Here is a 115,919-nt window from a genome sequence, read left to right on the forward strand (position 1 = left end):
CTGAATCTCACTGTAGCCAGAGTATCCACACTGCTAGTACAAGTCTGTCGGCCCATGCTGGGGTGGAGGGGTATAGTTACACTGCACACTTCTTTCAGTGACGTGTACAGCACACACGTCCACATAGCCTCCCCGCAAGCAGGCCCCAGAACCTGCCCCCACCCCACCCCTTCAACAGAACAGCTAGCCAAAGACTCAAGGTAATACCAAAAAATGTTTTAAGTACATCAGAAGCAGGAAGCCTGCTAAACAACCAGTGGGGCCACTGGACAATGGATATGATAAAGAAGCACTCAAGGACAATAAGGCCAATGCAGAGAAACTAAATGAATTCTTTGCATTGGTCTTTACGGTTGAGGATGTGAGGGAGATTCTCAAACCTGAGCCATTCTTTTTAGGTGATACATCTGAGGAACTGTCCCAGATTGAGGTGGAACAAATTGATAAACTAAACAGTAATAAGTCACCAGGACCAGATGGCATTCACCCAAGAGTTCTGAAGGAACTCAACTGTGAAATTGCAGGACTACTAACTGTTGTCTGTAACCTAGCATTTAAATCAGCTTCTGTACCAAATGACTGGAGGATAGCTAATGTGACGCCAATTTTTAAAAAGAGCTCCAGAGGAGACCCTGGCAATTACAGGCTGGTAAGCCTGACTTCAGTCCAGGCAAGCTGGTTGAAACTATAATAAAAAACAAAATTGTCAGATACACAGATGAACATAATTTGTTGGGGAAGAGTCGACATGTTTTTTTGTAAAGGGAAATCATGCCTTACCACCTGAAATGCTGGAAATGGCCCACCTGATGATCACTTTAGATAAGCTATTACCAGCAGGACAGTGGGGTGGGAGGGGGTATTGTTTCATATTCTCTGTGTATATATAAAGTCTGCTGCAGTTTCCACGGTATGCATCCGATGAAGTGAGCTGTAGCTCACGAAAGCTCATGCTCAAATAAATTGGTTAGTCTCTAAGGTGCCACAAGTACTCCTTTTCTTTTTGCGAATACAGACTAACACGGCTGTTACTCTGAAACCTACCAATCTACTAAAATTCTTTTAGGGGGTCAACAAGCATGTGGACAAGGGGGATCCAGTAGATATAGTGTATTTAGATTTTCAGAAAGCTTTTGATCAGGTCCCTTACCAAAGGCTCTTAAGCAAAGTAAGCAGTCATGGAATAAGAGGGAAAGTTCTCTCATGGATTGGTAACTGGTTAAAAGATATGAAACAAAGGGTAGGAATAAATGGTCAGTTTTCAGAATGGAGAGAGGTAAATAGTGGTGTCCCCCAGAGGTCTGTCCTGGGACCAGTCCTATTCAACACATTCATAAATGATTTGGAAAAAGGGGTAAACAGTGAGGTGGCAAAAGTTGCAGATGATACAAAACTACTCAAGATAGTTAAGTCCCAGGCAGACTGCAAAGAACTACAAAAGGATCTCTCAAAATTGGGTGACTGGGTAACAAAATGGCAGATGAAATTTAATGTTGATAAATGCAAAGTAATGCACATTGGAAAGCATAAGCCTAACTATACATGTAAAATGATGGGGTCTAAATTAGTTGTTACCACTCAAGAAAGAGATCTTGGAGTCATTGTGGATAGTTCTCTGCAAATGTCCACTCAATGTGCAGCAGCAGTCAAAAAAGCAAACAATGTTGGGAATCATTAGGAAAGGGATAGTTAATAAGACAGAAAATATCATATTGCCTCTATATAAATCCATGGTACGCCCACATCTTGAATATTGCATGCAGATGTGGTTGCCCTATCTCAAAAAAAGATATATTTGAATTGGAAAAGGTTCAGAAAAGGGCAACAAAAATGATTAGGGGTATGGAACGGCTTCCATGTGAGGCAAGATTAATAAAACTGGGACTTTTCAGCTTGGAAAAGAGATGACTAAGGGGGATATGATAGAGGTCTCTAAAATCATGACTGGTGTGGAGAAAGTAAATAAGGAAGTGTTATTTACTCCTTCTCATAACACAAGAACTAGGGGTCACCAAATGAAATTAATAGGAAGCAGGTTTAAAACAAAAGGAAGTATTTTTTCACACCATGCACAATCAGCCTGTGGAACTCCTTGCCAGAGGATATAGTGAAGTCCAAGACTATAACAAGGTTCAAAAAAGAACTAGATACATTCATGGAGGATAGGTCCATCAATGGCTATTAGCCAGGATGGGCAGAGATGGTGTCCCTAGCCTCTGTTTGCCAGAAGCTGGGAATGGATGATGGGATGGATCACTTGATGATTACCTGTTCTGTTCATTTCCTCTGGGGCACCTGGCATTGGCCACTATCCGATACTGGGCTAGATGGTCTGACCCAGTATGGCTGTTCTTATGTTCCCCCAAGGCCCCACCTCTACCTCCTCTTCCTGCCCCTACCCCACCTCTTTCCACCCCCTCCCCTGAGCATGCCCTACCCTTGCTCCTCCCTCCCCCCACAGCACTTCCTGCACGCTGCTGAACAGCTGATCCTTGGTGGGCAGGAGACAGTGGGGGGGGGGAGGGGAAGGAGCTGTTCGGCAGGGCCGCCAGTTGGTGCAGAGCACCCATTATTTTTTTCCTGTGGGTGCTTCAGCCCCAGAGCACCCACGGAGTCAGTGCCTGTGCCCTCTCACGTGCGTGCAAATAGCAGTGCACACGGCTTAGGCAAGTAGAGTAAAGACACACATGAAGGGTGAGGATATGTATGCTAGTACATACCCTGTGTTTCTCTGCACACCCAAGCTGTGCCTTCCTATCTACACTGCGATTTTCAGCACTGTAGTGTCCCGCTGCCTCCCTGCTTCTGGAAACTTTTCCAGCAGGGGATGCCTCTGGCAGGGGAATGGCAGTGGGGAAAGGTTTGGGCAGCTCCTTGCTGTTGGGAGCATTTCACCTCCATGGGGAAAGGCTCTGGCCTATCCCCATGGCCTTTCCCCACAGAAGGGACAGACTCCAGCAGCTGGAAAAAGCTCCTGACTTTCCCCTTCCAGACACTTTCCTTGCCACAGTGAAGGCTCTGGCAGCAGGGAGCTGCTGAAGCCTTTTCCCACTGCCTCCCCTCTGCCAGAGCTTTTCACTTGCACAGGCAGCTACATACCACAGTGTGGACACAACCCACTTTTCACTGCAGTACATTGCTATTCATGGACTGCACACTGCCACCACCAGTGATGTATAGTGTAGACGTAATGGGGGAGGCTCACTCCAGCTGCAGTGTAGACATACCCATTGGGATCGTCCGCAAATAATCCCAAAAGAGTGGACTCCCTGGGAGTACTTCTCATGTTCCTTTCCCACACAGTTTTACATGCTAAATGAAAAGACAAACAGATCTGCCAAATGCTGCTGACAACTTTTTGTCCCCTACATTAATGGAAGTTAAGTCAAACCAGCACTAAATTTGAGGTGTCATCTTTAATCATAGGCCTTTACTGGGTCTGAAGCTAATCACCAGTGAATACATCTTAATGCTCTTCCAGAGGCCTTTGGCTGCTATTCGTGTTCTTCTGTTTGCAAGTTTTTGACCTCTTTTGTGATAGCGTACATGTGAGTGGCAAGCATCAATAGCATTAGCCTGCACAACACTGCAAGTGCATTTTGGCTGAAGGGTGGTTCCCTCTGGAAATGGTGATCTATTTTTACAGTGTGATATAAGCAAGAGATGTAAATTGGCAAAAACTAGTTTGATGGTGCAAAACTTTGTGCACCATCTTATTACTAATGTTAGCAGTGCACATCATTTATCTACCTAGCTGCCCCATTTGACCCTAGAAGTGGTTATGTCTTGTGGTGAGATAATGATTTCTATATGTTTTTAAACTGCTGTAGTATTACGGAGGATGAAAGGTGCTCTGTAAATGTAATTATTCTTGATAAATTCATGCATTCAAATTGCAGCATAACATTAAATTGGTTGGATGGTGAGGATTACTTGTATGCTCCTTTCTCTGTTGCTGTCTGTTCTTTTGCCCTGAGGACCACTTCACATACACACCCATGAAATGCAAATTGATTGAAAAAGGAGGCGAGCCTGGTGTGTTTGTTCATAAATTGCAAACGTGATATATGTGTGTTTCCTCTTAAACTGCAAATGGTATTAAAGTCAATCTCTTATTATGTGGCAAAACCACTGTTTCTCTGAGCTTGCCCATTTGAGTTTGTGCTAATTTGTCACCTTTATCAACTACTAAGCAATAAACATTACATGTTCCTCATAATCATGATCTTCCTGAGACAAAAGGCATTTCACACACAACAATCATATCGAAAGCAACCAGCCAAGCAATCAGAAAGGAAGACCATTTTGATTAAGTAATAAAAATGCAGTTTAGCACATTCGGTAAATATTACAAGCCAAACACTCCCTTTCCAGTCTATTAGAAGAGGAAAGAAGTAGATTCAGACAAGGAGAGTGGAAGAGGGGCATACCAGGCTGTGTGGTAGGGAAGAAGAGAGGTCCGAATGAAGGCTGAATCTAATCTACCTGCCCCTCCCCAAACCCCTGGGAAACATGGAGTAAGTAATGTTGATCCTTGCTTGCTTTTCTATTCCATGTGCTAGAATATCCTCCTGAAGGGAAACTGGGCAACCAGCAAAGGAACTCATAGGAACATGGCTCAGAGACCATGGATACTTGTATACCGGTGCAGATATATGGGGCCTCCATACAGATAATCTTGGCCTTCATGCAATTATCCCAAGACCTTCAGACAATGTGGGCTGAACTCCTGATTATTCCAAAGGAGCATGCACTGGCTAGAGGGAAACTATGTGAAATCTCAAAGTTTCCAATCCCCAACACAGGGCTGGCCCATGTAAGGAACTCTTTTCCCCCCTGCTTGTGCCTACTATGGAAAATCTTCACTACTTTATGCTGAGCTAATAATTTTTAGATGGAGTTGTGGGCATTTGGCCATGTGTTAGATAATATGATTAATCTCAAAGCTTTGTGGGATATCTCAGTTGTGTGACTTCGCTGCTCTATGTAATAGCCAGATTTATTTCTCCATTTCCTTTTCAACATGTTGTTTAGGAATGGTTCTATTTCAAGGTTTCCAAAAGTGAGTTTTTGCCCCTTTTTAAAAATCTGAGTGGTGTCTTGTCAAGGGGAGGATGATTAGATTGAGTTTCTAAGAAGTTAGATGAGGGGGAAATTAACAGCAGTAATAAAGGATTTGTGTCTCTGACTGCAGCTTTTATCTCTCGCCTCTGTGCATTTGTGATGTGAACTGTTGTGATAGCTGTCAATACACTGAATGGAAATTAAGGTAAAACAGACAGTCATGGCTCTCCACCGCACCCCACCCCGATTTCCACTCCTCCTCCCCCCATCATCACTGGAGGCCATTTTCAGCCTACTCAGGTTTACATAAAGTGAACTGACACACACCTTGTTCTTTTCACTAGACTAACAAATTTAAAAATGAGTGTTTTGGAATAGGTTTCCTATTAGCCCCTGATAACTGGACTTATTGGACAAGTGACTGATGATTAGGGCAGAAAGGCTTTCAAATGTAGATAGTAGGTTTTTGACAAGGAGTCAGTACTGATTACACTTGTGTAGAAGAAATACATCAATAACTTTTTTTCTTTTTAAACACTGAATCTGCATACGTGCGTGTATATGCTTCTAATACAAATGTGTGAGCAAGTTTTCAGATATCATTGTGATCGGTATAGAGTCTGCCAAAGCCCACTGAAATACCAAACTTCTACTGGCATCTACGGGTTTTGGATTAGGCCTGGTATGAAGAGCTAGGTTAACCCCCAACTGAACCTCATTGCTACTTTCTTAAGCTAATTTTCACAAACCTAGAAATACGTAGTAAAAATTCTTACATTAAATATCAGATGAGTTGCTGCTGTCTCTTTTTATGTATATCAGTGGTACATGCCAAAAAGTTAGTAAAAGCTACACATTTAAAGGCAGGTCCAAGAACTGTTCCCTCAGAAACGTGTGTTCTCCCGCTAAAGTTTTGTACACAGTTTAGGAACATCGGGATTGCCATACTGGAACAGACCTGTGATCCATTTAGTCCACTAGCCCATCTTCAATAATGTCTAGTTGCAGATGCTTTAGGAGAAGGTGTAAGAAACCTCCTAATCCTCTGAAGCCTAGGGAGGGAGATGGACTTTGGATCCCAAGCTCCAGCCTAAGTCACAACTTTTTGAAGCACTGTTTATACAGTTACTTTTCGAGTGCTAGCTTACGCCGTGGTAGCCCATGTCTGCCTGCCTCTGCTAGGATGCTTGCCCCACTTGCTTTGTAGTGTCCTCCCCCTAAAATACTTTCTAAAGGCATCCACAAACCAAGCTTCTTTGGTTTCGAGTAGGTCTGGCTGGAAAATTTTGGATAACCTTTTGTTTTGTAAAATGCTGTCTTATCGAAGTTGAAATATTTCACAGAAATGTATCATTTTTGACAAAAACATCATTGAGGTTTTTGTTTTAATCTAGGGTATCTCTCAGAAGATATGACACACTCTTGCTGTATAGCCTGGGAGATGCAGATTCAAATCACTGCTCTGATCAATTCAGAATTATGGGTCTGGGGTGAAAAACTCTGCTCTAAATTGGGCACAGGAAGGACTTGAACCTGGTTCTCTCACATCCCAGGCCCTCTCTCTGTCTTCCTTCCAACTCAAAAAGCTCAGGTTTTGATCTGAAACTGTAAATTTCAACACAATCCTGTTCTCACAAAAACATTAAAAAGGCTTTGGTCTTGTTCCAATGCAGAACAAAAACAAATCTCAAAACTTTGAAAGGTGCCATGAAATGGAATTCTCATCCTCTGGGTTGAACACCTCTAGTTGTGAGCATCCCAAAATATAACAAGCTGCACAGATACTAGTTTTAGGAAGCTTGCAAGCTGCAGCTGTCAGCACCCTAAGTTCTCCATGGTACTAACGCATAGTTTAGGAAGCCCACATCTAATGTACAGGAGGTTGGTAAGCAACATAGAATTTGGCATCTGGAGTCAAGAACAATATGGTGTTCCCAATAACTACTTTACCAAATACTGTTCAAAGCTACCCAAAGCACTGTGCCAGTCCTAACCTATTTATTTGTATGATAGCAGGAGTCACTAGATGGTACTGGTACACATGGTTTTCCAGGTGTTAAATCTCAGCTAGGCTGAGATTTCTGAAAGATGAGGGTCTGCTTGCTATTTGATGACCTCTAGTGTAAAATATCTTTCACTAAGAATATACCCAGAACCCATGTCATTAAGGTCTGTTCCAATGGGAAGCTGGTTTAATAGTCCTGAACCTTTGCTATCACTTGGCAGAGAGGAAACAGCATTATGGCTTGGTACAAAGACCCCAAGAGGTTCAGAGATCCATTCTGTTTGCACAATGCTTAGCACAGAATATGAAAATCTCTGTCTCACAGGCCTTGTGATCTAAAACAATGAAAATGGATAAAGGGAAGGAATGAAGCAAGCATAGTGATCAGGAAGGTGATATGGCTCCAGCCTCATGAGTTCCATGTTTATTTTCCCCTCCCTCCCATTTCCCTTTCCTATAGGCCCCAAGACAGGAATATAAAGCAGAAGAGAGGAACACAGTAAAACATTCATACTATTCTACACACAGTACATAGCACCAAGAACAACAGATCAAACCATAGGAGGAATTTTTAACGTCTAATATAGAAAGGAACGTTGTCAAGAAGGAAATCACCTAATGCTTTGAACTCTTGTATCTAAAATATGACTTGCCCCAAGTTTCTATCCTGCAACAATTTCATATTATAAGGCTGGTGTTTGTGAAAGGTAAAGCCAGCTGTGTGGGGAGGGAGAGCAGTGACCTAAATCAGGCAAACTAGTTTTAGGTTAAAAAGTGGAGAAACTAGTGTTTCTCCTTAATGGAGCTGTAAACACACACAGAGATTTGGGGCTATAAATTGACTACAACTACAAGTTCTCAAATGGTTCCTGTATTTGCTCAGATCCTTCAATGCTTAGTGCTTAGTAACTAGGTATCTGTTCTCATTTGATCATCTTTACCAACTCAGTTGCCTTCCCAAGTTGCCATCACTGCCTTCATTTCCCTATGAAGGCTTTCCTTTTTTTTTTTTTTTCGAGAGACTCAATGAGACTATATGATTATTTGAGAGAACTGGCAGCTTTTAGCCATCATTTTGATACCAAGTTTTCTTGCCACAGGCATTCAGCAAGCCAGTTATAATACAAAGTGGCTCATCCTCATTTGGACTTGCTCCTGTGATATATTAAGCGCGCTCAGCTTCTGGTGAAGTCCAGTGAGGGAGTTGAGGGTATGCTTCAGCGGTCCGGAGGTACTCTGGACCTTTCAGGATTTGTCTGTTTGCAGCTTATTTTTGTGATGTATTATGATAATGTTATTGCAGGGCCTGGGCTCAGTATTTTTTCAACACAGAGGAGAGGCAAATAGTCTCAAGACAATCATGTGTGTCAGTGTATTTCACAGACTGCTAGGCATATCAGTCTCAATAAAATCCAGATTTAGTAGCAGAACTTACTTCTCCCTAGGGGCTTTCATGAGAATTGGATAAAATACTGATCGACTGCTGATTAAGTAAGATAAAGAGATGAGTTCCAGCTATAAATCAGAATAGTATAAATAAGAGATTTCCTGTGGCACCCAACCCTCCCTCTCAAACACCCCCCCCCACACACACACACATACATACATACATACACGCTCAGACACCTTTTTAGGAACAGAAATAGTCTGATTGGTATAACTGCATGATTGGGAGTGTTGTAATATTAATTCAGCACATGCTACTGACTGCAAAGGTAAAAGGAAAACTGCTTGCTAAACCCTTGCATTTCAGATCACACGAACATTTGAAACCCTTAATACCTCTGAGCCCAGATCAGATTAAAATAACGAGCCATTTTTTTTCCCTATAGCTCAGCTTAAATGCATCTGTTCTTGGACTGTGGAATATGTGACTTTGGTGGCAGTGGAAGAATTGCTGGTTTGTCACAGCTGCAGCCTGGTAGTCGGCTCTTTGTGTGGTCCTGTGAGAGAAGCTTTGCTATGTGCCTAAGCTGTGCTGTGGTGAGTGGGTGAAGGTGAATACAGGGGACATCATTCTTTTTTGTGCTGGTCCATACTAAATAGCGATGGCGGGGGGTGGGGGGAGGCTACGAGTCATAGGTTCAAAGGCCAAATTGTTCCCACTGGGCTGAAGAAAGGGTAAAAAAAGACAAAACAGTTGTTCACTTTCAGGTTCCATAGAAAAGACAGAGGCTACTAAACTAATGAATTATTCATTCTTGCATTCTGTGCTATGCTGATAACTGTACTTGAGCAATAAGCTGTACGTTTTCCAATAGTTAAGAAATGTAACCCTTTTCCTATCTTGGCTTTGTTACTAAAGCTAATGCTGAACCAAATGGAAACTACCTTATGATGGCTTTAGTGCTACTGAAAAGAACTAAAATAGCATTTCATCTAGTGGTTACATTTTATTTGTATTGCGTGAGTATGTGCAATACAAATGTGCAAATATTTGGTTCTCTCGTATCTTGAAGGAACATCTAAATGAATATAGGGATCTTTATTCAAACCATAATGCAGAAATGCCAACTCTGTGCATTTAACTTCTTGTACCAGCATGCGTTTCCCTTAAGACTAAAGCTGGGTGAATATTACTTGTGAATATTTGTTGTATTTTATTTAATGAATTTATTTTGACTGTTTGCATCTCTTTTTTAATGCACTTTCCATTAATATTTCTAGCGGTTGAATTTACTGTCTGGAATATTTGTGAAAACAATAACACCCCCCCCACCCCCAAGAAACAATGGAGGATATTCATGGAAAGTGAATTTGGAATTCCTGAACCTGAGCTCTCACACAAAAAACTGCATTCCCAATCAGGGAACAGGAATGTATCACATCTTATGTTTCCAATCAAAACTACTCACACAGGTCAATTTTCAATTAGACATCTAAACTTCAGAATAAGATGCTTGCAAATAATCTACAGGCTAAGAACTCTCAAAGTGTATGGTGACTCATTTCAAATAATCACTAAACATCAGAAAATTGCTGTGTTGTACACAGAAACAGTCAGTTAATTGTTAAATTGTCAGCTGTTAAATTTTTCTCCTGACCCAGCTCTATATGAAACAATTTAAGTAGAGAAGAGCCCCTCAAACCTGGATAGCAGTACTGTAATCTTTGAAGAGATTTAGGATCATCCAGAATTTAGGAAACAATGATCCAAAATGTCAAAACTGAGCGATTCTTTTAGATAGTCTAGGGTAGTGATGGGACCCCTTCTAAAGGCTTGTCTATATTTAAAATGCTATAGTTACACCGCTTTAGTGCTTCAGGGGAGACAATACCTACGCTGATGGGAGCGATTCTCCTGTGAGCGTAGGCATAAGTAATCCACCTCCCCGACAGGCGGTAGTAGGTCGATGGAAGAATTCTTCCATACATCACTCATGGGGTGTGGATTTTTCGCACCCCAAATCCACATAGTTAAGGTGACCTAATTTTCTAGGCTTAAGTCATGAGAGGCTTAGCTAAAGATCCAAACCTTCAGACGTCAATCTGAGGTTTATCCATACTGCACTGACTGGATAGCTCATAAAATCTCCAACACTCTTTGGTTCCAGCCACATAAGAAATAACAGGAGAGAAGTCTTTTTATATAGTACTATTAAAAATAAGTAAATAAATAAATCCATGGCTCCTAAGAAATTCACATTTCCTACTATGCCGCCCACCAGGGCCATTTGAAGCCTAGTTCATAAAGCTGGGGGGGATCACTGCGCATCTAGTCTAGCCTCCTGTATAACACAGGCCACAGGATTTCTCTGAATTAATTCTTGTTTGAACCAGAGCGTATGTTTTTGAAAAATGCCCAATCTTAATTTAAAAATTCCCAGCAATGGAGAATCCATCCTGACCTTTGGTAAAATGTTCCAAAGGTAATTACCCTCACTGTTAAAAATTGCACCTTATTTCCGGTCTGAATCTGTCTAGCTTCAACTTCCAGCCATTGGAACTTATCATAGAAATATAGAGGTGGAAGGGACCAAGAGGTTATCTAGTCCATTCTCTTGCACCAGGGGAGGATTAAGTACACATGCACCCTCCCTAACAGGTGTTGGTCTAACAACCAATGAGGTAGGGTCAAAAACAAATGTTTGAATCTCCTACAAAGCTGTAGGCTAGCTTCGGTTCAAGTTTTGGGTGGTGGGTTTTTTTGTTTTTGTTTTTTACCTACTACCCACTTTTCTTATCCCTAAATTAAAGAGTTGGCTATAGAGACAATAGGTGTGTATCTAGCTCTGGTTTGGTGTTAAGGCTGGTACCCACCACAGAACAGTTTTTCTTGTGGAAAAATATCCAAGCATTTATAAATGCTTGGATTGCAGTTTTTTGCTTTTAATTCTAGATTATTTTTTTAATCACGTGTTTAACTCCACCTGTTGATCTGCAGAATTCCCTTTTTTTGAATCAGCTTTTATTTTTAGGATCTCTGTATCTGCTTTCCTAGCAAAGTTACAGTCCAAGATTTTTATTTTACATTAGCTTTCACTATACAGGTGATAAAATTGCCACTCTGGAAAATGTTGTAAGTGTTTTGTAAACTGATAATGTATTAAACATTCTAAAGTATCATACAATCCATGCGGGGATATTTAAGGTGTGTCATGCTTTTTATGGTGTGAAATAAAAGATGTGCTGGAAAAGGCTGAAGCATTAGTGTTTCCCAGTGTTTTACATGGATTTGTTTTTAAATTCCCATCTAGTTGTTGAATGCCTGCAAGAACTGTGTATAGGGTTGTTGGTTTTTTGCATCAAACCCCAAATTTAAGAGGACAGAAGCCTGGTTTGGGGTTTTCAGTCTGAAATTGGATTCTCTCTGTATTCACACAACTCTGCCTCTGATGGCTTTGGAAACCTGGGAGAAGAAGATACCCGTTTCCTTCCCCGTACACAACTCCTTCCTATCAATAGGGCCCAGCCCTCAAACCCCACTTATCTTTCAGTGTTTTGGGGAGATCTTGTTGGCCTGCAATACCCCTTCTTTCCTGATGCCTTCAAGGCTACCTGGCCCGCTTTCCATCTGCTATCTGTGAGTGGAATAGCAAAGAGGCTCACTTTACCACGCAAATTCTGCAGGGAGATTTATTGTTGTTATGCAGTACATGAAATAGCAATGGGAGCAGCAGCTCATTGCTGGTGTCAAAGAAAGGAGAGGAGGAAACGCGTGCTGCAATCCCACCTAAAATGACTTCTCTGAGGAGAAGCAGGTCTCAGATACCGTTCTCAAATATACTAGATAGAAGAAACGCAACATCAGGGCAACCCCTCAATAACATGGGGGAAACTGAGTGGTGAGTAAATGGGGAGTAGGTCCCACTATCGAAAGGGAATAAAAAATCCCCAGTTTTATTACAAAATCAGTGAGTTTCACCATACTATCACAGACTGCCTCTTAAAAAGGCTGTTATGCCCAGAGGAGGCAGGTTTGGGGACAAGTTTCCAGCTCCTATAAAGTGCCACAAATGGCTGGTGTGACTGATACCTGATATATCAAGATGTCCAGTCAAAAAAAGACTTCAATTTGTGGGATGTGTGGGTCAGATGAACTGAGGAAGACTGTCAAAGTGAGAGTTGCAGGGGCTTGTGGGGTACCCAAGGCAAGTGTGTTTTAATGATGTAGCTCACTGGACAGGATGCTGTATGATATGCTTCTCAAAGCCATGTGACAACTGCAAAACACTGAGAAAGATTGCTGGCCAATAATGTCATGTCTTACGTGCACTGTTCATTGTGATGAGTTTCTACCATTCCGTGCACTATGAGTATGTATGTACCATAGAGTTTGGTTTAGAGTTTTGAGCTTTGCACAAACCTAATGTTCCAAGCAAACATGAAGGTTTGTAAACTCCAGTGGATCAGCAATGCTCCCAAATTCTATGCAAACCAAAACAGAAGTGGTTATCACACAGCACTAATCCTAACCTCTTTAATTAGAGAATTCTGATACCTGCAGCCAGAAAAAAAAAAATAGAAATTGACAGATTCTGGGAAATGCTACTTGAACATAACTTTTAAATGCCTCTGCTGGCATTTCCTAAGGAGACAGTTTATTTCAATTTTTCATTTACTTATCTTCAGGACTACTAAAATTATTCACTGAATTCACTCCTTCAGTCCTAGGAACTGATATCACTAGAGCTGAGTGGGAAAAATTTATGATCTTGTATCCAGCAGACGTAGACTCTAAATCTGCTCAGGGAATGTCCATGAGTGGATTGTGCTGTTTGTGAAATTTATTTATTATTTATTCATTGCTCGCCTGGATGAACATGAACATTTCTGCAAGTAGTTGAGAAGTATTGGCTCATTGGTATTCGCCAGATAAGTCACATAGTATTGTTTCTGTTCCTGACTGGATGATGGATATGCAAGCATTGACATGAATGATTAATTTAAAATATAGCTTTGAAATTTGCTTTCCATTCATTGTTTTGAGCCAATAAAACTCAGTTGTACAAACTTTCACAGAAAATTAATACAAGGGGCACAAGCAAATCTGAGTAAACATTCCTTTTTTCGGAAGAATTTATCAAATTCTACAAGTCACCTACTGCATGAGAAACAATTTAGCCTGACCCTAAATATGGCTAATGCATTAGAATTTCGCATACCACTAATGACTCTCTAAAATAGTGCTCCATACAAGTGTAGAGATGGAAAGGTTTCCATTTGTGTGTTCTCCTTTCAGCTTCAGAATCCATTTATTTAATGCCTGCAAAGCACTTTGAAGTCCTTCTATGAAAAAACCAGGGAAGTGTAAAGGAGGTTGACGATCGACCTATTTTTAAGGACCCCCATAAGGCCCTGCATGATAAACCACAAAGGACAGAAAATAAAGTGTATGCCTCTGAATTTAAAGCTAATGAAATAGATTTTTTTTTCCAGAGGATGATATTGGGGTGATGACCTGTGCAATGAGGTTTTGGCATTAGATTGAATTTCTAGGTCTTACAATATAATTTTCTTTGTTAAATCAAAGGAAGTAGCATACAGCTGATAACTGAAGCTGTAAAGCAGTATGAGTATACAATATTGCAACACTCTCAGATCAAGATTTGAACGATGGAAGAGTCAGGACATTTTGGTGACCTGCTCATGGAAAACCAAATTGGACCCAACTGAATAAACAGGTGCTAAATTCCACACATTAACCAAGCTATAGGAGGGCAGCATTCTGGCACAAATAAATATAAACTTGCCTTTTAAATGTTTTATGGATCCCAAAAAATCCTTTGTCTGGTTTTTGGTATGGTGATATCCCAGAATGCATCATGCTGAAACATCAGAAATAATATTAGTAACTATTTTTACAGCACTCAGAAGCATGCTAAGCATTTTATAGAAACCACACATCTCAGTATTAGCATTAAATTAGCCAACAAGAGGTAACAGTGTAAAGATTTCCTGATTCTCAGACCTGTGCTTTTGCCACTAAAATTATATATTTTGAAAGATTCTAATGCAGTATCAGAGAGAAAGTATGGTCTTTTTGTTGAGGTAAGATAAATATCTTCAAAGGAGGGTATTTTTGATGTGTAACCTCTCTGATGTGTCGTATCATGTCTCATCATCCATTTACTGGTGACAAGACAGCATACTCAGTTTGCCACTTTCCTAAGTAATATCCAGGTCAGATCTGCACATGTAAGTATGGTGTAATTTCATTCAGCGTGCTTTGAGTTACATTTAACTTGCAAGGTTTCCTTAGTAATTAACCTTAATAACTTCCTTTTTTATTATTGATGATATTGTGTCATTATTCGAGGCTAATTGTTGGAATGTGTTCATATGTCCATGATGACAGTAAGAAATAAATGACTTAAACAGAGATTACACATAGATACCCTGGCTGACATCCAATAGATGCATGAACTGAACACCTTCACCCATGCACATACCCTAACCAAATTTAAAAAAAAAATTGTTTCTAAACAGTACAAGAAGACTTTAAGGGGTGGGCTTTTTTAAGTAGGGTCCCTATGCTGCTCTTTTTAAATCAAAGGAAGCCTTCCAGGCAATATCAGATCATGTATTTATCCAGTAATCACTTACTCTCTCAGGCAGAAAAACAAGGAGTACTTGTGGTCCTTTAGAGACCAACAAATTTATTTGGGCATAAGCTTTCGTGGGCTAAAATCCACTTCATTGGATGCATGCAGTGGATAATACAGTAGGAAGATATATATACACAAAGAGAGAACATGGAAAAAATGGGTGTTGTCATACCAGCTGTAACGAGACCAATTAATTAAGGTGAGCTATTATCAGCAGGAGGAAAAAAACCTTTTGCAGTGATAATCAGGATGGCCCATTTCAAATAGTTGACAAGAAGGTGTGAGTAACAGTAGGGGGGAAATTAGCATGGGGAAATAGTTTTTACTTTGTGAAATGATCCATCCACTCCCAGTCTTTCTTCAAGCCTAATTTAATGGTGTCCAGTTTGCAAATTAATTCCAATTCTGCAGTTTCTTGTTGGAGTCTGTTTTTGAAGGGTTGTTTTTTTTTGTTGGAGAATTGCGACTTTTAGGTCTGAAATTGAGTGACCAGGGAGGTTGAAGTATTCTCTGACTGGATTTTGAATGTTATAATTCTTGATGTCTGATCTGTGTCCATTTATTCTTTTGCGTAGAGATTGTCCAGTTTGGCCAATGTACATGGCAGGGGGGCATTGCTGGCACATGATGGTATATATCACATTGGTAGATGTGCAGGTGACTGAGCCTCTTATGGTGTGGCTGATGTGATTAGGTCCTATAATGGTGTCCCTTGAATAGATATATGGACAGAGTTGGCAACGGGCTTTGTTGCAAGGATAGGTTCCTGGGTTAGTGTTTTTGTTGTATGGTGTGTGGTTGCAGGTGAGTATTTGCTTCAGGTTGGGGGGGTCGTCTGTATGCGAGGACTAGCCTGTCTTCCAAGATCTGTGAGAGTGGTGGGTCGTCCTTCAGGATAGGTTGTAGATCCTTGATGATGCGTTGGAGAGGTTTAAGTTGGGGGCTGATGGTGATGGCTAGTGGCGTTCTGTTACTTTCTTTGTTGGGCCTGTCCTGGAGTAGGTGATTTCTGGGTATTCTTCTGGCTCTGTCAATCTGTTTCTTCACTTCAGCAGTTGGGTATTGTAGTTGTAAGAATGCTTGATAGAGATCTTGTAGGTGTTTGCCTCTGTCTGAGGGATTGGATCAAATGCAGTTGTATCTTAGAGCTTGGCTGTAGACAATGGATCGTGTGATGTGGACTGGAGGCATGTAGGGAAGTATAGTGGTCAGCAGGTTTCGGGTATAGGGTGGTGTTTATGTGACCATCGCTTGTTAGCACTGTAATGTCCAAGAAGTGGATCTCTTGTGTGGACTGGTCCATGCTGAGGTTGATGGTGGGATGGAAATTGTTGAAATCATGGTGGAATTCCTCAAGGGCTTCTTTTCCATGGGTCCAGATGATGAAGACTGATCCAGACTAACTTGGCTACCACTCTGAAATCTCTCAGGAAGAAAACCCATGTTTCTGTTTGTGAAATAAAACTGGGGTTAAGCAGATTGTCCTTTTGTATATTATCCACTTGTTTCCCCCCTTGAACTAGCTAGTGGCCTTGAGTATTCCGGTCTCTTCTTTCAAAAACTAGGAATATGGAAGTAAGACCAATCTATGTAGGTTAGCCTATTGGGATTTCAAAAGTACTTAGGGTGACCAGATAGTAAGTGTGAAAAATTGGGACACTTTTTTTCAGGGGGTAGTTGCACATATAAGACAAAGCCCCTAATATTGGGATGGTCCCGATAATATGTAGATGTTTGGTCACCCTAAGAGTACTCAGCATTGGCCTAACTCTACCCCCATTCAAGTCAATGATAAAACTCCTATTGACTTTAATAGGGACAGAATTAGGCTAGCACTGAGCACTTTTGAAGCTTCCACCCCCTTAGTCGATACCACATAAACCATTAGCAGGTGGATAAATTAAATGAGTTTGGCAGTCTCCAACCAGCTCCTAATGAACAGGTGTCCAAAGCGCAAAACCCGTATCCAAACTGACACTTATTAGTTCCTTTTATTGGCAGCCTCAACAGTGGAGCATGCAGATGGAACTGAATGGTCCATGAAGAATGAACTAGCCTCTCAGTCCTTCAGACGTGAGGTGCATCAGCAGGAATGTGTGGAAATGGAGCCCTGATTCTGATGCACAGCTTGTGCTGTATCTGCTCTGTGGACAGAGCACTTAATTCTTCTTTTCTATCAGTTCATCACCCTTCACATGTAGCACAGAAACAAAACCATTGACTAAACCAAGCATTTCCTAGTAGACAGAAGCCTATGCGTACTAATGAACATGGTAGAACAGTTACTGGGATGATTATTTATTCTTAAAGGAAAAAAATCTTTGATATACTTCCTTATCTCTAGGCTGAACAACTGCAGTGCACTAACTAACGAACTGTGGTGCATCCGTCACACAGCAGTCCACTTTCTAAGGGGGAGAAGCTAAACACAGTCCATCTTGCCACTGCTCCCTACCATCCATTGAAACTCTACTCCATGCTGGTGGATGGCTTGCAGTCCTTCTGCACCGTCTGCTGCCAGCCAAAGATGTAAAAGATAGATGGAGTGGATCAAAACAAGAAATAGACCAAATTTGTTTTGTATTCATTTCCTCCCCTCTCTCTCTCTCCCTCCCTCCATGAAGTCCTGCCTGAAATACCAGAGGGAGGGATAGCTTAGTGGGTTGAGCATTGGCCTCCTAAACCCAGGGTTTTGAGTTCAATCCTTGAGGGGGCCATTCTGTGTGACAGTTGTTTTTGTTTCTCCTTGATGTAAAGCCACCTCCTTTGTCGATTTTAATTCCCTATAAGCCAATCCTGTAAGCCATGTCGTCAGTCACCCCTCCTTCCATCAGAGCAATGGCAGACAATTGTTCAGCGCCTTTTTTCTGTGTTGACGCCATACCACGGCAAGCATGGAGCCCGCTCAGATCACTTTGGCAATTAGGAGCACATTAAACACCACACACATTATCCAGCAGTATATGCAGCACCAGAACCTGGCAAAGTGAAACCGGGCGAGTAGGCGACGTCAGCGCGGTGACAAGAGTGATGTGGACATGGACACAGACTTCTCTCAAAGCACGGGCCCTGGCAATGCGGGCATCCTGGTGCTAATGGGGCAGGTTCATCCAGTGGAACACCGATTCTGGGCCCGGGAAAAAAGCACAGACTTGTGGGACAGCATAGCGTTGCAGGTCTGGGATGATTCCCAGTGGCTGCGAAACTTTCACATGTGTAAGGGCACTTCCATGGAACTTTGTGACTTGCTTTCCCCTGCCCTGAAGCGTATGAATACCAAGATGAGAGCAGCCCTCACAGTTGAGAAGCGAGTGGCGATAGCCCTGTGGAAGCTTGCAACTCCAGACAGCTACCGGTCAGTTGGGAATCAATTTGGAGTGGGCAAATCTACTGTGGGGGCTGCTGTGATGCAAGTAGCCAACGCAATCAAAGATCTGCTGATATCAAGGGTAGTGACCTGGGAAATGTGCAGGTCATAGTGGATGGCTTTCCTGCAATGGGATTCTCTAACTGTGGTGGGGCCATAGATGGAACCCATATCCCTATCTTGGCACCGGAGCACCAAGCCGCCGAGTACATAAACCGCAAGGGGTACTTTTCAATAGTGCTGCAAGCCCTGGTGGATCACAAGGGATGTTTCACCAACATCAGCGTGGGATGGCCGGGAAAGGTACATGACACTCGCATCTTCAGGAACTCTGGTCTGTTTCAAAAGCTGCAGGAAGGGACTTTATTCCCAGACCAGAAAATAACTGTTGGGGATGTTGAAATGCCTATAGTTATCCTTGGGGACCCAGCCTACCTCTTAATGCCATGGCTCATGAACCCATACACAGGCAGCCTGGACAGTAGTCAGGAGCTGTTCAACTCCAGGCTGAGCAAGTGCAGAATGGTGGTAGAATGTGCATTTGGACATTTAAAAGCCTGCTGGGGCTGTTTACTGACTCGCTTAGACCTCAGCGAAACCAATATTCCCACGGTTATTACTGCTTTCTGTGCACTCCACAATATCTGTGAGAGTAAGGGGGAGACACTTATGGCAGAATGGGAGGTTGAGGCAAATCACCTGGCCGCTGGTTATGCACAGCCAGACACCAGGGCTGTTAGAAGAGCACAGAAGGGCGCGGTGTGCATCAGAGAAGCTCTGAAAACCAGTTTCATGACTGGCCAGTTTCATGACTGGCTACGGTGTGAAAGTTCGGTTTGTTTCTCCTTGATGACCCCCCCCCCCCGCCCCTTGGTTCACTATACTTCCCTGTAAGCTAACCACCCTCCCCTCCTCCCTTCAAACACCATTTGCTGAGGCAATAAAGTCATTGTTGCTTCACATTCATGCATGCTTTATTAATTCATCACACAAATAGGGGAATAACTGCCAAGGTAGCCCAGGAGGAGTGGTGGAGGAGAGAAGCACTGGGAGGGATGGTGGAGGAGGGAAGGACAAGGCCACACAGCACTTTAAAAACTTTAAAACGTATTGAATGCCAGCCTTCTGTTGCTTGGGCAATCCTCTGGGGTGGACTGGCTGGGAGGCCGGAGGCCCCCCCACCATGTTCTTGGGTGACTGGGTGAGGAGGCTATGGAACTTGGGGAGGAGGGCGGTTGGTTACACAGGGGCTGTAGCAGCGGTCTGTGCTCCAGCTGCCTTTCCTGCAGCTCATCCATATGCTGGAGCATATAAGTTTGATCCTCCAGCAGCCTCAGCATTGAATCCTGCCTCCTCTCATCACACTGCTGCCACCTTTCAGCTCCAGCCCTCTCTTCAGCCCGCCACTTACTCTCCTCAGCCCGCCACCTCTCTTCCCGGTCATTTTGTGCTTTCCTGCACTCTGACATTGTCTGCCTCCACGCATTCGTCTGTGCTGTCAGTGTGGGAGGACAGCATGAGCTCAGAGAACATTTCATCGCGAGTGCGTTTTTTTCGCCTTCTAATCTTCACTAGCCTCTGGGAAGGAGAAGATCCTGTGATCCTTGAAACACATGAAGCTGGTGGAGAAAAAAAAGGGACAGTGGTATTTAAAAAGACACATTTTATAGAACAATGGGTACACTCTTTCACGGTAAACCTTGCTGTTAACATTACATACATAGCACATGTGCTTTCGTTCCAAGGTCGAATTTTACCTCCCCGTGGCTAACAGCGGGGAACATTTCTGTCCAGCCACAGGCAAACAGCCCAGCAGGAACGGGCACCTCTGAATGTTCCCTTAAGAAAAGCACCCTATTTCAACCAGGTGACCATGAATGATATCACTCTCCTGAGGATAACACAGAGAGATAAAGAACGGATGTTGTTTGAATGCCAGCAAACATGCACTGCAATGCTTTTTTCTACAGTGATTCTCGAGTACGTGCTACTGGCCTTGAGTGGTAAAGTGTCCTACCATGGTGGACGGAATAAGGCTGCCCTCCACAGAAACCTTTTGCAAAGGCTTTGGGAGTACATCCAGGAGAGCTGCAAATGCCAGGGCAAATTAATCATTAAACATGCTTGCTTTTAAACCATGTATAGTATTTTAAAAGGTACAATCACCAGAGGTCCCTTCTCCGCCTGGCGGGTCCGGGATGCAGTCTTGGGTGGGTTTGAGGGGTACTGGCTCCAGGTCCAGGGTGAGAAACAGTTCCTGGCTGTCGGGAAAACCGGTTTCTCCCCTTCCTTGCTGTGAGCTTTCTACAACTTCATCATCATCATCTTCCTCGTCCTGAAAGCCTGATTCCGTGTTGCCTCCATCTCCATTGAAGGAGTCAAACAACACGGCTGGGGTAGTGGTGGCTGAACCCCCTAAAATGGCATGCAGCTTATCATAGAAGTGACATGTTTGGGGCTCTGACCTGGAGCGGCTGTTTGCCTCTCTGGTTTTCTGGTAGGCTTGCCTCAGCTCCTTCAGTTTCACGCGGCACTGCTTTGGGTCCCTGTTATGACCTCTGTCCTTCATGCCCTGGGAGATTTTGACAAATGTTTTGGCATTTTGAAAACTGGAACGAAGTTCTGATAGCACGGATTCATCTCTCCATACAGCGATCAGATCCTGTACCTCCCGTTTGGTCCATGCTGGAGCTCTTCTGAGATTCTGGGACTCCATCATGGTCACCTCTGCTGATGAGCTCTGCATGGTCACCTGCAGCTTGCCACGCTGGCCAAACAGGAAATTGAAATTCAAAAGTTCGCGGGCCTTTTCCTGTCTACCTGGCCAGTGCATCTGAGTTGAGAGTGCTGTCCAGAGCGGTCACAATGGAGCACTCTGGGATAGCTCCCGGAGGCCAATACTGTCTAATTGCATCCACAGTACCCCAAATTCGAACCAGCAAGGCCGATTTCAGCGCTAATCCCCTTTTTGGGGGTAGAGTAAGGAAATCGATTTTAGGAGCCCTTTAAGTCGAAAAAAAGGGTTTCGTCCTGTGGACAGATGCAGGATTAAATCGATTTAACGCTGCTAAGTTCGACCTCAACTCCTAGTGTAGACCAGGGCTGAGTAAAAAACAGAGTAAGAGACTCTAGATTTGGCCCTTTTCTGCTCTTGGTTATACCCAGGTTACCCTACTGAAGTCGGTTTCCGTGTGGAGATTTGTGGGGTTACACAGGTATAACCAGGAACAGATCTTACCCTTTTATGAAATTATTTTACTAGCCGGACTTATTACTAGGCTTACTCCTTTTAGAGTGAAAAGAACAGGAGTACTTGTGGCACCTTAGAGACTAACAAATTTATTAGAGCATAAGCTTTTGTGGGCTACATACAGCTCACTTCATCGGATTCACAGAATGGAACATATAGTAAGATAGATAGATAGATGATAGATACACACATGCAGATAAGTTGGAAGTTACCATACAAACTGTGAGAGGCTAATTAGTTAAGATGAGCTATTATCAGCAGGAGAAAAAAACTTTTGTAGTGATAATCAAGATGGCCCATTTAGACAGTTGACAAGAAGGTGTGAGGATATTTAACTTAAGGAAATAGATTCAATATGTGTAATGACCCAGCCACTCCCAGTCTCTGTTCAAACCCAAGTTAATGGTATCTAGTTTGCATATTAATTCAAGCTCAGCAGTCCCTTGTTGGAGTCTGTTTTTGAAGCTTTTCCATTGCAAAATTGCTACCCTTAAATCTTTTACTGAGTGGGCACAGAGGTTGAAGTGTTCTCCTGTCAGTTTTTGAATGTTATGATTCCTGATGTCAGATTTGTGTCCATTTATTCTTTTGTGTAGCGACTGTCCGGTTTGGCCAATGTACATGGCAGAGGAGCATTGCTGGTACATGATGGCGTATATCACATTGGTAGATGTGCAGGTGAACGAGCCCCTGATAGTATGGCTAATGTGATTAGGTCCTGTGATGTTGTCACTTGAATAAATATGTGGACAGAGCTGTCTAAATGGGCCATCTTGATTATCACTACAAAAGTTTTTTTTTTCTCCTGCTGATAATAGCTCATCTTAACTAATTAGCCTCTCACAGTTTGTATGGTTTCAGAGTAGCAGCCGTGTTAGTCTGTATCCGCAAAAAGAAAAGGAGGACTTGTGGCACCTTAGAGACTAACAAATTTATTTGAGCATAAGCTTTTGTGAGCTACAGCTCACTTCATCAGATAGCTCATGAAAGCTCATGCTCAAATAAATTTGTTAGTCTCTAAGGTGCCACAAGTACTCCTTTTCTTTTTACAGTTTGTATGGTAACTTCCAACTTATCTGTATGTGTGTGTAATATATATATATATATATATATATATATATATATCTTACTATATGTTCCATTCTATGCATCTGATGAAGTGAGCTGTAGCTCATGAAAGCTTATGCTCTAATAAATTTGTGAGTCTCTAAGGTGCCACAAGTCCTCCTGTTCTTTTTTTGGATACAGACTAACACAGCTGCTACTCTGAAACCTCCTTTTAGAGTGGTGGTTGCTGCTGCGACTGTATTGCTATTCTGTTCCAGCTCTTATTGTTTGACACTTTCCCATGAAAGAGGCCAAGACAGTTGGAGATGAATGATAGATCAGTGTAGTAGCCCAGTGGAAGATTACGTGAAGACTGCTGTCAGGATGGGTGCTCTCATCCAGAGACTGAAAACTATCTGAAGGCAATTCACTTCACTTGGCTAGAAGTGGCTCTCCCAGAAGGGTGATGGCTGGGGGTAGGAGGGAAGAGGGTTGTTTTTTGCTCTTCATTTTGCTCACTTCTCTGTCACTCCTATTCTTTATTCTGCCTGCTGATTTCTGCTGCATGAAGCCCCCTGATGCAGGAGCACCTACTTCTCTGGGTAATAGGATACATACTTCCGGTGGCATGGTTCAGAACCACAGCATGTGACAACCACACCTGTAAGAGAGGTTCAGTCAGGTTGGAATGGGTGTTTTGTGAGTTACACTGGACTAGAACTCAGGAGAGCTACATTTTGTTCCTGAAAAAAGAAAAGGAGTACTTGTGGCACCTTAGAGACTAACCAATTTATATGAGCATGAGCTTTCGTGAGCTAGCTGTAGCTCACGAAAGCTCATGCTCAAATAGATTGGTTAGTCTCTAAGGTGCCACAAGTACTCCTTTTCTTTTTGCGAATACAGACTAACACGGCTGTTACTCTGAAACCTGTCATTTTGTTCCTGACTGTTTCACAGACTTGGCACATCAAGTAACCATTTTGGACTTCAGTTTCCTAGTTTGTAAAATGGGTATATTTGTACAGGATTCTATGAGACTTGATTAATGTTTGCACTTTTCACCCCAGGAACTGAATGTGTTATGCAATTTCAGGATAACCTACTCAGCCAAACACACATGTTAAAGAATTCTATTCTGTACATGGTCGTATTCACCCTCTTTGCTGTGGTATTGGAGCATCTTCTAGTAGTCCCATAAGCATAGTGACTAACTTCGCATGTGATTCATTCCCTCTCATCTTCTCTCCGCGGGGGTTGCGGGGGGATATGCATGGGCAATGGAGTGTTTTGTTTTGGCAGGGATTTCATTTGGGGTTTTTCACTTTTTTTTTAATGTACATGTGTCCATTTAAACTACTACACAACAACGTGTAAAATGAGATGTTAGAATATCAGGAATTGGAATACCAGCTCCCTGCTACTAAAAGGAGGCGACTTTTATCATGGAAGCTTCTATGCCCAGTGTCAGTTGGTCACCGGCTCTAGATGTATGAGGTTGTCCTGTGCCATGGTATCTGTATTGTGAGTGTGCAGGATATTCCCTGCCCCTCATAACCAAAACATTGATCTCTGTGCAGGATAGAACCACTTTTGGAAAAAATAAAAAATGTAATCAGAGCCTAATATATAATATAGGTACTATGTGTCGGCCCCGGGAACAGTGCTGGGACTCATGCGATAAATGCAACCATCTATATGCACAGGGTGCACTGGGCAAGGTACGCTAAGTGAAGAAGCAGAGCAGCGCTGCACCTGAAACAGGATGGCTAGTGTGGATGGATGTAGTGTACCACTGCAAGTGCAAGCAGCAATTGTGCAGTCGATGGGTGAATGCCCATTAGAATACCCACTAAATATTCCCCTTTTCACCTAGGAGCTGCTTGTTTTGAGAACCCATGAGGCTAACCATAGATTTCAGTGATAGGTATAAAATAGCCACCATTAATAAGTCAGAATTTTTCAACAGTTCCTACACATTGGACTGATGTTATCATCTACCTTTCTAAGCAGAGGGGGAAAACTGCAGTAGCTGTTATCTTTTGGAAAATGTTGACTTTTTAATAGCGACCACTTTACGACAGAAAATTGAAAATTGTATACAGAAAGGTGGTTATCCTTCCCTTTATATTTATGGCATGGCTTGATGCAGGAGTAAGTGTAAAGTTCTAAAAAGACTGGTGTTATGCAAGAGGTCACACTAGATGGTTTCTCCTAGCCTTAAAATCTGTGAAACACAGTTTCTGCAGGGTTGAAAACAGAGGCATTTACAACAACTAAATTGTGCTCTCAGTTATGAATACAATCTCACACTGAAATCAGGGGGCAAGAGAGTGTGTTAGCCCTTAGGCAAGGAAGCAAAGTGAATAATCATTGTTTGTAGAAGGCTATCAAGACCTCAGCACACTCACATGCACCCAGAAGTGTCTTTCCACCCAGGTGTTCCCATACAGATAGTTGTTTTGAATGCCCTTGAGGCTGGCCCTTTTTTTAAGCCATAGATGCATTATTGAAAATTGGAGTTTTGTCTGTCAAATTATTTTTGGAGGCTTTGGGGATGCTTTGCAGAGAGAGAGAGAGAGAGAGAGAAAGCAAGATTACACAATTTTATTTTAGTAAAAAGAAAAGGAGGACTTGTGGCACCTTAGAGACTAACCAATTTATTTGAGCATAAGCTTTCGTGAGCTACTGCTCACTTCATCGGATGCATTCAGTGGAAAATCTGAAACCTTTTATTTTAGTACAACTTGAAAGGTCAGAAATGGAAGGTTAAAAGTCGGGGGAGGGGGAGAGGTGGACGAAGAGCTTCAGCAGCAAGATCTAACAGATAGCAGGATGCCATAATAATATAGATGGAAATGTACATAATCCCTTCTGAATTAGTGACCAAAATTGATCATTTCTTTTTAAACAGCATTTGTACTGTTTGATGCAACTGGATTCAAGTTACTGAAAGGAACTTTATTCATCCCAAAATGCCAGAACAGTATCAAAATTTAAAAATAAATAAAAAGGGAGTTTCTTTAGATTATTTAAATCCAGGTGCATTGAACAGTAAAAGATGACCAAAATAAATAAATTTATAAAGTGACCCATTGGTCATTTAGTCAAACTGATTTCAGGAGGGAATATCTATGTTTCCTTCAATATTACTCTGACACTCTGCTAATCTGGTAGCTATCACTGCTACAATTCAAAGACCCACCCCCACCCATGCATACCCCACACCCATGCTTTGGCCTTCCGTTTCTGACCTTTAAAGTTCTGAAATTAAACTGCAAAAATTTCTCTCTCACCAAAGCATCCTCCAAAGGTCCAAACATCATTGCTAAGGACACATATGCTGCCACCACCAAATGATTTAGACAAAGAACAGGGAAAGGACCACTTGGAGTTCCTATTTCCCCAAAATATTCCCCCAAGCCCTTACACCTCCTTTCCTGGGGAGGCTTGAGAATAAACAAGATGAGCACAAACCAGCCTTGGATTTTTAAGACCCAAAAAACCCAATCAGATTCTTAAAAAACAGAACTTTATTAGAAGAACAAAAAAAGATAAGAGAACAACTCTGTAAGATCAGAATGGAAGATAATCTTACAGGCAGTCAAATTCAAAACAGAGAATCTCTCTAGGCAAAACCTTAAGTTACAAAACCAGGAATACACATTTCCTCAAGCACAACGAATTTCACAAGCCAAAACAAAGAAAACCTAATGTATTTTCTAGTTACTTACTAACTTTACAGGAGTTGGAGGGCTTGCATCCTGGATCTGTTCCCGGCAAAGGTATCACACAGACAGACAAAAGCTTTTCCCCCGCCTCCAGATTTGAAAGTATCTTGTCCCCTCATTGGTCATTTTGGGTCAGGTGCCAGCCAGGTTACCTGAGCTTCTTAACCCTTTACAGGTAAAAGGACTTTGCCTCTGGCCAGGAGGGATTTTACAGCACTGTATACTGAAAGGTAGTTACCCTTCCCTTTATATTTATGACAAGCCCAACAGCCTGTATTTAATCTAGGGCACATCTTTTAGAAAGATCTTGATTTTTGCATACTTCCAGTGATAGAGCATCTGCCACTTCTGTTGGTAACCAAGTACAGTGGTTAATCACCCTCAATGTTTAACATTTGTTCCTTATTTCCAGTCTGCCAAGTAGTGCTCTGATGCAACTAATGATTGCCCAGGGATCGGCAACCTTTGGCATGCGGCCCATCAGGGAAAGCCACTGGCATAGAATCAGAATCATAGAATATCAGGGTTGGAAGGGACCTCAGGAGGTCATCTAGTCCAACCCCCTGCTCAAAAGCAGGACCCATCCCCAATTAAATCATCCCAGCCAGGGCTTTGTCAAGCCTGACCTTAAAAACTTCTAAGGAAGGAGATTCCACCACCTCCCTAGGCAACGCATTCCAGTGTTTCACCACCCTCCTAGTGAAAAAGTTTTTCCTAATATCCAACCTAAACCTCCCCCACTGCAACTTGAGACCATTACTCCTTGTCCTGTCCTCTTCCACCACCGAGAATAGTCTAGAACCATCCTCTCTGGAATCACCTCTCAGGTAGTTGAAAGCAGCTATCAAATCCCCCCTCATTCTTCTCTTCCGCAGACTAAATAATCCCAGTTCCCTCAGCCTCTCCTCATAAGTCATGTGTTCCAGACCCCTAATCATTTTTGTTGCCCTTCGCTGGACTCTTTCCAATTTATCCACATCCTTCTTGAAGTGTGGGGCCCAAAACTGGACACAGTACTCCAGATGAGGCCTCACCAATGTCGAATAGAGGGGGACGATCACGTCCCTCGATCTGCTCGCTATGCCCCTACTTATACATCCCAAAATGCCATTGGCCTTCTTGGCAACAAGGGCACACTGCTGACTCATGTCCAGCTTCTCGTCCACTGTCACCGCTAGGTCCTTTTCTGCAGAACTGCTGCCTAGCCATTCGGTCCCTAGTCTGTAGCTGTGCATTGGGTTCTTCCGTCCTAAGTGCAGGACCCTGCACTTATCCTTATTGAACCTCATCAGATTTCCTTTGGCCCAATCCTCCAATTTGTCTAAGTCCCTCTGTATCCCATCCCTGCCCTCCAGTGTATCTACCACTCCTCCCAGTTTAGTATCATCCACAAATTTGCTGAGAGTGCAATCCACACCATCCTCCAGATCATTTATGAAGATATTGAACAAAACTGGCCCCAGGACCGACCCCTGGGGCACTCCACTTGACAAGTGCAAGTTCAACTGATTGTAGCTCCCACTGGCCCCAGTTCACCATTCCAGGCCATTGGGGGATGCGGGAAGTGGTGGCCAGCACATCCCTTGGCCCACGCCGCTTCCCGCAGCCCCCATTGGCCTGGAATGGTGAACAGTGGGACCTGCGATCGGCCAAACCAGCGGATTTCCCTGATGGGCTGCATGCCAAAGGTTGCCAATCCCTGATCTAGCCCAATGGGGAAAGGTGTCTTATTGGCATCTTCTCTTTGTACTGAAGTGAAACCTTAAAACTTTAATTTTATTAGTGAAAATCTCTGCTTAAAAATCCCCCCTATAATTGGCTGCCTTCTCTTTCAGGTGCTCTAATCTAGTCTCATTTGAGCTCTCAGATGCTCTGAAAAGTCTTCATTAAAAGGTATAATATAATCCCTTTTATTTCTGCAGTGCCACTGAGTCAGTGGGTTAACAACAATAAACCATGAGTTCACCCATATCATAAACAGTCTTCAGAGATCATTAGTCTACCACAACCTTTAGAAGCTGGCCAACCCTGAAGCTGAATCATTTAGTATTGAGGATCATGTACAGCTTCATTGAATTCAACCTCAGCATTTACCAGACCCTGGGATAGAAAGTACTACAGTATATAGCATATTAAAATCTCAGTAGAGGAGGAATATTTTGGAAATAGTGCTGATTTACACCTGGAAGCTAAATGTTTATTCTAATAAAGACCTTGATGTTTCTAGTATAACTGAGAATTTTTTCAGTTCAAATCATTTTTGTTTTCTTCTAAAATAGATGGGATTTTAACAGCAATCCACCAAGGCTTTGATCCTGGGAATCATTGTATCGTATGGAGGAGGCAGAGCAAGGTGGTTGCACTGCAGGGTAAGTGTGAATGGAAGCTGTTTGTTTGGGAGCAATTAAACTAAAGTGCTAGGGCCTGATCCTGCACCCACTGAAGTGTGTGTTTTAAAAAAAAAACAAATCCCTTCCAGTGGGCAGTTTTCAGGGCTGAGCAGAAATATGCCCCAAGGTCCTGGCACACCCATTTCCTCCCTCTCAGAGCACAGGGTAAAAAACGGGGAGGGTGTGCCTGAAGAGACAGGGGCTTACATGTGAGTGTCAGCTTGCAAATGGAGGGCCCTGTTGTAAATCAGTGACTCATTCCTTTCCGTGGAGCTACATCAATTTATACCAGCTGAGAATATGATTCTCTTTTATTACACTCCTGCCCTGTAACAGGGGAATAACTTGGTGGCCATGCAGCAAAACGCTCATCATTGCACTCCCTGTCTTGCTCATCACTTTTTACCTTGCATTTATATGTACAGTGCTCTGTACCAGCACAATGCCAGTCACTTCCATGATATGAAGCATTTTGCTTTGTGTGCTGTGTGTATACTATGCATATTCTCCATGTTTCTGACTACCTAGGTTGAATCAGCTATGTACATTCCAAGAATGTAGGCATGCAATACTCTGTTAATTTCCTCTTGGCCAGAGCAGCTTTCTTTGTCTTACCAAAACAGTATCAATTATTGTAAAGGTCTTTGAACAGATGTAACAATATTCCCTAATGTCCCCTGAATGAAAGGCTTAACAAAGGCAACACAGTTGCACTGTGTGTCTGTTTTTTCCCTTCCTCCAATCTAACGAGTAATTTTCTTCCCTCTCCATCTGGGTGCCCGGCCGCAATCAATGCAGATAATGATGGGCGCATGTAACATACAATTTTTTAAATAAGTAGCTCTGTGCATCTCAGCTGTCATGTAACAGACAGCACAAGAGTCTGAAAATGCCAGTTTGGACCCTTTTCCTGAAAACATGCAGTCAACAGTCAAAACAGCAGCAATAACCCCCTCTGGCTCCCTACTGTTTGATATTCATTTCATGTCACAAGATTTCTTTATAGCCACAGCGAGTTCCTCCAGATTTATAAATAAAACAAAAATAAAATACACGTCTGCAAAAGAAAAAAATCCGTTGGGCTGTTTTTTACCTACACTTTACAAAAGAAGAGTCCTCTACCTGGTGGTTGCTGTGGCATTTGCAGCTCTGAAAGGCAATACATAGATATGGCCTTAGGAGATGAAATATTCCTTTCTTATGAAAGGCTTGAAAATAGCTACTTGGTTGGCTAGAAGATTAGTAGATCAGATTTTTTTAAAGGTTAAGCAGCTGAAATTGGAGATTGTATGATAATCGTAGCTTTCTGATGTTGGTAGTTCTGCTGGAAATCCCTGGCGTTTTGAAGATGCTTGATTCAATATAATACTGTAATTTCTAAAAGCTTAAGTTTTACTTTAAATATGTCTTGACAGATAAACCTTCAGGATGCTTGGTTTAATGGTATAGCATGTCAGAAAATCTTATCAAGCACTCATCATGGTCTGAGGTGTGCGATATGTATTTAGTGGGACCAGTCAGCAGAGCACTAGTCTGCAGAGTTAAATTATTTAACTTGTCAGTAGCCAATGCCTTGAACCCATAAAAAGACAACAGTGCTTGTGCTAAATCTTTGAATAAACTTTACTTACCTACAGTATACCGTATTCCACTTCTTTTAGTGGCTTTTATTACATTGTTATTAATTCAAAACAAAAAAAACCCACTTCATCTCTTCCTATTAAGAAAGGATTTATTTTCAGTTTTCTTCCTTCAAAGTCTATGTAATGAACTTCAAATATTTTGTAATATTTTTAGTGCAGAAAACAATTAAAAATTAAACCAGCACAAACAATGAAATACTTCGTCAGAGCAGCAGCAGGTATTTGACTCTGTAGGGTAGCAAAAAGGTAGTACCATAATAGAATAGTGTTCCTTTGGCTATGAACTCTTTTGGTTCTGCATAAGCTATGGTGTGCTCCTCCAACCCATAGTAATGCAAGGAATTCTTACTCAAATATATGGTGCTATTGACTTTAATGGTACTACTTGCTTGATTGCTCACCGTTTTAAAGCTGGAAAGAGTAGAGGAATCATGTTCATCAGTGATCTGTTTGGTTTGCCTGAGATCATGTTCAGACAGACTGAGTGGAGTTCTAATAAACTCTGTGCTCTCTGCTAAAAGCCCCTACAACATGGGAACCACTGAACCTTATCCCTCTGTACAGCCTTTAGCCTTCAGGATCTCGTTTCCCTACACTCAGAATCTGCTGTTACAGTTGGTCAACCTTTTTCATTCAAGATCTTTTTTCCTAAGAAAATTGACTTTTTTGACTCTTAATGGAAACTTCCATGGGAAATCTCTGCTTTAGATGAAATTGCCGGGGTTTTGTCGAACTCAAACTTTTGAAGGAAAAAACTTCAGTGAAAATAAAAATGTTTTTGTATTTGTCAAAAATTTTAATAGGAACAAATACCCTTTCCTAACCAGCTCTGTATGCTACATTTATTCTGCAAATCAATGTGCCCAGCCCTCTGGTGCCACCACCACTTTGGTAACTGCTCGAGTGGAGCCCTGGGAGTCAATGGGCTCTGCAGGAGTCAGGCAAGCAGATGTCATTCAGGAGTGAGGCCTAGGAAGTAGAAGAAAAGGAGCACTGTCTGTGTGAAATTGATGGGCCAGGTTCTCAGCTGGTGTAAATTGGCATAGCTCCATTGACTTCAATGATGTTACAGTGATTTACACCAACTATGGATCTGACCCACTATTTTTCTAAATGTTCATTTTAGTGTTGCTGTTAATGTATTAGTTGTAGTAATCTTAAGGGGTTTTTAAACTACAGCTAATGCACTTCTTTGGTTTGTTTCCTTTTCACATTTCAATCACTTTGGACAATTATACTTGATTGAGTTTCACTTTTGTTTTGTCATCAGTTTCACGTTTGAACTTCAGTGTTCCAACACTTGTGGGAAATGTTCAAAGTAAATCATAATAAGTCTGTTGTCACTGAAACTTTAATGAAAATATTATAATTTATGTAGGGCCCAACTTTGTCATGCTTACTCATGTTGAGTAGTACCTTACTGTGGTGGCTTATGTAGGTAAGGATGGCCGAATCAAGGCCCATTATGTTCTGTAAAACCTTCTTCTTAAACATCAGCATGTTGGCCGATTGTCTATATTACTGTTGCACCCAGAAGCACATTGTACTATTTGTATACAAAACTAAAATAAAGACAGCCCCTGCCCCCAAAGAGTTTACAAACTAAATATTTGAGGTTATACCTTTCATAAGGTCACTGAGGACACAAGTGAAATAAACCGTGGATTGATTTCTATCCTTATCAGAGATATCTGTCTGCCCTGTATCTTTAAAGTCATTGGGATAATTTCAGAAATGTGATATCTTGGCATCTTCTTGCAGTCCTTGGCCGTTTGACCATCCAGTGCTAATCTGTGATATGTGCAGTCTTCAAAAAGAGGATGGAGAAGCAGGTCATGTTGCTGATCTTTGTGATGAAGTTCTAAAGATCCTTTCTGGAAATAACCTGGGATGATTCTTTCCCTGTCATAATTTGCTAGTGTTTTCTCTCTCAACTGTTTAAGGCCTGTAATACTACGCAGTACAATAGCAACTGGAGTAGCTTGAAATGATATAATCCCATTAGAGAAGGAAGGCTAACAAAAAAAAGTAGTCAAGTATCTGAATGTGTCAGGAAGAACCTTCAGCATCTTTCAACTGAGGTTTTAGAAACCTTTTTTTTTCTCCCCTGGAGAGAGGCCCTTTGCACTATTGAATAGTAAAGACTGATGATATTAAAGAGATTCTGAGTATTAAAAATATCAAATGTTCATCTTCAAAGTTACCACAAAAAAAAAAAAAATCAGATCCACATCTCCTTACAGCTTTCGTAGGCTAGGAAGGCTCACTCAGTAGTGTAACAAATAGCCTTTGCTGGGGGACAAGGGCTTGAGACACTACATTTGTATTCCTTAGTGGCTTCCTGACAACATAGTACTAGCTTTAGCTTGTCAACATTGGTTTCTACTAAGTAATACAAAGAAGATTGCATGATATTCTCCTCCTTCAGTAGATCTGATTCTTATTGCTGTTTAATGCCCCGTTTTGTACTTCTGTATTCACCACTCTTTAATGTGTGATGATTTCATGAGAGTAATACCAAAATAAACTTGAAATAGCAATAAATAAAAGCTAGACTCTTTGACTTCCTCATATGGGGACTGAGATAAATGGATATGACAGTTCTAAATTATTTTTCTTTAATATTTCCGGATGCTATCCTAGACTGTAAGAAATTTCATGAGCATTAAACTCATGCAAAAATTAATAGATGTGGGGAGGGAGAAGAAATTTATGGTACGGAAATGAAAAGCATTCAAACATTTTTGAGGGGTGTAAGTGTGCAACCCATAGGTGTAGTTTGATGCTTTTTGTTAACTCCTGCTCACAAATGTTTGAACATTTTGTTAACAACAGTATTTCACTGACTAATAACCCAGAAGATAAGAAATCGTTCACCTTGTTTATGAGCTTGGGGAAACTGAAATGTGCAGATACCTGAATTCCTGAAAACATCTGAAACATCTTTCTTTGACCCATATATCATTTTATTTCAGTGATATTGTGATTCACTGTAAAGGCTCACATGCAGATGTGGAGGACAGAAGGAACTACTGGACAACAAAAGGCCATTTGGTCCAACATACTATTTATTCTATTCATAGTTACTGTCATCCCTTTTCTCTTCTCCTTTTTCAATGTACCTTCAGTTCTCTCTCTCTCTCTCTCTCTTCCCCATAAAATGTCTTGCTACCTGTTAAACTCACTTATGTTATTTTCTTTCATGGTCTTCCTTGACAACTAATTTCATATGTTCCTTTATGAACACCATGTTGATTTTTCACATGTATGACAATAATAAACAATGGCAATTATATTTTTCAGATAAATGGAAGTGTCCCTCTGGCCTTCCTGGTGTTGTCTGAATGTCAGCTAGAAGAGGTGGGATAAACATTAATTGCCTGAAGGTAAATCCTTGAGAGACAGAAGCTTTTGCAATTGGGCTCATCAGCTGGTAACGTTTTGTTTGTTCCTATTGCTTAGTTTTCTTGAACTCAATTAAAAATATTGCAATTCTTATTCAGAATTCAGACCTGATTCTTAAACCTAATCAGCTTTGAATACATCACATTTTACTTAGAAATATAGTAAGACCAATCCTGCAATCCCTTACTAAAGTACATGGTCTTTACACTCATGAGTCACTGAGGTTACTTACATGAGAAAGGGGCTACTTGTGTGATTAGGAGTTTGAACGACTGAGTCATTGTCTATTTATGTGATACTGTAAGCCACCTTCATGGTTGTGTTCAGGTCCGTTTATCCCATATTAAGGAAAGTTTACGCCAGTAAACTTCATTTAGCAACTTGGCGGTGATAAGTGTGTGCTGAATCAATCTCCACCTCTATAGACCACCCTTAGTATGGTCTACACGATGGGGCAGTGCAGCAGAGAGTGCTGCTGAGAAAAGGGGCGTGGCCAAAGGGAAAGGAGACATCACAAAGCAGGGCCAACCCTAGACCAAATGGCACCCCAGGCAAGGAGTGTCTTCAGCACCCTCCCTCCATTTGTTAAACTTTTGAATACCTTAATTTATTGCATTTGAAGCCCATTTCATTACTTTGATGCACAATTTGCATGCATGATTTAACCCTGTCAAATAAGACAATAAATTTGCATGCTAGGATCTGTGCATCTGTATTTATCCGTGCCATATATAAGCAAATAAAAAACAAAGTTTCCTCTAAGCTTATGGAAACTTTTTAAATTTTAAGAATAATTGAAATGTACTAACACCAAGAAGTTGAACTGTGCACCAATATTGGGTGGACCAGTATTAAATAGCATTACAGTAGGTGACAACCTTAGAATGTTAAGCCTAGTCCTTCAGTTCAAAAGGTCGCTTTTCTCGCCTTTGCCGTCGCGAACTGAAGCACAGCATCAGAGAGATCCAAAGACTGGTCTTTATCATTGATGTCCAAACATTTCCCATGTGTCAGCATCTGGTAAAGGTCCATACAATTGTTCTGGAGTGTTTTCCCATCCTCCGGCAGTTTACTAAGGTCATACAAAAAACCCCAGGTCTTTTTGTGGTGCTTCATTTGTCCGAACCTTTCTTTGATGGACACTCGAACCGTGTCAATGAGCAAGCAAAAAGCCCGCCCTCTTGAATTTTTCTTCTGAACTTCCCATCACCTCATCTTCCCCTCATAACCAAACTGTCTCTTCTTCCAATGACTGAGTTTCATTGAAGACAGACTCAACTCTTAAATTTTCCATCATTTCTTTGGCAACAGTGATGGCATCTTCAAATCTGCTGTCTCTATAGGCCACAACGAAATCAAGGCAGCTTTTCATCAAAGTTGTAGTGGTTGCAATGTCCATCCACTGAGTTTGTAATGCCTTGCTTACAATGTTTACGTGGAACAGGTTATCATGCCAAACTACAATTGAGACCAGAAATTTGAAGTCAGCAGGCTTTGCACCTCATGTCGAATTCCAGACTTGGTATTGCCCAAGTCCAGCACCCAGGTGGTTGCCTGGGTCGCCTGCTCCTAAATCCAGCCCTATTGCCAGGGTATTGCTTAAGTTATGGAAAACCTTGTCATTGATCTGCCCATAATCAAGGTGTAGAATAGAGTGCCTGAAAGCTTCTCTGTGTGGCTACAGAGCAGGCTCTGAAGGAAGGCAGTCAGACAGATAGGCAGTGAGCACCCATGACATAAGAAAATTGTTATTCCTTTTTTTACCTGAATGGCTAGTCAAAGTTTGGGGCCTTGAGGGTGTTCCAATTGGTGGTACAAATTGATAATGGAGTCTGGTATTTTCTTTGATGCAAAGTTGTCTATATACAAGGACTGTACAAAGACCTACTTCTCAGAATGCAGGGGAAATCAAAACAAAATGAGATGTATTTCCTTATAGCTGCATGCCTGTTCAGCCAGCAGCAGATCCAAACACTCCATCCCTAGCTTTTTCCAGAATCATGCACCATGCTTGTCTAGTCTGTCTCAGCCTGTCCCTCTCAGTATATCTTGTTTCAGTTTGTCTGTCCCTGTGTCTCTCCTTGTGCTCTTTGACTTCAGCTGTCTCACCTGCACATGCACCCTGATCAAACTCTACCTAAATGATGCTAGTTTCTGGGAAGTCTGCATTTTGCTTTGTTTTAAATGCGCTCCTTAACTGTCCTACAGCTATTGTAAATGAAGGTCATGTTCACACCCATCAATTTCAATGAGGTTTTAACCCAAACCATAACAATACAATGGAGGTGGAGTGAGTTGCCTATCACTTCATGGTGACAAAGCACATTTAAAGCCTTGCCGAGGGTTGACCATGACCAACTACACATTTTTAAAGGTCTTAGAGCCTGTTTACACTAGGTACTAAGCTTTTAAATAGCACATAAATAAAACACGTTAGCTAATACTTTTTTTTTCTTTTTTTGGTAGTCTGGACTAGCCTTAAAAAGGGGAAATGAGACAAGATGAGACTGGAGGGAGGAATTTTTCCATGCATGAAGAAGTGGCTGATGGCTAAGAGAGCATGACTGGGGAGTAAAATTAAGCAGAACTCCCCATTCAAGACCACTTGCTATCAGAGGCCAGTGAAGGAGTGATGTAGCAACACACATTTGAAAATGGGGTTGATTCTTTGTCAGTGTCCTACCCTGCATGCTGTTCTGGAATATAGAAGTGAACAGGAGACTCCAGTGCCTGACTGGGTAGAAATGAAGGGAAATTCTTGTTATACAGATTAGAAGAAAGCTAGAGGGAAAATTTTAATCAGTGCTGTAATGGAGAAATCTTCTTTGGAAAGGGACTGTGGCATTGCATAAGAGCTATGCAGGCACCAAGTATCTACTATACAGATATAGGGTGAAATTCACTTAGGCTTGGTTTATTCGAGAAGTCCTCACATTGATTATGTGCCATTGGGAGCCAGTACTACCGAAAACGTGGGTAGCATTGACCAGGAGTGAAGCATAGCCAGGTTAATTGAAGTATGGTTCAGCACGTCCCTTTAGCAACCTCCTCTGGCAGGACTCTTCTGGAGCCCCTTCTGCAATCTCAAGATGCACCTGTCCAGCAAGAACCCTGATGAAGGGCAGCCATGGAAACACCTCTTGCCTTCTGTGTGGATCAACCACCAAGCTGTGCAAGGGGCCTCAACAGTGAAGGGAGGTGGAGAGCTCGAAAGGGGACTGACTGGCTTTCCCTGAATTCCAAACTTCTGCAGCTTAGTTTGACCCGAGGAAATAAAGTAGTAAGAAGAGGGAAAAAAGGGAACTTAGTATCCAGGGCATCAGGATCACTTTGTTAAACCAGTAAGGTACTGTCTCTGTCATTTCTTGAATACCACAGATGTCTTTATAAAATAATGGCAGCTGGAAGCCCAGAAAGCATAGATCAGTGCTGGTGGAAGGGTTTAACTTTAATTATTTTCATTGTATGCTCTGGCTCATCAGTTCTAGATATAAAACAGGCACTTTTAGCCTCTGCTCCAATTAGAGGCAACAGAAGAACAAGTGATTTGCTTAGATTCAACATATTTACTAACTCAATTTATGAACAGTATTTTCCCCCTTGTAATGTGGTTTTATTATTGGATTTATAAGAGGACAAAACTGGTTAGACAAGTCTTGATTATCTATGGGGAGATAAACAGATAATTTGCAGGTAATAAGGATATTTCAATTTAGTGGGCTCATTCCATCCCACTGGCTGTTAGTGAGTAGTCCAAGCACATGGACTAGTCCAAAGCAACCTAGAAGAGCACAATGGGAGGAGAGACACTGACATAATGGCTTCCTTTTGCCTTAAAGGTTTTTCCTTGTCTCTGGTTTTATTTGTTTCTTTTTGTTTTGAGGTTTGTTTTGTATTTGGTGGGTGGGCTTGGTGGTGAAATCTGGCCCTTTTGAAGTCAATGGGAGTGTAACCATTGACTTTAGTGGAGCCACGATTTTACCCCTGCTTTCTGTCTGATTCTTCAGTTGTGCTAGCCGCCATTTGAGATTTTCTTAGTGTTAGGTTTTAAAAAAATGGGATCTGGAATATAAAAAGACAGTTCTTTAGTTCGTGATTTCTGTAAAATAAACTGAGGACTTAAAACATTTATATTAGATTTTATAAAAGTCTCCAGAGACAGCATGTGTAAAGTTTAAGAAAATCCACCTAAAAACTATACCACCCAACTCCATATTACTGCTACCAAAAATACAGCTGGATAGTTAGTATTTCATCATAAGCCTCTCTAATCTAATTGAAACATTATAAAAGTTTATGCTGTGGTAATATGAAGACTGTGACACAGACAAATGGAAGCAATATATTCAAAGCTAGCGTTGTCTCTTCCCTAACACCTTTATATTCTAGGGATCTGATATTAGTGTATGATGTTACATATCCCATGTGGTGCGATAGCTGAGTACAAAGGAATACAGTAAAGATAAAGGGCCATAGCACCATCTGTGCTGTAGTGTAAAGCATGAAGAAAAGGAAAGTAGTGAGAGCTGTTGGGAGGGAGGGCTTGGAGCTACTGGGGGATTGACTATCTTGGGGGAGCCATTTTTTACAGAGACCAAAGATAAGCAGGATTTTGGGAATTTCAGACTATATTAAACCTTTTTCTATCTGAGCTTCACAGGTCTTGCCCAAGCATCTCATCTTCAAAAAAAAGAAAAAAAAAGAAAAAATGAGGCTACTGTATTAAAAAATATTGGTTAGGTACAGTTTCAGTTTAAACTTCCCACCTCCATATTTACACAAAGGGTGTGCTGGAGGTGGGGTAAGGTTTGGAGGAGGGTGGTTCATAGTTGCAAATAGCATGGTCAGATCCTTGTCTGGCTCATGTTAGTTGCTTTCTGTTTCAGGACGCTGATGTAGGTTTTTGGCAACTATATACCCCTGCTGTGTCAAGCTGTGATCCATCTCAGGTAAAATATACCAGTTCTGACACACATGCTAGAGGAGGGGTGAGCAAACTATGGCCACTGGGCCGGAACCAGCTCACCAGCCATTTTAATCCAGCCCTCGAGCTCCCGCTGGGGAGCAGGGTCTGGGGTTAGCCATGCTCCGGTCAGGGCAGCATCCAGAGTCACCTGGCTGCGCCTCCGTGTAGGAGTGGAGAAGGGACATGCCGCTGCTTCTGGGAGATGCTTGAGATAAGCGCTGCCCGGAGCCTGCACCCCGAACTCCCTGCACCCCAGCCACTTACCCCCAGCCTGAGCCCACAATCCCAGCCAAAGCCCTTACCCTCCCACACACACACTCCCTCCTAGCCTGGGATTCCCCCCCGCCCCCCGCACCCTGAACTCCTAATTTCTTGCCCCACCCCAGAGCCCGTACCCCCAACCAGAGCCCTCACCCCCTCCCGTACCCCAACCCCAATTTTGTGAGTATTCATGGCTCACCATACAATTTCTATTCTCAGATGTGGCCCTTGGGCCAAAAAGTTGTCCACCCCTGTGCTAGAGCATGCAAGCTTCAGATGCACTTTAAAAGCACATACATATGAATAGGGCCCTTCCAAATTCATGCTCCATTTTGGTCAATTTCAGTCATAGGAGTTTAAAAATCATAATTTTCATTATTTCAGCTATTTAAATCTGAAATTTCACGGTGTTGTAATTGTAGGAGTCCTGACCCAACAAGGAGTTGTAGGGGATTGGAAAAGTTATTGTAGCAGTACTGCTCCCCTTACTTCTGTGCTGCCTTCAGAGCTGGGCGGCCGGAGAGTGGCAGCTGCTGACTGCGGACCCAGCTCTGCAGATAGAAGTAAGGATGGCTGGTATGGTATTGCCACCCTTACTTCTGCCCTGCTGCTGGCTGGGCACTGCCTTCAGAGCTGGGCGCCCAGCCACCAGCTGCTGCTCTCTGGCCACTCAGCTCTGAAGGCAGCACAGAAGTAAGAGTGACAATACCACGACCCCTGTAAAATTACCTTGTGACACTACTGCAACTCCATTTTGGGTCAGAACCCCCAAATTTCAGAAACACTGGTCTCCACCATGAAATCTGTACAGTATAGGGTAAAAGCACACAAAAGACCAGATTTCACAGTGGGAGACCAGAATTTCACAGTTCTTAATATGTTTTTCATTAGTGTGAATTTGGTAGGGCCCTACATGTGAATAAATCTCAAAGTTTTTACATACTCAGAGAACTAACACAAACAGTGCATGAGCACTACCTAAACAAATTTATGTTTTACAAATTCAAGCAAATACTGATGGACATGCTTTGTAGTATTCACCATGATCATCCTCACTTTTCTGAAATGCAAAGGTTAGCCAAAAAAACCCCAAAACTCACTTCAGATAATTTTGCACAAATTCTGATCCTACCCTGCCTTTCACCTTGTGTAGTCATTTATACCTGTGGTTCAGAGGGTGTCTGATCAGATCTGGTAAAATTTTACTCCTATTTAGCACAAGTGTAAAGGATTACACAAGGTGTAAGGTATTAGAGAACCAGGCCCATAGTCTTGGATTATATAAACATCAAATCATAGCCCCCTTTACCTTACAAAGTCTGTAAGAACCTTTGCCTCTGCTCATACATGCTTTACAAGATCCACAGGAGCTCTTCCACCAGTCCCAGGTTCACAGGAATACATGTGACTAGATTTACCAATAAACACCCCTACTTGCTTAGATGCATGCTTCAAAAACCCAACAAAACCATCTACTGCACATATTCAATGCATAATTTTCAAAGTCTCTTGGTTGAATCAAAGTCAATTTATTTCTGAAAAATTCTTCAGTGGGGTCTGTTATCATAGCAAATGTTACCTGTCTATTCCCAGAAGTTTCACGTAGCGGGCTGTTCAAAACAAGGACATAAGATTTTTTTTGTAAATGATTTCTTTTCCACTTTCTTCTCTTAAAGAAGTCTTTTCTGTAATTTACCAAAAACAACCCATAACAACCAATGTTGAGCCAAAACCAAAGACAAAAAAGTACAGCCCAAAAGTAAAGGTTTCAGAAGGGTGTGACTTGATTTACTTAAAATGGGATTAGAACGGATATTCCTATGCAGCTTTAGGTATAGTGGTCATGTCTATTTTGCAACTAAAAAATACCATATATAATATTATTTGTGGACTAGATCATTTAGTGAGCTCTTTGTGTGTGTGGATGGTAACTGGTCAGGTTACTTTGTATTTTCTTAACATAACCTCAGTAAAGATGTTTCAAAACATGCATGTAAGAAAACACTAAAGTAATACTGAGCTCTTAGAACAAAAATCACCATAATTGGAGAGACAATGTGGGTGAGGTAATCTCTTTTATTGGGCCAAGTTCTCTTGGTGAAAGAGACAAGATTTTGAGCCCTACAGACCTCTTCTTCAAATCCAGGAAAGGTAATCAGAGTGTCTTCATTAAATACAAGGTGGAACAAATTGTTAAGCATAAGGAGTTAATACATGTTGCAACAAGCCATTCAAGGTGAAGTGGGCAGTTAATCTTGCTGCAGTCCTAGGGCAAAGGATGGTTAGTGGATTATAGATTATTGTAATGAGCCATAAATCCAATGTCTCTTCTGAGTCAATGATTTTCAGTGTGTAGCAAAGTTATGAATTTAAGCTCCCAGGCTTGTCTTTCGAAGCTATTGTGCAGGTTTTCTTTAAGGCTGAGGACTGAGTGGTCAGATATAGAGTGCCCATTTTGTGAAAAGTGTTCTCCCACAGATGTGTGTTTTATCTTTTATCATTTTACTATGTGAGTTCATTTGAGAGTGTAGGATACAGGGATACTACATGGCACCCCATCATCCACTTATCAAGACTGCCTCTAATCAGAGCCTAATCTGTACTCTCTAAGAGACTGAACTTCTACCATACTAATATGTGGAGAGCCTCAAAGAATTATTTCACAACAAAGACAACATCACCCATAACTACCACATCCCCACCAACAGTCATACAAAAAAGAACATCTGACTGGACACTCCACAGTGGATAAACTACACGCTTGATCATTACATTATTACTTCAGGAAAAATATTGAGTGAAATCCTTAACTAACATCATATCCACCACACTCTCTCCAGCACCAGAAGGACAACTATTCAGTCCCTGAAATTCAGTGACAGATAGAGATCAAACTAGCAGACAAAGGGGGCACCACTGTAGTCCTCAGCAGGGATGACTGTGTCTACAAGGCCAACTGACAACTCTACACCACCATCTACTATAAATAACTCAAAGAAGACCCTACACCACAATTCACCTGAGGATTTAGGGTGATTCAAATCCTTCCCCAAATAACTGCAAGAGGAACTCTACAAATTCATCCCCCACGAGCCCACCCCAGGGACCTTCTATATGCTTTCCAAGATGCACAAACAAGGGAGCCTAGGAAGACACGCACTATCTGGCCACAGCACTCTTACTGAAGGAATATTGGGACTCACAGAAACCATCCTCAAACCACTCACCGCACAAAAGGCCAGTTTCCTAGAGGACCACAATGACTTCCTCAAGAAACTCTGCTACATTAACAACCTCTCTCAGAATACCATCCTTGATACCATGCATGTCACTTCCCTATACACCAACATCCCTCCCAATGATGGAATTGCTGCCTGTATCAAATATTTACAAGATGATGGATAATTCTCAATACCAGCCCAAACACATTTTCAAACTCATCCATTTCATTCTCACCTAAAACAGTTTTACATTCAACAACAAACACTGTCCAAATCATGGGAACAGCCAGGGGTACTAGGATGAATCCCCAGTAAGCCAATCTCTTCTTGGGCCGCCTTGAGGAAAAATTTCTGAACAAATGCATCACAAAGCCAATGATATATCCGAGATACATTGGTTTATTTTTTTAAATTCTCTGGACAGATGTAAACTTCCTTTATAGATATCCACCACAACTTCAAATACCACCACCTATCCATCAAACCCTCTCTAGAACATTCCTGGACACTACAATCAACTTCAACAATGGAACTCTAGAGACAAACTATATACAAGAAACCAACTGATCACCACACCTACCTTCGTAGCTCCAGTAACCACCCCAAACACAGCAAGCACACAAACACCACAGAATATGCTCCAGGGAGAAAGTACGGGCTACACACCTTAACACACTTAAAACTACTTTCACCAAACAAGGACACTCCACCAGCAAAGTAGAACCCGAATACCCTGAGAGACCCTGCTGCAACACCGAGAAGAAGGGGGGTGGGGGAATCTCTGACTGCACATGCCTTGTCACCCATTATCAAAGTAGCACCAGACTCTGCAATGATAGTTGTAAAACCTGCAGACATCACTCCACCGATACAATGATCAATACTTCCTACAACATGCCTGTCATGGTCCTACACATGCCCATCACAACATGCAGTGTATCTCATCCGGTGCACTAAACACACCAATAACTATGAGGGTGAAACGAGACAGTCACTATGCTCTCAAATGAACTCACACAGGAAAATAACAGACAAAAAACACCACATTGCCCCAAGTGAACACTTTTCACAAAGTGGTCTCTCTGTATGTGACCTCTCAGCCCTCATCCTCAAAGGAAACACCTTCCAAAGCCAAGCCTGGGAGCTTAAACCTGGGAGCATAACTCTCTGTGAGACAGCAAAATTCATGGACTCAGTAGAGACTCTGGTTTTATGGCTTATTACAACAAGCTGTAACCCTCCTTTGTCCTAACACCTGCAGAGGTGGTAACTGCCCACTTCACTTTGAATGATCTCTTGCAACAAGTTGCAACTCCTTATGCTAAACAAGGTGGAACAGATTGTATTTACCTGTGATACTCTGAGTTCCTTTCCCTGACCTGATTAAGAGCTCTGTATGGCTCCAAAGCTTGTCTTTTTCACCAACAAGTGAGTGTTAGGGCTTGTCTACACTTACATTTTATAGCGCTGTAACTTGCTGGCTCAGGGGTGTGAAAAATCACCCCTCTGAGTGCAGCAAGTCTGAGCGCTTTAAAGCGCTAGTGTAGACAGGCTCCGAGCGCTGGGGGCCGGGTTCCCAGCACTCTCAGCTAATCCCCTCATGGAGGTGGCTTACCAGGAGCGACCACACTCGCACTTCAAAGCGTTGCCACAGGAGCGCTCCCGCAGCAGCCCTTTGAAGTTCCCAGTGTAGCCATGCCCTTCGTCCGATAAAGGATATTATCTCACCTACCGTGGCTCTCAAACATCCTGGGACCAACAGGGCTACAACACTGCAAACATGCTAACTGACTCCTTTGTTGCTAAGCAGAGAGGTCAACAAGTGGCTTGGGTGTGGAGAATACACTACTTTGTCCCTCTCCTCACATTGCCAAAGAGTAACTCTGTAGATTAGGGTTAAGGAACATCCTCAATGCATCGTATGACATCTAGAACTACTGCTATATTTAGTGTGTGGATAAATGGAAGATTTTGGCGTCCATTGCTGACACTCTGACACACGTGAAGCACAATTCAAACAAAAATTTTAAAACTTAAATAAGGCCCCAAACCATACCATCTTATACCTTGACTGGTGTCATTCAGTGCCTAGGCACAACAGAGTGAGAGTACCATTAACGCTGAGTCTTTGGAACATTCAGCTTATTTCATGTGGTTCTATTTAACAGCTCAAGTTTGTTATTGGCATGCGACAGTAGCACTGAAAGAATCATTCACTGATGAATACAATGAGAGAGAAGCATGCTTAATCGTATTTTCAAGAAAATCTCTCCTTAGGTAAGTCTCCTCTTCTCATAGTCCTCCTCTTCTTTCCAACCAAAGACAAAGATTTTAGAAAAAAAAACATGTATGTATTTCACCTGCCAATTCTCCTACTGTCAGGAAGACAAAAGACTTTCCCACAGGGAGTAAATATTGTCTATAAAAAGTCTTTTAAAAAAATAAACTTGTTTTTTTAAAAAAGCACATTCTGCACAGTTTGGCCTTTTGTTTGTTTGCTGTCTTCCCACAAGAGTTCCCCTTGGCATCTCCCTAATCACCAGCATTAATTTCTCCTTGTGCCACACTGGAATGCAGACCTGCAAGTCAGACAAGGTTAATCTGGCCAGCTGCCTCTGTGTCAGCGCTCATTCGATGACAGTTAGCTTGCATCAGCCCAATTCAAAGCATTCAACAGCAACCAAAATACCTTTCCTCTGTTTTTCTTTTTCATTCCTTTCTGCTCTTTTTTCCTCCTTTTCTTTCCTTTGGAAAGATGCTTCCAATTACTCATTTTCGACGACATAATTGTCATGTTTTGCAGATTTGGAGGCGGAGAACTGATATAAGCAGCCATACACCCCATACACAATTGCATGCTATGTTTTAGTTCCAGGGAGAATAGTTTTCATGACATACGTTCCTGGCAGGGATTCTTCAGTTGTCATCAGTCTTCTTATTAACACGCTGTTGGTGGGTAAGCAGTAAAATAATACCTGCTGGAATCCACTGAAGAATTGTCTGCTGGCACTTCAGTTATCATGATTCTAGCTGCTGTTGCTGTGTATCGTTTATATTATGGTTTGCAGCTAGAATTCAGCCAGTTTGCACACCCTTTGTGCTATGCTCTGCACAAATGCCATAGAAAATGACAATCCTTGCCCCAAAGAGCTTGCAGTTCCTTAGACCAGCTAACAGGAGAGTAACAAGAAGGTCAGGGTGGAGGAGGCAGAGACAGGGTAATAAAAATAATAGGGTGTGTGTAATTAGTAATCACAATTCACTACCTAACTGGCCATTATTGGGTTCCAGTTTACTCTATTCATTATGGGAAAAAGTGAATTTGAAGAAAGATAAGGTAATAGTTTTACAGGTTTTTTGTTTTGGAGTTTTTCCTCTAATAAGGGATGGGAGGGGAGAAAGGGCAAAATGTGTTTGTGGTCTTTATGTTGGGGGTGGGGGTGAGGTTGGGTAGCATAGATCTTGGGTGATCAAGGCTGCCATCACCCATGACCTTGTAATAAAATAAGAGAACACATAGGTAGGGAGGAATGAAACTGTGGAGGGCTTTGAAAGTCAGGGAAAGAAGTTTGTGTTTAATGAGGTGGAAAAATGAGAGCTTCTGCAGAGATTTAAAAAGGAGAGGAGGGGTGACATAGTGAGAATAATGAGCCAGGAAGATGCTCTTAGCCACAGCAGTTTGAATGGATGTGAGCGGGGTGAGATTAAAGGCATCAAGGACAGAAAGGAGAAGATTATAGTAGTCAAGGCACAATATCAGTTTGACTGTCCTGTCTCTGGGCAAAAAACAAGATGCACAGGTCGAGATTATAAGAACATGATCAGAGAGCAAATGAGAGCCCACACCGAACCTGATAGGAAGAGGGAACAAGGGGAAGGGATATTACATAACTGGCTAGCAGAAAAAAGATAAGAGATCCAGATGAGAGAGGAAGAGGGAAGGCAATGTAGAACCAGAGGAGAAGGAAAGACAACTCAAAGAAGAAGATATGAGGAGTAGTATCTCCAAAGTCAAAAACTTTCAAATGTGACCTCAGATTTTGCCTGAACTTGCTCATCACCTCTGAAAATCAGGTCCAAGGCATCTCAAGCTGGGCACCCAAGAACTAAGTGATCAGAAATATAAGGCTTGAGTCCTAACTGTCAGAGTTAAAAAACTGAGATAAAACTGTCTTTTTATCCATGTGCCATCATAGCAGTTCAGATCATCTGGGACACCTGAGTTAACAGACAGCTGAAGGACAGCGGAATGATGGTTTAGGTGGAGACCTTCCTTCCACTATTGTTTCAGCAAAGTCTGAGATTGTTGACATTTAGGTCACAGCAAAGGGTCAATCTCTTTTTTCAAGGGGTTGTTGGATGGGAGGTCTTAGGGTTGTCCTAATCTTTTGCTTTTATAGAAAGAGCATACATACATTACTTTCATTAAATTCTGTGTATGTGACCTAAAATACGTACAGGAGGGGCACCTGATACAAATGATTCAATAGGTATTATGTCATCACTTTGAATTCCCTCATCTAAGATGAGAAGGGCCATCAGTTAAGTATTTAAGCTTTGTCTTGCTGTATACTGTTCCTTTGAGGGGACTGGATAGCTCAGCAAATTAGTAAGGGGCTATATATGCCCTTTCACCACCAGGTCACCGGTTTGAATCCTAGAATGATAGCAACTGGAAATCATTACCATTTGTTAGGTGTGCTATAGCCAACATGTCATGAGTTAATGGTTTCAGTCCAGGTCCCCATGTACAAGTGTCTACATGATAAAAGACACCATTACTGTTAGTCTTTGCTGGCAGCCTCAGCAGAGAGCTCTACTATGAAAGACTGAATTACCATTTCACCCTGTGATGGGGTTTACAAACCCCCACACTAAGCCAAGGCAGAGGCAGGACTGGAGTAGTACTGGGCCTGGAAGGCCCTGCTGAGCATACACCTGCAGAGAGATCCAGAGTAAAGGGAGCTTCAGCAGCCACAGGCCAGTTTGGGGGGAGAGGGGCCATTTCCTGGAAGAGCACCACTCTACAGCAGCAGGGGCAGAAGCTTCTACTGAGGAGGTCAAGCTGTGAGTGTCTCTCTCTCTCTTCTTTCTCACCCCCGCACCCACCACTTCCCAAGAGGGAGAGAGAACCATGGGCTAGGGGCACAAGAAGGCTTCAGGAAATGGTCATAGACTGGGGGGGTGGGGAGTTCATGTAAAAACTTGAAGTCAGCTATGAATACACCTAAACTGAGATTCAGGGTGTAGTAGAAAGTGGCCCAACCCAGAGGAAGGTGAGCAAGGGGCTAGCCAAACCTAGGCTGTCTCACAGTGTTGCACTTTCAGGGCTGTGGGCCAGGACGCAGTGGAGAGGGAGAGCCTGGATCCCGCTACCCACCCTGAAGCTATTCCTCCTGGCCCCAAGGATAGCAAATATAGGGGTTGCCAGCAAAAAGGCCAGTCCAGCTGGAACCTCATCCAGAGGGCTGGGACACCCTGAACTAATTGAAAGACTGGAGTTGGAGGCTTAGACTACTAGGTCTGCTGACCAACCAAACAACCCCGCTACACACCCAGAGAGGGCTACTGTCTGGGAAATGACTGCACTGCTGCTGCTCATGCTACACCTCATCTGTGGATTCCTAGGAGACATCAGACTCCAGGCCTGTCAGGCTGGTCTCCTACATCAACTGTAATTTACTTTTAAATTATTTTAAGACATAATAATAAAATGCCTATTTGTATATTGCCTTTTATGAGCATAGCTATTACTTTTCCAAGTGAAGCTCTTGAAAACTTCAAAGAAGGCCACAGGGGATTTGTGTCTAAGATAGTCTGCAGATGGCTCAACTGTGGCAATCGTACAGCTGTGCAGAGCTGACAATGCAGGCTCTAGATTTTCCATTTGCAGATGTGGGGGTGGGAGGAGAGTTGTAGCAGAAATAGAGAGAGGAAAAGGTTGCAATGGACTATACTAGCCTTATTCCTTAACAGGAAGAACACTTAAACCAGAGCTACTGACTACTCTTGCTTCCTTTCCTTAGACCATCATTCATTATCCCTCTGAATCAAACTATGCACATCTCCAGAGAAGATCATTTTCACTGGACTTAAACACCACTACCATCAGATGAACACTAACTACAAGTAGATTAGCCTCCTTCACTTGGCCCCTTCAGTCTGTAGTAGGTACTTGTGTGAACGTGAGAACCAAGGACTGCAGGGTGGGCTGAGAATTCCATTCCTCTGCCCTGGGCCTTTGGAGCTCTGGTGTCTAGTACGCTGCCCAGTGTACTGTGCACTCTTTCCCAGAATCTGGCCCCATGTGCTGCTTGGTGTATGTTTTATTAGAAGGTGCACTTAAGCAGACGTTTATTTGTCTCTGTTGCTCACAAAGTCTCTTCGTTTTCCCTCCTGAATGGTCAAAGATATAACAATTAAAATAAATCTCAAAGGAATAGTACTTTTGAAGTAGCCTTTTAGAGTTTAGTCTGTATTCCCATTCTTTACATTCTGTCTCTAATTCTCATAGGGTAAGGATGAGGGGTCAGAGAGACACTAAAAGAATACTGTAGCGGTGAATGATCCCTGCCTTCTTTCTCTGTCGCTGAAACACTTCGTTTCTCTCTCTCTTTCATACATACACTCACTACCCTCGGTTGTCTTCTTCAGATCTGTAAGTTTCTGTGTTTGAATCTGTTGGGATATTGCTGTAGCTGGAGACTTTTGTATTATGCTGTCCCCTGGGTGACCGCAGCGGTGTACAGTATCACACTCTAGTTATAATGGTGGGGTACAGTAGTGAATAATCCTAGTAACAGTGGTGGTGTACAGATTGTATTTTCATGTTCCTTTGGGATGGTGGCTTCGGTTTTTCTTAGTGAGGGGCAAATCTGAAATGGTTTGAATGTGTATTTCAATCTGGATAGGCACCCCAAAGTCAGATTGCTCATCCAATTTATTCAACCTAATTTGGTCTTCATTGTTGAGCTGTCAATCATAGGGAACAGGTTTTCTCTTGGGATTTCATATGCTTTCAGTCAGTCCAGAAATATTACGAGCTGGGTGAACAATGGATTTAGTGGTTCACTGGCAGTTCTGAAAAAAAAATGTTTTGGGTTAACCCACAAACAAAATTTTTTTGAATTCCTGGCAAATCAAAAAGTTGGGGAAAAATCAAAACAGTTGGGTCACATAAAATGTCTTGTTCGGCCTGAAACAAAACACTTTCATTTTGATTTTGAGCTTGTTTTCATTTTTTTAATTTAAAATATCAAATTACATTAAGGTAATTTTGAAATGAAAAGTTGTTTCAAATCAAAGTTGAAACGTTTCATTTCAATAATGTCAAAGTGAAACGTTACAGCTTTTTTGGAACTTATTTTTTAAATCCAAAACCATTTGCAGAAATTAACATAGATCTATGAAATATTTCAATCAATTTGCATCTACATTTTTCATTGGGGAAAAAAAAATTGGTCAAAAATTTCACCCAGCTCTAAATATGAGCGCAGCCTTTTCTCAGGGATACTATGTCTCTAGTCTTGGCCCAAACTAGGAAGTATGGAGTCATGTGAAAATTTAAAAATAACAGGAGAAACTGTTAGGGGAACACTTTCAAATATCAAAAATGTTCTGTTCAAACGTAAGGTGAAGGTTTTGATAGATTTTTATTTTATTCTAGCCTGTTTGCTCATCTCTAGTTTTGATCAGTATTTTTGACAAGCTATATTTAGAGTAGCAGGTGAATGACTCATTAAAAATTGAATTCACGAACTTAGGGGGGAAACCCCCTAGCTAACAACCTTGCTGTGGCTCTGTTAAAACCATCTCACTTCATACTTGGAATGAAATGTTAATGTAAAGAGAAGCACTGACATTTTTTAACCAATCATTTTCTAAGTTTCCTTCAGAACTGATCATGCTGAGTGTGACAGCATGTTCTAAAGAAATTGTTTAGAATGGAGTTCAGCATAAGGGCACAATAAGCAGCTGTATTCTTTATTGAAGATAACCTTATAGGAGAGAATTTAATAGCAACAATGCAGAATCTTTTATTTTTTTAAATGGGTCCTCTTCAGCCGTACAGCACAATAAATGGCAAACGGCAGTGATAACTTTCAGGATTTGTGTCAAATCGATGTCATTTCTTGGACTGGAGGAATAAGTACTACTTCTTGGAATATGACCTTAAAGCTATTTGGGCTTCAAAAATCTAAATATCTGAAGTATATAAAATGCACACTTTGTGCTTTTGAATGAATCCTCTTTCTCTGATGTGAACTGCCATTCCTCCATTATCAATTTTATGGCTTCCTATAAAATAGAAGCCTGTCAGCAGCATGCATAATACTTCTGTGGTTACTTAAATGCTACCTAACAACCGCACTGTATATATAAGTATAGTAATGTTTGTTGTCTACGCTAAATAATGGGCCAAATCTCGATGTCCTTAATTAGTTATTGTTTTACTTAAGACTTACACAGGCAAAACTGCCACTGGCTTCATTAGATTTTGTCTGCATAAGGAATAAGTAACAAATGAATAAGGATGTCTGTATTTGTCTCCACTGAGTCTTGATCAAAAAAATAATCTTGGTTGTGGTGTGATTGTCTTACATCGCCTGCCTGCACAAAGTGGTCCTAAGGACACTGCAGGAATCCCCCCCTCCTGCCCCCTCCCTCCGCCCACACACACACAGTGTAGGGAATTTAGGTAGGTGTCTAAATGAATCAGCTGGGGATGAGCTTAAAGGAGTTTAGAAGGCAGCATGGCCCTGTGGAGAAGGCACTAGATTGAGACTCATGGAGATTTTTAAGAATAGGTTAGACAAACACCTGTCAGGGATGGTCTAGATAATACTTAGTCCTGCCATGAGTGCAGGGGACTGGACTAGATGACTGCTCAAGGTCCCTTCCAGTCCTATGATTCTATGACTCTGTGAAATGGTTGAAGGGGCTACACCCTGAGTACACCCGACTGCACCCCTAGGGTACATATTCAGGAGACTAGCCAAGCTGCTGCCCACGCTAATGCAGGTACACTACTATTTGTAGCACACTAGTTTGTTGAGAGCTACCATCAGTATGTCTCCTTGAGCTAGGAATCACACCTGGATTTTATGTCAAAAGAAATTACACTAAATAAAAATACGCTGTTTTGTCTGTGTTAAAGCATTCTAGTGATCTTTTCTTTGAGAAGCTCTATTGCCCTCCCATGCTTTGGAGTAGGGACTTCAAATTTGACAGAGGTTGGTCTTTGTGTCATGAATGTACTTTTTGCTGTCCCTGGGACAGCAAATTAAAAGCCTTTAACAAAAGTGTAGTTCTCACATGCTCAGTAGAGGTTTCTTAGATTTTAACAGATCAAAATCTCCAAAGATTCCATCCTCTCTAAGCACACTTGAGCTTCTTACAGCTGCTACATGTGACCAAACTGCACATGCCCCATGCCCACCAAGTGACTGAGCATGCTGAAATCCAGGGCTACACTGGCAAAGCTGGACTTTCCCTGTAATGGCTGCTCCAGGTCAGACTGGGGCTGGCATCAGGCATAATGGAGGTGGAAGTTGTCTGATTCAAATGCATAGGGAACAAAAGCCAGACCATGAGGTGCGGTGAGGGGAATAAAGAGTAGACTGGGACAAGAATTTTGGTGAGAATGGGACTAAAAGGGGGGAGAAACTGACTGGCAGTTGAAGGAGGAGTGACTGGGACTGACTGGGCAAGGAGACTAGGATTCCTACTTCATTCAGTGCATAGGATGGACCTGCTCTATGGATGAATCAGGGTTGTGCTCTGAAAGGAGCTTGGTTTCTGTTGCATAAGTTGGTAGATTTGTTGTCAGTGAGGCAGGTGCTTACATGAAAAGAAATGACTGTCTGATGGTTAAGGCAGTTGAATGCTCTGGATTGTATCTTTCCCTGTGCTACAGTGTTCTTATGTGATGCTGGGCAAGTCGCTTAAACAAAACTTTTCTCAGGTGGTTGTTAATTGTGTGTTCCTCATTTTCTGGGTGCCTGACTTAAGATCCTGGGGCCTGATTTGCAAAAGTGCTGAATAATCACAGCTGCAACTGAAATCAGTGGAGCTGGCTGGAGAGCAACAATTCTGTTTTGCACCAACTTTTGAGGCTTCAAAATGTTATTGTTCCACACTGGAATGAAAACAAAACCTTTCAAACATTTTTGCAAATCAGAAATGTGTCAAAACATCTCTTTGCAGTTCAAAAAGTCAGGTTTTCAATTTGTGCATTTCTTTCTCTCTGTCCACCTGTCTGTCTGTCTCTAACTGGAGAGTCTACCCTGGACCTCAAAAACCTTACTGGCAAAATTGGTAAATTTCCATTAAATATTTCAGCTTTGACAAGAGCATTACACAGCATATTAAGCATGTGCTAAATAATGCTAAGTACTCTGGAAAATCCGGTCCTAGGCATCTCAAATTGGTCACCGAAAATCAGTGAAAACTTTTAATCTTAATCGCCTCGTGCCTCAGTTTCTCATCTGTACAATGGGGATAATACCACTCCCTCATCTCCCAGAGTGTTATGAAAATAAATGCATTAACATTTCTGAAGCACTCAGATAGTAAAGTGAAGAGTGCCATAGACATTAATAATTCTGTATCAGAGCAGGATTTCAGTAGTGTACAGTAAATAAACCTGATGCCATATATTGAACAAGGAGGATAGAACAAAATATTGAATAGCTGCTCATTAAATGAACACCATCCATCCTGTGCACTGACTGAAGCAGGGGTTCTGTGGAAAAATATGTGATCATGTCATTAAGGACTATATCATAATGCCTATGCAGAAAGGTGCTGAATTAAGGTTGCCGGGCAAATATTGACTTTGCAACCTTAATAATCTTTTCATGTGAAGAGGCAGGGGAGAGGGGATTGTCTGTAATTACAGTAGAACCTCAGAGTTACAAACACAAGAGTTACAAACTGACTCATCAGCCACATACCTCATTTGGAACCAGAAATACAAAATCAGGCAGTAGTATAGACAAAAAACAGAGTACAGTACTGTGTTAAACATAAACTTCTAAGAAAAAAGAGAAAACAGCATTTTTCTTCTGCATAGTAAAGTTTCAAAGCTGTATTAAGTCAATGATCAGTTGTAAACTTTTGAAAGAACAACCATAGTGTTTGGTTCAGAGTTATGAACATTTCAGAGTTACAAACAACCTCCAATTTAAATACCTCCACGGTATTTGTAACTCTGAGGTTCTACTGTAATTTTAAATTTAATTACCATTACAATCTTTTCATAAAAGGTTTGCCTTTAAAAATATAGACATCATAAACAGATTTTAAACGGCCATCAGTGTTGAGTAATAATCTAGGGAGAGGGAAAGCTATAAACATATCTATCAAATTTTCCTTTCATCAGGGTTCCATGATGAGATACAGGTCACTGGAAAAGAAATGTGATTGGGTTTATTTTCTCTGAAAGCATATTATGCCACCTCCTATATATTATGCTCTCACTTTCATCCTTTCATTCATTTATTACCACTCCCACCTCTTCTAGTCTATAATCTTTATACTGTTTTCAGAATGTCCTGTGTGAAAAATCATGCTGACCTGGAAAGAGATTGATGCTCTATAGTCTCTCTCCCCATCAAACATAGCTATTCTATTTCTAGAGCTTTATTTATAAATCCTGGTTCTCCATTAAAGATACCCAGGGAAGTGCGGGAGGGGACACCTTTTCCATTTCAAAGTATAGAATTGAGTGAGTCCCTTGAGTCTCTGAACTGATTTCCATCCCAACGCAGGTGTTAAAACCATTTCTGTAGGTAGTGACTTGGGTAAAATCAAAGGCAACGCATACTAGCTCTTAATCCCAAAGCTGACATCTTCCTTCGAAATGAAGCTTTGATGTGCTGCAGGGTGTGAAACCTCAGTAAGGAATGATATGGATTAGTCTCCCTGGAAAAGAATAGTCATTCTGCATTTGTTTTCAGTAGATGACCTGTTCTCTCTTAGACAGCATCTGTACCAAGGCATAGTGTCTGCTGAGCTGATTTATAGCTTCTAAAGAGACACAAGTCAACACGGAATTCACCATAAAAGAAAATATTCTCAGCCATGCACGCACATAAAAAGCTGATGAAAGCCAGGCTTAAAAGTTTGCTAGAGTAGTCTGGGATATTAAAAAAGGAAAAGAAGAAAAAAAAACTTTTGTAAGTACAGTCTAAAACAACAGACAAAAGCTAAGGAATGTCAGGCCTCACTGAGAGTTTATGCAACCCACAGTGTGGGATAATCAATGTGTGGACTTTGTATGTCCTACATAATGACTAACACAGCCTAAATGACAATGTTTTCTAGATTTGTGTCATACATGGATGTAAACAAAACTTTAAAATATAGCAAGCAATAATAATAAATAAAGTACAACAGGCCACACTACTAGAGCTGGTAAAGCACATGAACACAAAACAAGTGGTGGCAGAAAATTAGCACCAAAATAACTGAATTCAAACAATTTTGATCAGCTGAGAGCTGGTCAAAATCTAGGAGGTAATAAACGCCTAGCACAATCAGGTCATGGTCTGTGACTTGAGCTCTTAAGTGCTAATATAATACAAATAATGATAATTGTGAATATTTCATCTAATTTCTCCTCCATTTTTTTAAATCAAATTTCACACATAGACAATTAAGGAGTAAGGAAACCCTTGTCAAAGAGCTGTTTACAAAAAAAGCAGCTAAGGTTATATATTAAAGAAATTGAACATAAGCAAATCAGCAAGTCTGGCTGATATGTCTCTGAAGGACTTCAGAGAACAGCAAGCAAACTAGTGAGACACTTGCAGTTATATTTTTAAAGTCAGGTGGGATGGGGAAGTACCCAACCATTGAGGGGGAAATTGTGATAATGCTCTTCAGAAAAGGGGGGGGGGAACCACAGGCATTGCTGTCTTGTAAATCTAACTTTAAAACTGTATAAAAATGGAACAAATGTAACTAAATACTATATATGTAACTTGATCTATCAGTCTGCCCCTCTATCTATGTAACTTGATCTATTAGCCTGCCCCTCTGCTGGACCAGGAGTTACATAAGATTCTACAAGATAAGAAACCATCATCATCATGATCAATTAACTGCATGTCTTTGTAAAGAACAATTTAGGTCAGGCAAGTATGATTAACATTTGTTAATGAATTATGGGCCCAATCCTTGCAATTCTCAACCATCTTCAACACCAATGGATATGCCCCTCGAAACAATTGAGGGTGCTCATCACCTCTAAGTGCTCAGCTCTTTATGGAGTTTGGTACTTCATCAGCGAAGAGAATGAATCAGATTAACTATCTAGATTCTACTAAATTGTTTTGTATGATGTTTAACAACATGTTACATTAAAAAATTATTCGAATAGCTTTGGAAATGACTGAGCACAGTCAGATGGATTGAAAACCAGCTGAAGGACTGTAAGCACAGTGTAGTGATAAATAGCAATGTGTGTGTTTGTTAGGTATCAAGTAGATGCTGCAGCGATTGATTTGAAGCCCAGTTTTATTTAATCTCCATATTAGAGATAAAGAAGAGGTAAACAGAATATTAAATTAAATTCACTGAATTGGAAAATGTAGTAAACCATGACTTTGGAGAGGTACTACAAGGGTTCCTAGAAAGGTTATTATTATGGAAAAGATGTTTTTAAAAATGCAGGCTGGCTGGGGAATAACCATCTGAAATAGAGTACTTGTGGCACCTTAGAGACTAACCAATTTATTTGAGCATAAGCTTTCATGAGCTACAGCTCACTTCATTGGATGCATTTGATGAAGTGAGCTGTAGCTCACAAAAGCTTATGCTCAAATAAATTGGTTAGTCTCTAAGGTGCCACAAGTCCTCCTTTTCTTTTTGTGGATACAGACTAACACGGCTGCTACTCTGAAACCTGTCATCTGAAATAGACATTTAATGGGAGAGACATAATTCAACAGCAGTAATACTGATGGAGATTTTGGAGGAGTTGTGAATAGCAAATTACCTACGTACTTCCTGTTTTGCTACCCTATTGCATTGCACTATGAGTTTTGGCCAGTTTAAATGAAAGTCTTGCAAATGACAGGAAGAATGATTAAAGGACTAAAGACACTGACATATGAGGAAAGATTTAATATAATGTCATTCTTGGCCAAAAAAAATGGATGACAACTGTTTACAAGAATTTAAAGAGTATAAACATCAAGGAAGGCAGGAATTGTTTAAGTTGGTCTAAGAAAAAGAAATATGTAGGCTGAACACCAGAAAATGTTTCTAACAGTATTAGATTACAGTTCACGAAGGAAAAGGTAGAATCACCATTGCTTGAGTTTTATAAACCTAGCCTGGACAAATCACTGAAAGATACACTAAAAGGAATAGCAGCATGTTGGACTATGGGATGAAATTGTTCTTTTCTAGAACTGGTCAAAAGTTTTACACCTAATGTTTTCTCATTGAAAAATTTGGGGAAAAAAAAACCCAAAACTTTTCATTAAATTTTCACCATTATTGAACTTAATTTTTTTTGTGTGGAAAATAAGGATACTTTCAATCAAAATTATCAAAATTTTTTGTTTATTGAAAACTGAGATTTCTTACTGAAAACTGGGTTTTCAGTAAAGGAAAATTTTCTGTAATTTCAATTTAAAAAGTTAAATTGTTTTAAAAAGTTTTGATAAAAAATATCATGGCAAATGGACACATTTCAAACACTGCAACGTGGACACGACTTCAAATTTTCTAAATTTGTTGCCAAAGTGCATTTTATAACTACTACTTTCTTGTTCCTCTATAAGTTCTGTGATCCTCCATAGTATTCTCCATTTATAAGGATAAATGGGGATCAGTGTGGCAACCACAAATGACTCTTGACCCAGTACTTTATGTATTTATTTTACTTTATTTTATTTTATTTTTGTAGATCTGTAAGATGCCCAATGACTTCATGAGCCATGAAAGCTCTTTGAGCTTTCCCCAGTAAAAATGAGAAGTGGCATAGGGCTTGTAATCAAGTGAAGCTCACATCTTACTTTGAACAGAGTGCAACACACACCATGTATATCATCCAATTTATCCCCTTAGTTGGGTATGACTTTATTGGTAATTCAAATAACAAAACGTAAACCTCTCCCCAAACTTTCTCCCAAAACTTGGCTGCTGTTAGGGATTCACTGCAACACTTCCTGTGCCCTAGGACCTAGTAACTTTTGTCCCATTTTTTTTCAATTAACTTTGGGACAATATGGTCCTCTGATTGAACCAAAAATATAGAATTCTTCTTGCCCACTCCAACTTGATCGTGATGTAAATACAGCTGTGCATATTTTAAAAAGTACACTAATATATGGGATAGTGAAAACAACAACAGTATCTCGGTGTGAGGTATTCTGCCTTTCTGCACCCTGGTAGACTTCCGAGTAACCTGGCATGGGTCACCCAAGTAGGTCCAAAGCCCACAGTCCAGTTTTCCTGATAAATCTGAAGGGGCTGAGGACCAGATCAGGAAGGATTAAGTGACAACAGCTGGGGGTCATTAACTACGGGGCCTACTGCCAAGAATAGAAAGGACAAACAGGTAAAAAAGGATTTGGTTGTGAAGGAAAGTCTGGTCTCCATCTGAGGAGATGTTGATCTTTTATTTTTGTACCTGTTTATACCCTGGATATGGAGGAAAATCTGTGGTTTTATTTTTGTTTGTTCATTCAATGATAACTGGTGAGGGAGATTTCAGAGTAGCAGCTGGGTTAGTCTGTATTTGCAAAAAGAATAGGAGTACTTGTGGCACCTTAGAGACTAACAAATTTATTTGAGCATATTTATTTGAGGGAGAGTCCATCCAGTGACATACAGCCACTAGTCTGCTTACCCACCTATCATATCCTACATACTCATTTCCTGAATAGGAGGGACTGATATTGGACCAGATGCTCAGCTGCTGTAAATCAACATAGCTCCAATGAAACCTACTGACCCATTGTATTTACATGATGTTTTATATCCTGCATAAATGTCCTGGGTACTTACTGTTCTGAAAACTAGTTAGAATAGAAAGTGCATCTAAATGTATTTCCTGAGCTATTACAAATAACAAGGTAAACTATCTGTAGAGAGTTTCCAGGCTGTAGTAAAGATACTGCACACCCCATGCATAGTAACAGTCCTGAGCATAGTCCAGGCACAAACTAGGCATCATCAGAGCCCTGAGGTGGAAGAACTTTAGTGGTTCCATTTACCTGATGCAGTGCTTGGTTTTAATTTGTTTTGTTCATGTGTCTTTTCTTCTCTTGCCAGTATTTTAACATTTTTAATATTCATGTTTTAAAAAATAAGAACATAAGAATGGCCATACTGCATTAGAACAATGGTCCATCTAGCCCAGTATCCTGTCTTCTGATAGTAGCCAGTGCCAGATGCTTTGGAGGGAATGAACAGAATAGGGCAATTTTGAGTGAGCCATTCCCTGTCATCCTGTTCCAGCTCTGGCAAATAGAGGATTGGGACAGCAAGAGCAAGGAGTTGTGTCCCTGGCCATCTTAACTAATAACCATTGATGGACCTATTCTCCATGAACTTATCTAAATCTTTTTGAACCCCATTTTTTTTCAAGCATGCATCACTTTGCACTTATCAACACTGAATTTCATCTGCCATTGTGTTGCCCAATCACCCAGTTTTCTGAGATCACTTTGTAATTCTTCAGTCACCTATGGACTTAATTCAGAGTACCAGCTGTGTTAGTCTGTATCCACAAAAAGAACAGGAGTATTTGTGGCACCTTAGAGACTAACAAATTTATCTGAGCATAAGCTTTCATGGGCTACAACCCACTTCATCGGATGCATGCAGTGGAAAATACAGTAGGACGATTTTATATACACAGAGAACGTGAAACAATGGGTGTTACCATACACACTATAACGAGAGTGATCAGTTAAGGTGAGCTATTATCAGCAGGAGAGGGGGAAAAAAACCTTTTGTAGTGATAATCAAAATGGTCCATTTCCAGCAGTTGACAAGAATGTGTGAGGAACAGTAGGGGGAAAAAATAAACAAGGGGAAATAGTTTTACTTTGTGTAATGACACATCCACTCCCAGTCTTTATTCAAGCCTTATTTAATGGTGTCCAGTTTCCAAATTAATTCCAATTCAGCAGTCTCTCGTTGGAGTCTGTTTTTGAAGGTTTTTTGTTGTAATATTGCAACTTTTAGGTCTGTAATCGAGTGACCAGAGAGATCGAAGTGTTCTCCGACTGGTTTATGAATGTTATAATTCTTGACGTCTGATTTGTGTCCATTTATCGTTTTACATAGAGACTGTCCGGTTTGGCCAATGTACATGGCAGAGGGGCATTGCTGGCACATGATGGCATATATCACATTGGTAGATGTGCAGGTGAATGAATCTCTTACGGTGTGGCTGATATGATTAGGCCCTATGATGGTGTCCCCTGAATGGATATGTGGACAAAGTTAGCAATGGGCTTTGTTGCAAGGATAGATTCCTGGGTTAGTGTTTTTGTTGTGTGGTGTGGTATGTGGTTGCTGGTGAGTATTTGCTTCAGGTTGGGGGGCTGTCTGTAAGCGAGGACTGGCCTGTCTTTCAAGATCTGTGAGAGTGGTGGGTCGTCCTTCAGGATAGGTTGTTGATCCTTGATGATGCACTGAAGAGGTTTTAGTTGGGGACTGAAGGTGATGGCTAGTGGGTTTCTGTTACTTTCTTTGTTGGGCCTGTCCTGGAGTAGGTGACTTCTGGGTACTCTTCTGGCACTGTCAATCTGTTTTTTTTTTTCACTTCAGCAGATGGGTATTGTAGTTGTAAGAATGCTTGATAGAGATCTTGTAGGTGTTTGTCTCTGTCTGAGGGATTGCAGCAAATAAGGTTGTATCGTAGAGCTTGGCTGTAGACAATAATCGTGTGGTGTGGTCTGGATGAAAGCTGGAGGCATGTAGGTAAGTATAGCGGTCAGTAGGTTTCCCGTATAGGGTGGTGTTTATGTGACCATCGCTTATTAGCACTGTAGTGTCCAGGACTATTATCAGCAGGAGGAAAAAAACCTTTTGCAGTGATAATCAGGATAGCCCATTTCAAATAGTTGACAAGAAGGTGTGAGTAACAGTAGGGGGGAAAATTAGCATGGGGAAATAGTTTTTACTTTGTGAAATGACCCATCCACTCCCAGTCTTTCTTCAAGCCTATTTTAATGGTGTCCAGTTTGCAAATTAATTCCAATTCTGCAGTTTCTCATTGGAGTCTGTTTTTGAAGGGATTTTTTGTTGGAGAATTGCTATTTTTAGGTCTGAAATTGAGTGACCAGGGAGGTTGAAGTGTTCTCCGACTGGATTTTGAATGTTACAATTCTTGATGTCTGATTTGTGTCCGTTTATTCTTTTGCGTAGAGATTGTCCGGTTTGGCCAATGTACATGGCAGAGGGGCATTATTGGCACATCCTGGAGTAGGTGACTTCTGGGTATTCTTCTGGCTGTCAATCTGTTTCTTCACTTCAGCAGTTGGGTATTGTAGTTGTAAGAACGCTTGATAGAGATCTTGTATGTGTTTGTGTCTTTCTGAGGCATTGGAGCAAATGCAGTTGTATCTTAGAACTTGGCGATAGACAATGGATCATGTGATGTGGGCTGGAGGCAAGTAGGGATGTATAGCGGTCAGTAGGTTTCCGATATAGGATGGTGTTTATGTGGCCATCGCTTATTAGCACTGTAGTGTCCAGGAAGTGGATCTCTTAGAATCATAGAATCATAGAATATCAGGGTTGGAAGGGACCCCAGGTGGTCATCTAGTCCAACCCCCTGCTCAAAGCAGGACCAATTCCCAGTTAAATCATCCCAGCCAGGGCTTTGTCAAGCCTGACCTTAAAAACCTCTAAGGAAGGAGATTCTACCACCTCCCTAGGTAACGCATTCCAGTGTTTCACCACCCTCTTAGTGAAAAAGTTTTTCCTAATATCCAATCTAAACCTCCCCCACTGCAACTTGAGACCATTACTCCTCGTTCTGTCATCTGCTACCATTGAGAACAGTCTAGAGCCATCCTCTTTGGAACCCCCTTTCAGGTAGTTGAAAGCAGCTATCAAATCCCCCCTCATTCTTCTCTTCTGCAGGCTAAACAATCCCAGCTCCCTCAGCCTCTCCTCATAACTCGTGTGTTCCAGTCCCCTAATCATTTTTGTTGCCCTTCGCTGGACTCTCTCCAATTTATCCACATCCTTCTTGAAGTGTGGGGCCCAAAACTGGACACAGTACTCCAGATGAGGCCTCACCAATGTCGAATAGAGGGGAACGATCACGTCCCTCGATCTGCTCGCTATGCCTCTACTTATACATCCCAAAATGCCATTGGCCTTCTTGGCAACAAGGGCACACTGCTGACTCATATCCAGCTTCTCGTCCACTGTCACCCCTAGGTCCTTTTCCGCAGAACTGCTGCCTAGCCATTCGGTCCCTAGTCTGTAGCTGTGCATTGGGTTCTTCCCTCCTAAGTGCAGGACCCTGCACTTATCCTTATTGAACCTCATCAGATTTCTTTTGGCCCAATCCTCCAATTTGTCTAGGTCCTTCTGTATCCTATCCCTCCCCTCCAGCGTATCTACCACTCCTCCCAGTTTAGTATCATCCGCAAATTTGCTGAGAGTGCAATCCACACCATCCTCCAGATCATTTATGAAGACCAGTCTTGTGTGGACTGGTCCATGCTGAGGTTGATGGTGGGATGGAAATTGTTGAAATCATGGTAGAATTTCTCAAGGGCTTCTTTTCTATGGGTCCAGATGATGAAGATGTCATAAATGTAGCGCAAGTGGAGTAGGAGCATTAGGGGACGAGAGCTGAGGAAGTGTTGTTCTAAGTCAGCCATAAAAATGTTGGCATACTGTGGGGCCACGCAGGTACCCATCGCAGTGCCACTTATTTGAAGGTATACATTCTTCCCAAATGTGAAATAGTTATGGGTGAAGACAAAGTCACAAAGTTCAGCCACCAGGTTTGCCGTGACATTATCAGGGATACTGTTCCTGACGGCTTGTAGTCCATCTTTGTGTGGAATGTTGGTGTAGAGGGCTTCTACATCCATAGTGGCCAGGATGGTGTTTTCAGGAAGATCACCAATGGATTGTAGTTTCCTCAGGAAGTCAGTGGTGTCTCGAAGATAGCTAGGAGTGCTGGTAGCGTAGAGCCTGAGGAGGGAGTCTACATAGCCAGACAATCCTGCTGTCAGGGTGCCAATGCCTGAGATGATGGGGTATCCAGGATTTCCAGGTTTATGGATCTTGAGTAGTAGATAGAATACCCCTGACTGGGGTTCTAAGGGTGTGTCTGTGCTTATTTGCTCTTGTGCTTTTTCAGGGAGTTTCTTGAGCAGATGGTGTAGTTTCTTTTGGTAACCCTCAGTGGGATCAGAGGATAATGGCTTGTAGAATGTGGTGCTGGAGAGCTGCCTAGCAGCCTCTTGTTCATTACAATTTGATTGTAAGATATGGCAAGATCATAGCTAAGGTGGCGTGGCTGTAAAAATTTGAAATAAATTGTCCTGCATTTTCATTGTTGTTTCTTCACAGATATGAAAAGTTTCCTCCCCAGTTTTCATGTTTGTGTTCTCACCAGAAACATTTCAACTCAAAGGAAAGGAAAGTACAGAAATGAAAAACTATTTTTTCTCTATTTGTACATGAGCCAATGGAGAGTGTATCAAAATTCACAGACTTTGGTTCCCAGGGAAAGACTACTATGAATTAGATGATTCAGTAAATTTCAAGCACTTTTTTCCATATGGGTTGGTTAAAACTTAACGGGTTATGAAAGATCATCACCTTGTGTTCCAGAAGTCCAGCAAATCATTTTCAAATATCATAACAGTGCTTGGTTGGAACCCTTCACATGTGTTCTGGCAAAAGAGTCTATGAAAAGCTTTTGAAAAGTCAGTTGTGATTCATGGGAAAGTTTTAGTCCCGAAGCAGAGAAGTCAGAGTGGTAACAATGAAGTGGTGCAGGCAGCATTTTCCACTGTCGGTGGAAAAATTTACTAGGGGAGTGACCAAGAGAGATTGATGGCATGAAAAAGGGTAGGTGTTTAGGGTCCTGACTGATTCGATCCACTTAACAGTGAAATAAAGCTTTTTGTGTTTTCCAGCCAAAAATCAACAAAAACTGGACACCCTTCCATGAAATTCAAGGTACTAATAGGCTCCATGCTGAGAACACACATGTACATTTAGAAATAAAGACTAAGTCTTTAAGCTTTAAAATAACACATTGTTCAATTAAGCAATAACTGAATAGCCTCACTACCTCATCCAAACATTCTCACTTCAGTTATTAACTCTTCCTCCCCCAGTCCATCCACTCAAAGGATGAAACAAAACAATGCAAAACAATAGAAATGTAAGACTTGAAGGTGGAATAGATGTTATAGTGCAGCAGAAAGAGAAACAGAGGGAAAGCAAGGGAAAAGGACACATAAGCCCTAAAGCCAACATTTGCATGTATAAGTGCCCACATTTAGGCACCTGCATCCATATGTAGGCATCTAACTAAGCAGCCTGATTTTTCGTTGTGTGTTTTGTTACTATGAGTTTACATCTGTGCCTACTGAAGACAATGGTCAGATTCCTGCCAACTTCAATAGGAGCAGAATTGGGCTCCTTTAGGCCCCATGTATATGACAACTTTTAACCCATTGTAATCAGTTATTAACACTGTTTGCTGTCAATATAGGTTGCATCAGCACATTATATGGTAAGAGCTTGTTTAGTAACTGTGGTGGCTGGGCATCTTCTGCATGGGCATCTTCCTCAAAATAGTTCAACACATTGGGGGTTTTTTTTGCTGAGCAGACAGGATCCCATAACCATGTTTGTGTAACTGGTTTGACCAGTCCTGCTGCCTCAGAGCTGTCTGTATGGTAGGGTATTCCAGAGTGCATCACTGCGCATGCTTTTGTTGCAAGTTCTCAGTTGTATCCTCTGCTAAGGCAGAGTGAGAGAGCTGCCCAGGTTTTCCCAGTATGCACTGATAAAGCCACTGTTAGGCTGCATAGTAACAGTGGTTGCTATGGCAGAAAACCTACTGGGTGGACACAAATTGAAGCATGTTGCTTATAGCTGATTAAGGTGATCATACATCCTACCAGTTATAAATTCGTGATTAAAAATTGTAGTCAGGACAGGGTCTTAAAGTAAACAAACTTAGTGCCTAGAAGAGTGTTGTGTCAAGCTGTTCAAAGCCTCTTGAATTTTTGCAGCCAAGGACTTTGGATAATTTTCATTGCTAATGGAGTTTTCAATGAAAATCATCATAGAAAACTCAAAATTTGTAAAGCTCTGGTGTCAAAATGGCAGTCAAGGGAGGAAACTGCACTTCTGGATTTACCCATAGATTGGCCACGTTATGGCAGCAGCATTATCAGTATCACTACACCCTCTTGCCCATGTGTCTCAAACCTGGCTTACAGAGACCACTGCTGGAGTTACGAAAGCAGTTTAGTCTCCGTGCCTAATAGGCTCCCTGCTGAGAGAGCCAGGGAGACTGTCAATAATGGTGGTGTGGTTTGTGATTCAAACAACTGTCCACAAGGTATAGAACAGAGACCACCCACTCTTTTCTGACAGGCCTCCAAACAGTCATTTGGTGGCAGTGTGTTTCAGCCAGTTATAGTATGTATTTATTTTATTTACTTCCTTCCTGATTTCCTAGTGAGCTTGAAGCATTTGGAAGAAGATTGCCAGCCTACTAGGCTTTAGCAGTGGATGCTATTTGCTTAGGGTTGCCAACTCTGACTGAAGCTATTCTGGGAGATTTATTTTTTTCAACATGACATAATGTATTTTCTTCAAATATCCTATTAAAATCTCTTGGATTGTTTTCACCATTAGATTGATGCTGATTCTGGGAGACTCCAGGCCAGTCCTGGAGGGCTGGCAACCCTATCTTTTGCTTCTTGTGTCATGGACTTAAAAAGGGAGCCCTTTCTCTTGGAGCTTCAGTACCTAGCAGTGGGGGATATGTACAAGATCGCCTTGAGTGAGAAATGACAGACAAGAAAAGCCTATTGTATAAAAGAAAGAGGGATAATTTCCTATTCTAATGTGGCACTATAGTCACAAATGCTGCTGAATTATTTTAAAACAAACAACATGCATTGAATCGTTCCCTTTTATGCAGGTGCACTTTTGGCCATGAGTGATACCCAGATGATGAACGAATAATCAAGCTGTGATGAGGTACAACAAAGGGTGTGTGATTCTAATGAAATAAACCCTTCCCATGGGTTTTTAAAGCATCAGCTGCAGATGAGGCCCCCAGTCAATCAGACGTGTGATTGCATCATGTAAACGACACCCTCTAGACTTGCCTTATTTGCTCTTATGAAATTCCTGTCAGTTTTTGCAATAAATAATTCAGGTAAATGGCTCTGGTCACTGCAAGCTGCCAATTATTACAATGCCACCACTCGCCATCACTCATTACCATTGTGTCAGCTATGCTATTACAAGTCCTCTCACTTCCAGATGAGGAAAAGGTTACGCAGATTTTAGCTTGGGGGTAAGGGGAACACTTATTTTCAAAATTTCCCCAAAATAAATGAATGAATGAATGAATGAATTTAATTGAAATAAATACATTGGTTTGGGTCTCTTAAATTTATAGAAATTTTAAAATATCTGGAAGTCTATAACTGAAGATGCTTTTTATGGGCCCAATCCTCAGGCATAAATCGACAACTGAAGCCAATTGAGCTATGCCAGTTTATACCAGCTGAGGATCTTTCTATGCTTCTGTGGAGCAAGTGTTCACATTTTAATGAGATAAAATTAATTTTGGCTTCTGGTTGTTATTATTATTATTAATTTGTATTGTGGTACCCACCTAGGAGCACTAGATCAGGCACTGTGTAGACTCAGAACAAAAAGACTTGTCCCTGCCCCAGTGAGGTTACAATGTATGGAGATGACCTATTTATCTACCATGGGTACTTATGTGGACCCCATCACTATAGTGTCTGAGCAGCTCACACTCTTTAATGTTTTTACCCTCACAACACCCCTGTGAGGTAGGGAATATTATTATCCTCATTTTACAAATGGAAACTGAGGCACAGAGAAGATAAATGACCTACCAAAGGTCATGCAAGGCAGTCTGTGGCCAAGCAAGTTCTTGAACCCAGCTCTCCCAGCTAGAGCCCTAATGACTGTGCAACCCTTACTCTCAAAGGTATTATGGCATAAGCCACATCTGATATTTTGTATTTTAATCTTTGATTTTCAGAGAATGATAAATGCTCTTTGGACACTGGGGGGCTCACGGAAATTGCCTGCTTTAACTCAGAAGTGAAATGATCTGGCATTTCCATTTTAAAGGAACTCATCCAACAAGAACGTGTAGATTAAATGAAAGCAGACAGTGGCTAGAAGAGCTGTATTTTGGGAGTGAACATGGTGGTTTTGCCTGAAGACTAAAGGCAGCTTGGATAGACCTAAAAGATGCATGACATGTTGCTAAGTCATGTTGCTGACATTGAGCTAGTCCCCCTGCCACAAGCAGTGAGCATAAACTGTGGCATTAGTGCAGTTTGATATACAGCTCATTTCATGTTATACTCGCTCTCTCGCTCTCTCTCTCTCTCTTCCCCACTACACGCATTCTGACATTGAGACAAGCTTTTAAAATAATAATCAGTAAGCATTTCTTTTCAGACTCTCTTGTCTCTCACACACACCGCTGGCAGCTTAAAGTGTTGATCTTTATGGAAAAGTTCAGTGTAAATTATTGGCTTTAATAAACCTTATCGGATCAAGTGTACAGTTTCTGTTATTAAAACACCTGGGTACAATAATCCTGATACTTTGTTTCACCTTGTGTGCCTTCGTGGACAAGAGTTCTGGGCTCTGAATTAGTCATTGACCTTTGTTCAGTAGCTTGAATGGCTATTCTTTGGTGATTAAATGATGCTTTGGTGATTAAATGACAGACTACTCAGCCAGAGCCAGTCAATAAGCTATTAGTGCCATCGTCACTATTGTGTCACAGCTCAGACCTGAATAGTGTGATTAGTTCTATTATCAAAGCCTTAGCAACCCCATGGTAAAAGCACACTCAGTGGTTTTGAAAAACTTACACAGTATTCAAAAGAATCATGGAGCCTTCCCAGTGTCCAATATGTAGAAATCTAGCAAACTTGCCCCACCGGTTCAAGCCTTTAGGTTTTTCATCTGTTGGATGAACTGTACATTGAAATCAATACGTCCATGCAGGGTGGGGAAGGGAGGAGAGATTGTAGTGGGGCAAGAAGGTCACTTTGCTAGGAAAAGCAAAATTGTGGAGTGACTGATCCCCGGGCAGAGTGATGAAAGAGAACAACAAAGGTCTTTGCAGTACTGATTTGTCCCATGCTGGTGGAAGCATGGTTGGTTATTAGCAGAATATTGCTGTGAAGTGGCCTTGTGGCCCCCTGTATTAGTGTTTTGTCGAAGGATTAATGATGTGGTACAGGAAGATGAGTGGAATGAAGGGACTGTAAAATATTGCCATTCACTTGGTTGTATACTCATCCATAGTCCCTCTGCTATCTTCAGTTTGATTACTGCTTTTAACAGTACAATAGCCATTAGAACTGTAAAGCTAAAACATAAAAAGATACCAGAATTTGTGTTACAAGGTGGGCATCCTCACTGAGAAAGAACCTTCTAGGTTTCTTCAAACTAGTAGTTTCTTTGTCAGAACATTCTCATTTTCTGTGTCATTGTGAAATACAAACTGTGCTTGCAAACTCAGTGAGTTCCTCTCCAGTGACTTCTCTGGCAATGCCCTTAGCAATAAGCTACACTATGTCTCATGTAAGACAACTTTAAACTAAGACTCCTGAGGGAAAAAAAGAACTCGGCTAACCTGTATTGCTTTATGGATTTGAAATACTGGAGGGTCACGTAAGGAATCTCTTATGTCTACACTACAAAATTAGGTTGAATTTATAGAAGTCTGTTTTTTAGAAACCATAGAAGGTTAGGGTTGGAAGGGACCTCAGGAGGTCATCTAGTCCGACCCCCTGCTTGAAGCAGGACCAATCCCTAATTTTTGCCCCGGATCCCTAAATGGCCCCCTCAAGGATTGAACTCACAACCCTGGGTTTAGCAGGCCAATGCTCAAACCACTGAGCTATCCCTCCCCCCCAAATCATTTTTATATAGTCAATTGTGTGTGACCCAAACACAAAATGCTCTAAGTGCATTAAGTGTATTAACTCAGCGGAGTGCTTCCACAGTACCGAGGCTAAGGTCGACTTCCAGAGTGTTGCACTATGGGTAGCTATCCCACAGTTCCTGCAGTCTCCGCTGCCCATTGGAATTCTGGGTTGAGATCCCAATGCCTGATGGGGCAAAAAACATTGTCGCGGTTGGTTCTGGGTACATATCATCAGGCCCTCCCTCCCTCTGTGAAAGCAATGGCAGATAATCATTTTGCGCCTTTTTTCCTGAGTTACTTGTGCAGACGCCATACCACGGCAAGCATGGAGCCCGCTCAGCTCACTGTCACCGTATGTCTCCTGTGTGCTAGCAGACATGGTACTGCATTTCTACAAAGCAACAGCAACCCATTGCCTTGTGGCAGCAGATGGTGTCATAGGCCTGAAAACCATCCTCATCGTATCCAAGGTACTCCAGGCCACCTCGGTAAGGTCGGTCAGGAGCGCCTGGGCAGACATGGGTGCAGGGACTAAATTAGGAGTGACTCGACCAGGTCATTCTCTTTAGTCCTGCAGGCAGTCCTATTGTACCATCTTACGGTGAGCAGGCAGGAGATGAGGATGGCTAGCAATCCTATTGCATCATCTTCTGCCGAGCATCCAGGAGATGTGGATGGCTTGCAGTCCTGCTGCACCATCTGCTGCCAGCCAAAGATGTAAAAGATAGATGGAGTGGATCAAAACAAGAAATAGACCAGAATTGTTTTGTATTCATTTGCTCCCCGCTCCCTCCCTCCCTCCATGAAATCAACTGCCGACAATTGTTTCGGTGAGGTCTGTCAGGGGCACCTTGAAAACTTTAATGGAGATTCAAAAAAAGGAGTACTTGTGGCACCTTAGAGACAAACCAAATTGGTTAGTCTCTAAGGTGCCACAAGTACTCCTTTTCTTTTTGCGAATACAGACTAACACGGCTGTTACTCTCAAACCTGTCAAATGGCGATTCAGTCCTGCTTGAAATACCAGAGGGAGGGATAGCTTACTGGGTTGAGCATTGGCCTGCTAAACCCAGGGTTTTGAGTTCAATCCTTGAGGGGGCCATTCTGTGTGACAGTTGTTTTTGTTTCTCCTTGATGTAAAGCCACTTACTTTGTTGATTTTAATTCCCTGTAAGCCAACCCTGTGAGTCTTGTCATCAGTCGCCCCTCCTTCCGTCAGAGCAATGGCAGACAATTGTTCCGTGCCTTTTTTCTATGCAGACGCCATACTACGGCAAGCATGGAGCCCGCTCAGATCACTTTGGCAATTAGGAGCACATTAAACAACACGCACATTATCCAGCAGTATATGCAGCACCAGAACCTGGCAAAGTAAAACCAGGCAAGTAGGCAACATCAGCGCGGTGACAAGAGTGATGAGGACATGGACACAGACTTCTCTCAAAGCACGGACCCTGGCAAGGCATGCATCCTGGTGCTAATGGGACAGGTTCATGCGGTGGAACGCCGATTCTGGGCCCAGGAAACAAGCACAGATTGGTGGGACCGCATAGTGTTGCAGGTCTGGGACATTCAGAGGTGCCAGTTCCTGCTGGGCTGTTTGCCTGTGGCTGAACAGAAAGCACATGTGCTATGTATGTAATGTTAACAGCAAGGTTTACCGTGAAAGAGTGTACCCATTGTTTTATAAAATGTGTCTTTTTAAATACCACTGTCCCTTTTTTTTTCCTCCACCAGCTGCATGTGTTTCAAGGATCACAGGATCTTCTCCTTCCCAGAGGCTAGTGAAGATTAGAAGGTGAAAAAAAACGCACTCGCAATGAAATGTTCTCTGAGCTCATGTTGTCCTCCCACACTGACAGAGCACAGACGAATGCATGGAGGCAAATAATGTCAGAGTGCAGGAAAGCACAAAATGACCGGGAGGAGAGGTGGCGGGCTGAAGAGAGTAAGTGACGGGCTGAAAAGAGGGCTGAAGCTGAAAGGTGGCGGCAGCATGATGAGAGGAGGCAGGATTCAATGCTGAGGCTGCTGGAGGATCAAACTAATGTGCTCCAGCATATGGTTGAGCTGCAGGAAAGGCAGCTGGAGCACAGACCGCCGCGACAGCCCCTCTGTAACAAACTGCCCTCCTCCCCAAGTTCCATAGCTTCCTCACCCAGACGCCCAAGAACGCGGTGGGGGGGCCTCCGGCAGCCACTCCACCCCAGAGGATTGCCCAAGCAACAGAAGGCTGGCATTCAATATGTTTTAAAGTTTTAAACTTTTAAAGTGCTGTGTGGCCTTGTCCTTCCCTCCTCCACCACTTCTCCCAGTGCTTCTCTCTTCCACCACCCTCCCGGGCTACCTTGGCAGTTATCCCCCTATTTGTGTGATGAATGAATAAAGAATGCATGAATGTGAAGCAACAATGACTTTATTGCCTCTGCAAGTGGTGATCAAAGGGAGGAGGGGAGGGTGGTTAGCTTACAGGGAAGTAGAGTGAACCAAGGGGCGGGGGGTTTCATCAAGGAGAAACAAATAGAACTTTCACACCGTAGCCTGGCCAGTCATGAAACTGGTTTTCAAAGCTTCTCTGATGCGCACCACTCGCTCCTGTGCTCTTCTAACAGCCCTGGTGTCTGGCTGCAGGTAACCAGCGGCCTGGCGATTTGCCTCAACCTCCCACCCCACCATTAACGTCTCCCCCTTACTCTCACAGATATTGAGGAGCGCACAGCAAGCAGTAGTAACAGTGGGGATATTGGTTTCGCTGAGGTCTAAGCGAGTCAGTAAACTGCGCCAGCGCGCCTTTAAACGTCCAAATGCACATTCTACCACCATTCTGCACTTGCTCAGCCTGTAGTTGAACAGCTCCTGACTACAGTCCAGGCTGCCTGTGTACGGCTTCATGAGCCATGGCATTAAGGGGTAAGCTGGGTCTCCAAGGATAACTACAGGTATTTCAACATCCGCAACGCTTATTTTCTGGTCTGGGAATAAAGTCCCTTCCTTCAGCTTTTGAAACAGACCAGAGTTCCTGAAGATGCGAGCGTCATGTATCTTTCCCGGTCATCCCACGTTGATGTTGGTGAAATGTCCCTTATGATCCACCAGAGCTTGCAGCACTATTGAAAAGTACTCCTTGCGGTTTATGTACTCGCCGGCTTGGTGCTCTTGCCGGTGCTTGCTGCCAAGATAGGGATATGGGTTCCAGCTATGGCCCCACCACAGTTAGGGAATCCCATTGCAGCAGAGCCATCCACTATGACCTGCACATTTCCAAGGGTCACTACCCTTGATATCAGCAGATCTTTGATTGCGCTGGCTACTTGCATCACAGCAGCCCCCACAGTCAATTTGCCCACTCCAAATTGATTCCCGACTGACCGGTAGCTGTCTGGCGTTGCAAGCTTCCACAGGGCTATTCCCACTCACTTCTCAACTGTGAGGGCTGCTCTCATCCTGGTATTCATGCGCTTCAGGGCAGGGGAAAGCAAGTCACAAAGTTCCATAAAAGTGCCCTTACACATGCAAAAGTTTCGGAGCCACTGAGAATCGTCCCAGAACTGGCACCTCTGAATGTTCCCTTAAGAAAAGCACCCTATTTCAACCAGGTGACCATGAATGATATCACTCTCCTGAGGATAACACAGAGAGATAAAGAATGGATGTTGTTTGAATGCCAGCAAACATACACTGCAATGCTTTGTTCTACAATGATTCCCGTGTACGTGCTACTGGCCTGGAGTGGTAAAGTGTCCTACCATGGTGGACAGAATAAGGCTGCCCTCCACAGAAACCTTTTGCAGAGGCTTTGGGAGTACATCCAGGAGAGCCGCGAATGCCAGGACAAATTAATCATTAAACATGCTTGCTTTTAAACCATGTATACTGTTTTAAAAGGTAAACTCATCAGAGGTCCCTTCTCCGCCTGGCAGGTCTGGGAGGCAGCCTTGGGTGGGTTCGGGGAGTACTGGCTCCAGGTCCAGGGTGAGAAACAGTTCCTGGCTGTCGGGAAAACCAGTTTCTCCGCTTGCTTGCTGTGAGCTATCTACAACTTCATCATCATCGTCTTCCTCGTCCGCAAAACCTGATTCCATGTTGCCTCCATCTCCATTGAAGGAGTCAAACAACACGGCTAGGATAGTGGTGGCTGAACCCCTAAAATGGCATGCAGCTCATCATAGAAGCGGCATGTTTGGGGCTCTGACCCGGAGCGGCCGTGTGCCTCTCTGGTTTTCTGGTAGGCTTGCCTCAGCTCCTTAAGTTTCATGCGGCACTGCTTTGGGTCCCTGTTATGTCCTCTGTCCTTCATGCCCTGGGAGATTTTGACAAATGTTTTGGCATTTTGAAAACTGGAATGGAGTTCTGATAGCACGGATTCCTCTCCCCATACAGTGATCAGATTCTGTACCTCCCGTTCGGTCCATGCTGGAGCTCTTTTGCGGTTCTGGGACTCCATCATGGTCACCTCTGCTGATGAGCTCTGCATGGTCACCTCTGCTGATGAGCTCTGCACTCACCTGCAGCTTGCCATGCTGGCCAAACAGGAAATTGAAATTCAAAAGTTCGCGGGCCTTTTCCTGTCTACCTGGCCAGTGCATCTGAGTTGAAAGTGCTGTCCAAAGCGGTCACAATGGAGCACTCTGGGATAGCTCCCAGAGGCCAATACCATCTAATTGCGTCCACAGTACCCCAAATTTGACCTGGCAAGGCTGATTTCAGCATTAATCCCTTGTCGGGGGTGGAGTAAGGAAATCGATTTTAAGAGCCCTTTAAGTCGAAAAAAAGGGCTTTGTCGTGTGGATGGGTGCAGGATTAAATCGATTTAACACTGCTAAATTCAACCTCAACTCTTAGTGTAGAGAGTTTTTGAGAACAGGATGTGGTCGTGATGTTTGAATTATGCTGGGTTGTTGTTGTTGTTGTTGTTTCCTTTATAGTTTTACTTTCATTTCAGTAGCTGACAGTCTGACAGGACAGTTTTGACAGGGAAGCTGTCCATAAAAATTGTGAAGAAAGGACATTTACCTTGCGGACAGTGAGTGCAGTTATTTTTTTATATGTGTGATTAAGCATACCTGCTACATGGGCTAAAAGTCTTTGGGATTGCCATTTTCTTCTAATTTAATTGGTTGTCATGGCCTACTGTGCGTGTGCCCATGTGTTCATGTTCAGACACCTTGAATCTTAAGAGAATGAAACAATATATTAATGCACCCATCAGAAACATCAGTTTTGCCACGAAACCAGCTGATATATAATAATTGTAAACTTTGCTATATTAAAAAACATTGATTTTTATTTTTAAAGCTGATTTCCTAGCAAAAACTTCATCACTTTGATCAACAGGACCTTGACTACAGTACATGGCTCATGAATCCAGCTATATTTCCTCCACACAAAAAGGTCTATTGTTATTTCTTTTGAATCAGTTGTTAGTAAAAATATGGAATTCAAAAATACAATGTTGTGTTTTTTTATCCAATTCACTAATCATATGATTTATCATCCAAACGAACATACGGAAGTATGCCACTAAAGAATATGTACTTCCCTCGATCTTTTTATAAAATTCTCATTGGCATCAGTGTTCCGATGTGTCTTTTTCTCATCTTTCCATTCTTGAACAAATGCATGGGTTTTTTTTTTCATCGTAACACTGAAACAAAGAACTAAGATTAAAAAGAAAGTAAAGCATAGAGGAAGAAAGGCCTTGTCAGAAGGCAGTTTAACATAAAGAAGAAAAACATTGAGAGGGATTTGCAGCTACACTGGTACTTCAGTGGAAAGGATGGTACAGAGCAAAATGTACGGTTTCCCAGTCCCACCCATCCACTGCACAATCGTTCAGCCTTCTACAGTATGCAAACCTTTGTTCTCTCAATGAGAATGGGGTCAAAGCAATGTCATTTCAGAAAATGGCCAGTATTGAACTGTCTGTTCCTGATAGAATCAAGGTGATTTGGAATCTGTCTGGGCTTGATTCAGCTATCAATAAATATGTTGCCATCTGCACATCTAATTTAGAAACTAAGTCCTTATAATACTGCAATAAAATTTCTGCATCCAGGTTATAACCAGACATGCCAAACCCGCAACAACAACAACAAAACACAAAAAAACAAACAGAAATTTGGCTTGTTTTTGGCTTAATTGGCTTGTGAGTCGCTTGTTAGCTAGTTTTTGGCTTGTAGTTTGTTGCTTATTTGGCTTGTTGCTTGTTGCCACTTTTGCTTCTTTTTTTTGATCGGCTCCCGGCAAGCAGGGGTAAGGCGGGGAGAGAGTCAGGGGTGCACAGAGGGCCCACCACAGTCGCAGACTGCACGCCGGGGGGATCTAGTCACAAGGAGTGTTGGGGTTCTTGGGGATTGACTTGTTTTGGCCTTGTTTTGAAATGGGATTAGCTTGATTTTTGGCTTATTGTAAAAGTTGGGGTGTTTATTTACCAAGTGAAAGTTGGCAACTGTGGTTATAACTGGCAGTGGCCCTTCAGTTTAAAATAAATAAATAAACAAAATCTGAAGAAGGGTTGCATAAAACACTGCAGCAACCAGATAAAGAAGAGATCCAACCAGTGCTGTGAAAAACCCTTGCAGGAAGAAAAAGAGGATTTGGGGCCAGGGAGGGGTGACCTGGGAGGGGGAAATCCCAGTGAGGATTTTCTGATTTGTTTGGATTTGCTGATGGGATTTTTTTAAACTTTTTTTCCCCAAACTTTTGAACTGTATGTCACTACATACAAAATAGAACATATATATTTGAAAGTTTCATCCTAGAAACAGTAGGGTCTAATTTCAACAGGTAAATTAAAAAATTAACTGCTGAATATAAAATGATGAGAACATCAGCATGCTTGTTATGCTTATTAAGTCTATTAGGAAACCACGAAAAAGGTTTAGAACTCTCTCTGGAGTGGAACTGTGTATTGACATAGAAGAGCTGAATATTGATGGCACTGCAAGTGAGACAATGTCAATGCTATTGCTATCATCAAAGCACAAACTTTAGAGATAATCCCTGTTCCGGACCTTCCTGTAGCTCTTTAGCATTAGTTTCGTTCAAAGACATCCAAAAATGCCAAAGGTCAGTCTGTGACTGTGATATAAATACAAATAGAAAGCATATAGTTGAATTTGAAAGTTGCAGCCTTCTTTTATGTGAACATCACTTTCAATATAGCACAAAATGAACAAATTTAAAGAAATTCTTCCAGTTTGCCCTGGTAATACTCTTCCAAACAGGTTTAAACTCACAGGTCCACTACTACATGCTGCAAATGCAAAAAGAGAGGAAAAAATAAATGAATGATATCAATACAAGATGCCTTATTAAACGAAATAACAGATACAGGCATCTATGCAGGGAAAATTAATTTCCACTTAATGCAATTAAATCTGCATCTCAAAGGAAAACTGCAGAGTAATGCAAGTTGTTGAAGATGCAATCCAAGAAGGAAGATTAATGTATGGCAATGAGATCTTTGTCATGTGCTCAGCAAAGACACAATGAAAAAGATGGGAGAACTACTCAGGTGTAATCAGCCTAAACTTCTGATAAATAGATAGCTCACAATTAAACCTTGTTTAGAAAGAAGTTAATACATAACAGAGTCCTAAAGTATATCATGGGAATTCAAAAACACCTCCACAATTACCATCATGATTGGCTCAAAAAAGAGGACTGATGCCCCAGCTTTCCAATGCCATTCAGTGGAACTCTCAAAGATTTTGGTCCAGGTCCTGGACTGTGCTGCATCTGCTTTGTGCTGCCAGGGCAGAGAGGCCCTACAATTAGTGCAGCTAGCCACAGGAAGATCACTCGAAACTAGAGTGATGGTATGAAGCTAAAGTATCAGCCTCTGCACCATCAACTTTCTCTGAGAAGACATAGAGGGCATGGCCAGGGTTCCCTGTGCCATGCTGAGCAATTGCCACCATATTAGGCCCTCTCAAGCTCTAGCAGCCAGTCCAAATTAAAACAGCTTGAGAGCTTCTCTTAACTTACTCAAAGGAACTGTCTCAGTACACCGCCAGATCAGTAAAGGACAAAGATGGCTTACAGCTACCATTCTACTGAACCGCATTGTGCACTTCTTGGCGAGAGCTAAGAACCTGGATCCGAGTCTTGGTTTGTACCCAGCTTCCATAAGAATGCTGATATTTGCACTGAGCTTGAGGAGAAACTTGACCAAAACAGGAAACACATTATCCATAACAAGGAATGGTGCTGAAGCACTAAACTTACAAAAGCAATTGAAGGAAGCTTCACAGGAACTTCATAGATTACAGTCTGGTTACTAGAGCTGGTTGGGAACTGCAGATTCATCAAAAATGAAAACATTTGTGGAAATATGGGGTTTTTTTGTTTTTGTTTTTGTTTGGGTTTTTTTAGGGGAAAAAAGGAAACTTCTTGGAACAGAATGTTCCAATTTTCCATTTAAAAATGACTTTTCATTTCAATTTTTAAATGTTAACTTTTATTTTATATTATATAAATATGAAATTGGAATGAAAGGTTTTGATCATCCAGGTTTCTACCTTAAATCTGTGTTTGTGAAGTGGATTGTATCACAGTTTGTTGCATCGGAATGGTGGGAAATTGCACAAGAAAAACAGAGAAAACAAAATAGTTCAATTCATCCTTTTGTCCATTTTAAAAAGACTGGGCTGCCCCCCAGAAAAATCAGCATCAATTGAGTGTGTTTTTATCACAGTTATATTCGTTGGGCAGAGCTTCATAATGGTATCTAGGTCCTAAAAAAGCAATACATTGTTATGTGTATTGGTGTTTAAGGGCAAATACAAAAGGGTGTTAGGCCTTACTAGCTTAAAAGAGTGAAAACTCAATTGTGTTCTTGTGTTTTACTTGTAGAACCAGACAAAACAAACCAGGTCAGCATTAATTTACATTAATTGCCCCTCTCTGCACAATGAATCCCCAAACACTAACAGGGCTGTAAGTGGCCAGTGGAGGTAGCTTGGAATCATGGCTCCTAACAGATCATACTGTCATGGGAGGACAAAGTGGTGCAGGAAGCTGTGGGAGGCACTGGGCCCCCTGCGGATCACTCTGCCCCTGAGTGTGTATGCAGCTTTGGAGAGCTTAACCCTATCTCATCCCTGTCCTCCCAATGGAAAGATTAGATGGAAACTCTGCAATTTGAGGTGTGTGGAGTTTCCTGAGTATACACAGGTTTTACCTTTGTAGGGGAGCATCTGGCCCTGTGTTATTTTTTGTTTGTTAAAAATATATATCATAAAACTTGCATCTGATCTGACCACTTTTATGGCAAGTGTCAAAATGGTGTGAGTTGAAAAGGGTTAATTTACAAGGTCAAATTCTGGCCTTTGAAATACATCAAGAACTTTGAGGACAGAAATTAGCCTTATATCCCTTAAAATGTAGGATCAATTCAATGTATGATATACTTTCTTTACCAGTTGACTGTATGTTATTCTGCCAGAGGGGTGGACGCTCTGATCTAAAGAGGTCTTTTTTCATCTTTGATGCTAAGTGAGTATATAAATGGGGGAATACAGCCATGTTATTTTTCACACATCTCTAATTAGTTTGTTCTTTAAATAATGCCAGGTGAAGAGAGCTGAATTTCACACCCTTGAAAAAACTGTTAAAGAGCCCTATAAATAGGCATTAGCTTCCTATCATCACTGTTTTTTAAATCAAACAGAGACTAAAATGCCTGGAATATAATTATATTTTACTGTTCCCAAAAAGGAATTTTAAACAGCAAACTGCACACAAATACTTTTGTTGGGGACACTGGGGCATGGCCACTAGGTAACTCGAGGGGATGGAAGACCACGAGTGTCGATGAAGCCCCCTCGCACTAGGCCCAGGTGTCCTTGGCCCCCCCTCCCGCCTGGAGGCACTCACAGCAGCTCTGCGTACTAGGCCTAAGTGTCCTTGGCCCCCCCGCCTGGAGGCATACACAGCAGTTATGCTGAGGATCTGCAACAATATGCTGCAGAGTCAGACTGCCTGAAACTAAGCAAGGCCAAACAGGGCAGATATGGAAGAACAATGTTGAATAAAGCAGCTTTATGTATAGTTTAACAAATGATACAGAGAACCAAGGAACTAGCTGGGAACTGGATTGGCTAGCTATATGGATACTTGGGGCAGCTTGCTATTGGATAAGTATGCTGGGAAAAAGGATGTATAAAAGCCTGTGTAACTTCCTGCTCTGTGTACAGGCAATCTCCCTGTACCTATGTGAAGCTTCAAATAAACTTTTCTGCTTCTCCACCCCGTTGTGATTATTGGGTGTAGCACACCGGGTACGAACCACTCAAGCTGTTGTTCAGCCTCACGGCACTGGGTGCCGGCAACACTTTTATAGCAGATTTGTAACACTATCATAAACAAAGCCAGAAGAACTGATGTACAAATGTCAATAAAGAGCAAAGTGTCAACCCATGTGGAAAAAAAAGTCTTAGTTCCTTAATCTAAGGTGAATGAATTATTCTTAAAATCAAAGGTTTTAAAATGCTACCTGATAGCCATTACAAGTGGTTCTACTTAAATGCAATGTTTATGATACAGAGGATGTAATGTAATTTGATCATTTGGGGGTGATGTGCCAGAAGAAGAGCTTTAGAGTTTTAATTATGGTCTTGATTAAATTGAGTGTGTGTGGGGGGGTCATCTCTAAGGCCCCTATCCTGCAAGCTTATTTACACTGAAGGAACCCTGCAACCAGATGAGGTTCTAATGAAGTCGACAGAGCTTTGATGAAGATCTGGCCCACCATTTAGATCTGGCCCACCAGTGTCCCTTTAAGGCATAAAGCCACATAAAGACATTTGGAGTTATAGGTCAGAATCTTGATTTCAGATATGATTGTGAAAATTCACAGTAATTGAGATTTTGGCCCATGGTGTAGTTGTGGTCAGAAAAGTATATTTGTATCAATGACAATGTAGTGCTCCATATATCTATGGGTTCCTAGCAAATGTACTCAGATTACAGTATGCTTCTGAAGCTAAAGCATAGGACTGAGGGGTCAACACGAATCAGAGCTCTGTCACAGACTTCCTTTGTAATTGCTGTGTGCCTCAGTTTTCTCACCTGTAGCATGGACATATTAATCATGTTGATGCCTTGCAGGGGTTAGGTGAGGTTTAATTACTGGATTTTTTAAAGCACTTTGAGATGAATCATTAGAAGAAGCTCTAGAAAGGTTAATACTAGAGATGAAGACAAGATTTTTCTAACTACTAGCCATGCCAAATCAATCTGGTGTCTGAAAATCAAGCTCAGTAAAAACCTGCATATAGGAGCTCAGGATTTGTCTCTATTATAAATTAATAATAATCATAATTAGCTTTTTATACTGCTCTATTTTCAAAGCCAAACACAAACTTTAGCTACGATAATTAAGTCAAAACAACAACAAAAAGGATGAAGGCTTTGAAAGAAGAAAGTCTGTTTTTCAAAATTTCTTTCCACCATCACAGTGACTCTTCCACATGAAGTGTGTGGTAAGACTTTTATCCTGAACTATCACAGCACTCTGCTTTTATTCGGTTGACAAGTAGCAAAGGTGTAACCAGTATTGTTTGGTAAGCTATTTATTGTCTGCTATGATATTGTAAATGATCTCACTTGCAGTACAGTTTTTTAAAGCTTGATTGATGTGTATTCTTTATGCATTTTGTCCATCCTCCTAACTAGTCCCTATGGACCATTTGATGGTGGCCCTTTGAACAGCTGGAGAGACTTCGAACAAAGCTGTTGTCTGATCCCTAACTTGAATGAAAATCTGTTTATAGAATTAGTTTAATTAAATAGGAGATTATAAGTGATGAAATACAGGGAAGTCCTGCTGCATGGAAAGCCATTGGTACTGAATACCAATAGAAGCATTTCACATAGTTAAAACGCTGATGTTAATTGTATTTGAGGTTTCCTCATTAACCCTAAAAATAATCCCAAAAAAGTTTTGGAAATATTTTTCTACTTCCCCTTTTGTATATTTTGTATATATTGTTTGGAAGGGGTCCCATATGAGGAAAGATTAAAGAGGCTAGGACTTTTCATCTTGGAAAAGAGGAGACTAAGGGGGGATATGATAGAGGTATATAAAATCATGTGTGGTGTGGAGAAAGTGAATAAGGAAACATTATTTACTTGTTCCCATAATATAAGAACTAGGGGCCACCAAATGAAATGAATGGGTAGCAGCTTTAAAACAAATAAAAGGAAGTTCTTCTTCACTCAGCACACAGTCAACCTGTGGAACTCCTTGCCTGAGGAGGTTGTGAAGGCTAGGACTAGAACAGGGTTTAAAAGAAAACTGGATAAATTCATGGAGGTTAAGTCCATTAATGGCTATTAGCCAGGATGGGTAAGGAATGGCATCCCTAGCCTCTGTTTGTCAGAAGGTGGAGATGGATGGCAGGAGAGAGATCACTTGATCATTACCTGTTAGGTTCACTCCCTCTGGAGCACCTGCCAATGGCCACTGTTGGTAGACAGGATACTGGGCTAGATGGACCTTTGGTCTGACCCAGTATGGCCTTTCTTATGTTCTTATATAAAATAGAATTATATAAGGAACTTGGACAATATAATTTTTAGAGGGGCACAGAAAGATAGCTATGGCTCTGATCCTGCAAAGACCTTACACAAATGATTACATGCATGTACTGTGAGTAGTCCCACTGTTTTCGATGTCACTATTCAGTGTGTAAAGTTAAGCACATATAAGTCTTTGGAGGGCCTCTGCTAGTGTCACATTTCACAAAATAAAACTCAGCTTTGCAAATGTAAAAAGACTTCCTGGTGTTCCAGAGGAATTTGTTCAAAGTTAATTTAATGCATGGGGGAAAAGAATAAATGTGGGCTCATGTTTTAGATATAAGGAGCTTGGACAATCATGTTTTACATTTCCAGTGTAAATTAAAAATGGTAATTGGTAGTAGAGAAAACCTTTTAAGGAGAATGTGACACACAGAAATGCATTTAAAATCAGAGATTCATGCTCCAAGGAGGGAGGTGTCTCCTTTTCAGATCATTTAAGGAGATTGAAGTTGGACATTTTCTGATTGATAGACCTATGGTCAGATCCTTGCTTCCCCTGCAGCCACTTTATGGCATGCAAAAGAGCCAGGGTAGCATAAAAAGTCCCAGATCCAGGTGAGGCCGAATTCGTGTTATATCGGACTGCATTATATCGGGGTAGAGGTGTATGTATATCATTAGTGCATATGAAGTTATGAGAATTGTGTTGTATGGTGGTCACTAAAACATACTGTAAGATGGGGAAACAGTCAGATATTAGCTCCCCAGAGGCAACAGCAAGGAAAGTAACCAACGCCCGGGTGGGGTGTCAAAGAACCTATCAACAGCCATCATCCACCAAAGGAGCTACAGTGAAATGACTCACCTGCATGAGACCGCACTAGAGGAATTGCTCAACCTTGCTGGGACAGACTCAGCAATGCCCCCCAGACATGCCTGGACTCATGCTCCCCAAGCACATGGACTAAGGGTATAAAACAGACAGAGTTGACACATACAGTGCCCATCTCCTGCCCCACCTTCACTGCAAGCAACTAAGATTCTGAGAAGAAGACAAGACTCCAACAGAGGAGATTGGCCCAGGTTTAAGGAACAAACCTGTATGTTAAGGACTGCAATATCCAGTGGGGTGAGAAAAACTGCTTAATCTAGATGTTGCCCAGTCTACTAGGGATAAGAGTTTAGACTGCTTGCTTATATTTTATTTTACTTTGGTTACCACTCTGACTTTTTGCCTATCGCTTAATATCACTAAAAATCTATCTTTGTAGTTAATACATTTATTTGTTTATTCCACCTAAAGCAGTGCATTTGGTTTGAAGCATGTCAGAGACTCCCAGGATAACAAGCTTGGTACATATCAACTTCTTTGTTAAATTGACAAAGTCATATAAGCTTGCAGCATCCAGCGGGCATAACTGGACACTGCAAGATGGAGGTTCCTAGGGTTGTGTCTGTGACCGGAGATATTGCCTAGTGTCATTTGGTTGCACATTCCAAGGAGCAGCTTACATGCCAGAGACCGTGCGTAAACAGCCCAGGAGTGGGGGTTCTCACGGCAGAGTAGGGTAAGGCTGGCTCCCAGAGTCAAGGATTGGAGTGACCCAGCAGATCACCGGTCTGCATAACACCAGGGGAACGTCACATGGGGGGTCTTGAGGGACCACCAACACTCAAAAGTGAAGGGTGTTGAGAAAAGCTATTACTTGTATAATAGTGAAGAAGCTCTAACATCTACTATTTTATTTATTTATTTATTGTCATCGCTTATTGCTATACCTAACATAGATCCGATCCACTTTGTTAGATTAACCTTGTTACTATAGTTACAACATAGTAGTCCCCTGACGTAATGAAAACATGATTCAGTCTGGAGGTACAAATCGGGCTGAAACATGTTTAACGATGTTCCCTCGCCATGTTACAGACTTGGCATCCCTAGCTACAGCATGGTTCAGGGATATGTTTAAATCATGGCTTACTCCTATTCAGGCTATGAGACTGAACCCCATTTTCAACATGTCTTGAAAACTACAGTTTTTAACAGCGTTCCCTGACATAGCTGTTGTTAGGAGTTTATCTTGTAATCTATTTAAGTCAAGGGCCTGTCACTTTCATTCATCTGTAAAGTGATATACCCACTTCTAGCACAGTATGAAAAATAACAGGTACAAATGGAGAAGAAAAATTTTAATTTTAAAAGACAGCAATGAGAATCATTATCACTATTATGCTATAACTTACATTGTTAGGAAATAAAATTATACCTCCTGATTCCTCACTGCTCCTGGATAAAAGGACTTTCTCTACGTTTTAAGCGAAGAATTATAGTTGCTATATGTTACTATATGAGATTTTTTTTTTCCTTTGAAAGACTTACCCTTTTGATTCCTGCTGGAAACCGTAACTTTTAAAAATCAATCCTTCAAGTGGTGATGAATTAAAAAAAAAAATCTGACTTTTCTACATCCTAGCATAAACAATATTGTGCATGCATGCTCTGACAAACAGAGCACATGTCGCTGTATTTATCCTAAGAACTAAATAATGTCAGGCCTTTGCTTTTTAAATAGAAATTATTACTGCTTGAAGGATCATTTTAAAAAAACCCAACAACACTACATTGAAGATACGCCTACAAAGAAAATAGCTGTTAAGGGAAGTAAAAAATATGGATTTAAAATCTTCACACTGTCCTGTTAAGTTCAACATTGGAATTAATAATTTTGAAATATTTTACTGCATTCTTTTGGCCCCAGAGTTTAATGAGCTGAGTGCATTTCTGCCAAGCAAGGGCAGATAGGATCCTCTACAAAAGAAAAAAAAAACTTCATTCATTCCAGGTGTGAAATAGCGAATGTTGTTACTTTTTAAAAATTGTACTCTCTTTACAAACATTACTATATTCTACAATAATGACTCAAATGATTTCAGCATCACTTATGTAATCTGTCCTGTTTGGGAATATTACTGTAAAATTATTATACTTTTTGGATAAGGAAAAATATGATTAATTACAGCAATCCATTGTATAGAGGTACCAGTCAGAGTTGTTTCTATATATGGTCATCTGTGAGTAAACAGAAGTCTTGAATCTTTTACTCTGGAGTTTATGAATCTGTGTTCTTGGGGGTGACGCTGTTACAAGCATCTCACCCTGTTGTAATAAAAGCGTCAAGAGCTAAATACACAAATACTTCCCTCCATGCTGTGTTGTTGAAGAAGGGAGCTGGCAGACACTAGGTCAGCTCACACAAGGTAAGCATGGTCTATAGAACAGGGAATCAAAGTTTCAGGAGGCAGGGAAAAAATGTCCAGGAAGATCAGCCAGACCTGATCAAGAAGTGAAGTCCTGTTCCCATTAATTCGAAGTTTTGGAGTCTTTACTATATTATCAAAAAGAAAAGGAGTACTTGTGGCACCTTCGAGACTAACTAATTTATTTGAGCATAAGCTTTCGTGAGCTACAGCTCACTTCAGCTGTAGGTCACGAAAGCTCATGCTCAAATAAATTGGTTAGTCTCTAAGGTGCCACAAGTTCTCCTTTTCTTTTTCCGAATACAGACTAACACGACTGTTACTCTGAAACTTACTATATTATCATTTGCTAGCCCTGATGCTGTTGCAGTCCAAGAGAACTCCAGACTCTTCTGCTGATATCAGTCATTTGGAAGGCTTGAGAGTTCTCTCATCATGCAGATGGTCAAAGGCACTGAGGATTAGTGCTGTATTTGGGAGAGTTTATTCCTGATTTTCGGTTGTTGTTTTTCCCTTCAAACTCCAAATAACAACTGGAACTTGTGATGCACTTTGTTTCTTTTCTTTAAAGAAACCATAACTCCTTCTCTCTGTGTTCAATATGGTGTTATGTATAGTGTCAAAGAGGTGATTCATTAGGGCTCAGTATTCCTGCTAATCACTGAGAGTTTATTTAAGGCATTATAGTGGCTGTGATCTGCAAAGCAAGAATTGTTCCATATCAAAGGGAAACACATTAACCCAGATATTGAATGAACCAGGCAAGGTTGTATAAAATAATCTGCAGCTCCGTTATATTTGTGGCACACACAGGCATGGCAACAGGCACAGTAGGTGTATGCATGGCAAAAAAAAAAGAAAAGAGCTAGTGTGATCCTTGGATGTATAAACAGGGGAATAGTGAGTTGGAGTAGGGAGATGATTTTACTTTAGTCTATACCATTGCTGAGACTGGTAATGGAATACTGCATCCAGTTCTGGTATTCACATTTTGAAAAAGATGTTGAAAAATTGGAGAGGGTGCAGAAAAGAACCACAAAAATGACTGGATGGTTGGAGGAAATACCTTACATTGAGAGACTTAAAGTGCTCAGTCTTTGTAAGTGTATCAAAAAGCAGATTTAGGCGTGAAGTGATTACAATGCATAAGTCCTTCATGGGGAGAAAACACTGGACTCTAAAAGGCTGTTTATTCCAGTGGAGAGAGGCAAAACAGGAACCAATGGCTGGAAGCTGAGGCCAGACAAATACAAACTGTAAATAAATCAGAAGTTTTTAACAGTGAGATTCATTAATCTTTGGAGCAAACTATCAAGTAAAGTGGCTTCTCTGTGTCTTGATGTTTTCATATCAAGACTGGATGCCTTTCTGGAAGTTACGCTTTAGTCAAACACAAGTTATTTGGCTTAAAATAGGAGTATAACAGAGTGAAATTTAAGGGCCTGATAAGAAGATTAGCTTTAAAACACCTTGGTGAACCTATATACTGGGGTCAGACAAGCACCTACCCTGCCCAGCAGGAGAGTGAGTTTGTGTGTGTATGGGGGTAGGGGGGGTGAGAAAACCTGGATTTGTGCTGGAAATGGCCCACCTTGATTATCATGCACATTGTAGGGAGAGTGGTCACTTTGGATGAGCTATTACCAGCAGGATAGTGGGTTTGTGTGTGTGTTTTTTGGAGGGGGGTGAGGGGGTGAGAGAACCTGGATTTGTGCAGGAAATGGCCCAACTTGATTATCATGCACATTGTGTAGAGAGTTGTCACTTTGGATGGGCTATTACCAGCAGGAGAGTGAGTTTGTGTGTCGGGGGGTGGAGGGTGAGAAAACCTGGTTTTGTGCTGGAAATGGCCCAACTTGATGATCACTTTAGATAAGCTATTACCAGCAGGACAGTGGGGTGGGAGGAGGTATTGTTTCATGTTCTCTGTGTGTATATAAAGTCTGCTGCAGTTTCCACGGTATGCATCCGATGAAGTGAGCTGTAGCTCACGAAAGCTCATGCTCAAATAAATTGGTTAGTCTCTAAGGTGCCACAAGTACTCCTTTTCTTTTTGCGAATACAGACTAACACGGCTGTTACTCTGAAACCTACCCTGCCCCAGTGAGGCTACTCTAACTTACATTCTACTTCCTACGGCCCTGGGAAGTATAGAATATCTCTAGTGAAGTGTACTCTGGTCACATGCCCAATCCACCTGCTGTGGTGATGGCTGAGAACAGAGGCATTGTAGAGCCCTTGTGCCAGTTCTACACAAGACAGACAGGCCCCTGCATGAAGGGTACTTTCTGTGTCATAATATGCCTTAGCATAACTGAGGATGGGCTGACAGTGTCTTTGGGAAGTATGTATTTCTGCTTGGTGATACAGATTCTCTGGAATCCAAACTTGCAAATCAGTTTGCAGAAGTTGGTCTTGTGCCAACCCATGCAAATACTCACAAAGTGGAGTACACATACTCTTAGTTGGCTGCATATGTTTGCTTCAGATCATTGGAATTGGTAACTTTGGTATTCAATGTAACTCATAGATTGATAGACTTTAAGATCAGAAGGAACCATTATGATCATCTAGTTTGACACATTGCAGGCCACAGAACCTCACCCACCCACTCCTGTAATAGATCCATAACCTCTGAAGTAAGTAAACATGTCATTTAAATGAACTTCTGTACCCGAAGCTATAAGTAGATGGTGATTGCCTGTTCTGTCCATTCCCCCTGAAGCACCTGGCATTGGTCACAGTCGGAAGACAGGATACTGGGCTAGATGGACCTTTGGTCTGACCTGGTATGGCCATTCTTATTTTCTAATTGGAAAGATTTGTCTAGTAATTAGAATTGTGGTGTTGGGATTGGGGCAGGGAGAGAATTGTTTGCCATCTGGTATGCTGGTAGAATAGGCCTTTTTTCAGGGACAATAAAGATAATGTCCAGACTTTCAAAAGTGATTGGTAAGGTTAAGTGCTTTGGTGTTTTGGATGCCCAAGTTATGACACTTTGAGGTGGCCTGAAGGTCAGTCCCATTCAAGGTATCTCCAGTTGGACACCCGAAATATTAGACACTCTCCATATCACTGGCCATTTTTGAAAATGTTGCTATTGATTGTAAAATGCAGATCGTTTGGGCCTTAACTGGTAGTAAACTCAAGCCTTATGCCCATTGCTTTAGTATGTGCAGGAGGTTGGGGGAGGAGGAGGAACTGCAGACACAAAGCTGCCTGTTTTCTTCTTCCCAGATTGCTTTTGTAACACTTGTAGTAACTCTCATAATGTTGCATAGTAGATGTTTGGTAACTGAGTAGCATGCAGCGCCGAATCAGTAATGGTTCAGTAATGTGCTTGACAGTGTTGCCTTGAAGTAACACATCACATTTGACAGAAACTGTTCTTTAGCTTGGATGAGCACATTTGTGATGCTTCCTTAGGCTTGTTTTTAATTCAGACTGCGCTGTTCAACTCTGAGGAGAAAGTCTCGTCTCTGGTTCAGTCAGTGAATATTCGGTCCTTACTACCAGTACTTTCACATGAGTTTATGACCATCAGCATTAACTCGCTCACTTGTTATCAGGAGCTTCACTTAAAAGCTTGGAAGCGTGCAAAGTTTTATCTGTAGATTACGAATGTACAAGGACTTTGGTATTTGACTGGGTTGCTTCCACAGCCTTAACAGTGCGGCAAATATGTTTCAAAATCTGTTAAAACATGATAAGTAAAATGTATTCTTTCATTTTGAAGGGGAAAATAAATTTACTCTTGCATCTGAGATAGCTGCTTTCCTAGACAGGCCTTTCAGGCAATGCTGATATGGTGGTGCCACAATTCTAGTGCTCATGTTCTAGTGTTCATGCAAAGGCTTGATGTGTAACACAATAATTAGTTTTGTGTAAAGCCCTAGGTGACAGAAATAGCAAGGTATGAAATGCCTTTACCTACCCTTTGTTTGCTCATGTCCTGGAGGATGACAGTGTCAAAGTCAGATTCAGGACTCACATAATGTGTCAGACCACTCTGTTTATTAGCAAAGCACTTTGCCAATGCACCCAGATATGTGAGCCCCTCTCTGAGGCTCAAGCTAACTTATTTATACAGCTAAGCCAAAGCCAATTTAACATAAGAGACAAAAGGAAGCAGAAACTGACATATATACATACATATCTTATTTGCATACTAACATTTACCAATCTCCTAGCTCAGTAGGAGCTCTAAGTTAATTAGTTTGAGGACCCATTGTCTCACACTCCTTAATGTTTCTCTTCCTGACAACTATATTTCAGCAAACCCTTCAAGTAGCATTTCTTTAATGAATTATAATTTCAATATAATTCATTCTACTTTCACAGCAGTTTTGATAAAGACTAATCATTGTTCATTCTTCCCCCTAGCTTCCACAGCAGGTACATTTCTGCATTCTGAGGCTGCGTAGTGTCTACAGCAGCCCATGTAAAGGAAAAGGACAGAAAGGAAAGAGTGAATGAATGTTGCAAATGAGTCATTTCCAATGTGGGATAAGGGCCTAAAAGGAGAGAGCCACCAAAAGCCCAAGATGAAATCCTGCCCCATTGAAGTCAATGGGAATTTGCGATTGACTTTAGTGGGGACAGGATTTCACCCCCTGTGTTGAAGACGCATCATGATGTCTACATTGCTTTTAATACATTGGTATTAACAAGCTTCTCATTAGCCCAAATTTCACTGCTTTTCTACTGACAAAGTCACAACCATTGGCAGTCCATGTAAGAGTTTTTAAATGATTTTAAATGATGTCCTCCTTCTCGCCCACTGTGTCTTGCCTTATTTAGCTCTCTTTTGGGGCCTGATCTTACTCAGACTGAAGTCAATGATGAAATTCACCATTACTTCAGTGGGAACAAGACCTTGTAATCTCCTTTGTGCAAATTTCTCTATTCTTCGTCTTTTACAGCGCCATCCATCTTACCAAATAAATAAATATCATAGTAATCAACTGTGGCATTTTTCTCAGGGATCAGCTGCAGTGTGAGGTGCAAACACACAGAGCCAGTCTTGAACTAACTTTATTAACAACAAACAGGAAGAGCAGTACACAAGAACATCCTCTACTATCTGCAGAGAAACATCATTAGGGGGAGCTCTAATATGCATTCCAATGCATCACATTAATAACAAAATGCATTAGTGAAGTGTGCATTCAAAATGAGGGGCAGTTTTACATAATGGAAGAGATTTATAAATCATGCTCTGTTCACATTTAAAAAGTTGGGGAGAGGTGTTTATTTTTCAAAGCAAGACTGTCAGCATAAATATTTAAGTAACTTCCCCTTTCTGGATAATTGTTGCACCTGACTTAAAAATATTGCATTTCTAGTGTAAAAATAAATAAATAAAATAAAAATGGGGGGAAGCAATTTTATACATATTCCATTTCCAATTCAAAAAGAATATGGAATAAAATATGAAATATGGAACAAAGTATGTTCTTGGCAGCCTTTCAAACTTTAAAAAGAGTATTTTATTGTTTCTAAGCAACACAGTAAAATTTGCTATTTGTATTTATTGCCTATTGCTTTTCTGGATGCATAAGTTAGGAGGATATGAGCCTGTATGATCTGAAAATATGCCAGATATCTTTTATCGGTCTAAAGCTTTTTACTGATGTTTATGCCCCATCCAAGACTGACCAGGTTCTTATAAAACATGCCTTATATATATTTAGTTGAAGTTTTTAAGCTGAAAGAAAGACTCTTATGACTGGATATGATACTGGAAGTGGATATGTAAAGAAAATATTGTTTAAATCATAGGGTTTAAATATTTTACCAGACAGATCTGGGTCTGTACATAGATATACTGTGTAGCCTACTCTCAGATACAAAGGAGTATATTTTGGGGAGGAAGGAGAAAAAGAGAAGTTTTTAGAAAAAGATAAGAAAGGGTTTATCTTACATGGGGGCTTTTAAACTGAGGTCTATGGAATCACTGGTGGTTCCACACTCCACTTGTGGGTGGTCCATAGGAAAGTGGCAGGTCATGCTGTCTCCTCTGCCTTGTTTTCAGATGCTTCTGCAGATGTTCAGGCTCTTCTTTGCAATGTTTACTACAAATGTGAATTGCATATCTATTGTGCTCAATTATTTCCAGATCAAAGTTGCTCTCTTCACAAGTAGTGGTAGGTTTTCTAATTCCCAGCAGGACAAATTCATCCTGGGAACTGAAAGTCAAGCTGGGCTATTTCCTTTTCACACATCATTACTGGTCATTAAAAGTTGTGCATGACAAATTATGTGCCCAGTTATATCTGCAGAACTTCATTGTCTTCCATCAGCTACATTCATGCAACCCCATTCTACTCAAGGAGCACCTCCATTGAGTAAGGTTTTGCCATTTATTTTTAAAATAAATTTAGTGTTCATGAAAGGTGCCATTTTGACGGCCCTAGAAAGGCTTGTGCTTATCCACAGAAAAGGTGTGGTATGAACAAATGCAGTGCAAGTGTCCCTGACTCTCCTTAACCCATATGCTTCAGCCATGATCTGGAGTGGCCCTCCCTATTGAATCAGATGGTTCAGTGTGTCCTCAGTCCCCTCCTCTGAGCCCAGCGTCCTCCGTTGACCCATTAGGACAATGGTTTTCAGCCTGTGGTCTGCAGAGCCCTGGGAGTCCACAGATTATGTGTAAGATTTCTGAAGGGATCTGCACCTCCATTCAAAGTGTTTTAGGGGTCTGCAAATGAAGAAGGATTGAAAACCACTGATTTAGGAGATAGATTGTCATCCTCTCGCTCTCTCTCTGAGGAGGCTAGTATCAGCAGCAGTACTAACCTGCACTCCCCATCTGCAAAGCTGATTCATTGTCCTCCTCAGTTCCCTCCTTAAAACTCTCTTTTGCCATGAGGCCTACAAAAAGAACTGACAATAGTTAGGCAGCTGGTGTGCTGAGACCACTGCCTATCATGCTGACCAAAACTGTCTCATTTTTTGCTTATACTCCTCTGTCTGTCTGTATTCCCATTTGTTCTTTGTTATATGTTATTTGTTATATGTAGATGGTAGATGTCTTTGGGACAGACACCGTCTTTGGGACAGACACCATCTTTTTGTTCTGTGTTTGTACATTGCCTAACACAATGGATTCTTGGTCCATGACTGGAGTTCCTAGGTGCAACTATGATAATAATATTTAATTAATTAGTCTTAAATACACTAGAGGAATTCACATTGGGCGGGGGGGTGTTAGTGAATATTTTCCCATCTTTTCTAGCTGAACCAATGTTAGCAACACTGGGAGACAAATACAGGAAACAAGAGCTTAGATATTGCATTGCTCAGTGACATGAAATAGTTCTACAACAGAAATCTGTAAGTGGAGAAAAAAACACCACTGAAATACTTGCCAGAAATTTTGCTGTGTTCTACAGAATCTAAGCTGAGGGTGAATAGCATGTGGCCCTTGAAGACATAAAATGCAGACAATAGCTACCCTCTCCCAGTAACTGCAGGGGGAGGACAAAGCAGATTAATTTCAGGCGTTTATTGCTTTTGAATTCAAAAGAACAAGCAATTTCTATTTGACTATTAAGGAAGATACAAGTACAAGCAAATAGTATGTGTGCATTTATCTCTGAAAAACATTATGTACATTAACATGCAAATTAAGAGCAGCCCTTGGTTTCACTAAGACTGAGCAGCACTATTGGAGTTTTCATTGAAATGAAAACAAAGAAGCATTTTCCTGTCCTTCTGGTTGTGAAGATATAGATGATTTCATACTGTAAATCACTGTACTGTACTGCTGTTTTGTTTGCTCTGCAGTAATACAGAATGAAATATGTATCACAAGCAGTGGTATGAACTACTCTTTCCTGCACCCTTTGTCTAAACTGAGCATTAACTCCTTAGCCTGGTTTTTGACCAGAATGTTTTTACACTTTTAAATGAAATCAAAAACACCAGCTCTAGTCACTGGAACATAATTATAATATAATTCATGTTATTAAATTATGATATAGGGCCAATTTCTATGTTAAAAAATTACACGATAGTATTTTAGCGGAAAAATCAACTAGAGAAATATTTAGTTTGCACATGGATATGTGGTTTGCAGTTTCTAACCTCTTCACTAGTGTGTTCTCTGTTGTGAAGCACACTAGGGCAATTGTTCCACAGTAACCCAAAGTGGCATACTGTACTTAGCTGGAGAGACAGCTCCTGACATGAAGCCAGGTTTTCATCACATACCACATACCTGGTTCATGAGGCATCAGAGGATGAGAAGCTAGAGTTGAAGGTATTTCAGATTACCCACCTGAATTCCTCACATACATGTCAGCAAATAGAGTTGTAAAGTGATCCCTTTTGAAAGCACTGCTGAATGTTCTGCAGGTTCTCTCGAATTTTCTAGACTTCTTGCTTGTTTTTTTGTGGTTTTGGAGTGGGAAAGTTTGCAGATTTTCTTGGTTTTCCATATATTTCTATTGACTCATGGTATTATGGGCAAGATCTGGGCTTGCTCTGAGCATCAGCCTCTGGGAGTAAGGAGACATGAAGTGTTCTGTGTGGGCTACCTGCATCACAAGATATCGCACTGAGAGAGAGCATCCTCTGCAGGGCTGCTACTCCCACCTCCATGCAGGTGGGTTGGGATGGTTAGAGCCTTGACTTCACCCCCAAAAGTACCAGCTTGCACAGCTGAGCTAGTACAGAGGAGGAAGTAATCTGAACCGGGTAAATGGCTGGAGCCCCTTACTTTTCCCTTGGATGAAGGGAAAACCAGAGACTAAATTACAACTTTCTAAGTTACAGCTCAGTCCTATGTCTGCTCCTGGGGCAGCATGGCCCTTTACAAATACTTTTAAATGAGCCTCATTTGGCCTTTCAAATGATTTCTGGTACTAAAGAAGAATAGAAAGCAAAAAGAAACATCTGCCCTGAAACCTCCCTGGCGTAATGCCTTATAATAATTTAATAATTTGCATATATTTAAATAGCCATTCTTCCTAGATTTTTGGCAAAATTGCTTATAGATTTCTATTGTCTTTAGTCCTGAAAAATGTTTATCTAGCAAAACCAACTGATTTCTTTTCAACAATAAAGTTGGATGGCTTTCATGGGCTTGGATTTGAGGTTGCAGGTCACAAAAGTTGTGCTACAGGGTTTAAGAAGCTCTTTCTATCTGATGTTTCCAATTCTCTTGTGAGCACTGGGCACCCTGGCATTGCCAGGCCTCTTCTGTACTAAAGCTAGCTTCACAGCCAAATTTTCAAAGATAGATACCTACAATACTTTCACACCTAACAGCAACATATACAGCTATCTGAGTTTTAAACATAAATGTTATCTTGCATATTCAAACTTGGCTCCTTCTTCCACGTTGAAATCTTGACTCTCAGAGTTTCTGCCTGCTTCTGTCCTCTCTATTCTGCTAATTCCTTCTCTCCTGTTCTTCTTTGCCTTGACATCAATCCCATCTCCCTGGCTAATCTCTTTCTATCAACTTGCTTTCTAGCATTGTGACTCCTTTCTTTTTACAGAGGAAGGATGAGCTTTCAGATTTCCTATATCACTTTGTCTGAGTTACTTAATCTCTCAGTGACTCTGCTCCCCATCTGTAAAATGGGGAAAATACCTCACAGGGTTGTTTTGAGGAGCAATTAATTAATTAATAATACCTATCAGATCAGTACCATAGAAAAGTCAGTCTCTCTCTCTCTCTCTCTGTGTGTATGTATATATATTATAAAGGATGGCATTGGTGGGCTGACCAATCTTCAAACAGCACTGGAAACTGGTCCCTGTATCATAGCAATCTCCTCCCTGAATACTAGCACAACATCTGTTTCCTTTCACAGCTTGGACAGATCAGATTGAAGCAACAGCTCTGGATAAAGCACACAATTGGCAATTGTTCTTATACCAACCCTAGAGAGCTCAGGCAATGGTAAAAAGCAGTGGCTGAGATGTGTGTGTGCATGTTTCTCATCCCAATCTAACAACTGCAAGGAGAATTTCACATTGTGGCTTCAAATCTGCTGATAACAAATGAGTCTTTGTTTAATGCCGTGGTTCTCAAACTGTGGTCTGTGGAGCACTGCCAAGTAGTTTGCACATCTGCTTCTGTCACAGTGATGAAGCATCTTCCCATATAAAAGCACTGAAGATTCTTTCCAGTTGTAGCCCAGTCCACGCTTCTTTTAGGTTTCCAGAGGCATTTTGGACTGATTGACCTCATATAACAAGCTTCTCCCTGAACCTTGCATGTTTCTTTCTCATGTGTGTGCGTGTGTATTTGCATTTGGTGTGAATTCAACCACGATAAAACATATGGAGGCGCAGCAAACATAGGAAAAGAGAAACAAATTGCCAAGGGAGCTAGAGAGAGTAGAAGCTATGGAAACTACAGAAAACAGTGAGGGGACGCTCCATCCTAGTAAATGTGAAGTTCTGCTCTGAGGAGAGGAAATACAGATATGGGGGGAGGAGGCAGATGTGACAAAGAGTCACATCCCTCACATAACAGCAAGTTTAATTTCATTTTGACTTCTTAAAATTGTCCTATCATTACTCATGAACAAGACCCCTAGATATCTGAGCTCTTCCACTAAGAGTAATAGTGAAGTGGGTGCTGTATCGATCCATCCTGGCAAAATGGGAGCTGAGTTTTCAGACAGAGTTCTTGGTTTACAACTCGATCTACATCCCCGTCCTCACCTATGGTCATGCACTTTGGATAATGACCGAAAGGACAAGATTGCAGGTACAAGCAGCAAAAATGAGGGTTCTCCGCAGGATGGCTGGGCTTAGTCTCTGAGACAGGGTGAGCGGCTTGGCTATTCAGGGGGGCTTTGGAGTAAAGCTGCTACTCTTCTGGATCGAAAAAAGCCAGCTGAAGTGGATCAGGCACCTGATAAGAATGCCCCCAGGAGGCTTCCGTTGGAACTCTACCAGGCACATCCCACTGGGCGGAGGCCCCAAGGCTGATCCAGGACATGCTGGAGGGATTATATCTCCCGGCTGGCCTGGGAACACTGGGGATCCCCCAGGAAGAGCTGGTTCCTGTTGCAAAGGAAAGGGAGGTCTGGTCTACATGCTGCCACTGCGACCCTCACCAAGAAAAGTGGCATAAAGGGAAAAGAAAGAAAAAAGCTGATCTAATATTTTTTCATATATCCAAGCACTCTCCATGCTTGGAAGGCTCTCCAAAGGGAATCTGAATCCCAATGGGAGATGGCCCACAAGAAAACATCTATTTAAGTGGTCCATAGTATGGTTTAGTGTCATGATATTATGAGAAAAAAAAAACCTCAGCCCTACTAATTAATTTCTTGGATCTAGAATTCTTAGAAAGTTACACTCAGTGATGGGCTAATGAAAAAGTTTGTCCTTGCAACATTTTGGTTTTGAGACAGGTTGAAGTTTGCAAATCACTGTGATGACTTAAAATACAATTGAAAAGTGATATTTGCCGCCAACACACATTTGATAAAGCACTCAAAGGAGTGCCATGAGAATTCAGAAATGTATTGTTTTTCCTCTAGTGTTTTCAAATATAAGAATGTTTTTAAAATGTGGAACAGTTGTCTCTGCAGCAAGAAATACAATGCATGCCATACTTCCTTTTCCATCAATCACTGCATCTCCAGGTTCTCAATAAATTTGATTCAAATCAGATTTCTCAATGATCAAAATAGCAATATGCGGCTTTTTGGACAATAAAAGTGTAATCAGAAGCCTGTTGGAATCATTTGGAGCCTTTCCATTGATTTCAGTGGATTTTGAATCAGGTCCTAATCTATATAAAAATGAAGAATTACCTCTGTCCCACTCACAGCCTGGCACAACCAGCTAAGTGCATTATAGAGAGGGAAAGTATTCACCTTTCTCTGAAGCATCAGGCGTTGACCATTATCAGAGGCAGATCTGATGGATTAGTTGTTGAATGCATTGTGTCAAATCCTATATTTCTAATAAGAACTTAAAATGTCTCAGATATTGATGGAATTATGGTGACTAATCTCCTTTCCCCTAAATGCTAACAAGATTTATGTGCATACATTTTCAAGAGAAGATGGCTCTCATATTAGGGACTGTGATGGAGCATGTATCCCACACAAGCCCTGAAAGGAAATGTGGGCTTGAGAGGCCAGTTATGTTACTTGGCTGCACCTGAAGGGAGAAACAAACTGAATTGAATATGAATCCCAGCTGGGGAGGCAGGTGGGTGTTTACTCTACAGGAAGATCAGAGCAGAAGAGGGCCATTTAGGTAAAACCATGGATAGACTGGTAACAGAGAGAGATTAGTAGCACACCTAGAAAGAAAGAAATTCATAGATGGAATGCAAAGTGGGTTCAGAAGAGGTAGGACTGTGATTGACCATATTGTAAGGATAGAGACAGAAGCACAAACAAAAAAAACAAAAATCATGAAAATCATGAAAATAAAAGAATTCATGATAGTAACATTCCTGGACACAGAAAAAGTCTACAGTGTGTTATGCAGAGAGGGGCTACTTCATAAAATGGTCTCCGTTGGGTATTATAGGAAAAATGTACAGATGGATAAGAGACTTCAAAGGCTAAAGAACTATAAAAGTCCGAAGAGGGAAAGTTTTTTCCAACATATATTCAGTTGCAAATGGAACTGCACAGGGGACTGTAATTAGCCCTGCGCTGTTTAATATCATGATAAATGATTTCCCTACAGAGATGAGTACAACAATAGGGTTTCTGATGACTGTGCCATACAGATCAAAAGCAGAAACCTTGAAAGCACCACCAAAAGAATCAATGATGCATTTAAGTGCAGAATGGGGAAACAGGTGGGGCTTCAAATTCTCCATAGACAAAAGTAAGGAAATGATCTGCACATCAAGGAAAATCCAGAAAGATGTAAAGTTATGTCAATATGACCAATAGGTAAATATAGTGAAAAATTACAAATTCTTACAAGTGATATTTCATTGCAAGATAACTTGAAACTATTAAAGTTAATGGCAAAGGTAAAATTAACTTACTTAAAAGTATGTCTGGAACATCCTGGGGAGTGATAAGAAAATGGTGGTAATGCTAGACAGAGTACCAATTAGTAAGTATGAATGCCAGGCCTTTAGCTCAGCAGTGAACACACATCTGAGAAAACTAAACTATATCCAAGCACAGGCATTATGCGTCACATGTGATGCCTTCATTTGTATGTCTCCGTGGGTATGTCTACACTATGAAATTAGGTCGAATTTATAGAAGTCGGTATTTCAGAAATCGGTTTTATATATTCGAGTGTGTGTGTCCCCACAGAAAATGCTCTAAGTGCATTAAGTGCATTAACTCGGCAGAGTGCTTCCACAGTACCAAGGCTAGAGTTGACTTCCGGAGCTTTGCACTGTGGGTGGCTATCCCACAGTTCCCGCAGTCTCCGCTGCCCATTGGAATTCTGGGTTGAGATCCCAATGCCTGATGGGGCAAAAAACATTGTCGCGGTTGGTTCTGGGTACATATCATCAGGCCCTCCCTCCCTCTGTGAAAGCAATGGCAGATAATCATTTTGCGCCTTTTTTCCTGAGTTACCTGTGCAGACGCCATACTACGGCAAGCCTGGAGCCCGCTCAGCTCACTGTCACCGTATGTCTCCTGGATGCTGGCAGATGCGGTACTGCATTGCTACACAGCAGCAGCAACCCATTGCCTTGTGGCAGCAGACGGTGCAATAGGACTGGCAGCCATCATCGTCATGTCCCAGGTGCTCCTGGTCGCCTGTGTGAGGTCGATCAGGAGCACCTGGGCAGACATGGGCACAGGGACTAAATTTGGAGTGACTTGAGCAAGTCATTCTCTTTAGTCCTGCAGTCAGTCCTATTGAACTGTCTTATGGTGAGCAGGCAGGTGATACGGATTGCTAGCAGTCCTATTGCATCATCTTCTGCCGGGCAGGCAAGAGATGAGGATGGCTAGCAGGCCTATTGTACCATCTTCTGCCGAGCAGCCATGAGATGTGGATGGCATGCAGTCCTTCTGCACCGTCTGTTGCCAGCCAAAGATGTAAAAGATAGATGGAGTGGATCAAAACAAGAAATAGACCAGATTTGTTTTGTACTCATTTGCAAACACCACCCCCCCAACCCCCGTCTAGGGGACTCATTCTTCTAGGTCACACTGCAGTCACTCACAGAGAAGGTGCAGCGAGGTAAATCTAGCCATGTATCAATCAGAGGCCAGACTAACCTCCTTGTTCCAATAAGAACAATACCTTAGGTGCACCATTTCTTATTGGAACCCTCCGTGAAGTCCTGCCTGAAATACTCCTTCATGTAAAGCCACCCCCTTTGTTGATTTTAGCTCCCTGTAAGGCAACCCTGTAAGCCGCGTCATCAGTCGCCCCTCCCTGCGTCAGAGCAACGGCAAACAATTGTGCATCTGAGTTGAGAGTGCTGTCCAGAGCAGTCACAATGGAGCACTCTGGGATAGCTCCTGGAGGCCAATACTGTCTAATTGTGTCCACAGTACCCCAAATTCGACCCGGCAAGGCCAATTTAAGCACTAATCCACTTGTAAGGAAATCGATTTTAAGAGCCCTTTAAGTCGAAATATTAAGAGCCCTATTAAGTGGAAATAAAGGGCTTCATTGTGTGGACAGGTGCAGGTTTACATCGATTTAACCCTGCTAAATTCGACCTAAAGTCCTAGTGTAGACTAGGGCTGTGCGTACCTCAGATAGCAGCTAGCGAAAGACCTGTCACTCTTAATGAAGCTCCTAGATGCAACCATTTGGGCCAAAGTACTAGGTAATAAAGAGGACAACATGAAGCTACGATATAATGATAGTTGGGAATTAAGTGGAAGCCGGGTAGGACAAAAAAAATCAAAATTCCCCATGTAAGTTGGGTTCAGAGGTAGATAAAGGATCTTAATGAAAAGAAAGGATTGAAAGAGACCAAAATCTGTAGCTATGGGAAAATATCAGTGGAAACCATCCTCCCTGATATAGACATGAAATTATATAATGAAATAAATAAAAGGAGAAGACTAGTAAATCTACATGATGTCACAAATCATTATATTTGTGAGAAGTGGGGAGACTATTGCCACATAATGACAGGTTTCAGAGTAGCAGCCGTATTAGTCTGTATTCTCAATAAGAAAAGGAGTACTTGTGGCACCTTAGAGACTAACCAATTTATTTGAGTATAAGCTTTCGAGTGAGCTATAGCTCACGAAAGCTTATGCTCAAATAAATTGGTTAGTCTCTAAGGTGCCACAAGTACTCCTTTTCTTATTGCCACATATGTACACATGGCTCTAAAGAGGAAGGAACAGGAAGAGTGGCAACAGATTTCTGGGTGCCCTGGTTTAGACTCAAGAAAACCATAAGGCTACTAACTTTGTATCCATCTTTACAGCTGCACTAACAATGATTATGCTAATGCTAAATTGGGCTTTGGTGTGTGACCAGTTGCCGGGGCCATCCTCTCTGACTTCTTATCAGGGCTGCAGGGAATTTACAGTAGTAAGTCTGACAGCAGAAATGAAATTCCTAATGAAATATTACTGCTAGCAACTGAACAGGTGCAATTGGCTATAACCATACTAATAGCATGGATCCTGGCACATGTAGGGGTAGCAGGCAAGAAACTGGTGCACAAACAGGCAAAAAGCTGACCTTGGCTGCTGCTTGTAGGGTCCCTCGTCTGGAACCTGGTGTAGTGGGAGGGACTGGGTTCCCTTTCCAGACATCAAAAAAGAGGCTGTAAAGCCTCTAAGGAGTTATGCCAGTTGGAACACCTAAGGCAAGGGTGTGCAAGGACCATGGGGCCCAGAGTTGGGACTGGACACCTAATATAAGGATATTGGACTTTTATCTGTGGAACTCTGTTACCCTAAAAGGGGTGGACTTAAATCATGACCTGGCTGGAGGGCTGAGTCACAGATAGAGGCAAGCCATTAGGGGACAAGAGTGGCCATTGGCAGGGGAGGAGATGAGGAGAGAGCCACTACACCATACCTGGCCACAAAGAGGTGTTTGAGCAGGGACCTGTCTGTGTACTATTTCTTAGAAACAAGTGAAAATAAGAACTACTATATGTATCATTTTCCTTCATTTACTCGTGAAAGTGTTCTCATATTTAGTTCTAGTTGGTAGAGATCTGATGAGCCATATGGCAAAAGCCATATTGTGTATGCCAGTCAATAATTAGGTTAGAGGCTTTTTCATTGGTACAATATAGGCTAAAGGTGACTGTAACAATACAGCAATTGAGATAGTAAGCTAATGTTCTCATATTTTTTCTACTGACCTGCCTTAGAATAATTGAACTTTGGACCTTGATGAGCATCTTGAGTTATATTTAATTTCAATCTGGACAATGCATTTTGAATCTCCCATTTCTAAAAAATCTCTTCTTTCTCAGACAATGAGTTGCTAAAAAAAAGTTTCTGAAGCAATTCTTCAGTACCCAAGGACCATTCCAGTATGAATACTTACTGATGAAAAGCATAGCTTCACATTCGTAGCAGTACTAACCTTTTAGCTATATCCACACTGTATTGTAAGCAACAAAGAACGGCCTTCGGGGTTTTTTCCTAAGGATTGACCAATGATGATCCTGCTGGTAATAGCAAATAAGCAGGATTTCACTGTGTCTGTAGCTTGCTGTTGCTGTGCAGCAAGCCACAGGCTTGTCACTGGTTTGGCACTTCAATGTTTGTCTAACAAACGTTCATAAGCAATTATGTCTTTGATATAATTCATTTATATTCACATCCTCTTGCAGATACAGCCAGAAAAGGCAGAGCATGCCCAGAATTTCCTGAATGAATATTATAGCTAGTGATTGGCAATATATTTTATTGTGGTTGAATTTCCACTGTACACGCATACTGCTAGTATGATGGGAAAGCTTAAGTCAATGGGAGCAAGGCTGAGAGTCAGAAGCAACTTGCATTCTAATCCCAGCTCTGATACTGACTCCCTCAGTAGCACTGGAAAAATTATTAACTCTAAATTGGAAGACCACTCTTATTTTTGGAAACCCCTGCAGTAGATAAGGTCATAGGTGAGTCAAGAATAGAAGTTCATCCTTGACTGTGGCAATCTCTGCCTTTGTCATTCTACACTAATGTGTAATTCTAACTTTACATTAAACTATTGATATTATTAAATGGAGATATTTGTACTTACTCATGTGCTAGTTGTACTAAGAAACACAAAGTTTCTCTTTTTTTTCCCCATTCAAGAAAGTTGACACAAACAGCTGAGAACAGCAGGTCAGTCTCCTAACTGCAGTAAATCAAGTGTTTGCCAATATACTGATAAATCACTTACGACAGCTCTGGGTTTTGCTGAGCAGAAGAGCCTGGAAGTATTAGGCTGGTGGAGCAAACATAATCCAGTACCATGTGCAATCCCATCATCTCTGAGAAACTCAGTACAGGCGTCCAGATTCCTGCATTGTAACGGATAGTTATGGCATTGGAGAAGGCAACAGTCCGCTACCTCCAAAGTATATTCTTTTCCATAAGTTAGTTCTCATTATTTTTAGTAATTCAAACTTGAAAATAAACTATTTCAAATGTTTTGGTCAATTATCTACCCCAAACAAGACATTGGGGGCCTAGGTGCTGGAAGTAGGGGTGCTGTCACACCCCGTGCCTTGAAGTGGGGTTTCCATCATATACCGGGCTTACAGTTTGGTTCAGTGACTCTCAGCACCCCCACTATAAAAATTGTTCCAGCATCACTGTTGAGGGGAGGGGATGAGTAATGTCTGAGATATGTATTTCAAAATATGACCTTAAGCAGCAGTTTGAAAACTTTTTCATACTTCATAAAATATTTTCCTCATGTATCAACTCCCCTTACGGACTCTCATATTAGGACATTTAAGGGAACATGGTGAATATAATCTTGCTAATGCAATGGATGCCATTGCTTGGAACATCCCCTCCATTGGGGATCCATCTCCATGAGGAGAGGCTGAGGGAGCTGGGATTGTTTAGCCTGCAGAAGAGAAGAATGAGGGGGGATTTGATAGCTGCTTTCAACTACCTGAAAGGGGGTTCCAAAGAGGATGGCTCTAGGCTGTTCTCAATGGTAGCAGATGACAGAACGAGGAGTAATGGTCTCAAGTTGCAGTGGGGGAGGTTTAGATTGGATATTAGGAAAAACTTTTTCACTAAGAGGGTGGTGAAACACTGGAATGCGTTACCTAGGGAGGTGGTAGAATCTCCTTCCTTAGAGGTTTTTAAGGTCAGGCTTGACAAAGCCCTGGCTGGGATGATTTAACTGGGAATTGGTCCTGCTTTGAGCAGGGGGTTGGACTAGATGACCTTCTGGGGTCCCTTCCAACCCTGATATTCTATGATTCTATGATTCCCATCACACACATTTTGTAACCACCATCATGCATAAGAGTGACATAAACTTGCCCTTTCAAACTGATGGCAATACTTGTAGAGTAAATTACTATTTAGTATTAATAAAAAGGGTAGAACTGGATCCTTAGTACCTTGCTCCCTGAGTCCTCTCACTTCCTTCAGTGGGAGAACCCAGTAAAAGGGCAGCAGAAACAGCTCCTAAGAAAAAGTAGAGACCCCTCCAGAGAAATGGATAAATGATATTTATGGAGTAAACTGGTGAAAATATAAACTGAAGTCTGATCCTTTCTTATTGTGTGTCACCCATAATAGTTGGAGCTTTCTAACAAAGTGGAGTTTAATTAAGGTGAGAAGCACCACAGGATTATTGATTAGTAGTAGTCTCTAGTAGCACCCACAACATGTTAGGAACTGTACAAACATAAATGAAGGCAAGAGCTGCCTTACAACAGAGAAATGCTTGAAGTGTTAATGCACTCTTTTTTTAAGAACAACAAAAGGCAAGGACCAGGATACGTTGTCAGGACTACAGAGTGCTGCCTCATGAAGAAAGCCAAATATTTTCTCGACTGTGTCATTGCAATTTACATTTATTCAAAATCATATTAAAGCTTGTTTTTTTTTTATTTTAGTGGCACACAAGACAGTTTTGACTGTGTATGTAACACTTCCAGTAAATGCGACTATGAAACAAGCACAACAGCAGGTTGATAAACGATGATCCTTTTTTCAATATAATATGTTTCTGTTTGGCTTTCCTGGCACAGGAGACAAGCCACTGGATTGTAGAGGAAAGTCAGCTGGATTAATGTTTCTTGCCACTTTGGGTCCCTGGGAAAAACTTCATGAACCTCCAAACATTCTCACAAATGTCTCTGTAGGATGAATCAAATATAGAATAAGCATTAAGGGTGTAATTTACCCCAGTGCTTTACACAAGCACTTAATCCTGATTTCAGAGCATAAATGGGGTTTAAATGATACATAGGGCTCTCTACAATAACATGAGTCTTACCCTAAAAGAGTATGAGGTAGCTTCCCAGTCGCTACTTGCAGTGAGTGATGCTCTCTGCTTTATGTCACACACAATCACTGCAAAAATATAATCCATCAGATTTATTCCATTTGTGATTTTAATGAAATCTATAGAAATCCCAAATCAAGCAAGAGTCTCAGGTATTTACTTTTCTTGTTATCTCTGATATTTGTTCTTTTCCATTAATATGATCATGTTATCTGTAGTACTTTAACCTTTTAAATAGGAGTTTATTTTCAGAAGTTTTGGTCAATTACCCACTACAAACAAAACATTGTGGGGAGGGTAGGTAAAGAGAAAGCTCAAAATGATGAGTGGATAGAAGCTGGGCAGACTTCCAGGCATATCCATATATAAAGATAGGATCAGAAAATTGCTAAGCTGATCTAATGGAAGGCAGCAAAGATAACACTCATGTCTGAGCGGTCTGACAATCTTGTCTGATCCCAGCAACATGAAGTATGTTTGCTAGTGCATTTCCTTTGGGGGGGCGGAAGGGAGACCCATCAAAGTTCACTATGTCTATATCAAATTAAAAGTTATTTTTAACATTTTCACTAGGAGTTGCAATAGCAGTTGTCAAAGTCTCCCACCTCCCCACCTCTGTCAAAATCTTTTACGCTCACGCAAACACACACACACAGAGTTCTGCCTCTACATATTGGTAATAAAATCATTTTAATCCTACTTTATCATTGTGTCAAGGTATAGGAAGGGCACACTGTATTACTTTTCTGTCATGAAAGTATTATCTATCCATATTCATTATTTAGGCATTTCCAGTATACATAGAAAATTGCCCCACATTCACACTTCCCCCAAACAATTTTCGGTGGATGTCATAAATATAAAGGGAAGGGTAAACCCCTTTGAAATCCCTCCTGGCCAGGGGAAAGCTCCTCTCACCTGTAAAGGGTTAAGAAGCTAAAGGTAACCTCGCTGGCATCTGACCAAAATGACCAATGAGGAGACAAGATACTTTCAAAAGCTGGGAGGAGGGAGAGAAACAGGGGGTCTCTGTCTGTCTATATGCTGTTTCTGCCGGGGATAGACCAGGAATGGAGTCTTAAAACTTTTAGTAAGTAATCTAGCTAGGTATGTGTTAGATTATGATTTCTTTAAATGGCACAGAAAAGAATTGTGCTGAATAGAATAACTATTTCTGTCTGTGTACCTTTTTTGTAACTTAAGTTTTTGCCTAGAGAAATTCTCTATGTTTTGAATCTAATTACTCTGTAAGGTATCTACCATCCTGATTTTACAGAGGTGATTTCTTTACTTCTATTTACTTCTATTTCTATTAAAAGTCTTCTTGTAAGAAAACTGAATGCTTTTTCATTGTTCTCAGATCCAAGGGTTTGGGTCTGTGGTCACCAATGCAAATTGGTGAGGCTTTTTATCCAACATTTCCCAGGAAAGGGGGAGTGCAAGTGTTGGGAGGATTGTTCATTGTTCTTAAGATCCAAGGGTCTGGGTCTGTAGTCACCTAGGCAAATTGGTGAGGCTTTTGACCAAACCTTGTCCAGAAAGTGGGGTGCAAGGTTTTGGGAAGTAATTTGGGGGGAAAGATGTCTCCAAACAGCTCTTTCCCAGTAACCAGTATTTGTTTGGTGGTGGTAGCGGCCAATCCAAGGACAAAGGGTGGAATATTTTGTACCTTGGGGAAGTTTTGACCTAAGCTGGTAAAGAGAAGCTTAGGAGGTTTTTCATGCAGGTCCCCACATCTGTACCCTAGTGTTCAGAGTGGGGAAGGAACCTTGACATGGTGGCATAGTGGTGGGATTAACCTGAAATCATTTTGAGATCCAGTTGAGATTTTTTGAACTAGAAATACAGATTTTAAAAAGGAAATTTTTTTTCCCTTGGGAAAGGAAGTCCAGAAAGCAGCTGAAACTGAAAGCAGCTTGTTTTTTCTCTGCTTTGTGGCCAAGCAGAGACAAAAGGGGATTCAGAATAACAGCCGTGTTAGTCTGTATTCGCAAAAAGGAGTACTTGTGGCACCTTAGAGACTTTAAGTAAGCACCTTATATAAACCAATTTATTTGAGCATGAGCTTTCGTGAGCTACAGCTCACTTCATCGGGGGATTATCTTTGTGAATTGCAGGTTTTCTTTGCCTGGAGGCAGGGTACTTAACTCCTGCACGGAAATTCATAGTCTTCCAACCCAGAGTTTTTTTTCCCTTAAAGTAAATGGGGGGTGGGGTTTACTTTCCACATGATACCAGCTGTTGACTTTCACTCTCTTCACAGAGCTTTCTCCCCCCCCTCCCCCCGAGAATGAGAACTTACATAAATGTCTATTAGGGGAGCAACATGAGAAACAAGCAAGCATTAGCCCAATACAGTATTTTTACCCAAATTTGAGATGGGCAGATGGGCTATGAATTCCTTCTGGAAGCATCTCAATGACAGGTGGATTCTTGGGAAAATTTGCCTTTGGAAACTCAACAAATTCCCTGACATGACAGAAGTGATCTTACCTTGCAGACAGTCTTCTTAATACTATTCCTCCAGGGATGAGTTAAGCATACCCTCAGTTCCAGAAGGTTCTGAAATTTTCCAGATCACACAATATCCATGTGCTTTCAAATCCCCATTAAACCAAATTATTCAAAATGGAAAATCCTCAAAGAGCCAGTTGTGAGTGTTTGCCAAAGGGAATTTCAGGGGAAAATATAAAAGACAATATTTTTCAGCATGCACACTCAACAAAGGCACGATAGGGCTTCAAATGTAAAAATGACCTATTCGAAGAGGAGCATTTCAATTTCCTTCACTACATTATTTTACTGAGCAGCAATGTTAATTGATCAGCTTAGACCATTTCAAAGTGTTATTTACTGACTGTTTTATGAAGAAAAAAATTGGATCTTGTTTCTTTCAAGTCAGGCTATGTGTCACATAGAAGTACAGTACTTTACAATTCCAGTGATCTCAGTTTTAAAATGAAAATTGTTTTTGTTTATTTGCATATTGTGCATTCATGTTGTACACATAAAAGAAGCTTCAGTATATGGCAATAGCTCCTGTCAAACATTTAAAATCCCAAATATTATTCTGGAATTCTTTCATAATGAAAGCAGAACTTGTTCTGTTGCACATGTACATTTCTGGCAGATTAACTATTGAATAGCTGATAAGTGCTATCATTAGTGAAACTTGATAAATCACAGTAAAAGAGAAAGAATGAATATAAAATACCATTAAATGCTATAAATTTACTAGCCAGAGACCAAATCTGGCTTGAAGTTACATGAGTGTAAATTCAAAGAGTGAAATTCTGGCTTCAGTAAAGTCAATGGCAAAATTCCCATTGACTTCAGTGGGATCAGGATTTCAGCCAAGAGTTACTCCATTGACTTTATGGGAGTTACTGTGAGCTTACACAGATGTAACTGAAGAAAAAAAATGACCTTAAAGCGGGTTATTAGTCGTATTGAGCGAGTAAGGTGAGGGCTTTCAGCAATTAAACCATATACATTGGTTTACCTCTTTAACTCAGGGATTTCTTGACATCATCAACATTATTAGAGCAAGGTGAAAAACAGAATATTCTTTATTTTTGTTTTTCATTAAAATTCAGTATTTTTATTTTGTCTTTTTTTTTTTAGCCATTTCTGCTATTTATTTGTGTTACAGTAGTGCCTGGAAGTTTCCCATCAAGATTGAGATTCCACTGTACTAGGTGATATACAAGCCTACAAAAAGGCAGTCTGCCCAATTTTTTCTTCAGTAGCTCTGACCTAAGGATGTGGTGGAGGAAATATGGATGACAGCCATTTTTTGTAGGTCAACACCCATTGTTTGGCAGCTGTGAACCGTGAGGAGTAAAATGCTTAAATGAGGTAGATTCCTAGATGTGTAGGAGCTAATATGAAGTAGTGATCAATAAAAATGAGGTGTGATCAACTAACCTATCGTAACACAAGTGGTAGCTACTGTCTGCAACAGTATAGCATTTGACTGCATGGCTATAGGTTAAGATACATATTACCTGACCTGCTAAATTTTCCACTATATTGTCTTTGCCAGACAATTAAGCTGTAGAAAATTTAGACCCTGGTTCAGCAAGGTACTTAAGCTTGTGCCTAACCAAGTATGTGAAGTAGTCCCATTGGCTCCCAGGAACCTACTCCCATGGTTAAAGGAGGGCACGTGCTTAAATACCTTCCTGAACTGGGTGCCTTATATATTAAAGCCCTTATCCTGCAGAGACTTATGCATGTGCTTTGATTTTGATACACATTGATTTCAATGGGACTACTCACAAGTGCATAAAGTTAAGCTTGTGCCTATGGGACCATGACTACATTCCTTATTCCAGAAAATCTCCTGTTGACTTCAGTGGGAATTTTGTCATGGTAGGGACTGCAGACTTGGGCCCATCATGGAGGAGACAGTGATATAAGGTAAATCAAGACATGTTTTTATTGACAGTTGGATGACCATTAAAATGAAAGAAATGGGATTTGGAGAGGCTCTTAAGGCCTCACACACCCTTGTACAGCATGGATCACTCTTCTAGGAGAGCTCCCTGCATGCTATCATGTATGGGATATTGGCTGAAGGTCAAGGGTTGGCAGAGAGTTAGAGGCATGATAACATGACTCCACTGGCTGTGGCCTCCAAGGAGCAGAGGTGTAGTAACCTTAGAAATTACTGCAACCTCAGGACTGCAGTGCAACTGTGGAGGGCTCCAGAAACGCTCCACTACTCAGGGAAGGAGATTGTTTTATCCTCCGCTTTCCCAGAGGAGAACCTTGCCAGTTCAGACTGTGCACTGCTTTCCAAAATGCTTGTCTGAGGTTTCCCTACAGGGAAAGAGGAAGAGGGAGGGGATTGAAAAGCTTCTTCTCATTATTAGATGGATAAATATCATATAGACTTCAGGCATATGTGCATTCAAGCTGTGCAGATAGGAGGAAGGATTGTTGAATGGTTAGGGAACTAGCCTTGGACTTGGCAGACCTAGGTTTAATTCCTTGTTCTGCCAAAAACTTCCCACACATGACCTCTGTTCTTAAGTTCCCCAAATGGGGATAATAGGAGTGTTGTGAGGCAAAATATATTAAACCTATTGTGAGATGCTCAGATACAACAGTGAAGAGGAACCTAAGACAGGCAGATGTACGTGAAGATTGAATTTTGGCCTCCTGATATCAAAAGGAAGGCTAAGCTGACTGATTAAAAGTAAGCCTGAGTTGGGATCAGTGGCATTACACCAAAACTGAATTTGCCCTCAGATTCCAACACAAACTGGTGTGCTTGTTCTCTGTTTGCTCCCCTGTGGTCTTTAAATGGTCGGCCAGACTTGATCTTTTTAACACTTTTTTTTTTTTAAACAAGAACATTTTAAAAATATTTTTTCAGTGTTGCATTTTTCAGCGTCTCCCAAATTGCTGAGCTAGATCGCTGTTTGATTTAGTTGCAAACTGACATTTAGATCTGAAAAAAATAGGACACTCCAGTGGCTTGAAATATCTCTCTGCTATGCTTAGTGATTACTGGAGTTCTTCAGATGCTTGTAAGTGTTTGACTCTGAAAAGCATAGGAGATCTGGGGATGTACCATAGATTGAGTTAAATGTACTGAGGTACTGCTTCAGCTTTTTATCAGTTCTTTGGTTAGGAAGTGATGAGGATCCTCTGGGCTTGCCCATGGCAGAAAGATCTAAAATTATGTGAGAGACAGGATGATTTAAAATGCAAGGAGCTTCTCATTCCCAAAAATGTGGTTACAGTTACAGCGCCACAGTATTTAAAAAGTCTGGGAGCAATTAGGACTTAGATGGAATTTTATTTTCTTTACTTAAAACTGTTTTATTCCTACGTCTATAATAACGATAAACACTGTTTGCTGTCTACTGTTTGCATTGTAGATACTGGAAGAATAAACATTACAATAGTAACATGCACGAATGCAGTTTATTAATAAACCAATAAGGAGACTAACAATTAAGGCCACAGGAAAAAATGTAAAGGAATGAGCAAATATAGATTCTGATTTTTTTTTAAAGGAAGTACTGTGCAACTATCTGTTCATGTTTGGAACTAATACTGAATTATGCATGAATACCATATGCTATCTTGGCTATCCAACTTTATTTAGGTGTAGGACCTACAGTAAGTATCATATTTGGTTTTTTCTTTGTTTATATTATCTCAATTTTAAATTAAAATACTGAAAGATAAGCTCATTGAGCCACCTACGCAAATGACACAGCTCTACTCAAGTCAAGGCAGCTATGCTGATTTACACTGCTAAGGCCCTGCCTGGCCCACTTTTTCTTATTTTAATATAAATTAATCCCTGTGGGGGCTATTTTTAATAAATTGTAGTGTTGTGACATCAGTGATGCACATGTGAGGAACACCAAACCAAGCAGAGTTCTTCCAGTAGCCATACCTATAAAAGGAAGGCAATTTTAGGCTAGACCCTCAGCTCATGTAAATGATTATACAACTGAGGATGTGGCTCTCTAAGAAATAACTCCCAGCAGTGAGTATTAACTTATTACAAACCATCCAGTTCTTTTATGAGTTAATTTATATTACACCAGAAGGCAAACAGCTTGCCTCTTCACTAGTCAGCCAGTCACAATTTCCCATTGTTCCGAGATCTGCGCAAGATTGCTGTTTTCTCTTCCAGGCATAGGAGGAAAACACTTACCTCAGATTATCCATAGAACTTGAGGAGCTGCATTTCCAACACAGCATTCCCATTCCTGAATGGGTTTGGCAGTGACAGAATGTATGCAGGGTGGAGTCAGGCCACTAGTGTAGGCCAAAAATTTGTAGGGGTGTGGATGAGACCAAATGTGACCCTAGCACTGTGAATCTGCAGGCCAAGGGGCAAAGGTAGTCACTGGTTCTGGACTGCCCTTTTACCTTGCTCCTTCTTCCACTCCACAATGGCAATACACCTAGCACACTGTAACTCCTCAAAGGTTGACTTCAATGGGAACAGAGTTAGGCTCATTCTGAATGAATGGCCTTGAAAATCCCACCTGAAGAGATTAGCTAATTCTTCTGCAAGCACCATTAACAAATCCCTTTTAGGACTGCAGATGTGAGGCCACAGAGGAAGGAGATCATTCCAAGGAAAGTGGCTCTTACTCACCGCCTCCCCAGCCTAGCTCTACTCCATTTCCTGTGGTGGGTGAGCCATGTGGATATTTGCTGAGAGGCTTCCATAAAAGCAAACGTGTGAGGCTGCCACCGGAGTTATGTAAGATTTGCAGATTCATTATTTAAGGTTTAAATGCAAGGAACTGCAAGGATGATTAAGAACTCATTTAAAAATTCCCTGTGTGCTAACCCCTGCTCCCATCCTTTGTCCGTCTTGTCTATTTAGATTGAAGATCTTTGGGGAAGCATCTGTCTCTTAGGATGGGTTTGTAAAATGCTTAGCACAATGGGGCTCCAATCTTGATTGGGGCCTCTAGTCACGTCTGTAACAGAAACTAATAATGATTGTCATATCCTTGCAGTACTCATGTATGACCCTTTTGTCAACAATGCACATGGCCAAAGGAAGGGAGCATATAGTTCACTCTTAGAAAAATAAGAATGCTTCAGAACATTAGAGATCCTGAACTCTGACTGGCTTCTGGGGGAGTAATGACTTATAACACACTAGAAAGCAAACTAGGGAGAAAAATTTAGTGCCCAGCATGTGAAAGCAATATAAAACTGCTCTCAGCCAGTGGTAAAATGCATGAGGAAGGGGCAACTGGTATGCCGTGTGCATGACAGCTGCACATGCCTCACCAGATGCACCTGGCATCCCAGTTTCCAGTCACAGCAGCATCACAGCTGAAGGAATTTGAAACTGAGATGATTCCAAGCACCCGCTGCTGCTCTGAGATCACAGTGTAGAGGCTTGTCAATTTCCAGCCAGTTCAGCTATTGTGCTGTGATCTGGTACATCTGGTTTATGTGTGGGATAACACAACTGGGAAAGGGAGACCACAGAGACAGAGGAGTAGTTCAGAGGAAAACAGAGAGAGAACTGCTGAAAGGAAGAGAGTAGGAAATAGAGTAATCAAAGGACACTTGAGAAAGGCAAAAGGAGTATGCAAGAAACAGAGAAAAGAAAAGAGAGGATACAGAAAATGGGGTGAAATGGACACAATGAGAGAGAGACAGGGACAGAAATGGAAGAAACAGTAAAGAAATGCAAAGCAAAAATTGAATGGAGACCATAACAAAAGAGAGGGAAAACATCTGGGGAAACAAGGATTTGAAGAGGAAATTTGAAGGATAAATGTATATGGCGAGTAGACAAAATAGGGCCACTTCAATACTTTTTGAAATTTCAAAAAGAAAGAAAGAGAAAATTCCCACAGAACTTTGTTACTGTTTTTTTTCCCCTTCAACCACCTTTACTGCTTACAGTTTACAATAATGTTTACAATAACAATGTGTCAAGTCTTAGGAGTCTGTTTTCTTAGCTACATATAAAATCACACCTGGTTACTTACCTGGAACTTTTCCTATTAACCATTAAAAAAACAACAACCCCAAACCCCTAATGCTGACATGAAAACAATGAGGCACAGGCACATAACATGGTTAAATGCACAGGCTACAACTTGATTTAAAACTTTAGCTGATGTAGCCATCCAAAACTATCCAGTTTATCCAACAATCCAGGGTTGTTCCAGTGCTGTTCTCAATGTTCACTAATAGCCTCAGTGGACTATAAACCTGAGGAGGGATGTGACAGTCACACCCCCTCTACAGGCCTGGCCAAGGAACCCTGATTGGAAGCCAGAGTCCTACTCAACTCCCCCCTTCCGTGCCAGAGGTAGGGGAGCTAAGGGATGCTACAAGTTGCATGAGAAGCAGAGATGTTCCCCACCCTCACCATGCAGGGTCATGCCCAGGGCCAGTTTCGAGGCAGCCCACTGGGTTCAGGGACCTCAGTCAGACACTTTCTAATGCCCCAACCACAATGGAACCCACCACATTTGTGACCATTGTAACTTAATCCTCTAAAATCAAACTTCCTGGATGCCAGTTGGGAGCTGAAAAAATCCAGGTGGGGGAAGGGTCGAGAGAAGACTAGCCCCCGTACACAGAAAGGAAAGGGGCCATATTGAACACTGCATCAACTGTTCCCCATCAAGATCGCTTTCCCGAAGAGTAGCTCCGCTGCCTGCAGTGCTACGAAAGCCCCACCCCATTTAGCATGATAAAGCATTATTTTTAGGGGGGGGGGAATCGTATTTATTTACAGTTAACTTGTGCCTTTTTGCATTCTTCCCTTCATTGTGTGCTTATGAACAGTAAATTAAGCCTTGCAGTAAAGAAACGAGGCCACTGTAGTTTGCTAACCTTTCTTTGGTTGTCATGTTATAAATTAAAGAAACACCAGCGGATGAAGAGTCCAGTTTTATTTCACTTTCTGAAGACAGCTAGATTTCATGAGCCATATGAGAGCAGAAATAATTAATGTACCTTTTATTCCTGACTTTAAAAAAAAAATCAAGTAAAAATCCGAGCTGCACACCAAATTAGCGTAGCAGCTGGTGTTTTGCTCTGTAAGACATGACAGGCGTATGTGTGAAAGTTTGGGGCTAGAGGTGTGTGACGCTGGCAGATACCAGCCGAGCACTGACAAATTCGTTGCTGAAAACCAGTCTGTTTCCCCTGTGTGTTAGTATGGTTATAACAATGAAATGCTTGTAAGTTGCTGTATGCATTAAGCTCCCTTATAGTGTCTTTATCACATGCTATAAGGTAATAATTAAGTTTTTGCTTTATGACTGTAAAAAATGTTTGCTCTGAAATTGTGAACCAGACAGGAGGGATGGTCTTCTAACCATCAAGAAGGCCCATCAAAACTAAATGGGCCACTGTAGGTCATCACAATACTTGTTAATTGCCCCCCTTCTCATCCATGAGGAGGCTATGTGCAAAAAGGCTTGTACCATCAGCTTGAATTCTGGAAGAAGGAAATAAAAACAACTGACGAGAAAATTTTTCTTCTCTCTCTTTTGCTGTTTGGACTCCCATAGGGCTGGAGCTACGAAACAGAAGCAGAGATCCCCAGGGTCTGCATGGGTTAGCCCTAAAAGCCATTCACAGCTGAGATTATTACAACTCTATCACCCTTTAAAACCATAGACTGCAAGTAATTTGTGTGTATATGTTTTTTTGCTTTAACCTTGTAATAACTCTCATTTCTTTTTCCTAATTAATAAATCTTTAGTTAGTTTATTACAGGATTGGCTACAAGCATTGTCTCTGGTGAGAGATCTAAGGTACAAATTGACCTAGGATAAGTCCTGTGGGACTGGAAGCAACCTGTATCTTTTTGTGATCTGTGGTGTATAGCAACAACCTATCACTAAGTCCAGCTTGCCTGGGTGGCAAGATAGACTGGAATGCCCAAGAGGACTGTCTGTGACTCCATGGTAAGACTGTTATAGTGCTTTAGGAGTTCACACTTATTACTGGGTTGGTGAAATCTAATGATAGAACACACAGTCAGTTTGGGGTCTCTGCCCTTCTTCTTGACAGTCTGCCCTGAGGTTGGCACTCACGGTCGTGAACCACTTCAGACAGCTTGACAGGGTGCATCTAGCACATCTGTGTGTGCACTGAACAGGATCAGAGAACATACGTTATTTACTCGTAAATTACTAATGGAGGTTTTTCTTGAAGTGTTTTTCAAAAGTAGGGTTCAGATATTAAAGACCGTCTCTGCAAAAACTCACAAGTTTGGCAACATATGTTTATAATGTGACATATTCATGGTCAGTATGCCTAAGGGTAACATTTAGCAAAAGCAACTTAACATAAATATAAAGGGAAGGCTAACCACCTTTAAATCCCTCCTGGCCAGAGGAAAAAACCCTTTCATCTGTAAAGGGTTAAGAAGCTAGGATAACCTTGCTGGCACCTGACCAAAATGACCAATGAGGAGACAAGATACTTTCAAAGCTGGAGGGGGGAGAAACAAAGGTTCTCTCTGTCTGTGTGATGCTTTTGCCAGGACCAGAGCAGGAATGGAGGTCAGAACTCCTGTAAAGGGCTAATAAGCAATCTAGTTAGATATGCGTTAGATGCTGTTTTGTTTAAATGGCTGATAAAATAAGTTGTGCTGAATGGAATGTATATTCCTGTTTTTGTGTCTTTTTGTAACTTAAGGTTTTGCCTAGAGGGATTCTCTATGTTTTGAATCTGATTACCCTGTAAGGTATTTACCATCCTGATTTTACAGAGATGATTCTTTTACTTTTTCTTCAATTAAAATTCTTCTTTTAAGAACCTGATTGCTTTTTCCTTGTTCTTAAGATCCAAGGGTTTGGGTCTGTGTTCACCTATGCAAATTGGTGAGGATTTTTATCAAGCCTTCCCCAGGAAAGGGGGTGTAGGGTTAGGGAGGATTTTGGGGGGAAAGACATTTCCAAGAGGGCTCTTTCCCTGTTATATATTTGTTAGACGCTTGGTGGTGGCAGCAATAAAGTCCAGGGGCAAAAGGTAAAATAGTTTGTACCTTGGGGAAGTTTTCACCTAAGCTGGCAAAAATAAGCTTAGGGGGGTTTTCATGCAGGTCCCCACATCTGTACCCTAGAGTTCAGAGTGGGGAAGGAAACTTGACAACTTGCTTGAAAAGTGAGGCCGGTTTGAGGCTTAAAGGTGGCCTGTAAAAGGAAAAAATGGGTTTGTGCCACCTTTTGTGCTTCTTTATCTGATATAAAGTGTGATGGAGCTTTTGTGTGTGTGTGTGTGTTTATTTTTTACATTAGAAACTCAGGGTTTGGCTAGCTTGGGAGATAGTCTCATGCTGAAATGCTGATATCACAAGAATCAAGAAATTGAAAGTTGACTGTTTAAAACTCATTGTTTTTTGTGTGGTTTTGTTTTAATACTTAGTTTACTTCAGTGACTAATGAACATTTTGGAGAAAAGATATTTTCACTAAAGACATAGCACCCTCACACCTGCAATTAAGATGCAGTTAATCAAAACACATACCTGAGATATCCAGCAAAATCAAAGATCAGACTTCACATTCCTCATATTACCAAGGCATTAAACAAGAAGGAAAAAAACAAACAAACAACACAACTTCTCAGGTCTTCTCTATACTTTACAAAGAGGGTGTGGGGATAACAAAGATTTTAATCCTTTTCTGGTCTATTTAGGCCTCAGTCCTAAAT

General features: G+C 41.4%; 1 long non-coding RNA gene across 2 annotated transcripts; it reads left to right on the forward strand.

The window, feature by feature from the left end:
* Window positions 1-8,921: 8,921 nt before the first annotated feature.
* Window positions 8,922-70,958, forward strand: LOC311521112. 2 transcript variants are annotated; one of them, XR_014711797.1, is made up of 4 exons: window positions 8,922-9,066; window positions 28,789-28,878; window positions 33,846-33,928; window positions 70,321-70,958. It is a non-coding gene; the product is annotated as an uncharacterized lncRNA (long non-coding RNA). The 2 variants fall into 2 exon arrangements; XR_014711798.1 differs by having other exon boundaries at window positions 8,922-9,052.
* The last annotated feature ends 44,961 nt before the right edge of the window (window positions 70,959-115,919 follow it).

This window comes from Lepidochelys olivacea (genome assembly GCF_965140295.1).
Source record: "Lepidochelys olivacea isolate rLepOli2 genome assembly, chromosome: 5".
Lineage (NCBI taxonomy): Eukaryota > Metazoa > Chordata > Testudines > Cheloniidae > Lepidochelys > Lepidochelys olivacea.